We start from the raw sequence: 121,914 nt of genomic DNA on the forward strand, positions 1-121,914 counted from the left end.
CATACCCCAAGAGGGTTAAACTCGCAAGTACAGCCTATGAATGTGTGTTCATTGGTTATGCTATTAATAACAAAGCGTATAGGTTTTAAGACCTAAACGCAAAAGTGATCATAGAGTCAAATGATGCTGATTTTTATGAAAATAAATTTCCTTTAAAATTAAGGAATAATGAGGGTACTTCATCTAGTCACCTTCCTGCTATTAGTAGTGAAAATCTTGCAGAACCAGAACAAAAAATAGAGCCTCAAAGAGGTAACAGAGCAAGAATTGCTAAAGACTATGGGCCCGATTATATGGCCTATACATTAGAGGAGGATCCATCAAACCTCCAAGAAGCTTTGTCTTCTTTGGATGCTAACTTGTGGCAAGAAGCCATTAATGATGAGATGGATTCTTTAGAATCTAAGAAGACCTGACATTTAGTAGACTTGCCAATTGGTTGTAAACCAATTGGTTGTAAATGGATCTTGAAAAAGAAACTAAAACCTGATGGTACTGTGGATAAATACAAGGCTTGCCTTGTAGCCAAGGGTTTTAGGCAAAGAGAGAATGTGGATTTCTTCGACACCTTTTCACCAGTCACTAGAATAACATCTATTCGGGTGCTAATATCTCTTGCTACTATTCACAGTCTAGTGGTACACCAAATGAATGTTAAAACTGCTTTTTTAAATGGTGAATTGGAAGAGGAAATCTATATGGAGCAACCTAAAGGGTTTGTGATTCATGGACAAGAAGATAAAGTTTGCAAGTTAGATAAATCTTTGTATGGTCTAAAACAATCACCTAAGCAGTGGCATGAAAAGTTTGATAACTTAATAGTCTCGAATGGGTTTAAGGTGAATGAAAGTGACAAATGCATTTACTACAAATCTGTAAATAATATTTGCACTATCATATGTCTATATGTCGATGACCTTCTCATATTTGGTTCAAATATTCATGTAGTGAACGATGTGAAATCATTGTTGTGTAACAACTTTGATATGAAAAACCTCGGAGAAGCAAGTGTAATCCTTGGTATTAAGATTACCAGATCAAAAGAGGGAATTTCTCTGGATCAATCTCACTACATTGAGAAGATCTTAAAGAAATATGACTACTTTGACTGTAAACCTACTAGTACACCATATGATCCAAGTGTAAAACTGATTAAGAACACTGGTGAAGGTATACGACAAAACTGAGTACGCAAGTATCATTGGCAACCTTAGGTATGCTACTAATTGTACTAGACCCGACATAGCCTATGTTGTGGGATTATTATACAAGTTTACCAGTAGACCTAGTATGGAGCATTGGCACACTATTGAAAGGGTAATGAGGTACCTTAAAAGAACCATAAACCTTGGATTACATTATAAAAAGTTTCCCGTTGTACTTGAAGGATACAATGATGCAGATTGGAACACTCTTTCAAATGATTCTAAAGCAACTAGCGGCTATATATTTAGCATAGCTGGCGGGGCTGTTTCTTGGAAGTCAAAGAAACAAACTATCTTAACTCAGTCCACTATGGAATCTGAGATGATAGCACTAGCAACTGCTAGTGAGGAAGCAAGTTGGTTGAGAAGCTTAATTGCAGAGATTCCTTTATGGGAAAGACCGATACCAGTTGTGTTGATCCATTGCGATAGTTCCGCGGCTATTGCAAAAACTGAGAACCGTTATTACAATGGTAAGAAACAACAGATACGTCGTAAGCACAACACTATTAGAGAATTACTCTCAACAGGAGCTGTTAGAGTGGATCACATATGCACTGATGATAATTTAGTAGATCCTTTGACGAAAGGATTAGCTAGAGAGAAAGTCCATAACACTTCTAAAAGAATGGGACTATTGCCCTTATTGTGATTATCATTCATGATGGTAACCCGACCTAAATGACTAGAGATTCCAAGAACTAGGTTCAATAGGTAATAACAAGTTATGAAGTGATATGAGATGAACATGCTGTTATAAGTGAAAGCAGCATGATTCCTGAAGTAACAAGAGGATGAGTTATGAAAAATTCTTAATTCTTAATGAGATCTATACTCTATGTTGAGTGGAGTACCTAGGCTACAGGAGTACTCTTGATAGACTCACCTATGTGAATGTGGAAGTGGGGGCCGCTTCATATGAAATTTTGGGCAAAAATTTCTAGAGCGTTCACTATACCGGGATAGACGTGCATGACCTTTAACACACGAGCTTTATAGAATACACCTATGAAAAGGTTGTGTGTGGTTTGATGTCGGAGATAGAGTTCAAGACTTCGAGTCAGTCTAGTAAAATCTGAATCTTACTCACTATGCAAAGGTTCAAGTTGTATGACACCTTTGTTTATGCATAATTTTATGAAATCCTCGAAAATCTTCTTTTCAAATTTCAAGTGGGGGATTATTAGAACAAAGGAGACAATGGGTGAAAGTTTGAAAAAAAAAAGGAAAAAAAAAACTTCAAGTCCCACATCGCTCAGGGTAAACACTTGAATAGTGTTTCACTCCCTATATATAGAGATCCTCTTTCTTTATTTTTTCGTGTCCTAGTTGAGAAGCATTTCCTAAACTTTTCCTTCTCTCTCCCAAATCTCAGTCGATGCATTTCCGACAAACTTCTCCCTCTTTCTTTCTGTCGCACTAAATTTTCGGTTGGCTATTAGAGTGACTTTTCAAGTCATATTTTCGGTTGGCTATTAGAGTGACTTTTCAAGTCATATTTTAAGGTGGCTTTAAAGTGACTTTTCAAGTCATACAAGAGGGTGTAATTCTAGAAAGGTTCCCTCAATGCAGTGGGAATCTTATACAGTGATCTTGACTATTTTATCTTGGGGACTTCGTGGTTGATAGTCTGCTTGCATAATTTTTTACAGTGTCACGAAACGTCTTAAAGAAGGCGACATTGTCCGCGACTCAACCAGTAATTTTTTCGGTTTGCCATAAATTATTTTTACAACACCTTCACTAAGTGGCAGGGAAATAAAGTTGTTGATTGCTTAACATCTCCAACTTTTTCTTATTTGGATCATTATACTTCAGAAATTAAACTAGCAATAATTTTTAATTAATTAACTATATTAAAAATAGAGTATTAATTATCTTGTCCTTTATGTTTTAGTGTTTATTCCTTTTGGTACATCTTGTTTTTATATTAATAAAAGTAACGAAAACTAACTTAGGGAGAATTCTTATACATTTGAGCCAGAAATTTTTAGAGAATTTTTTTTATCAATTTTTTTAAATAAATATGAATATAGTAATTAAGGTAATTATGATAAGTGACATCCATTAGAGAGAACCTGGATGAGGGAACCAGAGAAATCTTATCCTCTTTTCTTAGAGGAAATGTCGACATATTTGCATGGAAGCCGAGAGATACGTCAGGTATAAACCCAAACGTTTTCTGTCATAAGTTGGCAGTTAATCCATCTTTCAAGCCTGCGTGCTAAAGAAGGAGGAAATGACTCCCAAACGATTAAAGGAGATTGAAAAGTAGGTAAAGGAATTGCAAAAGGTAGAGTTCATTCGAGAGATCAGATATACAACTTGGATAGCCAATGTTGTTCTTGTCAAAAAGCATAACGGAAAATGAAAGATGTGTGTTGATTATATTAATCTAAACAAGCATTGTCCAAAAGACTCATACTCGTTTTTTGACATAGATAGGTTGGTGGATGGATCTTTTGGCTACCAATGTTTGAGCTTTAGGGTCCAACCAAATACTTTTGCACCTTGATGATAACGGAAAACCTTTTATCTATTTTTAATTCAAAAAACTATATAAATATAGTAATTAAGGTAATTGTAATTTTTTATGCAAAAGGTAATTATGATTAGTGTATATGTGTTGTTTCAAAATTCTGAATAATTAAATTTATTAATATCATCACATAACTTTTTGGAGATTTTTTTAATCTATTATATATATATATATATATATATATATATATATAGTAATTAAGTTAATTATGTGATTTTTTATATTCTGATTTGAAACTTTGAATAATTAAATTAATTATTATCAACACATAAGTTTTCAGAGAATCTCTTTTGTCTGTTTTAATTTATAAAACTATATAAATATAGTAATTAAGGTAATTATAATAAGTATATATATATATATATATATATATATATATATATATATATATATATATTCTTATTTGAAATAATTAAATTAATTATGATCAAAACATATATAATTTTTAATCATGGTAATTAAGATTATTTTAAATTAAGATAATAATATTATATAATTTTAAATAAATTAGAATAATCAAGGCTAACATATATTCTTTTTTCCTTTCATTGTTTTTCTTCAATCTCCCCTTGAACACCCAATTGCTTAGTTTTTTTTTTTTACCTGTTATCACATTCTTGCGTAGACGTGTCATTGATGAAAATAGTAAAAAATTATAGGTAATTTCATATTTTTTCTTTTATGTTTATTTTTTATTTCTTTTATTTAACAATACCTTAATACCATTGTTTTGTTTTACTTCATTTTTCTATCACTAACTAGTTAGGTATAATCTTGAAGAGGAAAATAGAGAAAAATTATGGGTAAATTATGTTATTTACTAATTTATAAAATTTGTTATACCAATTCATTTCTTCATATGTAACTTCATGTTTTCTCCTTATTTTTTCTTTATGGAGAGTTTTAACATATTGTTGGTAATCGAATTTAAAAATTTGATAACTTTGTGAATGATTGGCCAAAACAATTGAATTTAGAGAAGCTCAATTAATTAGTTGCCAATATTTTACCTTTTTGGCTCAAATTTGTCAATTCTTAGATATCGATGGAGGATAAGACATTGGCCCTTAGGAGGCACGAGTCCCAAATCACTTAAGGAGCCCCGATCAAAATTATCAGTTGTTGTTTCACGAAGGAAATTAGGTTGGCTTGATGGTGTGTTGAATGAGATGATAGGAAGTGTAATAACATCTCTAATTTTTTACTTCTCACTAGATATGACACTATGACACTTTACTCAATATTCTTGTTGGTCAGAACCCTCCGTAGGTAGCCCTTTTTGAGATCTTGATCGAATCACACCAGAATGAGAGGGATTTAGAGTTTGTGTAGGTGTGAGACTTTACGGTTGAAGATGATTTAAATGAATTATTTGGTACTACATATACCAACGAGATGCATCTATTTTTCACTAACTCATCACTTAATAACTTCATAGTTAAGCGTGCTTAGCTTGGAGTAGTTATGAGATGGGCGACCTTCTGGGAAGTTTCTCGGAAAGCATGTGAGGATGGGAAAAACACGCTGAAAAGTCTTGTGTTAGTTGTAACACCCAGAAATATCACTAATTATAAATTGATCTTTAATTGTATTTATCATGTTATTTGATTATATGATTGACTTGAATGAGTTGAGATATGGTGTGAATTAGTCATGTGTGATTTGCTTGATGTTGATGTTGAGTTATATGGAGTTTTATTGACCTAAGTTGAAATTATGAGATTTCAAATTTTACCTAAACCTATTTTAGTAAAATCGCGATCTTGGATTTAGTAATCGTTGGATCGTTTTCAAATTTTGACTTTGGGTTCCTAACACATGTCCCCAAAGTCTGATAGTTGGGATTTTAAAAATAACAAAGTTTGACCTCTCGTTTAGTGCAAGAAGCTCGCTAAGCGCAATTCTAACTTGAGAGGGAATTGTTGCGCTTAGTGCAAGAGAAATTGCACTCAACGCAAATTGTCGTACTCAACACAAATTCCAACCCGAGAGGGAATTGCAATGAGGGAGAATTGTCGCGCTTAGCTCCAAAAGTGGACTCCCGCTTAGTGAGATGAGCTCGCTAAGCGAGATCTACAAATTATAAATACGTTCTTCAATGTGAAAAAACATGTTTTTTTCCACTATCCTCCTCTTCAAATGCCCACCCAAACCCTAACAGCTTCTTCTGCACCACCCACGACCACTAGTGGCCATCACGAGCTACTGTTTCTTGCCACTGAACCACCACACCAAGAGGAAATTTTAATCGGAGTGGAATCCTCATAATCCACCTCAAGGATTTGGTGGAGAAAAATCCCTCAATCCTTTCTTTCATAGCTTCTCTGAGGTAATCTTGACTTTTAATCCTTTCTCTTAGTTAGTTTGAGTTTATCTTAGTGTCTCTTGTGTTTTGGGTACTGTAATAAAGTGCTTTTACACTTCCTTTGAAAAATCCTTGAAAATGAGACGTTGTAAAAGTTATCTTTTTATAAAATTAATGTTATTTTCGTGATCTTCACTGAACCCCGGTCACATTAACGTGATCGGAATTTCAAAATGACGTCTCCTTTTAGTAGAATTTGAAACATCCCCTTAGCCCTTTATGTTTTGACAAGGGTAATTAACCCCGAATGTTGTCATTAACCTTGTTTCTGAAATCTATCCTAAATTTCCTTTAATTTGCGATATAGAACCTTGCGTTTGGACTGACGAACGTGAATGAGAGAGGTCTCTGAGCGATGCAAAGAGAAACTGACATAGAGCTCACGATAGGTGAGGGGAGTTTATTATAATTTACCATTTTTGATACTATAGTTGGGGTCAGGGAACCTAACTATAGGGATGTATGCTTGTCCCTGTTGCCTGCTGGTTTTCAAGAAAAATAATGTTTTGACCAATGGGATGCGATATGTCTGTTATTGATAAATGACATTATTGTTTTTATTAGACTTGTGTTGTCTAAAGACCTAGGGAGTGTGAATCTCAGGCATGAATTGTATATGTATGTATATGCGGAATATGATTTACTGATGATATTGTTATTGGTGATATTAATTGATATGAGATGATGTTGATGCTGAGAATGACAATGAGACGAGACAATGTTGATGTTGATGATAACATTGAGGTGAGATGTTGATGATGTAGAAAATGTCATTGTGATGATGTATGTTGTGTATGTACATGGGGGTGCAATGATTATGTTGGATATCCCTGATGGGGAGAAATAGAGTGGTTAAAGAGTTTTAGGCATCTCTAAAGGGGGATGACTTAGAATCTTTAATTATCCACGATCAATGCATTAATGGAGCCCATGTTTCATACTTCATATTGCATGGAAATAATATAAACTTTGTCAGTAAGTAATTGTAATTTCTCATGAGGAGGAATACTTGTACTTGGGGCATGTCCCTCGATTTGGAACTCCCTTGAGACTCAGGCTGATCACCGTAGGGGGGGAGTTGCCTGTGCATGACAAGGTGACCTCGACACTTACTGCCTAATTTTCCTAAGTGAGAGTGTCGTGTGGACACGCTTAGGCTATTTCCTTGATGAATGGTACCACATTGCATTTGAGAGTTGAGGTTAGGTGCATACATCATACTGAACATGATTGATTGAAATTATGGATGGATGATGATTATGTTGGGTTACAAGTGTGAGGTGAAGTCCCATATCGGGTAGAAGTGGAAAGGTTGAGCACCATATAAGTGAGGAGAAGACCCATAAACCTGAGCCTTAAGGTTTTGGGTTAGAGTGTGGTGTCAGGTCTCCTTATGTGGTGGCTCGTAGTCTACTGGTGTACCCCTCGAATCTCCCCAACAATTGGTATCAGAGCCGATGGTTCAAATTGGTGACCGACTCAGACGAGTATGCAAGTACCACAGGTGGCCAGAATGGCTAGCGGCACAGCGTGCCCCCGCAGGTGGAGCGGGGTGGCCAGAATGGCTAGCGGGTAGGGCAAGTACCGCAAGTGGCCATGACTATACTCATGGATGATAAAGACTTCCGCTCGAGGGGGAGGCTACGATGTGGAAGAGACTCACACTTGAGGGGGAGATGTGTTGGATTACAAGTGAGAGGTGAAGTCCCACGTCAGGTAGAAGTGGAAAGGTTGAGCACCATATAAGTGAGGAGAAGACCCATAAACCTGAGCATTAAGGTTTTTGGTTAGAGTGTGGTGTCAGGTCTCCTTATGTGGTGGCTCGTGGTCCACATGTGTACCCCTCGAATCTTCCCAATAGATTACTTGTTGAGTGTATGTTGGACTAATGGATGTTTGTGTATGCTTATGGTATTTGTTAATGTTTTCTTACTAATTATGATTATTTGATTTTTGTATTAATTTCTTTTATAATAAACTCACCCTCGCAATTTTTGTATCGTGTGATTGGTACCTGTGATGATCGTGAACCTTTGTTCGTGGGAGCAGAATGACAGCAATAGAGTATGTGAAGTAAGATTCTTTTTTGGAGCCGCCAAGCCGACGTGATGACGTTGAGATTATTTTGGGAAAGAGTTGTGTTTTGTTAATCAACTCCTCTATAGCTGGTTCCATAATTCTTTTTTTTTTTGAATTGAGGATGTAAATAACAGATTTAATTATATGTATGAACTAATTTACTTTCTATTGTGTGAATGATGTGTACTGAATTACTATATATATATATATATATATATATATTTATTATATACTATATATATATGTATTCATTTAAGTAATGGTGCATTGTTTGATGAATGTATATCGTGAAAAATTTATTTTCTTTGTCCACAAGCAAATTAATGGAGTTTTCAATTAAAAATTGAAAATTTTCCGATTTAGAGTTGTGATATCGTAGTGACGAGGCGAGTCATTACATTAGTTTGTGGGATCAGTCATTGATCATAGAAGCAGACAAACCTTATTTTCAAGATCTCGAAAATGACTACCTTTAGAGGGTTCTGACTAGTGGATGATTTTAACAAATAAGGATGTTGAGTGAAGTGCCAGTGATAATTAAGCTAACAATAACTAACAACAATGACGTAAAAAAATTAACAATTTTATTTGACTATATAAATAAGTTCATAATGTGTAAATAATTAATAATTAGAAAATGTTAACATAAATAATAATATATATTAATTTACTAATCTTTAATTCTTGAGTTTACTTAAATTTTATAATTATATTTAATAAATGATAATGTATATTAATTTACTAATTTTTAATTCTTGAGTTTACTTAAATTTTATAATTATATTTAGTTAATTCATCTTCCAAATATAATTTACATGTATAATATTCGATAAATAAATAATAAAGTAAATTTTCTTATCATTAGAGTCAATTTTAACTGAAATAATTTTAAAATACTTAGATACAAAAAATAATTATTGTAAAAAAATTAAAAATTTTAAACAATTATAGTAAGAAATTATTAAATTTTTTTTTATTTTTAAACTTAGAATAATATTTAATCACTCATCATGCAAACATGTGATATGTAAAAAAAAAAATGCACACATGATGATGCATACATGTCAAATGTTTAGCAAAATAATAAAATAAAAGCATGAGACATGTTCTAATGATAAGCTGGATGATGATGGTCTTGCACCACGATATGTGCATTTCTAAATTTATGTAATTTTTGGCGGTTAGAAATCATGAGAAACTGATTTAATAAATTTTCAAAAATAGAGATAGATTTTAGTTATTGTTATTTTAAATTAATTATTTTAAAAATAAAAAATTAATAAAATAATAACGTTATTTATAAAATTAAAATAGGACCAAAATGATAATTTTGAAAAACAATATAAGATAGATTTTTAAAACTTATACAAAAATAAAAAAATCCTTAAAACATACGGGACATAAAATGAATTTAGCCTTAAATATTAAAAAACCGCGTTACTTGGCACAAAACCTGAACGTTTTGTCCAAAACGTGTCGGCTAAAACCCCCAACGGAATGTGTAATGAATGATGAAAACGGGCAGCACCGACCACCATAACATAGCGGAAACCACGATCTCTGACTGACTATTCTTACTTTCCACCGAAACGAATTCTCTCTCGTTCGAAGAAAACCGAACTCAACAGTGTCTGTGAGAACTCCAATTCCTAAACCCTAGCTTGAATCCAACGATTCAGGTTCTGATCATTCTCTTTGGCTTTCGCAGTGAACGCAATCGATTCATTTCGGATCTTGTTTGATCTTTGTTTTGTTTTGTACGATTTTCTATAATAGGTTTCAATTTTGCAGTTTCGCCGTTGACTTTTGTGGTGTTTGGGGAGTGAGAAATGCAGCGTGCTCCGGTGACAGTTGAGGAACAGTTGTTGCAAAAAGCGATTAAGGAAGAGTGTACATGGGAGAACCTTCCGAAGCGGATTCAAGCTACTCTTTCTTCTAAAGAAGAATGGCACAGAAGGTTAGAGAGAGTGGCTTTTCGTCTGATTCTTGACCCATTCCCTATCGTACGCTTTTTCTCTATTTCGTCATTGTACTTTAAACCGGTTTAAAGGCTTAGAAAGCATATTGGTCATGGAAGCTAAATTGCTCACTTTCTGTTACTAGTAATTATAACTAAACTTTTCTGAAAGATTTTTAAATAAAAATACATGATTCAAATTGTACCATTCTTTATTGGATTGTTTTCATCCTCTACATGCCATGTGTGTTAGGAGGTAGGATTACACATTACAAGTTGCATCAATGGTACTAAGCAGGTCACTCAATAAACTTTTCATATGTATACCATGCTTTAGAGTTAGTATGCTATACATGACCCTTTAATCTCCAAGTATGTGTTCGTATGCCCTTTTAGGTGAAAACCTAGTTGTTTGAGGAGGGTAAGAGATCTAGTGAAGGATCTCTAACATTGTCATCTCAACCCAGACTAAGTGACTGGAACTGGGCCAAGATTGCTAGTTGAGTTTCAAGTTGGCCAACATATTTCTTAAATCATTTGCTTTTGTATCCATAGTTTGGTTCCCCCTCAGAATTTTAAGTCTGACTGTGGAACCATTTATATGGATCTCTTTTGTACTATGAGTACCTCTGGTACTTCTTTTTATATATAATACTTATCTTTGCCGATTAAAAAAAAACATATTTCTTAAATAACTGTAGAGTAGAATAAAATAAATAATTTTTCATTGGAATGAGGGGATTTTTTTTTGAGAGGCTATTGTGCCTTTAGTGATAAAAAAAAATCTATCCTCATTCCTCTGGAAACAATAAACTTGGATTGGAAAATTCTCTTTTAGAAATTGTATTTTTGTTTTTTAAGATAATCACAGTTTGCTACATTCCACTTATTTCAAGGCTCATTGCCTTGAATATATATCTTGAAATAAATAATCTTTGTTGAGAGGAAAACAAATGAGAGAATATTATTCATTCTAAAAGTTTTTTTTTGCTCAGCAAAAATAAGATTTTATATATATAAATGAAGAGTACCAGAGGTACCAAATTACATAATAAGATTGGGTGCACAACTGGTTCCCGATGTTAGCCTAACATATAGGGAACCATTTGAACCCAATACAAGTGGTTTGGGAGATCTGCATTTATAAATACAGGTCTCTACAGCTGCCATCATTACAAAATTACCCAAAAGCATCTGTCAAGTGAGTTGACCAGTAATTAAACTGCAATCCAAAATCTCTCCGAGTTTTTAAGCCAGGACCAGATTAATAGGATTGCATCATCCAGGACTTTAGATCCATTAAAGGACTGGTTTTGGAAAACCAACCCATTTCTGTGTTGCCAGATAGTCAATGTTAATGCCACCCACCAGCATTTCCATCTTGAATCTTTAGTTCCATCAGCCATCCCTCTATTGTGTTGTAAGAAGTGATCTTTCGGATTTTTTTGGGAAAACACCCACAGTATTCACCCATGTCCGTGATTCCCACCATAAGGGGAGGGTGTGGCTGCAGTTGAAGAATAAATGAGCTGTGTCTTCCTCCTTAGTGTTGCATAGTGGGCAAAGTGTGTCATTAAGCTCCACCTGTCTCCTTCTCAAATTCACTTTCGTTGCTAGTCTGTCTCTAAAGAGCCTCCATGCAAACACTGCTGCTTTGAGAGGAATCTTGAGTTTCCACAATTCCACAAAAGTCTCATCCTTAGTTTCCCCCCTTGCTGCTTCCAGCAGTAGCTCGTATGCCGTTGTTGTTGAATACTTCCCACTTGAATCAGCCTTCCATATCCATGAATCTTCTCCATTCTGTTGTATTGTTAGCCGTGTTGATTCCTCCAGAAAATCTGCAGCCATGAAAACTTCATTATCAAATAAGGTTCTCCTCCAGCTGAACTTCCATTCCCACCCTACTTCGGTATGACTCCCTATGCGGCTGATAATTTGTTGCTGTTGGTTTGATATCTGATTCATGCTATGGTATTTTTCCATCAGTGGTCTATCCTCGGCTGCCCATGTGTCCTCCCAAAATCTGATCTTATCTCCGCTTCCCACCCTCCATTTTATCTGTTTCTTTAGAACAGATGTCTCCTGCTGCTGATTAATCTTCTTCAGATCTTTCCACCAGTGAGAGTGATAGGTGCTGTTTCTTTCATCATCTAGAGATCTCCATCCTCCATACTTTGAAATCAGAATTCTGGTCCACATTTCTCCTTTGTGCTGAAACATTTCCCATCTCCACTTGCCAAGCAAAGCTGTGTTGAACGCTCGGAGATCTTTTATGCCTAATCCTCCTTTCGCTTTTGGGAGACAAATTGTTTCCCAATTGACCCACGCAATTTTCGTTTGCTCCATTCCTCCACCCCACAGGAATCGGCGTTGAATGTTGACCAACTTCTCTATTATTTTGTTTGGAACCCTGAAAAATGAAAAGAAGTAAATTGGAAGTGCTATTAGAACTGCATTTATAAGTGTGACTCTCCCCCCAAAGGATATGTATCTTTGTTTCCATCTAGCTAGTTTTGTCTCACACTTACTAATGATATGATCCCACAACTCGCTATGGCTTGGATTTGCCCCAATTGGGATTCCAAGATAAGAAAAAGGCGTGGACAACAAACTGCAGTTTAAAAACTCAGCAGCCTCCTTCCCCCATTGCTCAGGTTTCCCAATTGCCCCGAATCGACTCTTTGCAAAATTTATCTTGAGGCCTGATGCTAATTCAAAACATCTGAGGATCATTTTTATAACCTTCACGTTTTCCATTGTGGCCTCCCCAAAGAAAATGATATCGTCAGCGTATTGCAGAATACTGACTGGTTCTTTGTTTTTCCCTACTAAAAAACTGCTGAATCTCTCTTTATCCACAGCCTCCCTCATCAACCCGGTTAGACCTTCTACAACAATGTTGAACAGCAAGGGCACTAGGGGGTCCCCTTGCCTGAGCCCCCTTTGTGGATTAAATTGGTTGGTGGGACTTCCATTGACCAAAATAGACACCGATGCTGAATGGAGGCAACCCCTGATCCAATGTATCCATTTGTTGCAAAAACCCAATCTCCTCATCATGTTTGTTAGAAACTCCCATGAAACAGAGTCATATGCTTTCTCATAATCTACTTTGAACACCAGACAAGGTTTTTTTCTCCCTTTTTGCCTCCTCTACCACTTCGTTAGCTATCACTACACCATGAAGCAAATGCCTTTCCCTAATGAAAGCTGTCTGTCTCTCATCTATGATGTTCGGCAGCACCTCTTTCAATCTATTTGCTAAGATCTTGGCCACAGTCTTATAAACACACCCTATTAATGAAATAGGTCTGTATTCATTAAGAGATTGTGGGTCTTTCACTTTGGGTATTAGAGCAATAAAAGAGGCGTTGCAACCCTTTGGGAAGATACCGTTGACATGAAATTCATCAAGGAACCTAATGAAATCAGGTTTAAGTGTCTCCCAAAACTGCTTTATGAACTTGAAATTGAAACCGTCAGGTCCTGGGCTTTTCTCGCTACCGCAATCCCACACGGCTGCCTTTATTTCCTCCTCCCTGAAACGAGCCACCGACATATCGTTTTGCTGCTGGCTAATGCTTCTAAATCTGGTCCCATTGAGTTCAGGTCTACCAAACTCAGGTTCGCTGAATCTGGTCTTGAAGAACTTACATACTTCCTCTCCTTCACTCTATTTGGTTCTTCGGTCCATGACTCGTCAATAAGTACGCCTTTGATTGTACTTCTCCTGCAGTTAGAGTTCATGAGCATGTGAAAATACTTTGAATTACAGTCCCCCTCCCTTATCCATCTTGTTCTTGCCTTTTGTCTCAACAAAGATTCATGTGATTGGGCAGCAGCCCAAAGATCCTCTTGTAGCTTTTTGCGAAGCGACAATTCTTGAGAGGACAATTGTCTATCATTGCCACCCACTTCTAGCTTATTTAGGGCAGATTCAATTTGCTGTACCTTCTTAAAAGTGTCTCCAAACTGCTCTTTGTTCCATTGCTGCAATTTCCTTTTGAGTGTCTTGATCTTTTCTTTCAGCAAATAACCCCCCCACCCCTTTTTTTTTTTGATCAGCAAAAATAATTATATATATATCTGAATAGATACAAGTACCAGAGGTACTATGTACATAAGTAGAATACCATACACATGGTTCCTTAGTGAAACTGCTACAGTTTGATTAGGAACCAAAATATGGCTACATAAGTAGAGGCCAGATTCTTTGATTCTTGATTGTCTTGAGTCATTTACCTTTATCATTAATGAGAGAGAATGGATGAGAGAGGAGAGAGAAACAGTGGGTGGGAGAGAGTTAGGACCAGAAGAGAGAGGAAAGCAACTAAGAGAGAGAGAGTGAGAGAGGGTCCCCGTCAGAGCTCCACCGGAAATAGGAACGGACATCAATATAGCTATACGCGAGGTAACTGGCGAGACCATGTGGATGTAGTCTCATACTACTTCACCCGATTCCCCGAAAACGCCGCAGAGACAGATTTGTGGTATCTTTTCAAAAAATTGGGTGACTTGAGGGAGGTCTTCATATCGAAAAGAAGAAACAGAAATGGAAGACGATATGACTTTGTAAGATTTAAAGGAGTAGAGGATGTACATTCCCTGGAAAGGAAGTTGGACAACATCATCTTTGGGGGGTTAAAAATGTACGTTAACATCCCTAAATTTGATAGAAACAAGCTTGGAATGTCACAACAAGCAGTTCAGGGAAGAGCAATGGGAGAGCAAAAGGAGGACCACAGAGGTAGGTACCTGAGAATGAAGCCAGAAATGAATGTGGGAGTGAAGGGCAGATCATATGCGGAAGCTGTGACGAGAAACCTCCAAACAACGGCACAGAGGGGCAGCTCTTCTAAGGATGATGGTATCTACTACAGGTCGCGCTCTACGGTGTATCTCGATATACCGGCAACAGGGCAGAAGTGGCTTAAGGAAGCATGGGTGGGGAGATTGAACAACGTGGCCCTGTATGACAGAGTTGAAGAACTCCCATGGGAAATAGCTGCTACCACATCGCCAAAATACATCGGAGATGACATGGTCCTGCTTCTTGGACTTACAGACGACCAAGCCCGAAACTTGATGGAAGAACAGATTGAAGGACAAGATCCCATCTTCTACTCAATGGAGAAATGGAATTCGAGGATGCGTCCAGGACATAGGCTAATTTGGGTTAGGTGTTGGGGGATTCCACTAATGATGTGGGATACTCAGCATATTAAGAAGATTATAGCAGGTGTAGGCGACATGGTGGATGTTGAAGACGATGTAGAGAATCTCCGGCAGCTGGATGTGATAAGGGTGTTGATCAAAACATCCTGCAGTCCCCTAATCAACCATACAGTCAGCGTACACATGCAAGGGGAGATCTTCAACGTGCACATCGTCGAGGAAAGTGTAAGTCTAGCAGACCCACCTTATTGCAGGCGCGGAAAGGAGGATAGCTCATCGGAGGAAGTGCTTTTGGAGGAGAGTTACATGGCTTCGCCGCGGTCCGTCACAGCGCCGCCACTGTATCTGCAAGCAATGGCGGCGGACCCAAAACCGACAGCCGACAACACGGCCTCATCGCCGACAGTGATGACCAGAGATAGCGCGCGTCGGTCTTCAGACATTGGCGGCCATGCGCTTCTTTCCGGCGGAACTGCTAAAAAAGATTACCCAACGGGTAAAGCTTGCACCCGAGGGAATACGCATTTGTCCAGGAGTAGGATAGAATCCCATGCCTAGAGGACACCCCACAGGACCCCGTGACGTATACGCCAGCTGACCCACAAGCCCGACATCGGACCTTGCATGAAAATGGCGAGATGCAGTCCATGGGGATGTGCACCCCTGTCGGGAGCCATCGACCCTTACCCGAAAGTGGAAAATGCAGAGTGCAGGAGACCGTTGTCTCTAAAGGAAAAGAAAAACTCAGCTCAAACATAGCATGTGACCAGCAGGCGGATGATAAGTTTGGGCCAACTTCTGCTACTTACACCCCCACCACTCTACCAACCCAACACCCCGAGAGCCTAGTGAAGGAACAAATGGACCCAAATGTTTCAAGCACATTTCACCCTCGAAATCAGATGTGCGGATATAAACAAGCCCAACCATATGCAGTCACACATAATGCCCTGACCACAGCGTTGCCTTTACCACATTAAACCTCAAACCCAAGTGACCCGAAGGAAGTGGATAATACTGGATCGGTTTTTGCTACCCACACCCCCAGCATATCTTTAGCCCCATACCTTGACAGCCCGCTAAGAGGTCAACTGAGCCCACATAAGTCATTCAGCTTTTATTCGCGGAAAACTTGGCAAAAGAAGAAAGCTCCCGAGACCACTATATCAGCAACAGCACCAGAGGAAGAAATTCTAGCTCATAATCCGACTAAAGAGGCAGAGCATATTTGGAACATGGCAATGGATTTAGGAGCAACTACTGGGTCCATGCAAAAGGAATATGTGCAGAAAATAATGGAAATGGAAGATAGAGACATCAAAGAGGCTGAGAGATTGGGGAACAGGAGGACAACCCCATGAATATCATCACCTACAATGTAAGAGGGTTAGGGAGGGGGGTCAAATGGCCAGCAATTAGAAGGATGGTCAACACTCAACACATAGATATGCTGTGTATCCAGGAAACAAAGGAGACAATTGACAGATCTATTTGTCAAGCTTTATGGGGGGATAATGAAATCAATTGGGAAGCTCAACCTGCATCGAATGCAGCAGGTGGCATCCTATGTATTTGGAGTGAGAAATCTTTTGTGCTAGAGAGGAAGGTCATTGGGAATGGATTTATCATGCTGATAGGAACGTGGCTTCAAGAGGCTGAACGAGTTCACATTGTCAACATTTACTCGCCCTGCGATATTCAGAACAAAAGACTGTTGTGGGACAGTATTAAGCAACTGAAAACTCCCACATCTGGGGGTCTATGGTGCATAGTAGGTGATTTCAATAGCATTAGGCAGTCGGCAGAGAGAGTGGGTGTATGTTAGAGAGCTGTGGAAGATGGCAGCTCTAGGGAGTTTAATGATTGGATTGCGGAGTTGGAGGTGGAGGAAGCACCGTGGGTTGGCAGAAAATTCACATGGTTCAGACCAAATGGTTCGGCTAAAAGCAAGCTTAATAGATTCTTGTTATCCCCCGAATGGTTCTCTAAATGGCCAGGGACTGCACAATACACACTGGACAGCAATTTTTCTGATCATTGTCCTCTTTTACTTAGATCTAAATGCGTTGATTGGGTACCTAAACCTTTTAGGATCCTTGATTGCTGGCTCACAGACTCATCCTTCAGGGAGACCGTTCATCAAAGCTGGTCTTCCAATCAGCAAAGTGGTTGGGGAGGATTCGTACTAAAGGAGAAAATCAAAAGACTCAAAGCCGATATCAAGAACTGGAACAGGGACCAATTCGGTAACACACTCAAGAAGTATAAGAAGATAGAGGAAGACTTAAACAAATTGGAAGAGGACACCATTGACAGAATTCTAGAGCCTCAAGAAGTAGCGCTTAGAAAGAAGCTTCAGGAAGAGTTATGGATGGCAGCTCAATCACATCAGTCCTTACTGAGACAGAAAGCGAGATCTAGGTGGATCAGTGAAGGCGATTGTAATTCCCGATATTTCCACCTGCTGATTAATTCAAGCCGCAGAAATAATTGTCTAAAGGGAGTGATGATTGATGGGTCGTGGACTGAAGAGCCGACAAGAGTTAAAGAGGCAGTTAGATTGTTCTTCTTGAAGCGCTTCCAAGAGCCTAATTTTGCCAAACCTAGATTGGATGGGATTACTTTCAAGACTATTAATAGTCACCAAAATGATATGCTAGTGGCTCGATTTCAGGAAGATGAGGTGAAAAGGGCAATTTGGAGTTGCGGGAGTGAGAAGAGCCCAGACCCAGATGGACTGAATTTCAAATTCATTAAGCAATTTTGGCACGTCTTTCAACCTGATTTCCTCCGATTTCTTGATGAATTTTTCGTCAACGGAATCTTCCCAAAAGGATCCAATGCATTCTTCCTTGCTCTCATCCCCAAAGTGGCAGACCCACTCCTGTTGAATGATTATAGACCCATCTCGCTAATTGGATGCATGTATAAGGTAGTGGCTAAGATTCTGGCCAACAAACTAAAAAAGGTTATGCACACCCTCATAGATGAAAGCCAATCAGCATTCATAGAAGGAAGACACATGTTGCACAGCGTGGTAATAGCAAATGAGGTGGTTGATGAAGCTAAAAGGAGCAACAAGCCATGCATCGTGTTCAAGGTTGATTACGAGAAGGCGTATGACTCAGTGTCTTGGGATTTCTTGCTGTATATGCTAAGGCGTATGGGTTTCTACTCCAGATGGATTCATTGGATTGAGGGGTGTCTAAAATCCACATCTGTCTCGATCCTTATAAATGGTAGTCCATCCCAGGAGTTTCTCCCTCAAAGAGGACTTAGGCAAGGGGATCCCCTAGCACCACTCCTCTTTAACATCATTGCTGAAGCCCTAAGTGGCCTAATGTCACAAGCTATTCGAAAAGGTCTTTATAGGGGTTTCTCAGTTGGTGTGAATCAGGTGGAAGTTAGTGTTCTACAATAGGCAGACGATACAATTTTCTTTGGAGAAGCTACTATGCAGAACGTCAAAGCAATCAAGGCAATTTTGAGGACTTTCAAACTTGTATCTGGCCTCAAAATTAACTTTGCTAAAAGTAGTTTTGGGACTTTTGGTGTACCGGATCAATGGAAGTCTGAGGCAGCTAGTTACCTCAACTGTAGCTTGATGTCCTTTCCTTTCACCTACCTAGGTGTTCCTATTGGAGCGAATCCAAGATTACGTTAGACGTGGGACCCTGTATTAACAAGTGTGAGAGAAAACTATCGAAATGGAAGCAAAGACATCTGTCTTTTGGGGGGAGAGTGACACTTATACGGTCTGTTCTTAATTCCATTCCTATTTATTTTTTCTCATTTTTCAGGGTACCTAAAAAGGTGGAGGACAAGATGGTTAGCATACAAAGGAGATTTCTTTGGGGAGGTACACATGATCAAAACAAGATAGCTTGGATTAAGTGGGAGTCAGTGTACCTTCCAAAAGAACATGGAGGCTTGGGAATTAAAGACATCAACACATTTAATCTAGCATTGTTGGGCAAGTGGAAATGGAAAATGTTTCAGCACCAGAGGGAATTGTGGGTAAGGGTCCTTGAGTCTAAATATGGTGGCTGGAGAAATCTGAGCGAACTACCCCGAATTAGTAGCGAATCCATATGGTGGCGGGACTTAAAATTATTGGATCAACATCCACTTCATGGTCTCACAATCCAATCAGCAATCTCATGGCAGGTGGGATGTGGTGATCAGTTTAGATTTTGGGAGGATAATTGGAGAGGAGGTGAGGGAACATTGTTAAGTAAGTATCCTAGATTGTATGCTATATCTTGCCAGCAAAACCAAACCATACAGCAGATGGGAAATTTCAGGCAAACAAGGTGGGAATGGGACTTTAAATGGAGGAGATCATTGTTTGACAACGAGATAGACATGGCTGTTTCATTTTTAGGAGATATTGATCAGTGCAGAATTCAGGCTCAGTCTAGAGATCAGTGGGTGTGGCTACTAGAGCCAAGCGGTCATTACTCAGTTAACGGTGCATATAGGGTGTTGAAGGGGGAGATAACAGAGGAGATTCAGGACAGAGTATTTGAAGACTTGTGGAAACTCAAGGTCCCAAATAAAATTCTGGTCTTCGCGTGGAGATTACTCAAAGATAGGCTGCCGACAAGAGCTAATTTGAGAAGGCGACAAATTGAAGTAGTTGACAACACTTGCCCTTTCTGCAGAAGCGTGGAGGAGAATGCCAGTCATCTGTTTTTTCGCTGCAGCAAAGTCATTCCTGTGTGGTGGGAATCTTTGTCTTGGGTGCGCCTTGTGGGACCTCTCCCCAATGACCCAAAACAACATTTCCTTCAACATGTAGCTGCAGCAACAGAGGGTATTGGGGCCACTAGGTGGCAGTGGTGGTGGTTAGCATTGACATGGACCATTTGGAAGCATAGAAATAACCTCATCTTCTCAAATCATATATTTAATGCCAACCAAATGTTAGATGATGCAATTTTCTTACTTTGGACTTGGCTTAGGAACTTGGAGAAGGATTTTGCCACTCACTACAACATTTGGTCTAGCAACCTTAGCATAGGCTTTTATAAGTAGTGATGGTCAATTTTAATTTCTCCCTTTATGTAGCCTGACTTGGTTCCTAGCCTGACTCCATTCAGTCAGCCTCGGACCCATACCTTTGGCTATCTATTTGTAATTTGTATCTTTGGTACCTCTGGTACTTTATTAATATATATACATATCTTTTGCTGATAAAAAAAAATGGCTACATAAGTAGAACAACTGCTAGAAATCCAAGAAAAGCTACCCCTACTAATACAAAAATCCTTGTCGAATTTGACTTGACCATTGATTAAAATGAATGATGAAATCTTTCTCCATATTTCTTAGCCAAGTCCATATTAAGAATATAGCATCCTTGAGGAACTTGTTGCCATTGAAAAGTGCATTGGAGAAAATAACTCTGTTTCGCATCTGCCAAATGGTGGGCAGAAAATTCACTTGGTTTAGACCAAATGGTTCAGCTAAAAGCAAGTTGGACAGATTTTTGATATCTCATGAATGGATTGCAAAATGGCCTGATACCACTCAATTCACCTTAGAGAGAAACTTTTCTGATCATTGTCCTATCTTGCTTAGGTCAAAGATCATTTACTGGGGACCCAAACCTTTTAAGGTTCTGGATTGCTGGATGAAGGATAGCTCTTTCAAGAGAACAGTCCATGAATGCTGGACATCTTCTCTGCTAGGAGGATGGGGTGGTTTTGTGCTTAAAGAAAAATTAAAACGCCTCAAAAGAAGACTGAAGATTTGGAACAAGGAGCAGTTCGGGGACACTTTCAAGAAGTACAAGCAGATTCAGGAGGAGCTAAATAGGCTGGAAGAGCAGACAATTGACAAATTTTTATCCCCCCAGGAGGCCAATGTTACAAAGCAGCTGCAGCAAGATTTGTGGGCAGCTGCCCATTCTCAAGAGTCGCTACTGAGACAAAAATCTAGGTCCAGGTGGATTAAAGAAGGAGATTATAACTCAAGATACTTTCACTTATTGATGAATGCAAATCGAAGAAATAACTTAATGAAAGGGATCCTGATTGATGGGTCATGGGTTGAAGAACCCCAAAAGGTGAAGGAGGAAGTCAGATTGTTCTTCTTAAAGAGATTTCAGGAATCTGACTTTCACAGACCAACATTAGATGGAATCCCATTTCAGGCAGTTAGCCAACAGCAGAAAGATATGCTGATTGAGAGGTTTCGGGAGGAGGAAGTAAAGGAGGCCGTATGGGGTTGTGGGAGCGAGAAAAGCCCAGGCCCTGATGGTTTTAATTTCAAGTTCATTAAGAAATTTTGGCCCACCATCAAGCCTGATATCCTGCGCTTCCTGGACGAATTTTATGTTAACGGATGTTTCCCAAAAGGAAGCAATGTCTCTTTTATAGCATTGATTCCTAAGGTGGCTGATCCGCAATCCCTGCATGATTACAGACATATTTCCCTAATAGGTTGCGTTTACAAGATAGTGAGCAAGCTATTGGCCAACAGATTGAAGAAAGTGATGCCATCCATTAGAGATGAACGGTAATCTGCCTTTATAGGCGGTAGGCACCTGCTGCACAGCGTCATTATAGCAAATGAAGTGGTGGAGGAGGCTAAGAGAAGTAAAAAGCCATGTCTTGTGTTCAAAGTTGACTATGAGAAGGCTTATGACTCGGTATCATGGGAATTTCTGAAATACATGATGAGAAGGATGGATTTCTGCCCCAAATGGATACAATGGATTGTGGGGTGTTTGTCTTCTGCATCTGTTTCGATCTTGGTGAATGGGAGTCCCTCGACTGAATTCACACCTCAAAGAGGCCTTAGACAAGGCGATCCACTAGCGCCACTTCTTTTTAATATAGTTGCTGAGGGTCTAAAAGAATTGATGAGACAAGCTGTGGAGAAAAATATATTCAGAGGGTATTAAGTGGGAAGTCACAAAGTGAGCATTAGCTTGTTACAATATGCGGATGATACAATATTTTTCGGGGAGGCGACTTTGGAGAATATTAATGCAATCAAATCAATCTTGAGGACCTTTGAACTTGTATTAGGGCTCAAAATTAATTTTGCAAAAAGTAGCTTTGGAGCAATTGGTATGCCGGAGATGTGGAAGCAAAATGCAGCTGATTTCCTGAACTGCAGTCTGCTGTCCATCCCTTTTGTTTACTTGGGAATCCCATTGGGGATAACCCGAGAAGGTGTCAGTTGTGGGATCCTATTCTCAGAAAATGTGAGAGGAAATTAGCTAGGTGGAAGCAAAGACATATATCATTTGGGGGGAGAGTGACACTCTTACAGTCAATCCTAACATCTATTCCCATTTATTTTCTTTGTTTTTTCAGGGCTCCTACAAGGGTGATAGAAAGATTGGAGGGCATTTAGAGAAGATTCCTTTGGGGTGGTGGCCCTGATCAAATCAAGATTGCATGGGTCAAATGGGAGACGGTGTGCCTTCCAAAAGAAAAAGGGGGGCTGTGAATCAAGGATATTAACAGCTTCAACCTTGCATTGTTGGGCAAATGGAAATGGAGTTTATTTCAAAATCACAAAGAGCTATGGGCTAGAGTGTTGGAATCAAAATATGGAGGATGGAGGAGTTTGGATGAAGCATCTCGAGATTCTAATGATTCATTTTGGTGGCGGGATCTGAAATTGGCACTTCACCATCTGTAACAAGAGTATGCTTTTCTCAATGGTATGGTGTGGAAGTTGGGGTGTGGTGATCGAATCAAATTTTGGGAGGATAAGTGGACTCATGGTGGGACAGCACTGGCAGCCAAATATCCAAGGCTATATCTTATTACTTGCCAACAGAATCACCTTATTCAGCAAATGGGAGATCACAAAGGCACAGGATGGGAATGGGACTTCAAATGGAGGCGACACTTGTTCGATAGTGAGGTATCTATGGCTGACAGTTTCATAAATGAGGTGGCAGGTGTGAAGGTTCAGTTCAACTGCAGGGATGATTGGGTCTGGTTCCAGACCCATCTGGCAAATACTCAGCAAAAACTGATTATGATATGTTGAGGGGGGATGCAGTGTAGGGGGACGATGTTGCAGATTTTGTACAATTATGGAAATTGAGGATCCCATCCAAAGCTGCAGTTTTTGTTTGGAGGTTACTTCGAGATTGATTGCCCACTAAAGCAAACCTGAATAGGCGGCAGGTGGAAATCCATGACCAAACTTGCCCATTCTGTAGAAGCATAGTGGAGGATACAACACACTTATTTTTCCAGTGCAGCAAAATTATACCTCTTTGGTGGGAAGCCATGTCCTGGGTGAACATCTCTACTGTATTTCCACAGCACCCAAGGCAACATTTTGCCCAACATATGATTGATGGGGTCAAAGGAATTTGTGCTAGTAGGTGGAGGGTCTGGTGGGTGACGCTTACATGGTCTGTGTGGCAGATGAGGAATAACATCATATTCTCAAATGGGATCTTCAATGGAAACAAATTAATGGAGGATGCTATATTTCTGCTTTGGACATGGCTCAGAAACTATGAGAAGGATTTTGTAACAAATTATAATCAATGGTCATCTAACATTATAGAGGCTTTTGTTGTTAGATAAGGATAGAAGTCATAGGGTCTTGATAGCTGTATAATTACATTATCCAGTTTGGTTCCCATCGAGACTGTTCTAGTCTGCCCTTAGGAACCATCTTACTGGTCTTTATTGTAATCACGGTACCTCTGGTACTCAGATTCTTCTATAATATATATTTATCTTTGCTGACCAAAAAAATAAAAAATAAAAATGGACCAAACTACAGCCATCCACCAACATTGCCATCTCTTGACCCTTATGCCATCCACCTGAACATATGAGTGTTGGATGAGATGTTGTCTCGAGTTTGATGGAAACACACTTTTAATATTCATCCAAGACATAGTCTCCCACCATATAGGGTGTATCTTGGCGCAATGAAGGAATAAATGGGCCGCCTCCTCCTCCATACATCCACAAAATGGGCAAGACAAATCCATGATCTGCACTTGTCTCCTCTGCAGATTTTTCTTTGTAGGTAATCTATCTCTAAATAATCTCCACGCGAAAACAGCGATCTTACTAGGGATCTTCAATTTCCACAACTCCATAAAACAATCATCATTACTTGCAGCTGCTCCCCCTTCCCATAACAACTGATAGGCACTATGAGTAGAATATGTGCCTGATGGATGTCCTATCCACTCCCATTCATACTCTCCTTGTTGCTGTATGGTCTTGCCATCTACCTCGCTAAGGAAGCTGATTGCTCATTTGATTTCACAATCGAACAGTGGTCTTCTCCAAATAAAGTGTCATTCCCACCTATTATCCTTGTGAGATCCCTAGAGGAAACTTAAAATACCACCCAAGGATCAGGAGGGCTACAATGGCTGCTGAATTCCTAGAAGAAACAGGAGGGCTAGCAGTACAGCATCAAGGATCAGACTCATGGGTTTGGAAGCATGACTCAAATGGAATTTATTCGACCAGATCTGCATATAAGTTTCTGCTGGGGGAAGTAAGGGGGGAATCAGAGGATGGGAGTTTCTCGCTTCTGTGGAAACTTAAATACCACCCAAGGCAAAGGTATTTACATGGAGGCTCATCAAAGACCGTCTACCAACGAAGCTGAATTTAAGAGGAAGACAAGTGGAGATAGCTGATCCACTATGCCCGTTCTATAACAACTTCGATGAAGATGTAGCGCACCTTTTTTTCAACTGCAGCAAGGTTCTTCCCTTGTGGTGGGAGACACTCGCATGGGTCAAATCAGTGGGTGCTTTCCCTAAAGATCCGAAAGATCACTTCTTGCATCATTGCAGGTTGAATGCTTCTCGAACAAAGGATATGAGATGGAGTTGTTGGTGGATAGCCCTCACTAGGACCATATGGCATCATAGAAACAAGCTAGTTTTTGATAACCAAGCTTTTAACGCAAGTAAGCTGATGGAAGACGCGCTCTTTTTACTTTGGTCCTGGCTCAAGGTTATGGAAAAAGACTTCGATACTCACTTCAACCAGTGGTCGTCCAATTTGTCAGATGTATTTGTTTAATTAGAAAGGGAGGGTTTTGTCTGCCACCTCTTCCAAGAGGTGAAGCATGTATGTTTTTTGAGTTGGGGTTTAGCTGGGGTTTATTTCTCTGTACCAGCTTTGTTTTAAACATTTTTTGTATCTACAGTACCTCTGGTACTTCTTAATATTTAATATATATATTTTTGCTGAGCAAAAAAAAAAATCCTTGTGAGATCCTAGTTGTGAGGAGAGAAAGAGACAGAGAGAGAGTGAAAGAGAGAGACAACGAGAGAGAGAGAGAGAAAGAGAGTGGATCACTGTGAGGAACAGAAAGGTAAGGAGAGAGAGCTGGAAGGCATTCGGCGGCAGCTCCTAGAAAACACCTTGGCGGAGAGAGGCCTGGACAGCAACACGTCTCCCATCACGCTAACTGGCGCGACAGAGCCGACATCACATCCTTCTGCTTCACCAGGTTCTCTAAGAACGTAACGGAGAAGGATTTATGGGGCTATTTTAAACAGCTGGGGGATGTGAGGGAGATATTCATCCCTAAACAGAGAAACAAAGAAGGAAGAAGATATGGGTTTGTGCGTTACAAAGGAGTTTCAAATGCGAGCTACATGGAAAGACAGCTGGACAATATCATTGTGGGGGGTCTGAAATTGCATGTGAACATCCCAAAGTATGGGAGAGGGAAGGAGAAGCCAGAAAAAACATAGCTAAACATGGGTGGCAGAAGGAGGGTGGAAACCAAAGGGGTAGGGCGGAAGTAGCTCCAAACATGAGGAGGTCATACACAGAGGCTGTAATCTCAAATACAGCCAGCTTGGGACGACAACGAAGCTCCCCTTCGTTCTCGGGGGAACACGGGGGATTGCATTCGACGGTCACAATGGAGATTTCGGAGGAATCGAGGAGGAGATACACAGACACATGGGTAGGAAGATTGAAGAGACAACAAATCTTTGAACGAGTTGAAGATGAACTTTCATGGATTCTTGGAACAGAGGTATCACCCAAATACCTCGGAGATGACATGGTCCTCCTTCTCGGGCTTTCAGACACAAAAGCACAGGAGTTGATTAGGGAAGAAACAAATCATGGCACCTCGGCATTCTATGAGCTGGAGAAATGGAACTCGAAGATTAAGCCAAGTAACAGATTGATATGGGTGCAGTGTTGGGGTGTCCCCTTAGTTGCATGGAATATCGATAACCTACGGAGAATCGTGGCTGAAGTGGGGTGATTTGGTTGAGGTTGATGACGACTTCGAAAGCATGCAGCGGCTTGATAGAGCACGCATTCTGATCAGAACACCTCGGAGACCGTTATTAGAGCATATGGTCACTGCTCACATAGACGGCGACACCCATGAAATTTTCATCGTCGAGGAGAGCGGGAGTGCAGAGACTGTCGGCATGCAACATCATCGGGACATCTGGGGTTCCTTTGAAGAAATTCTTTCTGAAGACGGAGATTCTGGCACATCACAGTGGAGGTTGTGCGATTCCCCTCCGCGCTCTCTCGCCGCAGATTCACAAGGCGATCCCACCTGCCGGCAAGCCATGGCAAGAACCGCAGGTCAAAAGGATTCCACTGATCCAACGGGTAATATCCAGAGCAGCAGTGCATGCGGACCTAACATCGTACTGCATCCTCTACGAACTGAGATTGGAACGAAGACCCACTTCGATGTTGGTGACCTGACACAAGCAGGAGACGGATATGAACAAGGAGGAAGTCAACATGCAGGAGCAGCAAAGAGGCTTACGCAAAAAGGGAAACCTTTATCAAGCACGTTAATGGCCAGTGCAGACGAAAGCCGAGAGTGGGGGGTAGGCGAGGTTCACGAAAGAAAAGAGGGACAAAGCATTAATAACCCCAACAACGGGTCATTGGAGGACATTTTAAATGAACCACGTGATAGTAACATGATCTCTATTGGGCCTAACTCAAAATTGGGCCCTCACAGACCTTCGACTCCAGACAACCAAATAGAAGTTCAACAAAACCAACCTGAAAGTGCTATGCAAGTTTATTCAAGGAAAAAAGGGGGTACAAAGAGATGGGCCCAGGGTACAAGTCGAGATCCAGGCCTTGAGGAGTGCAATGGTGGGAATGGACAGTCACAGACAACATTGGGCAAGGTAGGAAAACAGATCAGCACGACAAGTCTTAATGACGGAAACAGTGAGAAGGATTCAAATGACTTCGAAACACAACACCAACATGGGGGAGCACCGCAAATTGGGGAGGCCGACATCGCAAGTCTGCATGCAGAGGCAAAAGCTCAATGGGACATGGCGAATCAATTGGGAGTGCTGTGTGGGACTGATCCAACACAAATCATTGACAAAATTGCAGAAATGGAGGTCAGAGATAGAAAGGAAGTTGAAACACTGGGAAGGAGGAATCATTTATCATGAATATTCTGTCCTACAATATTCGTGGTCTAGGAAGGGAGGTTAAATGGTCTGCAGTCAGAAGGCTGGTCAAATATCACCATGTGGACATGCTGTGTTTGCAGGAGACCAAGAAGGAAGTTATTGACAGATCCACGTGTTAGGCATTGTGGGGGGAGTCTGATTTATGCTGGGAATCGCAGCCTGCATCAAATTCAGCAGGTGGATTGTTATGCATCTGGAATGATCAGGCCTTTCGGGTTGAAAGGAGAATAACTGGCAGGGGCTTTATATTCATGGAGGGCGTTTGGATCCAAGACATGCAGAGAATATTCTTAGTGAATGTTTACTCCCCTGTGATGCTCCTGGTAGGCGCACCTTGTGGGAAGACATTAAGCAGCTTAAAAGTCAGAATGCAGATGGAAATTGGTGCATAATGGGTGATTTTAACAGCATTAGAGAACCGGCGGAGAGAGTAAGTGTCACTCAAAGGGAGGCAGATAGCAATGCCATTTCACTTGGTTAGCGGAGCTAGAAGTGGAAGAAGCTCAATGCGTGGGGAGAGGATTCACTTGGTATCGATCAAATGGAACTGTAAAGAGTAAGCTAGACAGATTTTTCATTTCAGATGCTTGGATGTCCGTGTGGCCCGGCAACACTTATTTTATACTGGACAAATTTTTCGGATCACTGCCCTATTTTGCTTAAATCCACAAACGTCGATTGGGGACCCAAACCATTCAGGGTCTTCGATTGTTGGCTGAAAGAGAAGGATTTTACAGACCTAGTTAAAGGGAGCTGGAAGAATACAGTTATAAGGGGGTGGGGGGGGATACTCTCTGAAAGAAAAGATTAAGAGACTTAAGGTGAGAATGAAGCAATGGAACAAGCAAATATTTGGTGACACTGCCAAGAAGGTTCAGCAGCTGGAGTCTGCGCTTAACAACTTAGAGATCAACAGCAATGACAGGCAGCTAACTACATCTGAAGTGGCAGCGTGGAAAAAGTTGCAGGAGGATCTATGGTCAGCGGCACAACTCCACGAATCTTTGCTGCGCCAGAAGGCAAGGTCCAGATGGTTAAGAGAGGGGGATTGCAACACCCGATATTTTCATTTGCTCATGAACTCAAAACGTAGGAGTAATACAGTAAAAGGTGTGTTTATTGACAGCGTTTGGGTGGATGATCCAACCAGAGTCAAAGAAGAAGTCAGGAGTTTTTTCATGGCCAGATTTTGTGAACCTGATCCTCATAGGCCTCAGCTGACAAGAATCAGACTAAAGGGTATCAGTACACAGCAGAATGGTATGTTGGTGAGTGCCTTTAAAGAGGAAGAAGTAAAGGCAGCAGTTTGGGAATGCGGTAGTGATAAAAGCCCGGGACCGGACGGCTTAAACTTTAACTTCATCAAGCACTTTTGGGAGATAATAAAACCTGACTTCCTAAGGTTTTTCGACGAGTTCCACACCAATGGCATTTTCCCAAAGGGTGGGAATGCATCGTTCATCGCTCTAATCCCCAAAGTGAGAGATCCTCAATCTCTTAACGAGTTCAGGCCTATCTCGTTAATTGGCTGTGTTTACAAAATTCTAGCCAAGATACTTGCCAATAGATTGAAGCCAGTATTGCAGGATATCATAGATGAGAGGCAATCCGCTTTCTTACTGGGAAGACACTTATTGCACAGTGCCTTAATAGCAAACGAGGTAGTGGAGGAGGCAAAAAGGAGTCAAAAACCATGCTTAGTCTTTAAGGTTGATTATGAAAAAGCATACGATTCTGTTTCATGGTCGTTCCTATCTCACATGATGAGCCAGCTGGGATTCTGTTCTAAATGGATAGAATGGATAATGGGCTGTCTCACTTCAGCTTCGGTTTCAGTCCTAGTCAACGGCAGTCCTACTACTGAATTTACTCCTCAAAGAGGCTTGCGGCAAGGGGACCCTTTAGCTCCTCTATTGTTTAATATAGCCGCTGAAGGATTATCAGGATTGATGCGGGAAGTAGTGGACAAAAAGCTTTATAACAGTTTCCTAGCGGGAAAGAATAAGGAACCAGTTAGCATATTGCAGTATACTGACGATACCATCTTTTTTGGGGAGGCTAACATGCAGAATGTGATGGTCCTTAAAGCCATCCTTAGATGCTTCGAGCTGATATCAGGGCTTAAAATTAATTTTGCAAAGAGTCAATTTGGGACAATTTGCAAATCTGAAGATTGGAGGAAAGAAGCTGCTGATTATTTAAATAGTAGTGTGCTGTCTATGCCATTTGTTTATCTTGGTATCCCAATTGGGGCTAATCCAAGACACAGCGCAATCTGGGAGCCTGTCGTTCGGAAGTGCAAAAGAAAGTTAGCTAGTTGGAAACAAAAATACGTTTCCTTTGGAGGGAGAGTCACCTTGATAAATTCTGTATTAACAGCGCTTCCTATATACCTGCTATCTTTTTTCAGGATTCTGGACAAAGTCATTGACAAGTTAACCAGAATTCAGCGTTCATTCCTATGGGGAGGAGATTTGGAGCAGCGTAAGATTGCCTGGGTCAATTTGAAGACCGTGTGCCTCCCAAAAGACAAAGGCGGTCTTGGCATAAAAGGCCTTCGGGCTTTTAACACAGCGCTGTTAGGAAAGTGGAGCTGGGAGTTGTTTCAGAATCAGGGAGATTTGTGGGCCAGAATTCTAATTTCGAAGTATGGAGGGTGGAGATCCATTGTTGAAGAAAGAAGGAGCAGTCTATTTTCCTCCTGGTGGAAGGATTTGCTGCAGATTAATCAGCAGCAGAATGCATCAGTATTTAGAAACCAAACAGAATGGAGAGTGGGGCGTGGAGATTTATTCAGATTTTGGGAGGATCCGTGGGTAGGCGCTGGTGGCTCATTAATGTCAAAGTATCCCAGATTATATCACATTTCCAGTCAGCATCACCAAAGTATCAGCAGTATGGGGAGCCAACAAGATGCAGGGTGGGAATGGAATTTTAGATGGAGGAGGCCTTTATTTGATAATGAAATTGGGGTGGCAGCTGAATTTCTAGAGGAGGTAGCTCAAGTTACAATTCACCAAGATAGACCAGATGTATGGGTTTGGAAAGCCGACCCGAGTGGAAATTACTCCACTAAATCTGCATACCGGTTACTCATGGAAGCAGTAGGGGAGTCTCCCGAAGATAGGTCCTATGTGGACTTATGGAACCTCAAGATTCCTAGTAAATCAAGAGTGTTTGCATGGAGGCTCATTAAAAATCGTTTGCCAACAAGAACAAACCTTAGAGTTCGACAAGTGGAGTTAAACGACTCAAGATGCCCATTATGCAATAGCTCGGAGGAAGACGCAGCTCATCTATTTTTTCACTGCACAAAAACATTACCTCTTTGGTGGGAAACTCAGTCATGGGTAAACTCCTTGGGTGCATTCCCTCATAATCCCAAAGATCATTTTCTGCAACACGACAACAGATTTGCTGATGGAGTAAGAGCTAGAAGGTGGAAGAGTTGGTGGGTAGCGCTCACATGGGTCATTTGGAAGCATCGTAATGGGGTAGTATTTCATAACCACTCCTTCGATGGAAGCAAGGTCATGGATGATGCCATTTTTCTATTTTGGTCATGGCTCAAGAATATGGAGAAGGGATTCACAGTGTCATTTAGCTCCTGGTCTTCACAGCTCAAAGCAGCTTTCTAATTCTAGGGAGGGATAATATGTGTAATAGGATCATTTATCTATGCAGGGCATGTATTTTTATCCTATGGCTTCAGACAAATTCTTAGTGTTCTGAATCTGTTGTATTCATAGCATCTTCATGTATTATAGTACCTCTGGTACTCATTTATATATATATATTCTTATTTTTGCTGAGCAAAAATAAAGATGCTTCTCCGAAAAAGATTGTGTCATCAGCATATTGTAGGATGCTGATGGGCACATTATTGGCACCAACTAGGAATCCCTTATACAGATTTTCCTCTATAGCTCTCCTCATCAACCCCGTCAAACCTTCAACAACTATATTAAATAGGAAAGGTGCCAATCGATCCCCTTGCCTAAGACCCCTTTGAGGTAGAAACTCAGTTGTCGGGCTACCATTCACTAAAACAGAAATAGATGCGGATTTCACGCACCCTTCAATCCACTTGACCCATTTCGGACTAAAACCTGTTCTCTTCAGCATGTACACCAGAAAATTCCATGAAATCGAATCATATGCCTTTTCATAATCCACTTTGAAGACAAGACATGATTTGTTACTCCTCTTTGCTTCATCTATCACCTTATTCGCTATGAGTGCACTATGAAGTAAATGCCTCCCTTCAATGAAAGTAGATTGGGCCTCGTTAATGATGGATGACATCACCTCCTTCAATCTTTTAGCCAATAGTTTCGCCACAATCTTATACATACAACCTATAAGGGAGATAGGTCGATAATCATTCAGGATATGTGGCTCAGACACTTTGGGGATTAATGCTAAGAAGGATGCATTACATCCCCTAGGGAAAACACCATTTGCATGAAATTCGTCTAAAAAGCGAAGGACATCAGGTTTGAACAGGTGCCAAAACTTCTTTATGAACTTGAAATTGAAACCATCAGGCCTCGGGCATCGGTCACTCCCACAATCCCAAACAGCTTGCGTTACTTCCTCTTCTTGGAAAGGAGCCACCAACATATTATTCTGATGTTGGTTGATGGTCTGAAAATTAATACCATCAAGCCTGGGTCTGCAATAATCCGCTTCTTGAAATCTTTGTGAAAAGAAAGCCCTGACTTCCTCCTTCACCTTTTGAGGCTCATCTATCCATTGTCCATCAAGCATGAGCCCTTTTATAGCATTATTCCTTCAATTAGCACTCATCAATAGGTGAAAGTAGCGTGAATTGCAATCACCATCCTTGATCCATCTCGATCTTGCTTTCTACCTCAACATGGATTCATGAGCTTGGACCGCAACCCATAAGGCTTCCTGTAATTGTTTTCTCTTCATGTCTTCTTGTACAGATAGCTGCCTCTGGATGGTGTCTTCCTCCAATTTATTTAGTTCTGATTCAATCTTTTTAACCTTTTTGAAAGTATAACCGTATTGTTCCTTGTTCCAACTCTTCATCCTCTGTTTTAATCTCTTAAATTTTTCTTTGAGAACATATCCTCCCCATCCTGGTTGTTGATGAGATGTCCAACATTGGTGAACAAGTTTCTTAAATGAACTGTCTGATAGCCAACAGTCCAAAACCCTAAAAGGTTTAGGATTCCTGTCAACAGCCTTAGATCGGAGTATAATTGGACAATGATCTGAGAAATTTCTGGCAAGAGTAGTCTGAACGCTTGCAGGCCATCTTCCTAGCCACTCCGGGGATACTAGAAACCTATCCAACCTGTTCCTGGAAGCACCATTAGGTTTGTACCAGGTAAATTTTCTTCCCATCCATGGTGCCTCAAGAACCTCCAAATCATCAATCCATGTATTAAATTCGTTGATGCTGCTGTCTGCTGATGCCCTTTGGCAACTGCCAAATCTTTCATCTGGGTCCCTGATGGAATTGAAATCTCCGAAGATACTCCACAACCCCCCAGGTGTTGCTTCTTTTAGCTGCTTTACATTATCCCAAAGAAGTCTCTTATTATGGATGTCACACGGGGAATAAATAGTAACTATATGGACCTGCTGTGATTCACTAATCCATTCCCCCACCAAGAGTATAAAGCCATTTCCACTTACTTTCCTGTGGAGCCTGAAAGATTTTTCACACCACATGCACATTATTCCACCTGCTATGTTGGTAGCAGGCTGCATTTCCCATGAAACTTCTACATCCCCCCATACCGCCTGACACATAGCATTGTCAATGATTTCTTTCTTTGTTTCTTGAATACAAATCATATCCGCAGCCTCCATTTTTCTCGATCTTCTAATTGCTGCCCACTTTACACCCCTCCCCAATCCCCTAACATTGTATGAAACTATATTCATTGATTCCTTATGCTGTCACCCCGCCTTTCCGCTTCTGTCTTGTCTCTTTCTTCCATCTGGTTAATTTTTTCAATAACTATATTCTCCTCCTCCACACCTGAAACCCCCAATTGTTTAGCCTTGCTCCAGATGTAAACTGCCTCTTGATTATGCTGGTTATTGGATTCTGAGTTTGCACCTAAACCATCATTATGGACAGATGTGTTGCAGCTGTGTAACGGGCCTGCACCATGTAGTGTCCCTTGCTGTATCCCGGTGTGTGTGAACTGATTTTGTGGATTAGGTCCATGCATTTCTCTCGTCGATGTTGAATCAAAATGGCCCAAAAGGGATTTCTTTTGGCCCCTCCTTTGTCTTGAGTACATCAGCCACCTGTTCTCCGTTTTCTCTTTGCTATTTTTTGGATTGAGGCCCACACTACTTGCTTTTCCATTGGGGGTGTGAAGTATCAAAACCTGTTTATCTGGACTGAGGCCCATCCTGTTAGGTGGCCCACTAACACCCACGCAATCCTGCCCCAGAGAGTTTCCTTCAGTCACTACATTTGCTTCCTTTTTTTTAAAAATATCACGTGACTGCCAGCTGTCTTCAAGCTGTGGCTCGTCACGTGCTTCCTCTTCATTACTTATCCCGCTACTTTCCCCCTTCTCCAAATTTCCATTTTCATGAAAGTTCTGAGGCTCTTCTGCCATGATGAGAGTGTCCTCGCACAATGCCTGCCCTTGTTTGGCTTCAACGTCACTGTTGTCGGTGACCGTTGTTATCCGCAATTGGGTATCTTTCTGTTCGGCCTCGGGTTGCTGCTTTTTTTCACCAAACGACTCCCGGTCAGCATCGATAACCAGTGGGTAAGAGCATTTTCTTTGACTATTGGGTAATTCGTTTCTCCACTGGTTTTCGGTTATCATCGTCCCCGACATCTTCTCCGTCCAACGGTGCGGAACCTCTTCGAACCTCCCTTTCTCCGTCGAGGCTGGCGTGTTGCAGTCCAGGTGGATATCATCGGAGTTGATTTCCTCCAACGATCCTCCTATGCTTCGATCCCTCCCATTACGGTCGTGATAGACACTCCCGCACTCCTCTACAACATGCACGTTAATGGTGTGTTGTATTGTCGGCCTCCATGGGGTCTTAATGAGCACCCTTGCTCTATCCAGCCGTCGTTTATCCTCCGCATCATCGTCCATGTCAACCATTTCACCCATAACCGCCATCATCTTCTGAATATGTTTCATACTCCAAGCTTGAAGTGGAATTCCCCAAACATGAACCCAGGTCAGCCTATTTCCTATTCGTATGTTCGGGCTCCATCTTTCCAAGGAGTAGAATAACGGAGTGCCTCCGTCTATTCCACTATCCATGACTTGCTCTGCCACCTCGTCAGTGAGATCAAAGAGTAGAACTAAGTCATCACCTATGTATTTGGGCTTTAAGTCTAGTCCTGTCGGCCACCATATCTCATCCTCCACCCTCTCAAACATTGCTGGGTTTTTTAATCGTCCTATCCACGCATCTTTCAACCATTTGGTGTCTTCTGGCCCAATTTCAATGTGGACCGAAGATGTTGAGGATCCACGACTGTTGGGTTGGCTGTTGGGAGCCATTCGATGTCTCGGTACCCAGTTAGTGCGTGTCAACGCATCCAGGTAGGAAAATGGTTTTGTCTGGTTTGTTTGTCTGGCGCGATCAATCTCTGTTAGAGTCTCCTCCTTATAATTCTGTGGTTTACTGCCTGTTTCCTCCTTCCTTGGCTGTTCCCGTCCGAACTTAGGGATATTAACATATAGCTTCAGCCCGCCAATTACTATGTTATCCAGCTGCCTTGCCGTGTATCTCGTATCTCGTATCCCTTTGAATCTGACAAGTCCATACCTTCTTCCCATGTAGTTTCTTCGGTTTGGTATGAAGATCTCCCGGACGTCTCCCCACTTCTTGAAATGATACCATAGCTCCCTTTCTGTAACATCATCTCCGAAACGGGTGAAATAAAAGGATGTGATATCCTTATTATCTCTCCAGTTCGTCACAACATAGTGTTGCTGGGCTTTTCCTCTGTTTCTGGCATAAACCCGTCGGGTTGCCTCCCTGGGATTCACTCCGTCACTCTGAAATGCCTTTCCTCTAGACCTATCTCTCCCCCACCCAGTGTTTCTCTCTCTATGCATTTCTCTCTCTATTCTGGCCCCGTTTATTTGATTTTTAAAGCTTACCCCCCCCCCCACCCCCTTGGTTGTGTATTTGACCAGGTCTCCTTGACTAGATTCTGGAATGCCATATCTTTCAGCCAGCAGTCCATAACCCTAAAGGGTTTGGGTCCCCAATCCACAAATTTAGCCCTAAGCAAAATAGGACAGTGGTCCAAAAAATTTCTATTCAAAATAAACTGCGTAGATCCAGTCCATTTTGAAATCCATTCATCGGAGACGAAAAATCTGTCAAGTTTGCTTTTTGCAGTCCCGTTTGGTCTAAACCAAGTAAACGATCTTCCTACGCATGACACTTCTTCTACTGCTAGGTCCGCCAACTAGGGGTGGAAATGAGCCAAGCCAAGCCAAGCTTTACTAGGCTTGAGCTCGGCTTGAGTTGAATACGTAAGGCTTGAGCTTGGCTCATTATCTGTCATAGGCTTTTTTTTAAGGCTCGGCTCGGCTTACATAAAAGCCTGGCTTGGCCCATGAGCCTAACTAAAAAAATAAACTTATAAAATTTCGTATAAGTAATGTAAAAATCCAAAAATAATTGATAAACAAAATCATATTGAATTCAAGTCATTAAAGCACAAAGTATATCAAAAGAAAATAAAAAGAGCATAATATTAAAAAATGTATGGATTAGAGATGATTTACACTAATATAGCCAAACAAAAATTATTATTAGTTAAATTAACAATTTTTAATCCAATTTTTTGAATATATAATTATATTAAATATTTTTTTAAAAAATATGTCTACAATAATTTCATCTTAGTCTACTCAAGCCGTATCTTATATATTATTGATCGAGATCGTACCCGAATCAAATAAACATTAAAAATGCAGTATCTAGGAAGTGATCCTAGGTCGTCTTCCAATGAGCAATGGTCAACCAAATGTTCATAACAGATAGTAATAAAACAGTAATGAATTGGGGGGCTGTTTGTTTTTGTAAATTAAACAGCAAACAAATTTGAATTAGAAAATAACAGAATTAAAACATGTTTCCCCTTGATTCACAAGCAAGTTTCTTATCCTAGGTTACGAGAATTTATCCTTAATCAGTTCAACCACTTAATCCAACCCTAAATTAAATTACTAAGCGAAAATAACATAAGGTTGTCATTATGTGATTAAACAACACATACACCGATTAATCATGAACGAAACTAATCATTAAGCATGAACGTAAATTAAGCGTAAAGATAATTAATCAAGCACTAAGCATGCATGGATTAATAGCAACAAATACAACGTAATTGGTGAAGAGGAAAAACTGATCAGTATTCAATAGTAATAACAAAACCTCAAAGAGAGTTGTGCTTGATCCTCAAGAGAAAACAATGTTGGAGACTTAGCCTTCCATTAATCAGTAGAAACAAAATTGTAGATTGAAGTCGAAACGAAATTGTAGAAAACGAATTTTATTCTACGTGAACAGTGTGCATGAATAGTAATAAAAACTGGAATTCTAAAATCCTAGAATTATTCTCCTCTCCAAAAAAAAAAACTTCCTAAACTAAAACCTTGGTGCTATTATATAGGTCCTCTGCCCCAAAGCTCACAAATCTATTTTAAGTCTAAGCCCACAAACGAAATAAAATAAAATCTGGACAAGATAAGATAAGATTGGATGAAATAAAATCTAGACGAAATAAAATCTAGATGGAATAAAATCTGGATAAAATAAAATCTAGATAGAATAAAATCTGGATAAGATAAAATTTGATAAAATAAATTTATTATTATTATTATTATTATTATTATTAGCCGGCTTGTCAAGCTTAATAAGCTTTTTTTATAGTTTGAGTTTGGCCTTTTTATCTAAAAAGACTTTTTAAAAAGCTTGAGCTTGACCTTTATAGTAAACAAGCCAAGCCGAGCCGAGCCTTACATAGGCCGAGCCAAAAGCCCTCGACAAGCTGTTCGACTCATTTCCACCCCTACCGCCAACCAGTCATTGAACTCTATAGTACTACTGAGATCCCCCTCCCTCTGAGTCATACTCACTCTCTCAAATGGGTGCCTGATGCTGTTGAAGTCACCCAAAATACACCAAAGGCCAGTGGGTGCCAGGCTCTTAAGTTGCCTAATGGAATCCCATAAGATGCGCTTACAGGCTGCATCACATGGTGCATATACATTCACAATGAAAATTTTCTGCATCTCTTGAGTCCACGTGCCCTCCAATAGGATATATCCCCTACCGGAAACCCTCATTTCCCCTTTAAAAGTTTGTTTGTTCCATACGCAAAGAAGTCCACTAGCTGTGTTAATCGTCGACTGAGATTCCCAATTCATATCGCTGTCCCCCCATAGAGATATGCACATGGCCCTATCTATATGATCTTTCTTCGTCTCCTGAATGCACAACAGTCAACATGGTGTTTCTGGACCAGTCTTCTGATAGCTGTCCATTTCACCCCTCTCCCTAATCCTCTGACATTATAGGATAGAATATTCATGATGAACTAATTCTTTTTCCCAGTAACTCTGCGTTGTTCCTGTCTATTATCTCCATTGAAGAAATTTTTTCAATGATTTTTGGTTGTTTTGACCCCCATGTCATCCCCAAATCTTTTGCCATTTCCCATTGCGCTGTTGCTTCTTCGATAAATTTGTTGCTTCTTCGATAAATTTGTTGCTACATTGGTCCCTACTTTTTGATGTATTCGTTTGTTCTGGCTGTAAGTTAGGATCTATTGAGTCTGAATCATAATCTGAAACTGAGAGGGCTGAGTATCCTTCGTTGCCTCTAATTGCTGTTTGCATTCCTTGTCGGGGTTGTTTTTGGGGATGTGTAGCTTTTGTTTTTACAGGTAAATATTCTGTCCTGCTCGGTTGGGCCACTCTCTTTCTGCACCCCCTGGCCCTTACATACACCTTAAAATCGCTCCCCGTCTCCGCTACCTGCTCTTGGTGTTTTTCCCCTTCACAATTTAAAACTGCTCCTTCCGTGTGGATGGTAAGGCCCAAATCAGGATTAGGCCCAGTAGGTTCCAAGTGTGGGTCACGTGAGTTTTTGAATGAAGTTTTTTGTGACCCGTTGTGATTTTGACTCTCAGCCTCCTTTTGACCAATCTCCAAGACATATTCTGCTTTTCCATAAATGCTTTCCGTGCACCCCACCAGCTCACACAACTCACTTTCCTTTTTTTCCCCTTGAGTTGGCAGTGCTATTCGCGTTCCCACCTGCACCTTCACCGCTAATGGCAATTTCTTCCGACATTGGGCCAGCTTCGAGCGCGATGGTTTTCCCCTTGTCACTTTTTGTCACGCACTGGTCAGGTATAGAGCCGTGTGCCTTGCTACTTCCTTCAATACCCGTTGGGTATTCATTCCCTGGGAGACTGCTTGGTATTTTCTCAACCCAATGGACGTTGCTTCCATCCATGGCTTTGGTGGCGAGAAACCTCGGCGAAGGACCACTGTACCCAGTCAATGGTGTGTCGAAGTCGCTAACGTCGGACGTAATTTCTTCCGATGACCCGGAGAAGCTCCGCCGGTGTCGGGCTCGCCTTCCTTCTGCGCTGTGAGTTTCTTCCACCATCTGAACTATGTGGGTTTCGCCGCCGATGAGGACTGCTACTGAATGGTGGATTAACGGTCGCCAAGGGATTTTGATAAGGATCCTTGCCCTGTCCAACCTCCGCCTTTCTTCCACATCGTCATCAAAGTCCACCAAAGATTTACAATTTTACCCTAATTAATTCTAAAAGTGTTCACAAAGATTTACAATTTTACCCTAATTACTGTAATTACATTGTACTGTATAACTGCGATAACATCAACAAAAGTCTTATCCTCCACAAACAAGGTGGGATTGACTATATGGATCACACAAAGCCATTGGGTTCAATTAAATACCAAATTCTCAAGGATATTGTTCACCATGAGATCCCTTTACAATTTTCTCCAATGTCCTTCTTGGTCTTCTTCTACCCCCTTTCACAGTGTTAAAAACCATACAATTTACTTTCCTCACCAGTGTTTCTGGTGGCCTTCTTTGCAGCTGTTCAAACCACCTACATAGCACTGTATGAGTAATTATCCAATTTACTTTCTTTTTGACAATGACAATCTCAATATTGCCTTTTCTTTTTGTTGGTAATGAAAATTTTGTGCAGGATAATTGAAAGTTGCATAAAGAAGAGACTTCAATGGAATAGTTGTTATGCTCGTAAAGTTTGTAAAGAAAGTGAATATTATGAAGAGATGATGCGTTACTTGCGGAAGAATCTTGCTGTATGTCCTTGACTGAATGCTATCTGATTCTGAAACTGTATTTCAAATACATTATTAGATGTTCAGTAATCACAACAATTTGTTGATAGAATTTTTTATGGCTAAAATCGATAACTGGTCCCTTAACTACATTTTAAGTCTCAATTTTGTCCTTTAAGTTTAGAAAGTTTCACTTTGGTCCCTTAAAGTTTCTCTATCAGACCAAATTGGTCCTTCCGTTAGTTATCATGCTAATCTGGTCAGCTTGGTGACACGTGGCAAACTGTGAAGATGCCATGTCAGCCAAAATTGACACTGTTAGTGCCAAAAATTGATAGTAGGACCAATTTGGTCTAACGGAGACACTTTAAAGGACCAAAGTGGAACTTTTTAAACATAAAGGACCAAACTGAAACCTAACATGTAGATAAGGGACCAAAATTACATTTTAGCCAAATTTTTTTGGGAGAAAATTGAAGTTTTAATGCTTCAAAACAAAAATTACAACACTGTAATTGAAATCTGGACTTTGTTTCTCTTTTGTTTTAGGACCAACTTTAGTTAATAGTAAATAGTTTAACTATATTAACTTGTCATTTTGTAAAGGAAAAAAAAAACTCTCATCTGTGTACTTGGATCAATGAATGCCAGATATAGCTACTACACTACCACTTCCTGGATGTTGGGCATTTCTTTTATAATTAAAATTTCATTAAATAGAGTTTAAGGGGTACACTAACCCAATAAGACAAGGAATTCAGAACCTGGATATTAAGCAGTGAGCTCATCTTCTGCTTTTGTTGCAATGCATCCGCATTTAATATGCTTGTTTTTTCACTTGCAGCTATTTCCTTATCATCTGGCCGAGTATATTTGCCGTGTAATGAGAGTATCGCCATTCAGATATTATTGTGATATGATTTTTGAAGTAATGAGAAATGGTAACTTTTTACTTGCTTGTTGCAATTCTCAAATGCATTATTTCTTCATGATGAGACCTGATTAATATTTGCTGCATATAGCATAGCTTGCAATTGAGTGACTTGTATGTAAAATCATGCCCTCTTATCCAGATTGTTGACTACCAAATGAATAGTATTTGTAAGAATATTTATGACTGTGTTCTTTTGTAACTTGAATGGTTGGAACTGGAAGAGTTGGTCATTTTCTTTGATCTTGAATTGATAATTATGTTCATAATACAGATTGATAGTAAGAAGTATAATGTTGACTTGTAAAAACTTTTCTATAGGATAGAATTGAACTTTTCTATTGGATATAATGTTCTTGGTTAGCCCTTGAAGTGACGGAAATTGTCTCTGAAATGGTAAATCTGCTTCTTCCCCCCTGTTCATAGGAAAATGCTACCTTGTCTAAATTGAGGGTGCAGACTCATCCTACATGATGAAGTGTGATTAGTAGTGAGTATGTATGGTCTAGTAGGCAGAAAGCCAAATAATATTTGTGTAAACTTGGGGATGAAGTGTGTGCTCAATATTTATTAAACCTGATGTGGATCTAAAAGCCAATTTGGCCAGAGCAACTGTTGTTGGGCATTGGCATTCAAGATTTGTGGTTTTGCTGAGTATGCTCTTGGAAATAAATATTTCTGTGTTAGAAGAAAGATAGTGGAGGGGTATAAGAAGAACATTATAAGAGGGATGACTAATTGTTTGAAGAAAGAAAATAATTATGGAAATTATTTGGTGTTCCCGATTCTTGGTAATTTGGCAGTGAATATTGATGGGATAAGCTACAGAGTGTGTTAGAACTTTGATTTTTTTTTTTGGATTGGCAAAGATAATATAGTATTTATATAAAATGAAGTACCAGAGGTACTGATATACATATAAAGTATACCTTACTGCTGGTTCCACAGTCAGACAATCCTAGTCTAACGGAGAACCAAAGTAAGGAATAATTGAAATATACATATGTTAGGGTTAATCTCAATCTCAATCACAACAATTTCAGTGTGATGATCGAGGAGATGGTGATTAAAAAATTTGGACTCAGAGAGAGATTGTGTAAAACCGCTTATTTATATTTATTCCTAACAGTAGAATACCTAATTAAATAAGGCAAAAATGATGAAATATAACAAAATATGAAAACCACTCCTAAGAGATCATTCAAGATACTCTAAGATATTCTGACTCATTAATAATATTTATGATATTTTGTATATATTTGAGCTGCTAATGCCTTTGGGCTTTTCCTAAGTTACACAGTTGTGGTAGTGTAGAGGACAATATTCCTATTTGGTTTTATTTAGTTTTTTATTATTTGAGCTGCTTATTTAGTTTTTTACTTAGTCTATGGGAGTTTATATTTTCTTCCTGATCAAAGAACTCTATCTAGTACTTGTTCACTTGTGTGCTATAGGTTAATTAAGATGCAGAATAGTAAACATTTGCTTGCAAATGAGCTGGCCTAAAAAATTCTGCATGCTTGAATTATTTGCAGAGCAACCTTATGACAGCATCCCAAATTTTAGTGCTGCAGATGTTTTAAGACTTACAGGAATTGGGAGAAATGAATTTATTGATATAATGAACAAGTGCAGATCTAAGGTACTGGATAGATTTTCCCATACCGTATACAGAAATATGTGTTTGATTCTTAGATTTCATGTATCATCATGATATTCTATGCATCTGTGGTTGTTTTATTACCTGTTCCAATTTATTAGAATTGATAACAGAGAAATGAAAAAGGGAAGAAATTCAGTTTCATTAACCCAACTAACTCAATGCTTACAGCTTCATATTTATAGACTAATCAGTTAGTTAGGACAGCTGTCCCAAACTAACTAACTATAACTAACTATAACTAACTATAACTAACTGAACAAACTAACTCAGGTAAACTAACTACCCAGAACTGCAGTAATAGCTGCAGTTCCTTTACAATACTTCAATACCCCCCCTCAAACTCAAGGTGGTTGAGACTTAGAAGAAAGATCAATCACATTGAGTTTGCCTTTTAGAAACTGAAACCTGGTTGGAGAGAAGGGTTTTGTTAAAGCATCAGTCCACTGATCAAGACCAGGAATGTGATGAACAATCAGCTGCTTGGTTAGAACTCTTTCTCTGACAAAAAACACATCAATTTCCATGTGTTTGGTCCTTGTATGGAGAACAGGGTTGTGAGTCAGTGCTACAGAACTTTGGTTATCACAAAAAATCACTGGTGTTTTAAAAGGAACACCTTATTCAGACAAGAGAGTCTGAATCCATAAAATCTCTGCTGTTACTTGGGCTAAACTTCTGTATTCTGCCTCAGTACTTGACTGGGCTTCAACTTGTTGTTTTCTTGACCATCAGGAAATGAGATTAGGTCCTAGATAAACTGCAGCTCCTGATGTTGACCTTCTGTCATCAACATCTGAGGCCCAGTCAGCATTACAAAGACCTCTAAGAGGTATAGGTTGACCTGATATAGCAGGTCTTAGTTGAAGTCTATGAGAGAGAGACCCTTTTAGATGTCTTTGAATTCTCTTGACTACTGTCCAATGTCCTATGGATTAGCCATGAATTGACAGACCTTGTTAACTGCAAAGCTTATTTCTGGTCGAGTAATTGTAGTATACTGTAAGGCTCCCACAGCTGATCTGTAAAAAGTAGGATCCGAAAATAAGTCATTACAACTTGCAGGTAGTTGTCATTGGAGAGGAGATAGGCTGAGCCTCTGTCATCTTTGTCTTTTGAAGAAGATCTCTGATGTACTTGCTCTGAGTGAGAACAAGAGAGTTACCAGGCAGTGCTTTGACCTCAATTCCCAAAAAATAGTCCAATTTTCCAAGATGCTTAAAAGCAAAGCTGGAATTCAGTTTAGAGGTAAGTTTCTGGATCAGCATAGAAGAGCTACCAGTAATTATTATGTCATCAACATATACCAGGAGATAAACAGTTTGATGTTGAGCTGTGTAAACAAACAATGAGGGGTCACACTTGCTTGCTTTGAAGCCAAACTGAAGAAGAGTGAATTGTAGTTTGTCAAACCATTGCCTAGGGGCTTGTTTTAAGCCATAAAGATATCCTTTTTAAGCATACAAACCAGAGCGCGAGTTTACAAAGTCAGGTGGCTGTGACACAGACAGATTCTTCAAGAGTATCGATTAGGAATGCTTTGTTGACATCTAGTTGAAAGAGATCCCAATTATGAGTCAATGCTAGAGTAATAATGAGTCTAATATTGACAGGTTTTATGACTGGAGAAAATGTTTCATTGAAGTCAAATGCTTGAACTTGATGAAAACCCTTAGCCACTAGTCTATCTTTGTATCTGTTAAGAGATCCATCTGAATTTTCCTTCATCCTGAAAACCCATTTACATCCAATAGCCCTTCTGTTTGGAGGAAGAGGGACTAGATCTCATGTATTATTGTTAATGAGAGAGCTGAGTATTCTTGCTGCATAGCATGCAGCCAATTGGGATCAGAAATGGCATGCTTAATACTTTGGTTCACAATGAGTGAGAAGAATTGTAGGATTAATTCTGGGTTGAAAAATTCCAGATTTTGATCTAGTTTGCATAGGGTGAGCATTAGTAGTTATGGCAGGTAAAGGAGAATGAATATCAGGGTTGGAATCTGAATGCTCTACAGAACCAGCATTAGAACCATGAAACTGAATGCTCAACAGAACCGGTATTAGAACCACCATCAGAAAGTAAATCGTGATTAGAAACAGAATTATCAACAGAAACTGGTTGAGAAGAAGCAGAATTCTCAACAGAAACGGAATTGTCAACAGAAACAAAAGTCTCAATAGAAGCAGTGGAGAAGAAACAGTAGAAGTGACCTGTGGAGAGTGAACCAGAGGAATGGAACTGAGAAAAATGAGTAGAAGATGAGGGAATAGTAGAAGAGACAGAAGATGACTCAAACAAATCAGTATATGGAAATCTGATTTCATTGAAGACAACATCTTTAGAGATAAACAGTCTTCCTGAAGATGAAAAGCACTTATAGCCTTTGTGTGAGGTTGAGTACCCTAAGAAGAGACATTCTTGTGACCTATAATCAAAGTTATGTCTGTTATAAGGTCTAAGAAAGGGAAAACAGGCAGAACCAAAAGTCTTTAAAACATTGTAATCAGGTGGTTGTTTAAAAAGCACAGTATAGGGTACATCAAAGTTAAGGGAGGATGATGGTAATCTGTTTATTAGAAAAAGAGCTGTAGTGAAAGCATAGTCCCAAAATTTAAGAGTTGAGGATGCATGTTTGAGAAGTGTAAGGCCTGACTCAACTATATGTCTATGTTTTCTTTCCACCACTCCATTTTGATGATGAGTATGTGGACATATCAATCTGTGGTTTATGCCAAGTTTAGCTAGAAAAGGGGCAAAAGGTCTAAACTCTCCTCCCCAATCAGTTTGGAGATTTTTAATTTTGGCATTAAACTTAAGTTCTACCATGGCCTTAAACTGTTGAAAAATACTGAAAGTTTCAGATTTATTCTTTAAGAGATAAATCCAAGTATACTTTGAAAAGGCATCGACAAAGGTTATGTAATATAAAAAGCCATTGGTGGAAGTAACAGGAGAAGGTCCCCAAAGATCACTGTAAATTAACTCTAAAGGAGCAGAGCAAACAATATTAGACAGAGAAGAAGGAAGTCTGTCAGACTTTCCTACACAGCAAGATGCACAAAAATCAACAGCATTTTTATTGGATAGTTGTATATTACATTGCTGTAGTATAAGTTTCATTACATGGAAATTTGGATGACCAAGTCTAGCATGCCATAGGTTGCTTGACTTGGTCTCCACAGAAGCAACAGAATTTGTACAATTAGGAAAAACAGAATTAGAATCACTGGAATTGGAAACAAAATAGGAAGCTGGTGATGAGTTGAATGGAAAGCTTTGTAGTTGAAGATTTGGAAATGAATAGAGTCCATCAGGTCCAACAGAGCCTTGAAGTAAGATCTCATTGGAAACCTGAGATTTACCAACACAGAAATGTGAATGAAATTCAAAGTAAACTTGATTATCTTTAACAAATTTACTTACACTCATAAGATTTTTAGTAATAGATGACACATGTAAAAGTTGATTAAGAGACAAAGAAACTTTAGAATTATGAGGGGAAATAAAATGAGAGGAACTAGTGGATCAAATATTTAGACCTTGACCATTACCAATGAAGATCTGGTCAGGTCCTTCAAAAACTTGGATAAGAGAGATGGTTAGAGAGAGAAACAGAGAGAGAGAACGAGAGAGAGAGAGAAACAGAGTTAGAGAGAGCGAACGTGAGGGAAAGAGAATCAGAGAACGAGAGAGACAGAGATTCAGAGATGGAGAGAGTGAGAGAGACAACGCTAGACACAGAGCGAGAGAGAGTATCAAGGAGAAAGGGAGTGTCGGTTTCTGAGAGGAATCCTAAGAGAGAGAGAGGACGCTCGACTACTAGACACCTGCATGAGTTTCCTTATGGAAGGGCTCGTTTCACAACGAGCAAGGAGGATCGGAGGAGCAGAGGTCATGTCATCAACGAAACAGCTTACAACAAAACAGAGACCAATCCCAGAGACAGCGATAACACCCACTACGAACACCCGTGGATTCAAGTGGAAGGTAGAAGGAAGGCTCGACTACAGAAAAGAATAGGATCACCTCGACAATATGTTTCTCACGCTCATCTGATAGGAGAGAAACACAGAGCTCTATCATGGAAAAACAATAAGGACATCACATCCTTTTATTTCTCTCATTTCCCAGACTCTGTGAACGAAACTTACCTCTGGAATCTATTCCAGGAGTGGGGAAAAGTGTGGGAGGTGTTTATACCTCAATCAAAGAATAAATAGGGTCAACGTTATGGTTTTGTCCGCTTCAAAGGAGTGGAGGATGCAGGCTGGTTGGAGAGACAACTGGACAACAAAATCTACATAGAAGGGAAGAAGTTGTTTGTCAACAAACCCAAGTTTCAGAGAGGAGGTAAAAAGGAAGTGGGGAGAACAGGGGGTGAAGTGGTTCGAGCAAGGAAGGTATCCATGGACCATATGGAAAACAAACAAGCCAGAATCAACAGCACGACCTCCACTGGTATGAAATCGTACGCTGAAGCTGTCAAGCTCGACCATAAGCCGAAAGAGATGGAGATTACGATGCCTTTGATGGGGAAGAAGGGACCAGAAGTTCCTGACGTATCTGTAGTCATTCAAACTGGGAAGGACAAAACTAACTGGTTGGATAATCTCTGGGTGGGCCGTTTAAAAAATAGAGGTATGTTTGAGAAGGCGGTGGATGAGGTTCAGGAGATGGTAGGTATGGATGTGAAGGTCTCATACTGGGGGGACGACGCCATTATTCTCCAAGATATGGATGAGGCTAAAGCAGACAAACTAAACCGTAGAGAACAATCCAACGGAGTGTCAACCATTCATTCCATCCAGAAATGGACGCCGGAGATGAAGACTGAATTCAGGCTGATATGGATTCATATCTGGGGTGTTCCTCTGGAGATATGGGAAGCAAAGCACTTTCAGACCTTGCTTTCGACATTTGGAGAGATTGTTGAACTCGATGAGCAGACAGTGGACCGTTCGAGGCTTGACGTCGCGCGGATTCTGATTCGCACAAAGGAGAAACCAATCTTCTCCAAATCGATGAAGGCTTTGGTTAACGACAAGGAGCATCACTTGTTTCTGAAGGAGGAGGTAGCTCGACCTATCGGTAAACGAGGGTGGTGGTCGGAGTTAGAAGCTTTATCGCCATCACCGTTCACGACGGTAATGGAGGATTCCGACGAAGACTCCATTACTAGCGTCCCTGACGGAGCTTCGTCGGAACACAGGAGGGTCGGGCGGCGGCAAAGATGGACCAACGCCATCAATCTATGGTGCATGGACTCCGAGGTCTCTTCTGATGGTGACGTGTCATCTCACCAGAGGGAGCTGCCTCCTGCTGCGACTCTGATGCACTGCGCCACGCGATAGGAGGTCCTCAACGGTCCTCTCACAGAACCTTTGCATGGAAGTGGAACGGAAGCTCGTAGGACTTCCTCTCATGATCAGAAATCTTTGCCGCATGAGGAAAAAGAAGACGCTGGCCCCAATGAAGATGACAGAGTCAAAAGCGCTGACCTTAGGGTCCTTCAACATAACCCAGAGGATTTTTCCCCAGTCCTATGCCCTGCGGTCAATACAAATTTAAATTCCCCTTCTAAAGTGAGTCACGGTTCGTTTAATAGCACTCACAATAGGGGGCCAAAAGGGGTAATGCAGAATTTGGGCCTGCATATTAAAGGCCCAGTATCATTTGGAGAAGAAACTACCCATAACCTCAAGGTTTACTCTAGGAAAAAGGTGGGTGTAGGAAGAAGGTTTTCGGGCCACACTAAGTTTGCTGAGACAACCAGGAATGCAAATAAGACATCACCTCTGGATCATGCAGACAGAGGCCTCATCTATAAGGAAGATGACGTGTCAGGGGGGTGCATCCAGACCACGTTGTTACACCTTAGCCCCAGACGTGTCTCAGCCCCATCTTGTTGAAGTCAAAAAACATAGATTGTGCATATGACTCTACTCAGTATGTGCTTGACAGAGACTTTTCAGACCACTGCCCCATCTTGTTGAAGTCAAAAAACATAGATTGGGGGCCAAAACCATTCAAGGTTATGGATTGGTGGCTGCAGGACAAGGGTTTCCAGCACCTAGTTTAGCAGCAATGGGGCAATTATCATCCTCCAGGATGGGGAGGATATGTCCTGAACCATAAATTAAAACTTCTCAAACAATGCATAAAGCAGTGGAGTTTAACAAATGGTGAAGCTAATGCTAGAAAAGTCATTATGATTAAAAAGGAGTTGAATGCTTTGGAGAATGGTACAAATGACAGACCTCTATCCCAAGTGGAAGTCACTCTTAAGAAATCTCTTCAAGTCCAATTGTGGGAGGCAGCTTATGCATATGAATCTATGTTGAGACAAAAGGCTAGAGTTACGTGGCTAAAAGAAGGGGACAACAACTCTACTTATTTTCACAGATTGATCAACCATAGAAGAAGAAAAAATGCTATTCCAGGTATTTTCATGGATGGTGTGTGGATTCATGAACCTTGCAAGGTCAAAGATGCAGCTGTCCTTTATTTCAGAGACAGATTTCTTGAGGAATGCTATAACAGGCCAACTCTGGATGGTGTCTTCTTTCCATCTCTGGATCTAAGAGACAAAGAAAGTCTGGTATCCAGATTTAATGAAGTGGAGATCAAATCTGCAGTTTGGGAGTGTGGGGGGGACAAAAGCCCTGGCCCGGATGGCTTCAATTTTAATTTCATTAAACACTTTTGGGAGATTTTGAAACCAGACTTCTTGAGATTCATGGATGAATTCTACATCAATGAATCCTTCCCAAAAGGAACTAATGCTTCCTTTATAGCCCTCATTCCAAAGATTAATGAACCTCAATCTTTCAATGATTATAGACCCATCTCCCTCATAGGGTGTGTCTATAAAATTGTGGCAAAAGTCTTGGCAAAGAGGCTGGCTGCTGTTTTACCAAACCTTATAGATGAAAGGCAAACGGCTTTTATGAAGGGGAGACACATTCTACATGGTGTCTTAATTGCCAATGAGGCTATAGCTGAGGCCAAATCTAGAAGTAAACCTTGCATGGTCTTCAAAGCGGACTTTGAGAAGGCTTATGACTCGGTTTCTTGGGGCTTTCTTGACTACATGCTCATGAGGATGGGTTTTTGTGAAAGGTGGAGGAAATGGATAAATGGTTATCTTTCTACTGCAACCATATCATTTTAGTTAATGGGAGTCCATCTAAGGAGTTTACCCCTAAGAGAGGTCTAAGGCAAGGTGATCCCCTTGCACCTTTCCTCTTCAATATTGTAGCGGAAGGTCTTACAGGTTTGATGAGGTCAGCTGTGTCCAAGAATCTGTTTAGCAGCTACCTTGTGGGATCTTTAAAAGAAGAAGTGAACATCCTCCAATATGCTGATGATACCCTGTTTTTTGGAGATGCAACTAAGCATAATGTTAGAACCTTAAAATGTGTTCTAAGGTGCTTTGAGGAGGCATCTGGCCTCAAGATAAACTACTCTAAAAGTCACTTTGGTTGCTTGGGTAAATCTGTAAGCTGGTGCAGGGAAGCTGCCTTATTCCTTAATTGCAATACTTTGGACTTTCCTTTTATTTACCTTGGAATTCCAGTTGGGGTGTCCTCTAAGAGCTGGATCGTGTGGCAGCCCATTGTAACGAGGTTTGAAGTTAAACTTGCAACATGGAAGCAAAGAACTCTGTCTATGGGGGGCAGAATCACCCTTATTAATTCTGTCCTCTCAGCCTTACCTATCTACCTTCTATCCTTCTGTGGGGAGGACACCAAGAGGCCAACAAAATTCCTTGGGTGAAGTGGGCAAAGTTTGTCTTCCTAAGAACAAAGGGGGTTTAGGGATTAAAGACCTATCTCTATTTAATGAAGCTTTACTTGGCAAATGGGGGTGGCATCTGGCTAATAATCATGACCAACCGTGGGCTAGAATCTTAATCTCTAAGTATGGTGGGTGGAAGGAGTTGATTTCTGGTACAAGGAGGAACTTCACTTCCCAATGGTGGCAGGACTTGAAGAGCATATTTCAGTAGCATCACAAGGACTGCTTTATTGATAATTTAATATGGAGGGTAGGAAGGGGGTCCAGTATCAGTTTCTGGAAGGATAAATGGATGGAGGGAAATTGTAATCTCCAAGGAAAATATCCCCAATTATATTTGATCAGTAAACAGCAGAATTCACCAATCAATTCTATGGGAGATTATGTGGAAGGTAGGTGGGAATGGAAGTTATCATGGAGAAGGGACTTTTTTGATCATGAAATTCAAGTGGCAGCTGATTTCCTAGCTGAGATCGATTCTGCTCTCATTCAACAATCCAGCAGAGATCCTTTGGTGGAAGCCAGACACTAATGGAATATTTTCAACAAAATCTGCCTACAAAGTGCTGCAGGAGTCTCACCATAATGATAGTGAGGACATTGTTCTTAATTGTATGTGGAAATTGAAAATTCCTCCAAAAGTGAGTGCATTTTCTTGGAGATTTTTCAAAAATAGACTTCCCACTATGGACAATCTCAGAAAGAGACAGGTCACAATGCCTTCTTATAGCTGTCCTCTATGTGACCATGAAGAAGAATCGATTTATCACCTTATGTTCAACTGTGAAAAGACTAGGAGTCTTTGGTGGGAGACAATGAGATGGGTTAATAGAGTGGGTCCTCATTCCATGGATCCAAAGAATCACTTTTTACAATTCACCCAGTGGAATAGCAAAGCTAGGACAATCAAAAGATGGGAATTTCGGTGGCTAGCCCTGTCCTTCTCCATTTGGTCTCATAGAAACGCCATTCTTTTCAAGAACCAGCCGTTCACTCCTGAAAAGGTCATGGATGATGCCTTGTTCCACACCTGGTCCTGGCTAAAATGTGTGGAGAAGGACTTCAACATGCACTTTACTTTCTGGTCAACCAATCTAAAGGATGTTTTTTCCTAGAGGGGATGGGTTTGTACTTTGGTGGGCTGCCTTCGGTCTCTCCTAATGGGGTGCAGACTGTATTTGTATTGCTTTTATCTTTGTATTTTCAGTACACCTAGTACTGGATTTCATATATAATATATTGATTTTTGCTGTGCAAAAAAAAAAAAAAAGGAGCTAATTGCTGAATATTTTGGGATTTTCCAGTAACATGAAAAGATGCTCCAGAATCAGGGATCTAATTAGAATTATTAGACTGTAGATCGATATTTGTCAACATAGCACTAGGTGGATGAGAGGTTGAAGCTTTATAGCTGTTAGGATTTATCAAACATTGGAGGGATGCGAACCATTAGTGGTCTGTCTAGAAGCAGCATTAGAGGTGTTTTGCTGTGAAGAATAATTCTGAGATAAGTAATTTTGGGCTGGTTGATAATTCTGACTTGACTGATATGAGTTAGGAGGTGGAACTGAGCGATCATTAAGTGTCAAATTAGGATTTGGTTGATACTTTCTGATCATATCGATAATGACAATGAGAAGCGGTATGACCATACTATAATCTTGTGAGCTAGGAGAAGAGCCTCAATTTCTGCAATCGGAAGAGGTTCAAACTTGCTTTCAACCACTAAAATAACAGAATTATAACCTCGTGGGAGACCTTTGAGCAGCGCATCGACATGCTCTTGAGGAGAAATCGGACTTCCTACCGAAGCAAGAGAATCAGCGATCTCCTGAACTTTGGGAAGAAACGCATGCATCGACTTATCCTTGAGCATTGTAGATCGCAGCTCAGTGCTCAATTTCCTTGCTTGAGCTCGCGTTTGTTTGTTGAAGTATTCATGAATCTTCTCCCAGACTTGATTTTCTTTTCCGATTTGACAATCTGCATTAGTAAGAAATTGCGGTGGAATCAAAGGATTTGCAATGAAACATTGAAGCTGGTGTGATTTGATCGCTGGTTTAACTTGTTGATGCCATAACAGAAAGTTGGAGTCATCAAGCTTTTCACTGATCGAATTAGGAAACACGGAAGAGGAGGGAAAGGAGTTGTTTGATTCTGCCATTATTGATCGCTTGATCGAACTAGGCTCTAGATACCATATTAGAATTGATAACAGAGAAATGAAAAAGGGGAGAAATTCAGTTTTATTAACCCAACTAACTCAATGCTTACAGCTTCATATTTATAGACTAATCAGTTAGTTAGGACAGCTGTCAACAGCTGTCACTAACTAACTAACTCTAACTAACTGAGCAAACTAACTACCCAAACTGCAGTTCCTTTACAATTCTCCAATACAATTTTAGTGCCAATATTACCTTTTAAGACTTGCTTTCACGTAATTAGGCGAGGCATTGCTTCTAGAGATGTTAAACTGAATAATATACCTTAATGGTTATCTTCATCATCAAACACTTCTGAATTATGTTTTTGACCAGACTTCCATTTTGTTTCTCATAAATTTGAATCTCATATCGAAGACTTTGCTGCTCCTATTATATGGGATGAGAGAATGAGTAGAGAGAGAAACACGGGGTGGGAGAGAGTTAGGACCAGAGGTAGGACAACAGTGAGAGATAGTGAGCTTACATGTGGATCCTCGATGGACATACTCCGGCAACAGGGATGGTCAACAACAAAACTACAGACGGGAAAACTGGAGGGACAAGAAGGATGTTTCGTCCTTCTACTTCACAAGATTTCCAGACAACATCACAGAACAGGACATGTGGCAAAGTTTTAGGAAGTGGGGCGATTTGAGGGAGATCTTTATCTCAAAGAAGAGAAACAGGAATGGTAGGAGATACGGTTTCGCTAGATTCAAGGGAGTGAACGATGCGCATAAGTTAGCGAGGCAACTGGACCAGATTGTCATCGGAGGCTTGAAGTTGTACGTGAACATACCTAAATATGGGAGAGACACGGCAATGAAGACAGCGGCACCATCAGTACCACTCGGGCATGAGGGGAAGCAGCCAAAAGAAGCACCACATCGAGGACAGCATCAAGCAACAAGGGGCTCGACCTCGTATGCGGCGGTAGTAGCCAGAGACAAGTACAATGCTGGTCAACCGAAGGTTTTATACAAGGAGGCTACCAAGCGAGTCGAGTCACGATCATCGTTACTCCTCGATATTCCTCTGCATGACAAGCAGTGGTTTAGACAAGCATGGGTTGGGCGACTGAAAGACTTGAGGTGGTACGATAGACTTGAAGAAGACCCACAGTGGGACTTTGGCGTAGAAATAACCCCGAAGTACATGGGGGACGACATGGTGCTTTTACTCGGGCTTACGGACGATACAGCCAAACGCATGGTGAACGAGGTAGTGGAGGAAGAAGACTCCATGTCTACTTGCTGGAAAAATGGCACCCGAGCCTAAGAACGGGGCATAGATTAACTTGGGTACAGTACTGGGGCATTCCACTTATAGCCTGAGATAGGAAGTACATCCAGCAGATTGTGGCCGCAATAGGGACCTGGTGGATGTTGATGACGATACAGAGGAGGTTAGAAGGGTGGACCATGCTAGGGTGCTCATCCGTACGCCGTGGAGCCCCACCATCCATCACACCGTAAGTGTCGATATTGGGGGGGAAGCATACCAAGTGCAGGTAGTGGAGGAACTTAGTTGAGGCCTTGAAAAGTGTAACTGCTGGCGACGGAGGGAGATATGGTTGTCGGAGGAAATAGACTCCGACGACAGCTGTTTGGGAACGCCGATAAAGGACACCGGGGGAGCTTTCACTAACGACGAGACGCAAGAAACGAGCAGTCACGGGGAAGCGATTGAGCTACGATGACCATCAAGCGCTGACACAACAGGGACCCACGACGGACTGAATCTGCCGGCGATGAAGGCCCACAATGTCGCTTTAACCAATGGTCAACCTGACTACGACGGACCACTGGACATTCCCTTAGTCCAGCGGACAAAGCCTCTCTACCCGACACTACGCGTAACGGATACCTGCGCTGCCACCAATGTCTGCCACGTGGAACGACATGAGCTATCAGAAGGAGGACAACACTCGCAAGTTGAACGAAACCAAAAGAAGGATGGGGAGCAGATGGGGGTTGTCGACAAACCTGAGGGGGAAGCAAAGGAGCACAAAAAGGGAAATCTAGAAATTGACAGCGTAGGTGCCGTGGAGGGGAGTTTCATTTCAATGGGAAAAGTGGCACATGAATGCCAGCTGGAAACTGAAGTGGGATGTAATGGGCTTGGAATTTCTACCCACACCCCCACTGCTAATAAGCCCATGTGCGGAAACAGCCCACAAAAAATAGATTTCACCCCCAACAATTTTAAATTTTATTCACGAACAAGGTGGCATCAAAGGCAAATTTCAGAGGGTTGCCTGAAAGAAAAAAAATTCCCATCAACACACAACAACAACAAATGGCAGAGAATGATAAAGGAGCTTCTCTGAACAGTGGGCACTTGGGCCAAAAAATAGATACACCAGTTACGCAGGACACAAAAAGCCAAACTTTTCACTTCTCAGTTACTGGAAGCAGAAGCTATCGGGAACATGGCTAAAGTGATGGGGATGACAAGTGAAATAGACCAACAAAGGCTAATCAACAGAATTGAGGAAATGGAGGAAAGGGATTTGAAGGAGGCAGAGAGATTGGGTGCAAGAATACAAGACCCATGAATATTATTTCCTACAATGTAAGGGACTTAGGGAGGGGGGTAAAATTGGCTGCAATTAGGAGAATGGTCTGGAAAGAAAAAATCGATTTGCTGTGTATTCAAGAGACTAAAACAGAAAACATTGACAAGAGTGTGTGCCAAGCTTTGTGGGGGGATTCGGAGGTAGGATGGGAATTGCAGCCCGCAACAAACACAGCAGGCGGGTTATTGTGTTTATGGAGTGAAGAAGATTTCAAAGTGCACAGCAAAGTCATAGGCAGTGGCTTCATCTTATTGGTAGGTCAATGGCTTAAGGAGGCTCAACAGGTGCATATTGTAAACATTTATTCACCTTGTGATGTTCAGAGCAAGAGAAGTCTATGGGAGAACATAAAGCAACTAAAAAATTCTCATAATGGAGGATTGTGGTGCATTCTGGGGGATTTCAACAATGTCAGAAACCCTTCAGAAAGGATCGGCAGATGTCAAAGAGGAGAGGCAGATAATAGCATAAAGGAGTTTAACGAGTGGATTGAAGATTTGGAGGTAGAGGATGCACCATGGATGGGAAGGAAGTTCACTTGGTATAGAGTGAATGGGTCAGCCAAAAGCAAGCTTGATAGATTTCTAGTGTCACCTGAGTGGATCACCAAATGGCCTGCAACCACGCAATGCACCTTGGATAGAAACTTCTTAGATCATTGTCCGATTATCCTTAGGTCGAAAGTTATTGATTGGGGACCCAAACCTTTTAGGGTTCTGAATTCTTGGCTTCTAGACAGTTCCTTTATAAGAGATGTGCATGATTGCTGGTCATCTACCCAACAAAGTGGATGGGGGGGCTACGTTCTCAAAGAAAAAATAAAACGACTCAAAAACAGATTGAAGATATGGAATAAGGAGAATTATGGGGACACATATAAGAAGGTAAAGCAGATCCAAGATGAGTTAAGCAATCTTGAAGGGTTGACAATGGATAGGCAACTATCACCCTAGGAGGTAATCTTCAGAAAGCAGCTATAGGAAAAACTGTGGGTGGCTGCCCACTCACATGAGTCCTTTCTAAGGCAAAAAGCAAGAACAAGATGGATTAAGGAGGGGGATTGTAACTCGAGGTATTTTCACCTCATGATCAATGCGCCTCGTAGAAGCAGTCTACTGAAGGGAATAATGATTGAAGGATCCTGGGTTGACGAACCCCATAAGGTGAAAGAGGCAGTTAAAGAGTTCTTTCTACAAAGATTTCAAGAGCCAAAGCCTTTCAAACCAACACTTGATGGAGTACGGTTCTAAGAAATTAACCATTATCAGAATGAGTCATTGGTAGCAAGATTTAAGGAGGAGGAGGTAAAAGAGGCGGTTTGGGATTGCGGAAGTGAGAAAAGCCCGGGTCCAGATGGTCTCAACTTCAAGTTCATTAAGAAATTCTGGCAAACCCTCAAGCCTGACATCCTTCGTTTCCTAGATGAGTTCTATGTGAATGGGATCTTCCCGAAGGGCTGTAATGCGTCGTTCATAGCCTTAATCCCAAAGGTATCTGATCTGCAAGGACTGTCAGATCACAGACCTATTTCATTAATAGGCTGTATATACAAGATCGTCAGCAAGCTGTTGGCCAAAAGATTAAAGATGGTGATGCCGTCTATTATAGATGGAAGACAATCAGCGTTCATAGAAGGTAGACACTTATTACATGGAGTGCTAGTAGCGAATGAGGTGGTGGAGGAGGCTAAGAGAAAGCAGATGCCATGCCTTGTTTTCAAAGTAGACTATGAGAAGGCATATGACTCAGTTTCATGGAATTTTTTATTCTATATGATGAGAAGGATGGGTTTTTGTCCTAGATGGATTGAAGGTTGCTTATCATCTGCGTCCGTTTTGATTCTGGTGAACGGAAGTCCATCGGCAGAGTTCACCCCCCAAAGAGGGCTAAGGCTAGGAGATCCACTGGTGCCTTTTCTTTTCAATATTGTAGCTGAAGGTCTAAGCGGATTGGTGAGGGAAGCTATCGATAAGAAACTGTATATAGGCTTTGCAGTTGGGAGAGACAAAGTGGATGTTTCCATCCTACAGTATGCAGATGATACCAACTTTTTCAGTGAGGCGTCAATGGAGAATACTGTAGCAATCAAAGCCATCTTAAGGACATTTGAAATGGTGTCAGGCTTTAAAATCAACTTTGCAAAAAGCAGCTTTGGTGCAATTGGCATGCCGGAATCGTGGAAGCAAAACGAGCAAATTATTTGAATTGTAGTTTGTTGGCCATTCCTTTTGTATATTTGGGGATTCCCATTGGGGCAAATCCAAGGAGAAGTCAGTTGTGGGATCCAATCATCCATAAATGTGAGAGGAAACTAGTAAAATGGAAACAGAGACATATATCTTTTGGGGGGAAAATCACTCTTATTCATTCAATCCTAACCTCTATTCCAATTTATTTTTTTTAATCTTTTTTCAGGGTTCCTAGAAGGGTGGTGGACAAGTTGGTATGCATACAAAGGAGATTTCTTTGGGGGGGAGGAGTCGACCAACACAAGATTGCTTGGGTCAAGTGGGAGACAGTGTGCCTCCCTAAAGACAAAGGAGGGTTGGGAATCAAGGACATCAACAATTTCAATCTTGCATTGCTTACCAAATGGAAGTGGAACCTATTCAATCATGGTGGAGAGCTACGGACAAGGGTTTTGGAATCAAAGTATGGAGGATGGAGGGGCCTTGATGAGGCATCAAATGATAGTCATGCTTCGTTATGGTGGAGAGATCTAAAATTGGCTATCCACAATCCGCAATATGAGACCGCTTTACAGGGAGGAATAGTATGGAAGGTGGGGAGTGGTGACAAGATAAGATTTTGGGAGGACAGGTGGCTTGATGGTGACACAACACTACTTGCAAAATATCCTAGGCTGTATCTAATTTCATGCCAACACAATCAGACAATTCAGGAGATGGGAGTCCAGGAGGTTAATGGTTGGGAGTGGAAATTCGAATGGAGAAGAAATTTGTTCGAGAATGAGCTTGTCATGGCTGATTGTTTCCTTAACGATGTGAATGGAGACATTATTCAACCTCATAGAAGGGATGCTTGGATTTGGAAGCCACACCCGAGTGGACAGTATTCAATTAGAAGTGTCTATGATGTGTTGAGAGGAGAGGACTTCAAAGGGGACAATGTGAAGGTGTTTGAAGAGTTATGGAAGCTAAGGATCCCACCTAAATTTGTGGTTTTTGCATGGAGATTGCTTAAAGAAAGATTGCCATCAAAAAAGAATTTGATTAAGAGGTAGGTGACAATCATTGATACATTATGTCCCTTTTGCAGGAAATCGTGGTCGTGGGTGAGAATTCAAGGTGTCTTCCCGCAGAACCCTAGGCAGCATTTCTCCCAACATGTGAATTGTCTGGCCAAGGGTATTAGGGATATCAGATGGAGGTGTTGGTGGCTGGCCCTTACATGGGCAGTGTGGCAACACAGGAACAATATAATCTTTTCAAACCAAACTTTTGATGGCAACAAGGTGATGGACGATGCTATATTTACACTATGGACGTGGCTGGAGGTTTTTGAGAAGGATTTTGCTCTCCCCTACAGCCATTGGTCGTCTAACATGCCAGCGGCTTTTGTTTATTAGGATGGGGTAGTAAGTTCAGAAAGGGGTAGCACTTTAACAATGTATTCACCCAACTATTGGTTCCTGTCGAGACTGATTATAGTCTGATTCTGGAACCATTTGTCTGGAAATTTAACTACTTGTATTCACTGTACCTCTGGTACTTGATTATTTATATATATAATTTATGTTTGCTGATTAAAAAAAAAAAACATTGCTGCTCCTTGTCTTGAACTGGATAATGATTTTATATATTCTTGCCTTACTTGTCACTTATGCTTTTGGAGTATCTAGAAAATCATGTGGAAACTGAACAAGTCAATTGCAAAAGAACTTTTACCTACACAACCTGTGGATTTTCCTATTGAACCTTGGTGGGGAGTTTGTCTGGTGAACTTTACTTTGGAAGAATTTAAGGTGAGGTCTGCATTTCACCCTTATTAACAGAGGAAGGTTCATTTACAATAACGTTGTTCATTGTGTTAATTAGGAAATAAGAAGAAATTTAGGAATTCACTTTTTTTTCTTGTGTTGTCTTCTCCCTTTATAGAAACTTTCAGAAGAGGAAATGGCCATGATAGATAAAGTATGTAAGGAGGAAGCAAATTCATTTATCCTGTTTGATCCTGATGTTGTGAAGGGTCTTTATAGCCGGGGATTGATCTATTTTGATGTTCCTGTATATCCTGATGATCGGTTTAAAGGTGTGTTTTGGTTCTATTTTTTGCTTACTGGGCTTTACTTTCAAAATATCATTTTCAAAGCTATGATTCTGAAGCATTCAAAATTTAAAGCTTCTTATTTGGAACAACTTCATATCCCTAATACATTATAATCTAAGGCATGCCTTGGGGGAGGTATGGCTCACAAATTAGAGTTGTTCATCGGTTCAATTTGTTCTGTTTAGAGGCATCTGTATTTTAAAATTGTAACTAAACTGTTCGTGGTTTTGCAACTGAATGATACCAAATCCAATAGGGTATTGTTTTTTAGCTTATTAGTTCCAATGTGGTTGAATTGTTTCAGAGTTGGTTTTGCACACAAATAGATCATCCATTCATAAGTGAAATGACTAAAAACTTGTCCAAATCAATCAAAACTCAGCACAGGATGTTTGATATTTGATTTTGTAATCATATTCATAACACATTGGGCAAGAATTAAACACAAAATACCTAACATCAATAAAATATAGCCATATCATCCAGAAAACTCCAAATTAGCCCTTATTAGCTTTCATTTCAATTTGGCTAGAAAGCCTTGACAAAGACCTAGAAGCTGCTAGAGACAGTATAGTTGCTTGAGCACTAGTCAAAAGTGACAAAGTTATCCCAAAAAACATCAAAACATTTCCTATTATGTCACAACTGCATAGAAAAGGCGGAGATTGGAGAGACAAGGTGCATATTGGTGCAAACCTTGGTGGATGACGATTTTTGGTGAGTGGAGCTAGGAGGAACACAACAAAAAGGATAAGTAGAATTAGTTATTTTAGTCAACTCAACTAACCTTGGATTATTTGACGGTTGTTCTGACAGCTGTACACAGCTGTCCTAGCTCTAGTATAAATACTAGAGGTGTAACTACTTTTCAGTTTGGTTAGTTAATATCAAAAACTCCATTTCAGATTTATCTTTTCTCTTCTTTTCATTACTGAAACCTTTTATGGTAATCAGAGCTTTGTTTGATCCTAAGGATTGTTAATGGCTTTCGCAAACAACAATGTTACTTCTTTTAATCCTCCTCCTCCCCAACCACTGCCGATTTCACTGTTTCTGGTGACTTAAACGTTGTTTCCGATGGCTGTGACACCACTTCAGACGGCTGCGACTCCGTTATCGCAATCTGCGACTTCTTTCTCGCATTCAATTTCAAAGAAATTAACGAACTCGAACTACCTGCTTTGGTGTCAGCAAGTAGAACCAGTGCTTATAGGTCATCATCATCTTCATCACTTCCTCGTGCATCCAATGATTCCGCTGAGGTTCAAAACCTTAGCAGATTGTGATCTCGGCAATGTCTCGCGGAGTTTGTTGCTTGGGAACAACAGGATCAACTTTTGTTGTCCTGGCTTTAGTCAACAATTTCCGATGAAGTGCTTCCGCATTTAATAGGTTGCAAAACCGTGTGGCATCTTTGGGACAAGCTTCACTCACACTTTCATTTTGTGATTCGTGCCAAGACATGTCAACTTTGGACCGAGTTTCATAGTCTTGTGTTGGAAAATCGGTTAGTGTCTAAATATTTGCTTCACATTCAATCTCTTGTTAATTCTCTGGATTCAATTTGGTTTCTATTACTCCGGAAGAGCATCTTGATGTTATCCTCGAGGACTACCTAAAGAATACTTTTAAAGAAAAAAAACAGAAGCATATTGAGACCGAAACTGTGTATGTGGATACAACACAGTTATGAGTTTATATAGGCTTATTGCACTTATTACAAATAAATGGAGGATACTTAATTTCCTCTAAATCAGTGATTATATGCCTATAAATGATATTTATTACAATGAATGCAGAATATCAACACTGATTCTCAACGTTCTCCCTCAAGCTGGAGCATATAGATCATATGCGCCAAACTTGTTATAAATATAACCAATTCTCGGTCCCCTTAGAGACTTAGTGAAGATATCTGCCAACTGATCACTGGAGTTAGCAAATCTTGTTGTAATATTTCTCGATTCAATCTTTTCTCTGATAAAATGGTAATCCACCTCAATATATTTTGTCCTCTCATGAAAGACTGGATTGGAGGCAATATGTAAAGTTGCTTGATTGTCACATGTAAGCATCATTTGTATGTCCTCTTCAAACTTGAGCTCTTTGAGAAGTTGTTTCAGCCATATGAGTTCACAAGTTACCGAAGCCATGGCCTTGTATTCTGCTTCAGCACTTGATCTGGCTATGACACTTTGCTTCTTACTTTTCCAAGATATCAAGTTTCCTTCAATCAATACACAATATCCCGATGTGGACTGTGTATCACTGGGTGACCCTACTTTGGGGATGTCCCTTATCTTCATAAATGAGACCTTTTCCAGGAGCACTCTTAATGTATTTCAGAATTCGAATGACTGCATTCCAATGATCTTGGCAGGGAGAGTTTAGAGACTGACTTACCGTGCTCATTGCAAAGGCAATATCAAGACGAGTGACTGTGAGGTAGTTCAGTTTCCCAACCAGACTTCTATATCTTTCAAGGTCTGAGAATGGTTCCCCCTGATCTGGTGACAATTTGACACTAGGATCCATAGGAGTGCCTACTGGCTTGGCATTTAATAGGCCTATTTCTTCCAGGATGTCAAGGGCATATATCCTTTGAGAGATCACCACAACATTCTTGGATTAGCAACTTCAATACCAAGAAAATACTGAAGCTTACCAAGGTCTTTAGTTTGGAATTGGCAACAGAGGTACTGCTTCAAGTTGGTAATGCCATGTTGGTCTCTACCTGGAGAAAAAGTATTTGTGTAATCCTATCCATACACCCAAGTGCAACCTTTTGCTACCAAGCGTGCCTTGATATGATCAATGGTTCCATTAGGGCCAATTTTAAGAGTATACAACCACTGACACCCAACAATGGATTTCCAAGGCAAAAGAGAGATTAGTTCCCAAGTGCCACTACTTTGAAGTGCACACATCTCATCAGTCGTTGCTTGCCTCCACTTTGGGTGAGATAATGCTTCACTTGGAGAACTAGGGATTAACACAAGACAAAGAAGACAGATAAGTATAATGCAAGGGAGAAAGCCTGTGATAGCTAAGGTTAACATTGTGAGGAGATGGGTTTCGAGTAGAATGAATACCTTTTCTCATAGCAATGGGCCAATTAAGGTCAGAAGACAGGTCCGAATCCGGTATACGAGATGGCATGGCCGAGAAATGTTTGTTGGTTGTTGTCTTCAATGATAGACTTGAAAGGGTTGTCCAGCCGGTGGCTCTCTGGGTGGAACAACCCGATGGACAATAGATTCATTTTGACGAGTGTGGGCTCAAGATGTTTGATGAAGGATGCCTTTGGATGTCATAAACTGCTGAAATTGATGAAAGGGGTATTCTTTGGCATTATCACTACGATAACATCGGATATGTATACTAAACCAGGTTTTTATTTCATTGTAAAATTTTCAAAGATGGAAAACAATTCAGACCTTTTTTTCATTAACCCAACCCATATATAACATGAAAAATCATCTATAAAAGTAACAAAATACTTAAAACCTGTTGGGGGTAACAACTCGAGACGGACCCCAAACATCTAAGTGAACTACATTAATTGCTGGAAAAATATCATACCCATTGATATGAAAAGAAAATATTTGATACGCGAAGACATAATTTAATGCATTTTTCTATTATTTCTATAAGATAAAACAAGGAAAAGGAAGGAGAGATGCAAGCAATAGATTTAATGGTGTGTGTGACAAAAGTACTAGCACCAGTACTTGGTGGCTCTTGAACCATTGGAGAAAGTCCTCGTAAGTAGTCGGAGTAGCATGAGACTAATCAGTGGACTGAGTAATAGGTTGAGTGGAATCCATCTGGAGATGTCTAAGCTACATTGGTAGGGCAAGGTGGTTTACCATGTATCTACTAGCATCAACCAGTCTATGGTTATCTCGGTGACAATGGGTGCACCAAAAACAACCTTTGGGTTTTGATGGCCTTATGCGAGAGTGTCAACACATATTGCTCTGGGAAGCCAGAGCAAATGCATCACCTATGGTAGATTTAGGAATGTCAGATGTGGGCTTTGACGAAATCTAAAGTAATGCAACAAATGCTGATTGCATTGTTGGTGCCATAGGTGACCCAAGAATTTGGTCTCATGTGGTAAAATGTTCCCGAGGCAGATTATAAAGGGACAGAGTCATAAAGGATGTGCCATGGTTCTTGAGTTCCTTCTTAGCCTTGGTGGCGATAGAGGCAGCATGGGGTAGAAGCTCATTGAAATCATGGAGAGAGCTGCATGAACTTGCCCAAGGTAGGCAGTCATGGGCATGCCAAATTGCTAAGGAGCTAGGAGGGTCATCAAGTCTCTACGCACACCGTATAACCGTTGAGCATCAATTGTGTAGAGAGCACGTGCCTCACTCCAAACAGATTCATAGGTGTTGTAGGGCCTGGAAATTGGTTTGAGAGAGAAGTGGAGAATGGACCTAATAACACTGCATAACTGACAATCGATATTTTTCGATTGTGCAAGTTCAGCCTCGGGTATGGATTCAGCTGAAGTAGTGAAATGAGATTTATGGCCAAGCCCACTAAACCACAAAGTGATGTCAGATGCCTGAGCGGAGTAGTTCGAACCATCCAACTTCTCCATAAAGAGTGGGAGGTTCGAAAACATTGGAGTGTTTGCCTTAGTTGGGGTGGGGTACCATCAGAAGCCATGGTGAGAGAAAACATCAACAGCCCCTGCAAAAAGAACAGAGTTTTTGTCAAAGTGCTTCGATGAAGGTGAAACCCTTGGGGTAGGGTCGCCCTAGGGAGGCGAGATCACAGTTGGAAGCGCGGCCGGAAAGGGTCAGACTTGGGCCGTCACCTGTTGGGGATAGGTGTTGTTTGGCGCATCAAGGAGCAATGCCTAAGAACTCCGATGGAGACGTGAGTGGTAGATCTGAGAAGATCGATGAAAGACTAGTCAAACGCAGGGATCACCGGTTGAAAATGTCGCTGTCGGTGGTTGCCGGAAAACGAATGAACATAGTGCGCTGATGAAGAAGGGCGCTTAAGGAGGTCGAATTGGATGCAAGTGGTTCACTAGAAGAAGAAAATTATCATAGGGACAGGGGGTCCACTGGACAACACGGTTATTGAGGTGCCTTTGTTAGTGTCTCTAGATACCATGTTAAAGAGAAAGAATAGAGGGATATTGAGATCGAAACCGTGTATGTGAATACAACACAATTATGAGTTTATATAGGCTTATTACAAATAAATGGAGGATATTTGATTTTCGTAAATCAGTGATTGTGCCTATAAACTATATTTATTACAATGAATGCAAAATATCAATACTGATTCTCAACAGGTACAAACCACCATGTCTCTGATCTGCAGCAAGTTTGAACCTCTATACATTGATGAGGTTGAAACTTTGCTACAAGCACATGAAGCTCGTCTTGATAAGTTCCACAAGAACAAATCCTTAGTTTCTGTCAATCTGACTGAAGGTGCCTTGACATCTAATTCCACTATTGTCCAAACAGTTGAAATCCCTAATTTTGTTCTCAATGTGCCTAATTCGTTGAATGGCAATTTGAACAATCAATCATTTGATGCACAGGTGCATCTTACCATGCAAGAAGACATTTTTGATATCCAACTGGTGAAGCGGCCAATGGTAATGATAGCCATAGCATGAAATAGTAGAACAAAAGTGATCTTGGCTACAGGGAAAAGGTGTCCCCATAATCCAGGCCAAAGATCTGAGTATAGCCATTAGATGAGCTTTGAATCAATCAATATTCCCATTCGGTCCAAGCTTCACCATATAAACCCAACGACAACCAATGGTAGTCTTCTCGGGAGGCAAGGGAACTAGCTCCCATGTTCCACTAGCATGTAAAGCAGCCATTTCATCCAACATCGCTAGTTGCCAACGAGGATCAGTCATGGCTTCACCTGTAGACTTGAGAATAGACATAAAATTCAAAGAAGAGATAAAAGAGAAATATAAAGGGGATAAATGGTGACAGTGAATAGTGCAAGCATATAAAGGGTCAGGGTTGTGAGAAGACCGAATACCTTTGCATAAGGAAATAGGAAGCTCAAGTGCAGAAGATGTTGGTGGAGGCATGTTTGGCGCTGGAGATGATGCTGAAGGATTAGTAGGTGGAACTGCTGAAGGATTAGTAGGTGGAACTGCTGAAGGTCGTGGTCGTCGTTGGTAGATGACAAGAGGTGGTGGAGCAGAGACAACGATTGGGGTTGGAACATCCAAAAAAGTAGCGTCGACGGTGGACGTTGAGAAGAAAGGGGTAGACTCAAAGAAGGCGATGTTAGTAGAGACAAGGTACCATTTAAGTGTAGGTCAAAAACAACGATTTCCTTTTTGGAGGCGAGAATAACCAAGAAAAACACATTGAAGGGACTTGGCAAAGAGTTTATCTTTACCTAGAGTAAGATCATGGACAAATGGGGCCAAACAGGAGCAAAACAACATACAAAGGCTAAACAGGCTAAACAGGAGCCAAACAGTATAAAAAACAGCCAAACGGGGGCTGGGTAGGGTTGTCGGAGGCAGTAGAGGACCGGGGAAGGATCGCCGGGAAGTGGATGTCGACGGAAACTGCTTTATGTGCCGCTCTGTGGTGTGGGGGTCAGTCTGCCATGAAGGTACAACATAACTTGTAATGATTTTTTATTCAGACAATGAGGGCACAACATGTGGCCAAAAGTAAAACCAAAAACAGCAACAAAAAATTGGGTGATCACCAGAATTATTTGGAAATCCCAATAAACTTGGATCAAGAACTAAAACTAATTGACTACACCCCCTTATATAATCAGAGCATGCCTTGTATCTCATGATTTTTGGGGTATTTTTTCCCATGTTTGTTCAATTAACTTGATTAATTTTTATATTTATGGTGGTGGTTTAGTTTCCAGGCTTGAAGGTTTCGTTTCCAACAGGGAGCAGTCTTATGAAGATCCCATTGAAGAGTAATGCATTTATTTCAGTCTGTTTCCAACCTTTTTCTTTTCAGATGTTGTTTCCATAAAGCGAGACCACGAGTAACATTGTATTGTTTTCATCTAGGTTATTATACGCAGTTTTTGTTGTTTCAAATGAAAATGCATCTGTTGCTGAATTGGCAGCAACCCTACAGGCTGACTTGTCACAACTGCAGGCTGCTGCATCTTTTGTATGTCGATTGGGATGGGCGACAAAAGTAATTGATCCAGCCTCTATTCTTCAAGATACAAACATACCTGGTTCTCCAAAAAGTGCAGTCAATGATGAAGATGCTTCTATTGCTAGTCATGGTTTTGATAATATGCTTATTGATAATGACAACAATCAAAGCGATGCCTATGGTCCTCATTCTTGCCATACTCGTGTTGCTTTCATAGTTGATGCTAATATAACATCATATCTTATGATGGGTTCTGTTTCACCAGGTATATACCTTTCTCATTTCCTAAAGCTCAAATTCATTTACTAGACTTTTTTGAATTATGTTTTTTTATTGTTATTGCAAAGTCTGATATGCTGACAATTGTCAGGCCTGAAATCTCATGCTGTTACACTCTATGAAGCGGGTAAATTGGGTCATGCCAGTATTACTGATCTTTGCAAGGATCTTAGCACTCTGGAAGGTGCCAAATTTGAGGGAGAACTGCAGGAATTTGCTAATCATGCATTTAGCTTGCGTTGTGTATTAGAATGTCTACAATCAGGTGGAGTTGCTTCTGATGCAAAAGTGGGTGAAGATAAGATGGATTTGGCTACTGTAAGCAATGATGAGTTTAGTTCTCTAATATCCGAAATCTCTCTGACTGAAAAATCAGGAGAATCTGGTATTACAGAAGCTGGGATGAATAGCTATGATATATTAAGTTCAGATTTAGAGAAGTCAGTAGAGGCTCCTGCTTCCACTGAATCTGCTCCTAGTAATATGGTTGGTGGAACCCGTTCTATTCCTTTGGAAGGTGATGATAGTCATGTACAGGAAGCCAATGAAGATGGGAATCTCCAGAATGATGAGAAACTAATGGTTGAAGAGTCGGATGTTGGAACTGAAATGTTAAAAAGAAAAAAGAAATATCGTGTAAACATTCTCCGCTGTGAAAGCTTAGCTTCTCTTGCACCAGCAACTGTTGATCGATTGTTTGTTCGTGATTATGATGTAGTTGTGTCCATTGTGCCTCTTCCTCATTCATCAGTTCTTCCTGGATCCACAGGTCTGGTTCATTTTGGTCCCCCCTCCTATTCTTTTATGACTCCTTGGATGAAATTGGTATTATATTCAACTGTAGCTAGTGGGCCTCTATCAGTTGTTCTGATGAAAGGACAGTGTCTGCGCTTGCTTCCTGCTCCATTGGCTGGTTGTGAGAAAGCTCTCATATGGTCCTGGGATGGTTCCGCAGTAGGAGGGTTGGGAGGGAAGCATGAAGGAAATTTAGTAAAGGGAAGTATACTCCTGCATTGTTTAAATTCACTTCTTAAGCATTCAGCTGTGCTGGTGCAGCCCCTAAGTAGGTTTGACCTTGATGAATCTGGAAAGGTGATTACAATGGATATCCCTTTGCCCTTAAAGAATTCTGATGGATCAAATACCTATGTTGGAAAAGACTTAGGATTATGTGAAGGGGAAAGTTCAAAACTGAATTCTCTCCTGACTGATTTGGCAAACAAGATGGAACTGTGGACGGTTGGGTATATTCGCCTACTGAAATTATATAATGGACGAGAATCAAACCAGTTCTCACCTGAAGAAGAGAAGTATGAATGGGTTCCGTTGAGTGTTGAATTTGGGATGCCACTATTCAGTCCAAAGTTGTGTAATGATATATGTCAAAGGGTTGTTTCATCTGAATTACTTCAATCTGGCTCATTTGAAAAACACCATCATGCAATGCAAAGTTTAAGGAAAAACTTGCGTGACATTTGTGCTGAGTACCAAGCAACAGGTCCTGCTGCAAAGATTCTTTACCAGAAGGAGAAAGCTAAGGAATCCTCTCGACAACTTATGAGTTATGCAAGTGGAAGGTGGAATCCGCTCATGGATCCTTCTTCTCCAATTTCAGGGGCCTCAAGTGAACATCAAAGGTTAAAACTTGCCAATCGAAAACACTGCCGAACTGAAGTTTTAAGCTTTGATGGCAGCATTCTTAGGTTTGTTAACTTCTAAACGTTCAACTCTTGAAGATTGCTGAATTTTCATGCTTTTTCTGTAATCTAATCCAATGATTGTAAACATTTTTTGTGATACATTCTAAATTAGGAGTACAAAATTGACAACTGTGGTGGTTGTGCAATGAAGGTGAATAGAATATCTTAGATGTTTTTGGTAGCATATCATACATGGTGACGGTATGGGGGCTGACTAGATACAGTTTTATCCCTAGTCATATTGTTCTTGTAATTCTTAAGTTGGTATTGGAGCATTTTTCAACCCATCTCTCCCAACAAAACCCTAAATCTGCTGTCCCACTGCACAATGACAAATCATTCATCATTGCTTGTCAATGCTAGTGATGAGTCTGCTTTATATGACCCTTTCTGATGGGTTTTCACTGTAGATAAACTTTCCGGCAATGGCAAATTTCAGATTTGATCTGGTAACCCCTGGATCAGAACTGCCTTCTCTTGACACCAAACTCAGTTTGCTGCTGTCCTCTCCATGTCCTACTTTTTGGTACTTGGCCATTTCAAGTGTGTTTCTAATTGTTGGTCCCATGATTTTGGTGTTCATTGTGCACATATCATTGTGTGCACGGTTTATCATATTCTGTGTTTCTCTTATTTTTGTTAATTTTTCTTTGACTCATCATAATTAGAGATGTTTCCGGTGTCCTGGGTTTCTTTGAGGCTGTTCCCGCTTATTCTGCTGCCTAAAATCTCTGCCATGCTAACCCATATACGTGTCAACATTTATAACTGTTCCTGGGTAAATATTCATTTCACTTGTAAAGCCGACGTTGTTTTTATAAGGAAATGTCAACTCAGGGACAACTGTTCCGGGGTAAATATCAACTTAGTGCTTAAGGGTTACCCTAAGTTTGAAATCTAAATAAGAACCGACTTGAGGTGTGTTACCCATAAGACAACAGTGCCGATGTCACCATTGAACCTAAGAGAGTAGGGATCCCAACACAAACAAACAACAGTAGTAGTCTGACACATGGCAAAGGAGGACCTTGCTAATCACTGTATAACTACACGAACTGTAATCGAATACAACTAACACACTCATTACATACTGAATCATAGAGATACTCTTTCTCAAACTCTCTTGATCTCCTTATTCTCTCATTTTGAATCTCATATTCTTTATCTCCTTATTCTCTCATTTTGAATCTCATATTCTTTGTACCTTGAGACCTGCACCATAATGATAACTGTCCAGTGGTTTGTTATCTTGTTCTTTTTTTTTGTTATTGTTGAGAATCAAATATTCTGTATTCATTGTATTATCCCAATTTAGAGGAAAATCAGGAAACTGAATATCCTCTCCATTTATGTGTAATCAATTCAATTTGCCTATATATAGAATCAGCCGTTGTGTATTTCAGATACATGGTTTCAGTCAAATGCCTCTGTTCTATCTTTCTTAACATGGTAGCTAGAGCCTGACAGAGGGTCCTCGACAACCGTGCCTTCCCGGTGAACCCACTGTTCCTGGAGACATTTTTTTCTCTTTTCTGTGAATGTGTACATCACTGGTTTGCCACTCTGATTGCCGACATACTTCTGACAACTTTTTTCTTCTTTCCGGTAACTTTCCGGCCACTGCCGCATTTCTGACATCTTTTCCGACCGGAGACACAACGGAAAGACTCGCCAGACTCCAATCTGTCGAATCTGACATCGGTTTTCTCAGATTCCTTCTGACGCACCTCACGCGTGTCCCTGTTTGCATGCCAGACCCAACTAAATAGCCTCTTCAACTGGCCTGTGGTGGCATGCACAGCGCCATTCCGACCGGAACTTCCACTGGGGTGGTCGCCCTCCCAATGCAACCCGCCACTTGCAGTTTCATCAGAGCACTTTTAATAGAGCCCTTCTTCTGCCAATTTTTTTTTTTTTTGGGTTCTGTGTTCTGTTTCTTTGTTGTTTGCAGGTATAATTTTCCACTCTGATGGCTGACACAGGGAATCATACTCCTACCCTTGTTAAGGCAGACTGGCCTATTTTCCCAAACATTCCTCTCAACATTGAGAAATTGGATGGGCTTTAAACTATTTTACTTGGGCCACCAATATCACTCTTTGGATTAGTGGGTTGTATTACAAATCCCATTTCACAAAGACCATTGATTTTGTGCCTGATGTTGATCGTCCACAATGGGAAAAGTCGATGGACAACTATATAATGTTATTAAGTCCATCCTCCACCCCTCTCAAATCGGTTTTTCAACCTCACATGACTTGCAAGTCGGTTTGGAGTGAGGCTCGAGCCCTCTACACAAATGATACTCAGCGTTTATTTATATTAAGTATTCTGCGACTTGATGACTCTTGTTGGACTCCAATGCTTTGACAGTCCTATGTCTGCTTATCTTGGGTGTGCCCATGCAGCCCTACATGAGTATAATGAGCTCCTTCCGCCCGCTGCATCATTGCCGTTGAGGCCAAGAATGAATTAGACAATCACAACACCTTTTTCAGGACTCTTGCACTTTATAGTTTGCCTCTGGAGTATGCTGCCACATGAGACCAGATTCTTGGTTTCCTGTGGCTCCAACGATGACATCCGCTTCTTCTGTGCTTCTTTGGATTCCAATGAAGTATACTACTGTGGCCCCTGCTCCTTCGATAGGGGACACATCCGCTCTTGCTTCCCAAAGCAGTAACTGGACGCTCTAGTGTATAGTAGATACAGCTGAGTCATTGCTGACTCAGCATAAGAGTTAGTTAGTTAATCTAACTACTTCTGTAGTTAGAACTCTATAACTACTTTATTGTGTAGTTCTGTTGTAACTAACTCTCATTCATAATACAATAACAGTTTTCATAATATATCAGTTTTCTCTCTTTCTCTCTCACCTCCATGGATTTCTTCATGGTATCCTGAGCTTCCTAAAGCCTTCAATGGCAGTTCGATCCTATTTTTTCGCTTCTGCAAGCACATTCTGCTCGTGTTCTGTTTGGCTGTTCATGAGATTCTAGCGAATCCACGATTTTTCGATTCTGTTTGGATTTTCGATCTGGAAAACTGCGTTTCTTCAATTGTTGTGTCCCTTCGATCAATTGTTGTGTCTCTTTGATCGCGATTTCGATCCTGTTTGGATCTGTTCTTGGATCGCAATTCTGTTATCTCTTTGATCGCGATTTCTGTTTTGTGCAATTTCTCCGTTTTTCGCACTCCTTTGGTCTCGATCTCTGGTTGCGCATGTTTTGCTAGTGTTAGCGGCATCTGCTTACGGCATCTCTGTTCGTTATTCTTTAATTGCGTTTCTCTGCTCATGGTCTCAGATTCATGTTCTCTTGCGATTTCAGAATCAGATTTCGCTCTTCTGGTTTTTGTGTTCGCTTTGTCATCATTGCCGATCAATTCAGTTCCGGTGACTGGAGGTCTGGTAAACTCCTCCTCCGGTGATAATTTCACATATGATGTTACGGCTAAACTTACGGATGATAACTTTTTGCTTTGGAAGCAGCAAATTGAACCAGTTCTAAAGGTTCATCGACTTCAATGGTTTGTTGTCAGTCCACTAATTCCCCCAATGTACCTTACACAAGAAGATGCAGACACGGATAAAGAAAATCCAGCAAATGCAGCATGGGAATATCAAGATCAATCACTGCTAGTTTGGCTTCAGTGTCCTTATCCGAGGCAATTCTGCCAAAAGTTGTTGGCTGTGTTCATGCCCATCAAGTGTGGGAAAAGATACATAATCATTTTCATGCTAAAACAAAAGCAAAATCCAGCTGACCGGATCTAGTAGAGGCCATGTCTGACTCTTCCTCAGTACCATCTCCTTTACCGGATCTAGTCCCTCCAGCTGACCTAGATTGGCCGGTTGCATTATGAAAAAGTATACGTTCTACTTTTTTTTTTGGACAGCAAAACTATATTTTATAGATAAAAGTACCAGAGGTACTAAAGATACAAGATAGTTATAGTTTTAGATAGACTAGTAACTATAGAAAATCAGGCTATATATCAGTCTGATCAGTCCAGAATTCTCAACATCCAACACCCTGCCCCACAGATTTTTGTTTCCTAATTACAAAAACCATCTATTAGGTTGCTAGACCACTGGTTATAGTGCATAGAAAAGTCTTTCTCCATAGCTCTGAGCCACGTCCAGTGCACAAAGACAGCATCCTCCAGCAGCTTGTTTCTGTTGAATTGTGCATTCTGGAAAATGACCTCATTCCTATGCTTCCATATAGACCAAGTTAAGGCTATCCACCAAGTCTTCCATCTGTTATACCTCTGCGATCCTGGCTGCCCATGTACATGCTGCAAAAAGTGTTGTCTTGTGTTCATTGGAAACACCCCCAAGGATCTCACCCAAGTTTGAGATTCCCACCATAGAGGTAGTATTTTATTGCATTCAAAAAATATGTGGGATGCATCCTCCTCCCTAATTCTGCAGAATGGACAGAGGGCATCTTCCAGCACCACTTGTCTTCTATGCAGGTTCGACTTAGTCGGTAGGCGATCTCTAATTAGCCTCCAAGCAAAGATTGATGCCTTTGCAGGAATCTTTAGCTTCCACAAATCTTGAACTGCTCCATCCTGATCTTCACCCTATAAATGACCCTGCAGCAATTTGTATACACTCCTTGTCGAATAAAGTCCGTTAGGCTCATGTTTCCATACCCATCTATCAGGTACTTGTTGTTGAATTACCAGCTGTGAGAGCTCCCTCATGAATTCGTATGCAGAGTCAGCTTCATTATCAAATAATTGTCTTCTCCAAGTCAGATTCCATTCCCAGGATGTATCAGAAAAACTTCCCACTTGCTGGATGAGCTTGTGTTGCTGTCTAGATATCTGATACAGCCTTGGGAATTTCTGCATTAATGCAACTCCTTCACCATTCCAGCAGTCTTCCCAAAATTTGATTTTATCACCCGACCCCACATTCCATGATAATCCAGATTGCATCACATTATTGAGCTGCTGTTCCTGTGTGACCACCATTAAATCCTGCCACCACAATGAGTCATTAGTGTCTCTTTTACCTTCAGCCAACGCTCTCCACCCTCCATACTTAGACTCCAATATTCTTGCCCACAACTCTCTTTCTTGGTGAATCATATCCCACTTCCACTTTCCGAGTAATGCTTTGTTGAAGTTACGGACATCTTTTATCCCCAAACCCCCTTTTTCTTTTGGGAGGCAAACTGAATCCCATTTCACCCATGCAATCTTCCTTTGATCCAAGTCTCCCCCCATAAAAACCTGCGCTGAATTGTGATTAGTTTTTCTGCTACTTTGCTAGGCAACCTGAAAAAAGAAAGAAAATAAATTGGGATAGATGATAGTGTGGATTTTATGAGAGTCACTCTCCCCCCAAAGGATAGGTATCTTTGCTTCCATCTAGACAATTTTCTCTCACAATTCCTAATCACCGGATCCCACAGCTCACAATGCCTTGGGTTTGCCCCAATAGGTATACCCAAATAATTGAAAGGCATGGCCAAGATTCTGCAATTCAAATATTCTGCTGCCTCTTTATTCCACAGGTCTGATTTCCCAAAGGCCATAAGGCTGCTTTTCGCCAAATTTATTTTGAGACCAGATGCTAATTCGAATCCCCGCAGAATTGCCTTAATTGCTTTTATGTTTTGAATGGTGGCCTCCCCAAAAAATATAGTGTCATCTGCATATTGCAGAAAGCTAACTGGAATACTGTTTTTCCCCACAGCAAATGCGGTGTAGATGTTCTTGTTGATTGCTTCCCTCATGAGACCCGCTAAGGCTTCTGCTACAATGTTAAACAACAAAGGTGCTAACGGGTCGCCTTGTCTAAGTCCTCTTTGCGGAGAGAATTGGGGAGTAGGGCTGCCATTAACCAAAATAGATATGGAGGCAGATTTAACACAGCCCTGGATCCACTTGATCCATTTGTTGCAGAAGCCCATCCTGCGCATCATGTAAATTAGAAAATCCCACGAAACAGAATCATAAGCCCTTTCAAAGTCTGCTTTAAAAACTAAACACGATTTCTTTCTTCTTTTTGCTTCCTCCACTACTTCATTGGCAGTAATTGCACTGTGTAGCATCTGCCTTCCAGCCACAAAGCAGATTGTCTTTCATCTATGATATCCGGCATGATTCTCTTCAACCTGTTTGCTAAGACTTTGGCCACGATCTTATAGACACAACCTATTAATGAAATAGGTCTGAATTCACTCAGATTTTGAGGGTCCAGCACTTTGGGAAGTAAAGCAATGAAGGATGCATTTCCTCCTTTTGGAAAGATCCCATTTGCATGGAATTCATAGAGAAATCTGATGATATCTGGTTTGAGAAGAAGCCAAAATTGCTTGATGAACTTGAAGTTGAGTCCATCCGGGCCCGGACTCTTATCACTACCACACTCCCAAACTGCCCTCTTAATTTCATCCTCTGAAAAACATCCTACAAGCATCTGATTTTGCTGCTGGTCAATGCTGTTGAAGCTAACACCATTCAGTTTAGGTCTAATGAGTTCTGGCTCTTGATATCTCTGCTGGAAAAATCTGAATATTTCTTCTTTCACTGTGGTAGGATCATCAATCCATGCACCTTCAATGTGCACTCCATTTACTGCATTGGATCTCCTATTTGAGTTAAGCAGCAGGTGAAAATACCGGGAATTACAGTCACCTTCCTTTACCCACTTTGATCTTGCTTTCTGCCTCATAATTGACTCATGGGATTGAGCAGCTAACCACAGGTCCTGCTGTAACTTTTTCTTTTTCATGCATTCTTCAGAAGATAGCTGTCTATCAGCTGACTCGATTTCCAGCTTATTTATTTCCTCCTCTAAGTCCTGGACCTTCTTAAAGGTTCCTCCAAAGTGCTCCTTGTGCCACAACTTCAGCTTCTGTTTAAGATGTTTAATTTTTTCTTTGAGAACAAATCCTCCCCAACCCCTAGTCGATACCTGTGACCAGCAGCTAGTAACCGCATCCCTGAATGATTTCTCCTGGAGCCAGCAATCAAAAATTCGAAACGGTTTAGGCCCCCAATCCACATTCTTAGAAATGAGTAGAATGGGGCAATGATCTGAAAAATTCCTGTTTAGAATGAATTGTGAGCTTGAAGGCCATTTGTTAAGCCACTCAGCTGTAACTAATGCTCTGTCCAATCTGCTTTTTGCGGCCCCATTTGGTCTAAACCAAGTGAATTTTCTCCCCACACATGTTGGCTCTTCTAATTCAAGATCCGCGATCCATTCATTAAATTCAATCATGTGTCTATCATCCACCCCTCGTTGGGATAAACCCATTCTTTCTGATGTATTTCTAATGCTATTGAAATCACCCATGAGGCACCAAAGTCCATATGGATTCATGCTCTTAAGCTGTTTGAGAGAATCCCACAGTTCTCTCCTGTGCTGAGCATCACAAGGGGCGTAAATATTGATTATATGCACCTTTTGCGCCTCATTCTTCCATACACCTTCCAGTAAAATGAAGCCCCTACCTGAAACTTTTCTTTCCACTTTGAATCGATTCCCATTCCATAAGCATAATAGCCCTCCTGCAGTATTTATTGAAGGCTGCATTTCCCAGCACACATCCGCCTCTCCCCATATAGCTTGACACATGGAATTATCAATTTTCACCTTCTTTGTTTCCTGAAGGCATAGTATGTCAGCATTGTGCTTCCTCACCATCCTCCTAATTGCACTCCACTTGACCCCCCTCTCTAATCCTCTTACATTGTATGATAGGATGTTCATGAGGTAACACTCCTATTGCCCAGCTTCTCGGCTTCCTTGCTATCTCTGCTTTCCATGTCACAGATTCTTGCAATAATACTGTCATGTCCTATATTAGTTGACACCCCCAGCTCCTGAGCCATTTCCCATTGCTGTTTAGCTTGCTGAAAGTGCTCTGTAATGTCTTCCTTGTTCTCTGCTTGCTGGTTCACTTCATAGTCTGTATGTGTGTCGGAATGAGGTGCTTCATGACCAGTGGTGGGTCTGAGGTTTATCACAGGAGTTATTTCACGTTGCTGCTGGATCCAAGCCTCCGTACCTGCCTCCATTAGATTCGCGCATGTGTTGGACAAGCCTTTTTTCTTTTTGCACCATGTTCCTTGTGAATACACCTTAAGTGTTCCAGGGGATTTAATTTTTTTATGATATGGGCTTTGGCTGGACAAGGGTGTTAGTAAAGGGGGGGTGTGACTATGAAGGTCCATATTCAGTGGCCCATAGTCTATTTCACAAGGTTGTGTGACCAGGTTGGGGCTTTTAAAATATGAATCTTTTTCACAAAAGGCAGAGGCCTGCAGGACACGTGGTCTCACACAATGCCAGCTGTTTACCATCATCTCCAATGGTCATATTGGGTTGTTGAATTTGCTGAAGATTATCCTTAGCCATCTGGAAATCATCTCCTAACACCACATGCTTCTCCCTACCTTCTGCGCTATACCCTTTCTTCACTATAGAACTTTCCTCATTCATGCAAGTTATTTCTGCCCTACACAATGAAAGTGTGTCAACTACATTCCCATTTGGGGCTTTCATTAATGGCATAGTTGCTTGGTTAACCGTGCCACTGGTCGTCGCACGTGGGTTATTACCCACTGGTTTGGACCCAATGGTTGAAGCAAAAGGTACAGGGACGTCGGATGGTTTCCCGGAATCGGAGCTCGGCATCACCGTAGTGGTACCTTCATGTTCTTTCGGCGAGCTGTTTGGCCCCTCTGTCCGGGGACTTATCGCGGCGTGAATATCATCCCTGGCGTCGTCAGAGGAAATAATCTCGTCGTCGGAGAATCCAATGCTGCCGCGAGCTTGGCAATCTCCTGGTGTCGTTCGTCATCTCTTCCACTATCTCAACAGGGAACACCTCATCGCCGATATGAAGATTCACCTTGTGGTGAAGAATCGGTTTCCATGAGGTCCGAACTAATACCCGCGCCCTATCCAAACGACGCAACTCCTCTACGTCGTCATCTACCTCCACCAGGTCCCTAATCGCAGCGACGACCTTGCGGATATGTTCCATGTCCCATGCCGCTAACGGAATACCCCAACATAGGAGCCAAACCAGTCTATAACCCATTCTGATTCCTGGATTCCATTTCTCCAAAGCATAAAACAGCGTCGTCCTGTGTGTGTTTTCTTCGTTAGCTAGGTCCTCTGCCCTATTGTCGGTGAGGCCGAGGAGCAGTATAGCATCATCACCGAGGTACTTAGGTGCTATATCGCCGCCAATCTCCCATGTTATTTCTTCCTCAGCTTTGTCGAAACTTGTCATTTTCTTCACACGACCCACCCATGCATCCGAGAACCATGATTTGGTCATTGTCGTGATGTCTAGATAGATTGATGACTATGACCCGTTGGCACCGACCTCAAGCAAGGATTGCTTTGGCCCTGATTTTGCCATGTTTGAGCGCAAAGCTTGGGCGTATGTCATCGATGCTCTCCTGTGCTGCCCCTGTCTTTGAGTGGAAGCTACCATTCCTTGCCTACGCGCAGTCGTCCGGGTACCATGCTCCCAACTTCTATGAGCATGATTTCTCCTCCCCCTTTCATACCTTGGGGTGTTCACGTACAGTTTCAGGCCTCCTATTATGAGGTTATCTAACTGTCTTTCCAAAGCACGGACGTCTGAAACCCCTCAAAACCTCACAAATCCAAACCTCTTTCCAGCTCTGTTCTGTTGCTTGGAGATGAAGATCTCTCGGACGTCTCCCCACCTTTTGAACTGTACCCACAGGTTGTTCTCCGTTACATCATCAAGAAACCTCGTGAAGTAGAAGGTTGATATGTCTGCTCTCTTTCGCCAATTGCCACGTGAGCGTCTGGGTTGTCCGTTTTGGTTGCTGTCGGCATGGCTATGCCGGGGATCCTTTCTAAGCCTCGCTTCCCGCCTCATTCCTAGACCTGACTCTCACCCACTGGTTATCTCTCTCACTCTCTCTCTCGATCTCTCTCTCGGTGTCTCTCTCACTCATTCCTAGCCTCGCGCTACTTGAAACCCATCTCCTCACTATGTTAACCTTAGTTATTACTGCCTTTCTTCTTTGCATTATACTTGCCTTTCCTCTTTATTGTCTGTGTCTATCCCTAACTCTCCAGGTGAAGCATTATCACATCTATAGTGGAGGCAAGTAATGATTGATGAGATGTATGCACTCCAAACCAATGGTACTTGGGATTTGGTCTCTGTTCCTTTTGGAAATCCATAGTTGGCTGTTGCTGGTTATACACCCTTAAGGTTGGCCATGATGGTAAAATAGATCTTTTCAAAGCTCGTTTGGTGTTGAAAGGATACACACATGTGTATGGACAAGACTACACTAATACTTTCTCCCTAGTTGCCAAAATGGCGTCAGTTAGACTGCTTTTCTCTATGGCTACCTTTTGCCATTGGCCCCTCTTCCAACTTGACATTAAGAATGTTTTCCTACATGGTGATCTTGATGAAGAAGTTTACATGGAGCAACCATCAGGTTCGTTGCTTAGGGGGAATCCTCCACTATGGTTTATCGGCTTCACATGTGATATGAACCCTCATGGCACAAGGGCTGACTTAGGATCGTCTAGGATTAAACCTTGATGGAAAATGCGGAAATTGATTAAGGAAAGGATGGAAAATAAGGTGGTTAATTTCGTGGGTCTTAATAAGGTGGTTCTTGGCATAAAATGGATGAATGAGATGGTAAAATGTAGGTTAAGTGGTGGCTGGACAGAAATATAGAAATGGAAATAACTGAAGCTACAGGGCTCCAAATGAGGTGATTCCAAAACGAGGTGAAAGGTCTCGTTTTGAAAGTCAATTTAGGCTCAAGAATCACTTAATTTGAGTGCGTAAAATGGGAGTTATGGCCACGAGATAATTCTGGGCAGAGGTGGATTTTCTGGAATTGTGGTTTGAAAGAACAAGGGTGAAGATGAAAGGAAGGAAAGAATCACTCTTTCCAGCGAGGGCAACACACAAAGGTTGTGAAAGTCCTTTGTTACAGCCAGGGTGTTCTTGAATCACTCAAGAATTTAGGAGAATCACTCTCACTAAGATAAAAGAGATAAACTCTAATTTTCTGAATAAAACTCAACTTGTGTTTATTGATAAAATGGTTCAGCTTATATAGAAGCTTTACAGCAGATTTTAGTAATGACCCACTAACCTAGAATTAAAATAACTTAATGCCATTAACCTAGGGAATTAAAAAAAAACTTAATGGCTGAGTGTAACTGAAATTGTGGCAACCAAAAGTCACCCCCAACAGCCAACAAGTCAGCCACCATTGGTCTCCCAAAAGGCTGATGCCTAGGTTGCCAATTGGGCCCTTATTACAACTTGAACTAAACCTACTAAAGCCCTTTTAGTTGATTAAACCAAAACATATTTTTGGTCAGCCAACTTTACAAGGATTGGGCCATTATTTAGACAAACTAAACACTCTAAAATTGAGACAAAGTGGTGCCATTTAGTCCTCCTCCATTTGGGCCATGATACAACTCAACCTTGGACTTTTCTTCTTGAAACTTGGGCTTGTATTCAAATAGTTTGGACAGCACTTGTTGAAGAGCTTCCTTGGCTTTCCTTGCTCTAGCCCTTGTCATAGGCCCTCCAAGTCCTTCAAGTGGATCCTTGCCCTTGCTCTTGGTCATGTCCTCATCAACATGTCCCTATATGAACTTGAACAGTCCCCTCAAGCTTGGTTTGGCCAATTCTGTACGGTTGGCATGATACGTAGTGAAGCCGACCATTTTGTCTTCTATTGCCATTCACCCTAGGGATGCATCTATCTCATTGTCTACATTGATGACATTGTCATTACAGGAAGTGATCAACATGACATTACTAGCTTAAAACAATACCTCTCACGCCAGTTTGAGACCAAAGACCTTGGTAAACTTACGTACTTACTAGGGATTGAAGTTGCTCAATCCAAGGACGGTTTAGTTATCTCCCAGAGAAAGTATGCTCTTGACATCTTGGAAGAAACTGACCTACTAAATGTTAAGGCAGTTGAACTACCTCTCAGTCACTTGTCCAGACATTGCCTTTGCAGTAAGTGTGGCAAGCCAATTCTTGAACTCTCCTTGTCAGGATTTTCGGGATGCAGTTATTCAGATCCTAAAGTACATTAAGAGTACTCTAGGCAAAGGCCTCATTTATGAATATAGGTGACATGCACGAGTGGTTGGCTACTCAGATGCTGACAGGGCTGGCTCACCCATTGATAGGCGATCCACATCTGGGTATTGTGTGCTGATGGGAGGAAACTTGGCATTTTTGGAAAATTAAGAAGCAGAGTGTTGTAGCAAAATCAAGTGCCGAAGTAGAATACAGGGCCATGGCATTGGTAACTTGTGAACTCATGGCTGAAACAGCTTCTCAGGGAGCTCAAGTTTGAAGAGACTAAACAGATGACTCTTATATGTGACAATCAAGCAGCCTTGCACATTGCATCCAATCCAGTCTTTTTCATGAGAGGACCAAACATAGAGGTTGATTGCCATTCATTCTGAGAGAAGATTGAGTCAGGGGACATTACCACAAGCTTTGTCAACTCTAGTGACCAATTAGCTGATGTCTTCACCAAGTCTCTAAGGGGACTAGAATTGGTTTCATTTGTAACAAGATGGGCACATATAACTTATATTCTCTCGCTTGAAGGGGAATGTTGAGAATAAAATATTCTGCATTCATTGTATTATCCCAATTTTGAGGAAAATCAGGAAACTGAATATCCTCTCCATTTTTATGTGTAATCAATTCAATTTGCCTATATAAAGAATCAGCTGTTTTGTATTTCAGATACACGGTTTCAGTCAAATGCCTCTGTTCTAACTTAGACAGTTATTATGTGTGTGAATATGGTCGGAGTAGTTTAAAATTATAATGGTGATATTTGATACAAACTCAAGACATTGAAATATTAATAAACCTAGTATAACTCCTTCCATCTGTTCATTATAGCTCCATAATTTTGGTTTGCTAATCATTCAAATTCTCAGAAACTATATACTTTTGGATGGTGCATACAGATCTTATGCTTTAACTCCTGTTTACGAAGCTGCTACAAGGCCCATTGAAGAAGCTACTCAAGCCAACTCAGTAAAAGCTGAAACAGATGAGAGTGATAGTAAAGAAGTAATCCTTCCTGGAGTGGATCTTATTTATGACGGTTCTGAGTTGCATCCATTTGATATAGGTGCCTGCCTCCAGGCACGGCAACCTATTTCCTTAATAGCAGAGGCAGCAGCTGCCTCAGCATCTTTAGCAATCAAATAGTTCTACAGTTAATGTAGATTACACTACTTCGAAGTGCATGAATGGTAATGCTAGCGAGTGATGTGCCAATGTTATTGCTACTGTTTGGTTTGTTACCATCTTCGAGATTTTTCGTTGCCCTTATTGTTGGGCTCTGAAGGTAAGTTTCACATTTTTCCTGTTGTAACGCTGTTTTAGTTGTTAAAAACTACTTTCAATGCTCAACCTTGTCGTAGTACCAGCAGCAGCCTTAAGTCTTTGAAACGAGGATGTATTAAAATGATGCCCCAACAGATTTGCGGAAGTTGCGAAGATAATTTCTTTCTAAGGAATTCCTTTCTATTTGCTCTGCATTTTCTACATTTTGATCCTAACCATTTAATTGTTTGTGTTAGTTTCCTGCTTTTAAATTGGATTGCATTTGTTTTGGGTTTTGCTAGATCAAGAAATTCACGTCAGTTAGAGCCAAGGACAGAAGAACTGTGTAATCATTGTTAATCAAGTCCATAGATGTACAACAAGATTCTTTTTACATGCTTGCGGCAAAACGGACATTGAGCCACCCTAATTCATATTGGAGAAAAATAGGCAGAATGACATATTTGATCATTATTTTATTTTTTTGGTTTCCTTTGATTCTTTATCTTTTAAAAAATTCAGTTTGGTCTTTAATCTTTTTTTTTCAGTTTAGTCATTTATCTTTTAAAAAGTCTATTTTGGTTATTTATCTTATGATCTTTTGGTTCATTTAAGATTGACGTCGTTGGTCGTTAATCATTTAAGAATGAACTTTTTTTTTAGTTTGTTTATTTATCTTATGATCTTTTGGTTCATTTAAGATTGACGTCGTTGGTCGTTAATCATTTAAGAATGAACTTTTTTTTAGAAATGAAGTGGAAGGAAAGGGAAGAAAACTAAACTAAAATTTATTTTTAAATGATTAACGACTTCAATCTTAGATAGATTAAAGGATCAGATTGAACAGAAAAATAAGATAAATGATCAAACTGAAAAAAAAAAAAGATAAAAGACTAAATAATTTTTCTTAAAAGATAAAAGACTAAATTGAAAAAAAAAAAGAATATAAATGATGAAATTGAACTTTTTAAAGGATAAAAGATGAAAAAAAGAGATAAAAGAAGAAATTAAACTTTTTAAAAGATAAAAAATTTAACTGAAAAAAAGACACAATCAACCTAGGAAAATATGATCCCATGAGACATCATGTTGTTCAATTTTTTAAAATGTGAATTCAGTGTTTTTTACTTTAATTGCTCCCTCATTTATTACCATTTTGCATGTGAGTGTAGTAAATTCCATATTTTAATTAGGAAAAATAATGAGCACAACTTATGCTTCCCCTGACCGAGAACGTCAAAGATTAAAATTAAAATGGCCAGCCGAGTGTTAGAGATTCTTTTATTTTCCAAGACGTTTTGTATTGGTCATTTTTCAAATTAAAAAAATGAGGTTAGTCGCCCAATGTTTATAGTTTCTGATTACTTTTGAGACTACCTAGATTGATACTAGATTGTTTTGTAGAGTGTATGCATATAATTCACTAATTAGAATTAGAAAACCTACTAAAAGAAAGAACAATACAATGCATGGTCATTCAATAAATAATAATACAAATATAATGTGTTGTTTCGTGAAATAATTAGCCGGATTGATTGACTAATCTTGTTCCAACACGATCCCAAAACTATCAAGTGATTTGGTACTGAGGGGAATTTGCTTCTAAGAGATGGGTTTCCAAGTTCCATCAATAAATACTTGCTGGAGGTGAAAATATGAAGAAAGAGAATGACATTTGCAAAAAAAGAAAAAAAGGAAAAAGAAAGAAGTAAAGAAAAAACAGTAAATAAATGTGATAATCATAAATTGCAAGGTAAAATGAGTTTGAGTTTGAATTGGATTGATTGTGTTGTTCACAATTAAGTCAAGGCCTGTTTATTCTAGTGATTGCATTCGGCTAATTTGTGTTAGTTCAACTAATTGTTATATACTAATCTTCTAGTAACAGCTGATAATTGCTCCTCTTGAAATCAAAGCATGTTCTCCGTCTTCTGAAATCCATTAAATTTGTGTTATGAATTTTAAACAAGTGGTAAACGGTTCCTATTTTTAAGGAGCATTCCTTTTTAATTATTTTTAACTGTCGTTTCTTTAAATTAAAAAAAGCTTTTAGAATCATGCACAACGCCTTATCCTCATTGAATCAACTTAAAACACTTTGCTTGTCTTCAATAATAAAAATACAAAATAACCACTTTGCTTGTCCTCAATAATAAAAATGCAATTTCACTTGCACCTATGCTGTCGTTATTAGTTTTTTTTTTCCATTTTATTATCAAAATTAATAAATCTAAAACTAGAAAACAGAGCATAAAAATTTTCCATTTTTAAACATTAATATTATCATTTATCAATGCTTTACATGGAGGTTGAGATAACAAATGACTCAAATTATTCCATCTTTAAATGTTTAAACTAGGCTTAAAGCAACTTGGATCCTGTCTTTTGGGATTAAAAATGAACTTGAAAATTTAAATGAGTGAATCAGTGTGTATATAATACATTCCTATTTCTCATAAATATTGAAAGTCCAAATTGTTAAAAAGGATTTAACAATATATATGACAAGTCTGCAGTATAGTATTTTAACTAGCATCTTGCATCGTACATATAAAGAATAAAAACAAGAGTAGTGTCAATAGTGCAATATATACATTTTTAATGCCTCATACTTTTCCAATTTAGACAAAGATTCCCCCATACATTTTTTTTATGTATCCCTTATCAACGTTATACCAAAAAGATATTAGCATTTTTTATGTTATGAACGTAGAAGTCGACTGAAGATGAAGGCACGGCGCGGGGACGACCAAGTCGACTGAAGAAGTTGCCCAAGCATTGGGACGACTATCAGCTGGGCTGAGAAGGCACAAGTGGGGAAATATTCATAATAGCTTTAGGCGGGAAGGGTGGTTATTAGAGTTGTAAGCATTAGTAGTTAGTTAGGGCACAACAGCTAACTAACCACTTACGGTTATGCTTGGTTGCCAGGAGCATATAAATAGCTTGTAAGCTTCGAATAACAAACAACAAGAATCCAGAAGCTTCTTCTTCCTCGTGAAATTCTCTCAAGTTCTCCCTTGCATTCTTCCTCTTCCTCGAGTTCTTCTTCTTCCTCTTTTGAACTTCTCATCGTTTTTCCCTCGATTTCACGGCATTCACGAGGAGGTTACCTTGGCCTCGAAAGCTTGGTATCGTTGGTGCTTTCATTGATTCTGCGCACCCCTTGTTTGAGCATGGCGGAAGGCACGAGATCGAAAGTTCTATCATCGGAAAAAATGGAAGAGTTATTCGCGAAATTTGCAGCTTCGTTCGAAGCAAAGATGGAGGACCTTTCAGAACGAATGTCACACCTCAAGGCAAATCGGCGCACTCCGCAACCAATACAACCAGAAACGACACCGTTCTCGGGATCAGGAATGCACACAACACCGCACCGGATGAAGCTTAATGTTCCAAGGTTCGACGGTTCCGATGCCATAGGCTGGATCTTCAAGATCACGCAGTTCTTTGAGTATCATACAACACCAGATCACGAGAGATTAACGATCGCGTCGTTTTACATGGAAGGACAAGCTTTGGCATGGTTTCAATGGATGCATCGAAACGACCAATTATCGTCCTGGCCAGCTTTCCTTCATGCTCTTCACTCGCGATTTGCGTCGGCAACGTACGAAGATCCAACTGGTTTGTTATGCAAACTGCAGCAACGAACGACGGTAAACAACTATCTCTTTGAGTTTGAAGCTTTAGCAAATAGAATCATAGGTTTGCCTTCTTCAATTGCCTTGAGTTGCTTCATTTCGAGACTAAATCCGGCGATACGCCGTGAGGTCCAAGTTCTGCAACCTTCGTTGAGTCAAGCTGTAACATATGCTAGATTGCAAGAAGAAAAGCAGAACGATGCATGGAGGACATTTTGACCTTCATCAGTTAAAGGAGCTACCCCAAGCTCTCGGCCACCGCTATTACCCACTCCATCAACCAATCCCCCACTGTTACCAACGCCTGCACGAACGACATCTTCCAGCATTCGGTTCAAGAGACTCACGCTTGAAGAATTGGCCATGAGGAGAGAAAAGGGATTATGCTTTCAGTGTGATGAGAAGTACTCACGAGGACATAAGTGTTCCTCTTCACTTTTCCTGTTAATAGTTGAGGATGACAATGGGGCTTCAGAGTTGAATGGGCAGCAACCTCTCTCTCTTTCAGAAATCGTTCCCGATCCACCACCGGCGCAGTTAAGCCTCAATGCCTTGTCTGGTCAGGTAGTCCCAGAAACTCTAAGGATGCAAGGTTACATTAGAGGACTGCCAGTGAGTATTTTGATAGATGGCGGTAGTACGCACAATTTCGTGCATCACAGGGTAGTTATGACGCTAGGATTGACCCCGACTATGATGTCACCATTGAGAGTCATAGTGGGTAATGCCGACGAGCTGCAGTGTCAACAGACTTGTCCAAATGTAGAGGTAACTATTCAACAACATGCCTTTGTTATAGACTTTCATGTTTTACCTATATGTGGTGCTGATTTGGTGTTGGGAGTTCAATGGCTGAAAACATTGGGGCCGGTGTTAACTGATTATACTACATTAATGATGAAATTTATCGCCGCCGGCCAACTGGTGGAGTTACATGGCGACCATGAACAGGCATTGGAATCCATCTCCTCATCCTAGTTACGTCGAATGATACACACAGATGGAGCAAGCACGTTGTTCCACATTCAACTGGAGCCACACTTGCCAACGCCGGAGGAAATTACCCCGATACCACAAGAAATCGAGGACTTAATTGGACGTTACTCTCAACTATTCTAGCCATTTGTAGATCTTCCACCCTCAAGAACCATTGATCATGCCATCAACATTATACCCAATGCAGCTCCTGTGAATGTGAGACCGTATAGGTATCCTCACGTTCCATGTTGGAGAAAGGATTCATACGGCCCAGTGCTAGCCCATTTTCTTCCCCAGTTCTGTTGGTGAAGAAGAAGGATGGGTCGTGGAGATTTTGTGTCGACTACAGGGCGCTTAACGCGATCACGGTACGTGATCGATTCTCCATTCCAACGGTGGATGAGCTATTAGACGAACTGGGTGGAGCTCGATGGTTCTCCAAGTTGGATTTGATGCAGGGATATCATCAAATTCTGATGAAGGAAGGAGACATCAACAAAACCGCATTCCGAACGCATCAAGGGCATTACGAGTTTAGAGTGATGCCTTTTGGACTGTGTAACGCTCCATCTACATTCCAGGTGATGAGAATCCTGAAACTGGCCAAATACAGGCTAAAGGCCCAAGTGGAGAAGGACGAAGGCCCAAGTGGAGAAGGATAAAGCCCCCGAGTGAAGAAGGATAAAGCCCCCGAGTGGAGAAGGATGAAGGCCCAGAGGCTGAGACACTATCAAGACTATTAATTGTTGCTGAAGGCCCAAACTAATTTGAAGGCCCAAGTTAAATATGTTTTTTAGTTATAATTTTTATTTATTGTAATTTTGGCCTAAACTGTTTAGAAGACCCATGTCTATTTTTATCTTTTTGTTCAGATACACTATAAGTATTGGTTTTTGTTTTGAATAAAAAAGACTTTTGGCATTTGATAAAATTTGGTGAGAGTTTCTCTCTGGGTTCCTTGTTGAACCAATCTCAGACTTATCAAGGTAATCCTTGTGGCGTCTACCCTGACTTATCTTCCTTCACCGGAAGTGGCGTCTACCCTGACTTATCTTCCTTTACCGGAAGTGGCGTCATCCAAATCTCCGTAGCCTGTATCAAACGATCTGCCCCGTAAGGTTCACATCAAGTTAGCTTCATCCGGTGATGCTTTTTGGGATGCCTCGATCGGTAATTTTTCTTGGCCGATGTCGAATAGGATTATTTTCGATCAATGTTTGTAATGGAGTCTTTTTGCTGTTGAGGTCGGTTATATTTTTCTTTGCCTATTCAATTACCGCAGTCCAATATCATCCGAAATGCAACATCGGTTGAGTTTGCACAAAATACCATAGGCGACCATGACGGAAAACTTTTTGAGCGACAATGAATAAGAAAACTTCCACGATGGTACAAAAAATATTATTGGCCAGCGTTGGTGAAAAATACAAACATTGCACAATGCCGGCCGAGAAACAAACATTCTTGTGCCATGATTTCCGGTGAGGTCTATCCACAAATATCAGTCGGGTGTAGTTTACGATCGATGTCGGCTATTGTTTTTCTGTTCAATCCCTGAATAATTTTTGGATGATATCGATTAGGAAATGTTCGGTTGGCTTCATTCGGTGATGCTTTTTGGGATACTTCGACCGGTAATCTTTCTTTGGCCAATGTCGGCAAGAATTTTTTTCGATCCAAGTTTGTCGAGGATTTTATTTTGGAGCTAAGGTCGGCTATATTTTTCTTTGCCTATTCTATTAGCGCAGGCCAAGGTCGGCCGAAAAACAACGTCGGTTGAGTTCGAACGAAATACCACAGGCGACCTCGATGGTAAACCAATTAAGCGACATCAACCAAGAAAACTTCCTTGATCGTACTAAACATATTATTGGCCAGCAATGGTGAAAAATAAAAAACAATTGCACAATGTCGGCCGAAAAACAAACATTTTTGTGCCAAGATTTCTGGTAAGGCTTGTCCACAAATATCAGTCGAGTCTAGTTTACGACCGTTGTGGGCTATTCTTTTTCTGTTCAATCCCTGAATAAGTTTTGGATGATGTCGATTAGGAAATGTTCGGTTGGCTTCATTCGGTGATGCTTTTTGGGATACCTCGACCGATAATCTTTCTTGGCCGACGTCAGATAGGGTTTTTTTCAATCAATGTTTGTGAAGGATTTTTTTTGCTGCCGAGATCGGTTATATTTTTCTTTGCCTATTCATTTACCGCAACCCAATATCACCCAAATCGCAAAGTCGGTTGAGTTTGCATGAAATACCATAGGAAACCTTGACTGTCAACTTTTTTTGAGCGACAATGAATAAGAAAACTTCCTCGATGGTACGGAAAATATTATTGGCCGGCGTTAATGGAAAATAAAAACATTGCACAATGTCGGCCGAAAAACAAACATTCTTCTGCCAGGATTTCCGGTGAGGTCTGTCCACAAATATCAGTCGGGCGTAGTTTACGACTGTTTTGGGCTATTGCTTTTCTGTTCAATCCCTGAATAATTTTCGGATGATGTCGATAAGGAAATGTTCGATTGGCTTCATCCGGTGATTCTTTTTGGGATACAGCGACTGGTAATCTTTCTAGGCCAATGTCGGCTAGAATTGTTTTTTATCCCACGAAATACCACAGGCAACCTCGATGGTAAACCTATTATTGAGCGAAATCAACAAGGAAAATTTGGTTGATCGTACTAAAATAATTATTGCCCGGCGTTGGTGAAAAATAAAAAAAATTGCACAATGTCGGCAAAAAAAATAAATTATTGTGCCAAGCTTTCCGGTAAGGCTTGTCCACAAAAATCAGTCCGGTCTAGTTTACGACCAATGCGGGCTATTGTTTTCTGTGCAATCCCTGAATAATTTTTGGATCATGTCGATTAGGAACTGTTCGGTTGGCTTCATCTGGTGATGCTTTTTGGTATGCCTCGACTGGTAATCTTTCTTGGCCGATGTCGCATAGGATTATTTTCGATCAATGTTTGTAATGGAGTCTTTTCTCTGTTGAGGTGGTTATATTTTTCTTTGCCTATTCAATTACCGCAGTCCAATGTCACCCGAAATGAACGTTGGTTGAGTGTGCACGAAATACCATAGGCGACCTTGACGGAAAACTTTTTGAGCGACAATGAATAAGAAAACATCCTCAATGGTACGAAAATAATTATTGGCCGGCGTTGATGGAAAATAAAAACATTGCACAATGTCGGCCGAAAAACAAACATTCTTCTGCCAGAATTTTCGGTGAGGTCAGTCCACAAATATCAGTCGGGTGTAGTTACGACCGTTTTGGGCTATTGCTTTTCTGTTCAATCCCTCAATAATTTTCGGATGATGTCGATAAGGAAATGTTCGATTGGCTTCATCCGGTGATTCTTTTTGGGATACAGCTACCGGTAATCTTTCTTGGCCGATGTCGACTAGAATTGTTTTTTATCCAAGTTTGTCGAGGGATTTTTTTTTGCTGCCAAGGTCGGCTATATTTTTCTTTGCCTCTTCTACTAGCGCAGGCCAATGTCGACCGAAACACAACGGCGATTGAGTTCCCACGAAATACCACAGGCGACCTCGATGGTAAACCTATTATTGAGCGAAATCAACAAGGAAAATTTGCTTGATCGTACTGAAGCAATTATTCCCCGGCGTTGGGGAAAAATAAAAAAAAAATTCCGCAATGTCGGCAAAAAAAAAAATTCTTGTGCCAAGCTTTCCGGTAAGGCTTGTCACCAAAAATCAGTCCGGTGAAGTTTACGACCGATGCGGGCTATTGTTTTATGTGCAATCCCATAATAATTTTTGGATGATGTCGACTAGGAACTGTTTTGTTGGTTCATCCGGTGATTCTTTTTGGTATGCCTCGACTGGTAATCTTTCTTGGCCGATGTCGCATAGGATTATTTTCGATCAAGGTTTCTAATGGAGTCTTTTCTCTGTTGAGGTCGGTTATATTTGTCTTTGCCTATTCAATTACCGCAGTCCAATGTCACCCGAAATGAACGTCGGTTGAGTGTGCACGAAATACCATAGGCGACCTTGACGGAAGACTTTTAGAGCGACAATGAATAAGAAAACATCCTCGATGGTACGAAAAATATTATTGGCCGGCGTTGATGGAAAATAAAAACATTGCACAATGTCGACCGAAAAACAAACATTCTTCTGCCAGGATTTCCGGTAAGGTCTGTCCACAAATATCAGTCGGGTGTAGTTTACGACCGTTTTGGGCTATTGCTTTTCTGTTCAATCCCTGAATAATTTTCGGATGATGTCGATAAGGAAATGTTCGATTGGCTTCATCCGGTGATTCTTTTTGGGATACAGCGCTCGATAATCTTTCTTGGCCGATGTCGGCTAGAATTGATTTTTATCCAAGTTTTTCGAGGGATTTTTTTTTTGGCTGCCAAGGTCGGCTATATTTTCCTTTGCCTCTTTTACCAGGGCAGGCCAATGTCGACCGAAACACAACGGCGGTTGAGTTCCCACGAAATACCAAAGGCGACCTCGATCGTAAACCTATTATTGAGCGAAATCAACAAGGAAAATTTGCTTGATCGTACTAAAGCAATTATTGCCCGGCGTTGGTGAAAAATAAAATAAAAAATTGCACAATGTCGGCAAAAAAAAAAAATTTTGTGTCAAGCTTTCCGGTAAGGCTTGTCCACAAAAATCAGTCTGGTCTAGTTTACGACCGATGCGGGCTATTGTTTTTTGTGCAATACCTGAATAATTTTTGGATGATGTCGACTAGGAACTGTTCGGTTGACTTCATCCGGTGATGCTTTTTGGTGATGAGAATCCTGAAATTTGCCAAATACAGGCTAAAGGCCCAAGTGGAGAAGGGCAAAGGCCTAAGTGGAGAAGGATAAAGCCCCCGAGTGGAGAAGGATGAAGGCCCAGAGGCAGAGACACTATCAAGACTATTAATTGTTTCTGAAGGCCCAGATTAATTTGAAGGCCCAAGTTAAATATGTTTTTTAGTTATAATTTTTATTTATTGTAATTTTGGCCCAAACTATTTAGAAGGCCCATGTCTATTTTTAACTTTTAGTTCAGATACACTATAAGTATTGGTCCACAAATTTTTTTTTTTTTTTGCAGAAAATCGTGTACCAAATCCACTTATCTAGATTCTCCTTTGAATTCTGAGCGTTTTGATATATAGTGAGAACCGTAGCAAAAGTTATGAGCATTTGAAGTTTACTTGTCATATCTGTTATCTTATCTGTTATCCTATCTGTTATCTTATTTGTTATCATATCTGTTATCCAAATTAAATCTAATTTGTTATCCAAATATGATCTATTATCCAAATCAAATCAAATCAAAAAATTTTTATCCAAATCAGATTTGTTATCCAAATCAAATCAAATCTAATCTGTTATCCAAATCAAATCCAATCTGCTATCCAAATCAAGTCCAAGTTGTTATCCCAAATCAAATCTATTACTCTGATAATTATATTGTCTTTCCTTTTATTTTATATTACCTTGTGTGTCTAATTCGGTCCATCTAAACTTAAGAGGGAACATGAGTGGTAAAAGGCAAGAGTGAAAACATCACACAAAAGCCTATTTTGAGAGCATCAAACACGAGTGAACTACCATCAAAGAGAGAAACACGTGAGTAGAGTGTGGTGAGGTTCTGAATTTTTTTTTTAATTTACTGCAAAATTCTTTGTTCCTTAATTATGGCAAGAGCTGGTGACAATGGGGGTGTATATCATCAACTGGACGAATCTCAGCGCTTATTTTTGGATGTGTGGACTACACAAATGCAACGTTTGTTGAACTGTAACAAAGAAGAGCCCTACAGACGAATAGCCAAATCTTCCTCGTTTACTCTTAAACCTCTATCCCCTAAAGAAGTGTGTGATGACCAAATCAGAATGAGAGAAAAGAGAGAACAAGAGAAAGAAAATAGTGAGGCACCACAAAGGAATATGAAAAAAGAAGAGTGATACACCCGAGGAAAAGAGTGATACACATAAGAGAGAGAGTGATACACATGAGAGAAAATTTAATTATTTTGCAGAGGCGAGTGAAGTGAGGAAAGTGTTACCTGCTCATGAACCACTCAATCTACAGTATTGCAAAGACAGTAAAATTTCTACTGATAATTCTAATGAGTTTACTAGTTCTATTTCTCCTAGTGTTCAACCCTTATTGCAGGAATTTAAAAATGTCTTTCCTAAGGAGATTCCTCATGGACTGCCACCTTCAAGAGGCATAGAACATCAAGTTGATCTCCTCCCCGGAGCTTCATTGCCTAACAGGCCAACTTACAAAAGCAATCCCCAAGAGACTCAACGTAAGGATGCACATGCCAAAGTTGAGTATGTGAAAAGATTGTATGACCAAGTGAAGGTGCAAATTGCAAAGAAGAATGAAAGCTATGCCAAGCAAGCCAATAAGAAAAGGAAGGAAGTGGTACTTGAACCCGGTGATGATCATGGACATTTGAGGACAAATGTTTTCCAAGAAGGAGGGAATGATGAGAATCCTGAAATTGGCCAAATACAGGCTAAAGGCCCAAGTGGAGAAGGGCAAAGGCTCAAGTGGAGAAGGATAAAGCCCCTGAGTGGAGAAGGATGAAGGCCCAGAGGCAGAGACACTATCAAGACTATTAATTGCTGCTGAAGGCCCAGATTAATTTGAAGGCCCAAGTTAAATATGTTTTTAGTTATAATTTTTATTTATTGTAATTTTGGCCCAAACTATTTAGAAGGCCCATCTCTATTTTTAACTTTTAGTTCAGATACACTATAAGTATTAGTTTTGTTTTAAATAAAAAAAAACTTTTGGGCATTTTCATAAAATTGGGTGAGAGTTTCTCTCTGGGTTCCTTGTTGAACCAATTATCAGACTTATCAAAGTAATCCTTGTGGCGTCTACCCTGACTTATCTTCCTTCACTGGAAGTGGCGACTACCCAGACTTATCTTCCTTCACTAGAAGTGGCGTCTACCCAGACTTATCTTCCTTCACCGGAAGTGGCGTCTACCCTGACTTATCTTCCTTCACCGGAAGTGGCGTCGTCCAAACCTTCGTAGCCTGTATCAAACGATCCGCTCCAACTCAGGTTCACATCATTTGGTATGCCTCGACTGGTAATCTTTCTTGGCCGATGTCGCATAGGATTATTTTCGATCAATGTTTGTAATGGAGGCTTTTCTCTGTTGAGGTCGGTTATATTTTTCTTTGCCTATTCAATTACCGCAGTCCAATGTCACCCGAAATGAACGTCGGTTGAGTGTGCACGAAATACCATAGGCGACCTTGACGAAAAACTTTTTGAGCGACAATGAATAAGAAAACATCCTCGATGGTACGAAAAATATTATTGGCCGGCGTTGATGGAAAATAAAAACATTGCACAATGTCGGCCGAAAAACAAACATTCTTCTACCAGGATTTCCGGTGAGGTCTGTCCACAAATATCAGTCGGGTGTAGTTTACGACCGTTTTGGGCTATTTCTTTTCTGTTCAATCCATGAATAATTTTCGGATGATGTCGATAAGGAAATGTTCGATTGGCTTCATCCGGTGATTCTTTTTGGGATACAACTACCGGTAATCTTTCTTGGCCGATGTCGACTAGAATTGTTTTTTATCCAAGTTTGTCGAGGGAGTTTTTTTTGCTGCCAAGGTCGGCTATATTTTTCTTTGCCTCTTCTACCAGCGCAGGCCAATGTCGACAGAAACACAACGGCGGTTCAGTTCCCACGAAATACCACAGGCGACCTCGATGGTAAACCTATCATTGAGCGAAATCAACAAGGAAAATTAGCTTGATCGTACTAAAACAATTATTGCCTGGCGTTGGTGAAAAATAAGAAAAAAATTGCACAATGTCGGCAAAAAAAAAAAATATTGTGCCAAGCTTTCCGGTAAAGCTTGTCCACAAAAATCAGTCCGGTCCAGTTTACGACCGATGCGGGCTATTGTTTTCCGTGCAATCCCTGAATAATTTTTGGATGATGTCGATTAGGAACTGTTCGGTTGGTTTCATACGGTGATGCTTTTTGGTATGCCTCGACTGGTAATCTTTCTTGGCCGATGTGGCATAGGATTATTTTCGATCAATGTTTGTAATGGAGTCTTTTTTCTGTTGAGGTGGTTATATTTTTCTTTGCCTATTCAATTACCGCAGTCCAATGTCACCCGAAATGAACGTCGGTTGAGTGTGCACGAAATACCATAGGCGACCTTGACGGAAAACTTTTTGAGCGACAATGAATAAGAAAACATCCTCGATGGTCTGCAAATAATTATTGGCCGGCGTTGATGGAAAATAAAAACATTGCACAATGTCGGCCGAAAAACAAACATTCTTCTGCCAGGATTTCCGGTGAGGTCTGTGCACAAATATCAGTCGGGTGTAGTTTACGACCGTTTTGGGCTATTGCTTTTCTGTTCAATCCCTGAATAATTTTCGGATGATGTCGATAAGGAAATGTTCGATTGGCTTCATCCGGTGATTCTTTTTGGGATACAGCGACCGGTAATCTTTCTTGGCCGATGTCGGCTAGAATTGTTTTTTATCCAAGTTTGTCGAGGTATTTTTTTTTTTGCTGCCAAGGTCTGCTATATTTTTCTTTGCCTCTCCTACCAGCGCAGGCCAATGTCGACCGAAACACAACGGCGGTTGAGTTCCCACGAAATACCACAGGCAACGTCGATGGTAAACCTATTATTGAGCGAAATCAACAAGGAAAATTTGCTTGATCGTACTAAAGCAATTATTGCCCGGCGTTGGTGAAAAACAAAAAAAAAATTGCACAATGTCGGCAAAAAAAAAAAATTATTGTGCCAAGCTTTCCGGTAAGGCTTGTCCACAAAAATCAGTCCGGTCTAGTTTTCGACCGATGCGGGCTATTGTTTTCTGTGCAATCCCTGAATAATTTTTGGATGATGACGACTAGGAACTGTTCGGTTGGCTTCAACCGGTGATGCTTTTTGGCATGCCTCGACTGGTAATCTTTCTTGGCCGATGCCGCATCGGATTATTTTCGATCAATGTTTGTAATGGAGTCTTTTCTTTGAAGAGGTCGATTATATTTTTCTTTGCCTATTCAATTTCCGCAGTCCAATGTCACCCGAAATGAACATCGGTTGAGTGTGCACAAAATACCATAGGCGACCTTGACGGAAAACTTTTTGAGCGACAATGAATAAGAAAATATCCTCCATGGTACGAAAAATATTATTGGCCGGCGCTGATGGAAAATAAAAAACATTGCACAATGTCGGCCGAAAAACAAACATTCTTCTGCCAGGATTTCTGGTGAGGTCTGTGCACAAATATCAGTCGGGTGTAGTTTACGACCGTTTTGGGCTATTGTTTTTCTGTTCAATCCCTCAATAATTTTCGGATGATGTCGATAAGGAAATGTTCGCTTGGCTTCATCCGGTGATTCTTTTTGGGATACAGCGACCGGTAATCTTTCTTGGCCGATGTCGGCTAGAATTGTTTTTTATCCAAGTTTGTCGAGGGATTTTTTTTTGCTGCCAAGGTCGGCTATATTTTTCTTTGCCTCTTCTACTAGCGCAGGCCAATGTCGACCGAAACACAACGGCGGTTGAGTTCCCACGAAATACCACAGGCGACCTCGATGGTAAACCTATTATTGAGCGAAATCAACAAGGAAAATTTGCTTGATCGTACTGAAGCAATTATTCCCCGGCGTTGGGGAAAAATAAAAAAAAAAATTGCGCAATGTCGGCAAAAAAAAAATTCTTGTGCCAAGCTTTCCGGTAAGGCTTGTCACCAAAAATAAGTCCGGTGAAGTTTACGACCGATGCGGGCTATTGTTTTATGTGCTATCCCATAATTATATTTGGATGATGTCGACTGGGAACTGTTTTGTTGGTTCATCCGGTGATGCTTTTTGGTATGCCTCGACTGGTAATCTTTCTTGGCCGATGTCGCATAGGATTATTTTCGATCATGGTTTCTAATGGAGTCTTTTCTCTGTTGAGGTCGGTTATATTTTTCTTTGCCTATTCAATTACCGCAGTCCAATGTCACCCGAAATGAACGTCGGTTGAGTGTGCACGAAATACCATAGGCGACCTTGACGGAAGACTTTTAGAGCCACAATGAATAAGAAAACATCCTCGATGGTACGAAAAATATTATTGGCCGGCGCTGATGGAAAATAAAAAAAATTGCACAATGTCGGCCGAAAAACAAACATTCTTCTGCCAGGATTTCCGGTGAGGTCTGTGCACAAATATCAGTCGGGTGTAGTTTACGACCGTTTTGGGCTATTGCTTTTCTGTTCAATCCCTGAATAATTTTCGGATGATGTCGATAAGGAAATGTTCGATTGGCTTCATCCGGTGATTCTTTTTGGGATACAGCGACCGGTAATCTTTCTTGGCCGATGTCGGCTAGAATTGTTTTTTATCCAAGTTTGTCGAGGTATTTTTTTTTTTGCTGCCAAGGTCTGCTATATTTTTCTTTGCCTCTCCTACCAGCGCAGGCCAATGTCGACCGAAACACAACGGCGGTTGAGTTCCCACGAAATACCACAGGCAACGTCGATGGTAAACCTATTATTGAGCGAAATCAACAAGGAAAATTTGCTTGATCGTACTAAAGCAATTATTGCCCGGCGTTGGTGAAAAACAAAAAAAAAATTGCACAATGTCGGCAAAAAAAAAAAATTATTGTGCCAAGCTTTCCGGTAAGGCTTGTCCACAAAAATCAGTCCGGTCTAGTTTTCGACCGATGCGGGCTATTGTTTTCTGTGCAATCCCTGAATAATTTTTGGATGATGACGACTAGGAACTGTTCGGTTGGCTTCAACCGGTGATGCTTTTTGGCATGCCTCGACTGGTAATCTTTCTTGGCCGATGCCGCATCGGATTATTTTCGATCAATGTTTGTAATGGAGTCTTTTCTTTGAAGAGGTCGATTATATTTTTCTTTGCCTATTCAATTTCCGCAGTCCAATGTCACCCGAAATGAACATCGGTTGAGTGTGCACAAAATACCATAGGCGACCTTGACGGAAAACTTTTTGAGCGACAATGAATAAGAAAACATCCTCCATGGTACGAAAAATATTATTGGCCGGCGCTGATGGAAAATAAAAAACATTGCACAATGTCGGCCGAAAAACAAACATTCTTCTGCCAGGATTTCTGGTGAGGTCTGTGCACAAATATCAGTCGGGTGTAGTTTACGACCGTTTTGGGCTATTGTTTTTCTGTTCAATCCCTGAATAATTTTCGGATGATGTCGATAAGGAAATGTTCGATTGGCTTCATCCGGTGATTCTTTTTGGGATACAGCGACCGGTAATCTTTCTTGGCCGATGTCGGCTAGAATTGTTTTTTATCCAAGTTTGTCGAGGTATTTTTTTTTTGCTGCCAAGGTCTGCTATATTTTTCTTTGCCTCTTCTACCAGCGCAGGCCAATGTCGACCGAAACACAACGGCGGTTGAGTTCCCACGAAATACCAAAGGCGACCTCGATGGTAAACCTATCATTGAGCGAAATCAACAAGGAAAATTAGCTTGATCGTACTAAAACAATTATTGCCTGGCGTTGGTGAAAAATAAGAAAAAAATTGCACAATGTCGGCAAAAAAAAAAAATATTGTGCCAAGCTTTCCGGTAAAGCTTGTCCACAAAAATCAGTCCGGTCCAGTTTACGACCGATGCGGGCTATTGTTTTCTGTGCAATCCCTGAATAATTTTTTGATGATGACGACTAGGAACTGTTCGGTTGGCTTCATCCGGTGATGCTTTTTGGTATACCTCGACTGGTAATCTTTCTTGGCCGATGTGGCATAGGATTATTTTCGATCAATGTTTGTAATGGAGTCTTTTTTCTGTTGAGGTGGTTATATTTTTCTTTGCCTATTCAATTACCGCAGTCCAATGTCACCCGAAATGAACGTCGGTTGAGTGTGCACGAAATACCATAGGCGACCTTGACGGAAAACTTTTTGAGCGACAATGAATAAGAAAACATCCTCGATGGTCTGCAAATAATTATTGGCCGGCGTTGATGGAAAATAAAAACATTGCATAATGTCGGCCGAAAAACAAACATTCATCTGCCAGGATTTTCGGTGAGGTCAGTCCACAAATATCAGTCGGGGTGTAGTTACGACCGTTTTGGGCTATTGCTTTTCTGTTCAATCCCTCAATAATTTTCGGATGATGTCGATAAGGAAATGTTCGCTTGGCTTCATCCGGTGATTCTTTTTGGGATACAGCGACCGGTAATCTTTCTTGGCCGATGTCGGCTAGAATTGTTTTTTATCCAAGTTTGTCGAGGGATTTTTTTTTGCTGCCAAGGTCGGCTATATTTTTCTTTGCCTCTTCTACTAGCGCAGGCCAATGTCGACCGAAACACAACGGCGGTTGAGTTCCCATGAAATACCAAAGGCGACCTCGATGGTAAACCTATCATAGAGCGAAATCAACAAGGAAAATTAGCTTGATCGTACTAAAACAATTATTGCCTGGCGTTGGTGAAAAATAAGAAAAAAATTGCACAATGTCGGCAAAAAAAAAAAATATTGTGCCAAGCTTTACGGTAAAGCTTGTCCACAAAAATCAGTCCGGTCCAGTTTACGACCGATGCGGGCTATTGTTTTCTGTGCAATCCCTGAATAATTTTTTGATGATGACGACTAGGAACTGTTCGGTTGGCTTCATCCGGTGATGCTTTTTGGTATACCTCGACTGGTAATCTTTCTTGGCCGATGTCGCATCGGATTATTTTCGATCAATGTTTGTAATGGAGTCTTTTCTCTGTTGAGGTCGGTTACATTTTTGTTTGCCTATTCAATTACCGCAGTCCAATGTCACCCGAAAAGAAAGTCAGTTGAGTGTGCACGAAATACCATAGGCGACCTTGACGGAAAACTTTTTGAGCGACAATGAATAAGAAAACATCCTCGATGGTACGAAAAATATTATTGGCCGGCGCTGATGGAAAATAAAAACATTGCACAATGTCGGCCAAAAAACAAACATTCTTCTGCCAGGATTTCCGGTGAGGTCTGTGCACAAATGTCAGTTGGGTGTAGTTTACGACCGTTTTGGGCTATTGCTTTTCTGTTCAATCGCAGAATAATTTTCGGATGATGTCAATAAGGAAATTTTCGATTGTCTTCATCCGGTGATTCTTTTTGGGATACAGCGACAGTTAATCTTTCTTGGCCGATGTCGGCTAGAGTTGTTTTTTATCCAAGTTTGTCGAGGGATTTGTTTTTGCTGCCAAAGTTGGCTATATTTTTCTTTGCCTCTTTTACCAGCGCAGGCCAATGCGACCGAAACACAACGGCGGTTGAGTTCCCACGAAATACCAAAGGCGACCTCGATGGTAAACCTATCATTGAGCGAAATCAACAAGGAAAATTAGCTTGATCGTACTAAAACAATTATTGCCTGGCGTTGGTGAAAAATAAGAAAAAAATTGCACAATGTCGGCAAAAAAAAAAAATTATTGTGCCAAGCTTTCCGGTAAAGCTTGTCCACAAAAATCAGTCCGGTCCAGTTTACGACCGATGCGGGCTATTGTTTTCTGTGCAATCCCTGAATAATTTTTTGATGATGACGACTAGGAACTGTTCGGTTGGCTTCATCCGGTGATGCTTTTTGGTATACCTCGACTGGTAATCTTTCTTGGCCGATGTCGCATCGGATTATTTTCGATCAATGTTTGTAATGGAGTCTTTTCTCTGTTGAGGTCGGTTACATTTTTGTTTGCCTATTCAATTACCGCAGTCCAATGTCACCCGAAAAGAAAGTCAGTTGAGTGTGCACGAAATACCATAGGCGACCTTGACGGAAAACTTTTTGAGCGACAATGAATAAGAAAACATCCTCGATGGTACGAAAAATATTATTGGCCGGCGCTGATGGAAAATAAAAACATTGCACAATGTCGGCCGAAAAACAAACATTCTTCTGCCAGGATTTCCGGTGAGGTCTGTGCACAAATGTCAGTTGGGTGTAGTTTACGACCGTTTTGGGCTATTGCTTTTCTGTTCAATCGCAGAATAATTTTCGGATGATGTCGATAAGGAAATTTTCGATAGTCTTCATCCGGTGATTCTTTTTGGGATACAGCGACAGTTAATCTTTCTTGGCCGATGTCGGCTAGAGTTGTTTTTTATCCAAGTTTGTCGAGGGATTTGTTTTTGCTGCCAAAGTCGGCTATATTTTTCTTTGCCTCTTTTACCAGCGCAGGCCAATGTCGACCGAAACACAACGGCGGTTGAGTTCCCACGAAATACCAAAGGCGACCTCGATGGTAAACCTATCATTGAGCGAAATCAACAAGGAAAATTAGCTTGATCGTACTAAAACAATTATTGCCTGGCGTTGGTGAAAAATAAGAAAAAAATTGCACAATGTCTGCAAAAAAAAAAAATTATTGTGCCAAGCTTTCCGGTAAAGCTTGTCCACAAAAATCAGTCCGGTCCAGTTTACGACCGATGCGGGCTATTGTTTTCTGTGCAATCCCTGAATAATTTTTTGATGATGACGACTAGGAACTGTTCGGTTGGCTTCATCCGGTGATGCTTTTTGGTATACCTCGACTGGTAATCTTTCTTGGCCGATGTCGCATTGGATTATTTTCGATCAATGTTTGTAATGGAATCTTTTCTCTGTTGAGGTCGGTTACATTTTTGTTAGCCTATTCAATTACCGCAGTCCAATGTCACCCGAAAAGAAAGTCAGTTGAGTGTGCACGAAATACCATAGGCGACCTTGACGGAAAACTTTTTGAGCGACAATGAATAAGAAAACATCCTCGATGGTACGAAAAATATTATTGGCCGGCGCTGATGGAAAATAAAAACATTGCACAATGTCGGCCAAAAAACAAACATTCTTCTGCCAGGATTTCCGGTGAGGTCTGTGCACAAATGTCAGTTGGGTGTAGTTTACGACCGTTTTGGGCTATTGCTTTTCTGTTCAATCGCAGAATAATTTTCGGATGATGTCAATAAGGAAATTTTCGATTGTCTTCATCCGGTGATTCTTTTTGGGATACAGCGACAGTTAATCTTTCTTGGCCGATGTCGGCTAGAGTTGTTTTTTATCCAAGTTTGTCAAGGGATTTGTTTTTGCTGCCAAGGTCGGCTATATTTTTCTTTGCCTCTTTTACCAGCGCAGGCCAATGTCGACCGAAACACAACGGCGGTTGAGTTCCCACGAAATACCAAAGGCGACCTCGATGGTAAACCTATCATAGAGCGAAATCAACAAGGAAAATTAGCTTGATCGTACTAAAACAATTATTGCCTGGCGTTGGTGAAAAATAAGAAAAAAATTGCACAATGTCGGCAAAAAAAAAAAAAATATTGTGCCAAGCTTTCCGGTAAGGCTTGTCCACAAAAATCAGTCCGGTCTAGTTTACGACCGATGCGGGCTATTTTTTCTGTGCAATCCCTGAATAATTTTTTGATGATGACGACTAGGAACTGTTCGGTTGGCTTCATCCGGTGATGCTTTTTGGTATACCTCGACTGGTAATCTTTCTTGGCCGATGTCGCATCGGATTATTTTCGATCAATGTTTGTAATGGAGTCTTTTCTCTGTTGAGGTCGGTTACATTTTTGTTTGCCTATTCAATTACCGCAGTCCAATGTCACCCGAAATGAACGTCGGTTGAGTGTGCACAAAATACCATAGGCGACCTTGACGGAAAACTTTTTGAGCGACAATGAATAAGAAAACATCCTCGATGGTACGAAAAATATTATTGGCCGACGCTGATGGAAAATAAAAACATTGCACAATGTCGGCCGAAAAACAAACATTCTTCTGCCAGGATTTCTGGTAAGGTCTGTGCACAAATATCAGTCGGGTGTAGTTTACGACCGTTTTGGGCTATTGCTTTTCTGTTCAATCCCTTAATAATTTTTGGATGATGTCGATAAGGAAATGTTCGATTGGCTTCATCCGGTGATTCTTTTTGCGATACAGTGACCGGTAATCTTTCTTGGACGATGTCGGCTAGAATTGTTTTTTATCCAAGTTTGTCGAGGTATTTTTTTTTTCTGCCAAGGTCGGCTATATTTTTCTTTGCCTCTTCTACCAGCGCAGGCCAATTTCAACCGAAACACAACGGCGGTTGAGTTCCCACGAAATACCACAGGCGACCTCGATGGTAAACCTATCATTGAGCGAAATCAACAAGGAAAATTTGCTTGATCGTACTAAAGCATTTATTTCCCGGCGTTGGTGAAAAATAAAAAAAAAATTGCACAATGTCGGCAAAAAAAATAATTCTTGTGCCAAGCTTTCCTGTAAGGCTTGTCCACAAAATCAGTCCGGTCTAGTTTACGACCGATGCTGATATGAACCCACATGGCACAAGGGCTGACTTAGGATCGTCTAGGATTAAACCTTGATGGAAAATGCGGAAATTGATTAAGGAAAGGATGGAAAATAAGGTGGTTAATTTCGTGGGTCTTAATAAGGTGGTTCTTGACATAAAATGGATGAATGGGATGGTAAAATGTAGGTTAAGTGGTGGCTGGACAGAAATATAGAAATGGCAATAACTGAAGCTACAGGGCTCCAAATGAGGGGATTCCAAAATGAGGTGAAAGGTCTCGTTTTTAAAGTCAATTTAGGCTCAAGAATCACTTAATTTGAGTGCGTAAAATGGGAGTTATGGCCACGAGATAATTCTGGGCAGAGGTGGATTTTCTGGAATTGTGGTTTGAAAGAACAAGGGTGAAGATGAAAGGAAGGAAAGAATCACTCTTTCCAGCGAGGGCAACACACAAAGGTTGTGAAAGTCCTTTGATACAGCCAGGGTGTTCTTGAATCACTCAAGAATTTAGGAGAATCACTCTCACTAAGATAAAAGAGATAAACTCTAATTTTCTGAATAAAACTCAACTTGTCTTTATTGATAAAATGGTTCAGCTTATATAGAAGCTTTACAACAGATTTTAGTAATGACCCACTAACCTAGAATTAAAATAACTTAATGCCATTAACCTAGGGAATTAAAAAAACTTAATGGCTGAGTGTAACTGAAATTGTGACAACCAAAAGTCACCCCCAACAGCCAACAAGTCAGCCACCATTTGGTCTCCCAAAAGGCTGATGCCTAGGTTGCCAATTGGGCCCTTATTACAACTTGAACTAAACCTAACTAAAGCCCTTTTAGTTGATTAACCAAAAACATATTTTTGGTCAGCCAACTTTACAAGGATTGGGCCATTATTTAGACAAACTAAACACTCTAAAATTGAGACAAAGTGGTGTCATTTAGTCCTCCTCCATATGGGCCATGATACAACTCACAACCTTGGACTTTTCTCCTTGAAACTTGGGCTTGTATTCAAATAGTATGGACAGCACTTGTTGAAGAGCTTCCTTGGCTTTCCTTGCTCTAGCCCTTGTCATAGGTCCTCCAAGTCCTTCAAGTGGATCCTTGCCCTTGCTCTTGAACATGTCCTCATCAGATGCGGGCTATTGTTTTTAGTACAATCCCTGAATAATTTTTGGATGATGTCGACTAGGAACTGTTCGGTTGGCTTCATCCGGTGATGCCTTTTGGCATGCCTGGACTGGTAATCTTTCTTGGCCGATGTCGCATTGGATTATTTTCGATCAATGTTTGTAATGGAGTCTTTTCTCTGTTGAGGTCTGTTATATTTTTCTTTGCCTATTCAATTTCTGCAGTCTAATGTCACCCGAAATGAACGTCGGTTGAGTGTGCACGAAATACCATAGGCGACCTTGACGGAAAACTTTTTGAGCGACAATGAATAAGAAAACATCCTCGATGGTACGAAAAATATTATTGGCCGGCGCTGATGGAAAATAAAAACATTGCACAATGTCGGCCGAAAAACAAACATTCTTCTGCCAGGATTTCCGGTGCGGTCTGTGCACAAATGTCAGTTGGGTGTAGTTTACGACCGTTTTGGGCTATTGCTTTTCTGTTCAATCGCAGAATAATTTTCGGATGATGTCGATAAGGAAATTTTCGATTGTCTTCATCCGGTGATTCTTTTTGGGATACAGCGACAGTTAATCTTTCTTGGCCGATGTCGGCTAGAGTTGTTTTTTATCCAAGTTTGTCAAGGGATTTGTTTTTGCTGCCAAGGTCGACTATATTTTTCTTTGCCTCTTTTACCAGCGCAGGCCAATGTCGACCGAAACACAACGGCGGTTGAGTTCCCACGAAATACCAAAGGCGACCTCGATGGTAAACCTATCATAGAGCGAAATCAACAAGGAAAATTAGCTTGATCGTACTAAAACAATTATTGCCTGGCGTTGGTGAAAAATAAGAAAAAAATTGCACAATGTCGGCAAAAAAAAAAAAATATTGTGCCAAGCTTTCCGGTAAGGCTTGTCCACAAAAATCAGTCCGGTCTAGTTTGCGCAATTTTTTTTTTTAAAAACGCTCGCTGGCCGATAATGTTTTTTTTTTAAGGCAGAGGAAGTTTTCTTGTTTTGGTGTTGCATAAAAAATGTACAATGTAGGTTGGCTAGGTTTTTTTGTGCGAGCTCATCGACGTTTTGTTTCGGCCGAAACTGGCATGTTCCCATTTATTCGGCCAGGAAAACATTAGCCCATCTCGGCAAAAAAATATTTTTCACAGATATTGATTGAAAAAATTGACAGTCGACGTCTGCCAGGAAAGATGACGGATCGAGGTTAAAAAGGAAGCATCGCCGCATGACGCCGATCGAACATTTCCTTACCGACATCATGCATATTTCATTAAGAGATTGAATAGAAAACTCAATAGCCGACATCGGTCGTGAAGTAGCGACTGATATTTTTCAGCCGACATTGCGCAATTTTTTTTTTAAAAACGTTCGCTGGCCGATAATGTTTTTTTTTACGGCAGAGGAAGTTTTCTTGTTTTGGTGTTGCATAAAAAATGTACAATGTAGGTCGGCTAGGTTTTTTTGAGCGAGCTCAACCGACGTTTTGTTTCGGCCGAAACTGGCATATTAGCATTTATTCGCCAAGGAAAACATTAGCCCATCTCGGCAAAAAAATATTTTTCACCGATATTGATCGAAAAAAATGCCAGTCGACGTCGGCCAGGAAAGATGACCGATCGAGGTCAAAAAGGAAGCATCACCGCATGCCGCCGATCGAACATTTCCTTACCGACATCATGCATATTTCATTAAGGGATTGAATAGAAAACTCAATAGCCGACATCGGTCGTGAAGTAGCCCGACTGATATTTTTCAGCCGACATTGCGCAATTTTTTTTTTTAAAAAACACTCGCTTGCCGATAATGTTTTTTTTTTACGGCAGAGGAAGTTTCCTTGTTTTGGTGTTGCATAAAAAATGTACAATGTAGGTCGGCTAGGTTTTTTTGAGCGAGCTCAACCGATGATTTGTTTCGGCCGAAACTGGCATATTCGCACTTATGCGGCCAGGAAAACATTAGCCCATCTCGGATAAAAAATATTTTTCACCGATATTGATCGAAAAAAATGCCAGTCGACGTCGGCCAGGAAAGATGACCGATCGAGGTCAAAAAGGAAGCATCACCGCATGCCGCCGATCGAACATTTCCTTACCGACATCATCCATATTTCATTAAGGGATTGAATTGAAATCTCAATAGCCGACATCGGTCGTGAAGTAGCCCCGACTGATATTTTTCAGCCGACATTGCACAATTTTTTTTTAAAAAACGTTCGCTGGCCGATAATGTTTTTTTTTACGGCAGAGGAAGTTTTCTTGTTTTGGTGTTGCATAAAAAATGTACAATGTAGGTCGGCTAGGTTTTTTTGTGCCAGCTCAATCGACGTTTTGTTTCGGCCGAAACTGGCATATTCGAATTTATTCAGCCAAGAAAACATTAGCCCATCTCGGCAAAAAAATATTTTTCACCGATATTGATTGAAAAAATTGACAGTCGACGTCTGCCAAGAAAGATGACCGATCGAGGTCTAAAAATGAAGCATCACTGCATGACGCCGATCGAACATTTCCTTACCGACATCATGCATATTTCATTAAGGGATTGAATAGAAAACTCAATAGCCGACATATGTCGTGAAGTATCCCGACTGATATTTTCCGGTTGACATTGCGCAATTTCTTTTTAAAAACGCTCGCTGGCCGATAATGTTTTTTTTTTTACGGCAGAGGAAGTTTTCTTGTTTTGGTGTTGCATAAAAAATGTACAATGTAGGTCGGCTAGGTTTTTTTGAGCGAGCTCAACCGACGTTTTGTTTCGGCCGAAACTGGCATATTCGCACTTATGCGGCCAGGAAAACATTAGCCCATCTCGGATAAAAAATATTTTTCACCGATATTGATCGAAAAAAATGCCAGTCGACGTCGGCCAGGAAAGATGACCGATCGAGGTCAAAAAGGAAGCATCACCGCATGTCGCCGATCGAACATTTCCTTACCGACATCATCCATATTTCATTAAGGGATTGAAAAGAAAACTCAATAGCCGAAGTCGTCGTGAAGTAGCCCGACTGATATTTTTCAGCCGACATTGCGCAATTTATTTTTAAAAACGCTCGCTGGCCGATTTTTTTTTTTTTTTTACGGCAGAGGAAGTTTTCTTGTTTTGGTGTTGCATAAAAAATGTACAATGTAGGTTGGCTAGGTTTTGTTGTGCGAGCTCAACCGACGTTTTGTGTCAGCCGAAACTGGCATGTTCCAATTTATTCGGACAGGAAAACATTAGCCCATCTCGGCAAAAAAATATTTTTCACAGATATTGATCGAAAAAAATGCCAGTCGACATCGGCCAGGAAAGATGACCGATCGAGGTAAAAAAGGAAGCATCACCGCGTGACGCCGATCGAACATTTCCTTACCGGCATCATGCATATTTCATTAAGGGATTGATTAGAAAACTCAATAGCGGACATCTGTCGTGAAGTAGCCCGACTGTTATTTTTCAGTTGTCATTGCGCAATTTCTTTTTAAAAACGCTCGCTGCCCGATAATGTTTTTTTTTACGGCAGAGGAAGTTTTCTTGTTTTGGTGTTGCATAAAAAATGTACAATGTAGGTCGGCTAGGTTTTTTTGTGCGAGCTCAATCGACGTTTTGTTTCGGCCAAAACTGGCATATTCGAATTTATTCAGCCAGGAAAACATTAGCCCATCTCGGCAAAAAAATATTTTTCACCGATATTGATTGAAAAAATTGACAGTCGACGTCTGCCAAGAAAGATGACCGATCGAGGTCTAAAAAAGAAGCATCACCGCATGACGCCGATCGAACATTTCCTTACCGACATCATGCATATTTCATTAAGGGATTGAATAGAAAACTCAATAGTCGACATCGGTCTTGAAGTAGCCCCTGACTGATATTTTTCAGCCGACATTGCGCAATTTCTTTTTAAAAACGCTCGCTGGCCGATATTTTTTTTTTTTACGGCAGAGGAACTTTTCTTGTTTTGGTGTTGCATAAAAAATGTACAATGTAGGTCGGCTAGGTTTTTTTGTGCGAGCTCAACCGACGTTTTGTTTCGGCCGAAATTGGCATGCTCCCATTTATTCGGCCAGGAAAACATTTGCCCATCTCGGCAAAAAAATATTTTTCACAGATATTGATTGAAAAAATTGACAGTCGACGTCTGCCAAGAAAGATGACTGATCGAGGTCTAAAAAAGAAGCATCACCGCATGACGCCGATCGAACATTTCCTTACCGACATCATGCATATTTCATTAAGGGATTGAATAGAAAACTCAATAGCTGATGATATGAACCCACATGGCACAAGGGCTGACTTAGGATCGTCTAGGATTAAACCTTGATGGAAAATGTGGAAATTGATTAAGGAAAGGATGAAAAATAAGGTGGCTAATTTCGTGGGTCTTAATAAGGTGGTTCTTGGCATAAAATGGATGAATGGGATGGTAAAATGTAGGTTAAGTGGTGGCTGGACAGAAATATAGAAATGGCAATAACTGAAGCTACAGGGCTCCAAATGAGGTGATTCCAAAAGGAGGTGAAAGGTCTCGTTTTGAAATTCAATTTAGGCTCAAGAATCACTTAATTTGAGTGTGTAAAATGGGAGTTATGGCCACGAGATAATTCTGGGCAGAGGTGGATTTTCTGGAATTGTGGTTTGAAAGAACAAGGGTGATGATGAAAGGAAGGAAAGAATCACTCTTTCCAGCGAGGGCAACACACAAAGGTTGTGAAAGTCCTTTGATACAGCCAAGGTGTTCTTGAATCACTCAAGAATTTAGGAGAATCACTCTCACTAAGATAAAAGAGATAAACTCTAATTTTCTGAATAAAACTCAACTTGTCTTTATTGATAAAATGGTTCAGCTTATATAGAAGCTTTACAGCAGATTTTAGTAATGACCCACTAACCTAGAATTAAAATAACTTAATGCCATTAACCTAGGGAATTAAAACAAACTTAATGGCTGAGTGTAACTGAAATTGTGGCAACCAAAAGTCACCCCCAACAGCCAACAAGTCAGCCACCATTTGGTCTCCCAAAAGGCTGATGCCTAGGTTGCCAATTGGGCCCTTATTACAACTTGAACTAAAGCCCTTTTAGTTGATTAACCCAAAACATATTTTTGGCCAGCCAACTTTACAAGGATTGGGCCATTATTTAGACAAACTAAACACTCTAAAATTGAAATAAAGTGGTGTCATTTAGTCCTCCTCCATTTGGGCCATGATACAACTCACAACCTTGGACTTTTCTCCTTGAAACTTGGGCTTGTATTCAAATAGTATGGACAACACTTGTTGAAGAGCTTCCTTGGCTTTCCTTGCTCTAGCCCTTGTCATAGGTCCTCCAAGTCCTTCAAGTGGATCCTTGCCCTTGCTCTTGGTCATGTCCTCATCATTCTCTCCCTCTTGAGAAGGATTTGTCCTCAAATCGGATTCTCCATCTGCATCAAAAAGAGATAAATCAGAGACATTGAAGGTGGAACTAACATTATACTCACCGGGCAGCTCAACTTTGTAAGCATTGTCATTGATTCTTTCAAGCACTTGAAATGGTCCATCTCCCCTTGGTTGAAGCTTTGATTTCCTTTGTTCCGGAAACCTTTCTTTTCTCATGTGCACCCAAACCCAATCTCCGGGTTCGAAGACAACCTTCTTTCTCCCTTTGTTGGCTTGTTTAGCATAGCTTTTATTTTTCCTCTCAATTTGATCTTTGACTCTCTCATGAAGCTTCTTCACATAGTCCGCCTTTGCTTGACCTTCTTTATGCTTAAAAACAGAAACATTAGGCATAGGCAAAAGATCAAGAGGAGTTAGTGGGTTAAAACCATAAACAACTTCAAAAGGAGAACAATTAGTGGTGCTATGAACAGCTCTATTGTAAGCAAATTCAACATGGGGTAAACAAGCTTCCCAAGTTTTTAAGTTCTTCCTCAAAACTGTCCTAAGCAAAGTTCCCAAAGTCCTATTAACAACTTCCGTTTGCCCATCGGTTTGTGGGTGACAAGTGGTTGAAAATAACAATTTAGTGCCCAACTTGCTCCACAAAGTCCTCCAAAAATGGCTTAGGAACTTAGAGTCCCTATCACTAACAATGCTCCTTGGCAAACCATGGAGTCTCACAATCTCCTTGAAAAACAAATCAGCCACATGGGAAGCATCATCAACTTTTTTACATGGAATAAAATGAGCCATTTTAGAAAACCTATCAACAACCACAAAAATGGAATCTCTACCATTGCTTGTTTTTGGCAGCCCCAAAACAAAATCCATGGATAAATCAATCCAAGGATACTCCGGAATTGGCAATGGAGTATACAATCCATGAGGCTTTACCTTAGACTTTGCCTTTTTACATACAATGCAATGTTCACAAAATTTCTGCACATCCTTTTTCATATGAGGCCAATAAAAATGTTCTTGTAATGTTTCTAGAGTCTTTTGGACCCCAAAATGCCCCATTAAACCTCCTTCATGTGCTTCACAAACAAGCAAATTTCTAGTAGAACATTTAGGCACACACAATTTGTTTTCTTTGAAAAGAAAGCCTTCATGTCTAAAGAAACCATTTTTTGAAAATTTTTCACAATTTTTAAAAATTTCTCCAAAAGTTTCATCATTTTCATACATGCTTTTCAAACATTCAAGACCAATCAATTTTGTTTCAAGCATAGAAAGTAATGCATGACGCCGAGAAAGAGCATTGGCTACAATATTACCTTTTCCCTTTTTATGTTTGATAACATAAGGGAATTGCTCTAGGAATTCCACCCACTTCGCATGCCTTTTGTTAAGCTTGCCTTGCCCCTTGATATATTTGAGGGACTCATGGTCACTATGAATGACAAATTCCTTGGGATAAAGGTAGTGTTGCCATGTTTTCAAAGCCCGTACTAAGGCATACAACTCCTTATCATAAGTTGAATAGTTAAGGGTAGGACCACTTAACTTTTCACTAAAATAAGCAATTGGATGGCCTTCTTGCATCAACACAGCCCCAATCCCAACATTTGAAGCATCACACTCAATTTCAAAAGATTTTTGAAAGTTTGGCAACGCAAGTATGGGGACATTAGTTAGCTTTTGCTTAAGAACATTGAAAGCTTCTTCTTGTTTCTCTCCCCATTTGAAACCAACATTTTTCTTGAGCACTTCATTGAGAGGTGCTGCCAATGTGCTAAAATCCTTCACAAATCGTCTATAAAAACTTGCTAAGCCATGAAAACTCCTCACCTCGGTCACAGACTTAGGTGTAGGCCATTCTTGAATAGCCCTAACCTTCTCCTCATCAACTTGCACTCCTTTTGAACTCACAACAAAACCAAGAAACACAACATGGTTAGTACAAAAGATGCATTTTTCAAGATTGGCATACAATTGTTCTTCTCTAAGCACAGTCAAGATAGATTTTAAATGATCAATATGCAAATCAAGTGAAGTGCTATAGATAAGAATATCATCAAAGTACACCACAACAAACTTTCCTATGAACTCTCTCAAGATATGGTTCATTAATCTCATGAAAGTGCTAGGAGCGTTAGTTAGGCCAAAAGGCATAACCAACCATTCATACAAACCATATTTTGTTTTAAAAGCAGTTTTCCATTCATCCCCTTCTCTAATCCTAATTTGATTGTATCCACTTTTTAAATCGATTTTAGAGAAGTAACATGCACCATGCAATTCATCAAGCAAATCATCAAGCCTAGGTATAGGATGCCTATATTTAATGGTGATGTTATTAAGGGCTCTACAATCGGAACACATGCGCCATGTCCCATCCTTTTTAGGGACCAAAATCACTGGGACAGCACAAGGACTCATACTATCTCTTACCCAACCTTTGCTAATGAGTTCATCCACTTGTCTTTGAATCTCTTTGGTTTCTTGTGGATTACTTCTATAGGCTGGCCTATTGGGCAAAGAAGCTCCCGGAATGAGATCAATTTGATGCTCAATTCCCCTCAAAGGTGGTAGTCCATTTGGCACATTTGGTGGAAACATGTCTTGAAAAATCCTGCAAAAGAGTTTTAACACTAGAAGGCACTTCAAAATCATCAAAAGTGTTAGTGGTCAAAATCTGATTTTTGCAACACAAGATATATAGTGACTGTTTAGCACGAAACAACCTCTTGACCTCACTTTTTGTGGCTAAATAGCTCTCCCTCACTTCAAGTGTTTCACTCTTCTTTTGTTCACTCTTTTTCCTCTCAAGTGTTTCCCTCTTTTTCTCACTCTCAAGTGTTTTGCTCACTTTCTCTTTTTCTTTTTTCTCTTGAAGAAGTTTTTCTCTCATTTTCTTTTGATCCTCACACACTTCTTGTGGACTCAATGGCTTGAGCACAATCTTTTTGTCTTGGTGCATGAAAGAGATCTTGTTGGTGTAACCGTCATGATTGGCTCTTTTATCAAATTGCCATGGTCTCCCCAAAAGTAAGTGACTGGCCTCCATAGGAACAACATCACAAAGTACCTTATCATTGTATTTCCCAATGGAAACATCCACTTCCACTTGCTGCCTCACTTGCACCTCCCCATCCTTACTAAGCCATTGAAGTTTGTATGGCCTAGGATGTGGTTTAGTAGCTAAATTTAGCTTTGACACTAATCTAGCACTAGCCACATTGGTGCAACTACCTCCATCAATGATCACCATGCACACCTTGCCATTGATTAAACATCTAGTGTGAAAGATGTTTTCTCTTTGGCTCTCCTCCTCATGCTTCAATTGACCACCAAGTAACCGCCTAATCATCAACAAATCTCCCTCCGGAATCTCCTCTTCCTCTACGTACTCACTCTCCTCTTCCTCTTCAACATCGGATTCACTTATATATTCTCCATCTCTAAGAACCATGGACCTTTTGTTAGGGCACTCATAAGCATAGTGTCCTAGGCCTTGGCACTTGAAACACTTCACATCTCTACTCCTTTTAGAGGGTTCCTCTTGGGACTTTGAGCGAGTTTTTGATGGGATAGGTGTGGAACTACTAGAAGTAGCAGCCCCATCTTTCTTACCTTTGTCTTTCCAACTAGAAGAACCAAAGTTGGTAAAACTCCTCTTAGCCACTCCCTTCCTTTTTAATTGTTGCTCCACTTGGATTGCTTTGTGAAGCAAATCATCCATTTCAACAAACTCCTGCAGCTCAACAATATCACGGATATCATTAGTCAAACCATTAAGAAATCGAGCCATAGTTACCTCCTCATCTTCTTCAATATTTGCTTGAATCATGAGCACATCCATTTCCTTGAAATACTCCTCAACCCCCTTGTTGCCTTGGGTTAGTTTTTGGAGCTTGAATTTCAAGTCCCTTGAGTAACTAGCCGGCACATATCGCTTCCTCATGATCTTTTTCATCTCCGTCCATGTATCAACCATTGGCTCTTCATTTCTTGCTCTCTCCTTTTGTAGCTTGTTCCACCACACAAGGGCATAGTCGGAAAATTCCGTGGCGGCAAGCTTCACCTTTTTGTCCTCCTCATAGTTGTTGCATGAGAATACATGCTCTATTTTCATCTCCCACTCCAAGTAGGCCTCCGGATCATTCTTTCCTTTAAATGGAGGAATGTTGAGTTTAATACCATCAATTCGGTTTTGTCTAGGAACACCATCATTCCCTCTTCTCCTCCTTTCTTCTTCATTATGATCTCTATTCTCCATTTGATCCAACCTCTCATGGAGCGCATCATCTCGTTGTTTCATTAACCTCTCCAAATGTTGCATCAAAGCTTGCATTTGGAATTGCGAAAGCCCCACTCCATCATTAGGATTAGTACCTGACATCTCAAACAAACAAATCAAACGTAACAAGACAATTATAGTTGCTGTTTGAATACCTCACCCACTCAAGTGTATCACACAATTATGGCTTTTCTCTAATGAAACACTCTTGCCTTTTACCACTCTAATTCCCCTTGAGTTCTTAGGCAATTCAAGAGATTATGGCCACAACAAAGAACAATTCACCAATATGTGTAAGGTAAGGCTAGACAAGGAAAAGGTTAACCAAGAAAAAGGCTAACAATGTTTTTAGGCACAAATGAAGGAAATAAAATTCAGAATTTAGGAATTCAAGTAACAATCCTTCATGCAACCAATATATTACCTTAAAGAGATTTTTTTTTTAAAAGTTCTTCAAGCATGAACCATTCAGCCCAATTTTTTTTTTTTTTTTTAATTTTGCTTATACGAAATTCTGCTTCTTTTTTTTTTTTATAACAAAGAGATCAAAAGGCTTAACTTTTGCAATGGTTCAGCCTAAAAAAAATATATATGAATAAGAAGGTAATATAAATGGCAAAGAGAATAAAGAAGGATGTTACCCAATATTTCCAGCAAAGGAAGTGTTGATCCTAGAACCGGAGCTCTGATACCAAATGATATGAACCCACATGGCACAAGGGCTGACTTAGGATCGTCTAGGATTAAACCTTGATGGAAAATGTGGAAATTGATTAAGGAAAGGATGAAAAATAAGGTGGCTAATTTCGTGGGTCTTAATAAGGTGGTTCTTGGCATAAAATGGATGAATGGGATGGTAAAATGTAGGTTAAGTGGTGGCTGGACAGAAATATAGAAATGGCAATAACTGAAGCTACAGGGCTCCAAATGAGGTGATTCCAAAAGGAGGTGAAAGGTCTCGTTTTGAAATTCAATTTAGGCTCAAGAATCACTTAATTTGAGTGTGTAAAATGGGAGTTATGGCCACGAGATAATTCTGGGCAGAGGTGGATTTTCTGGAATTGTGGTTTGAAAGAACAAGGGTGATGATGAAAGGAAGGAAAGAATCACTCTTTCCAGCGAGGGCAACACACAAAGGTTGTGAAAGTCCTTTGATACAGCCAAGGTGTTCTTGAATCACTCAAGAATTTAGGAGAATCACTCTCACTAAGATAAAAGAGATAAACTCTAATTTTCTGAATAAAACTCAACTTGTCTTTATTGATAAAATGGTTCAGCTTATATAGAAGCTTTACAGCAGATTTTAGTAATGACCCACTAACCTAGAATTAAAATAACTTAATGCCATTAACCTAGGGAATTAAAACAAACTAAATGACTGAGTGTAACTGAAATTGTTGGCAACCAAAAGTCACCCCCAACAGCCAACAAGTCAGCCACCATTTGGTCTCCCAAAAGGCTGATGCCTAGGTTGCCAATTGGGCCCTTATTACAACTTGAACTAAAGCCCTTTTAGTTGATTAACCCAAAACATATTTTTGGCCAGCCAACTTTACAAGGATTGGGCCATTATTTAGACAAACTAAACACTCTAAAATTGAAATAAAGTGGTGTCATTTAGTCCTCCTCCATTTGGGCCATGATACAACTCACAACCTTGGACTTTTCTCCTTGAAACTTGGGCTTGTATTCAAATAGTATGGACAACACTTGTTGAAGAGCTTCCTTGGCTTTCCTTGCTCTAGCCCTTGTCATAGGTCCTCCAAGTCCTTCAAGTGGATCCTTGCCCTTGCTCTTGGTCATGTCCTCATCAGCTGACATCTGTCGTGAAATATCCCGACTGATATTTTTAGGTTGACATTGCGCAATTTCTTTTTAAAAACGCTCGCTGGCCAATAATGTTTTTTTTACGGCAGTGGAAGTTTTCTTGTTTTGGTGTTGCATAAAAAATGTACAATGTAGGTCGGCTAGGTTTTTTTGTGCGAGCTTAACCGACGTTTTGTTTCGGCCGAAACTGGCATATTCGCATTTATGCGGCCAGGAAAACATTAGCCCATCTCGGCAAAAAATATTTTTCACCGATATTGATCGAAAAAAATGTCAGTCGACGTCGGCCAGGAAAGATGACCGATCGAGGTAAAAAAGGAAGCATCACCGCATGACAGCGATCGAACATTTCCTTACCGGCATCATGCATATTTCAATAAGTGATTGATAAGAAAACTCAATAGCCGACATCTGTCGTGAAGTAGTCCGACTGATATATTTCAGTTGACATTTCGCAATTTCTTTTTAAAAACGCTCGCTGGCCGATAATGTTTTTTTTTACGGCAGAGGAACTTTTCTTGTTTTGGTGTTGCATAAAAAATGTACAATGTAGGTCGGCTAGGTTTTTTTGTGCCAGCTCAACCGACGTTTTGTTTCGGCCGAAACTGGCATATTCGAATTTATTCAGCCAGGAAAACATTAGCCCATCTCGGCAAAAAATATTTTTCACCGATATTGATTGAAAAAAATGATAGTCGAAGTCCGCCAAGAAAGATGACCGATCGAGGTTTAAAAAAGAAGCATCCTCGCATGACGCCGATCAAACATTTCCTTACCGACATCATGCATATTTCATTAAGGGATTGAATAGAAAACTCAAAAGTCGACATCGGTCTTGAAGTAGCCCCTGACTGATATTTTTCAGCCGACATTGCGCAATTTCTTTTTAAAAACGCTCGCTGGCCGATAATGTTTTTTTTTACGGCAGAGGAAGTTTTCTTGTTTTGGTGTTGCATAAAAAATGTACAATGTAGGTCGGCTAGGTTTTTTTGAGCGAGCTCAAACGACGTTTTGTTTCGGCCGAAACTGGCATATTCGAATTTATTCAGCCAGGAAAACATTAGCCCATCTCGGCAAAAAAATATTTTTCACCGATATTGATTGAAAAAATTGATAGTCGACGTCTGCCAAGAAAGATGACCGATCGAGGTCTAAAAAAGAAGCATCACCGCATGACGCCGATCGAACATTTCCTTACCGACATCATGCATATTTCATTAAGGGATTGAATAGAAAACTCAATAGTCGACATCGGTCTTGAAGTAGCCCCTGACTGATATTTTTCAGCCGACATTGCGCAATTTCTTTTTAAAAACGCTCGCTGGCCGATATTGTTTTTTTTTTACGGCAGAGGAAGTTTTCTTGTTTTGGTGTTGCATAAAAAATGTACAATGTAGGTCGGCTAGGTTTTTTTGAGCGAGCTCAAACGACGTTTTGTTTCGGCCGAAACTGGCATATTCGCATTTTTTCGGCCAGGAAAACATTAGCACATCTCGGCAAAAAAATATTTTTAACCTATATTGATCGAAAAAAATGCCAGTGGACGTCGGCCAAGAAAGATGACCGATCGAGGTTAAAAAGGAAGCATCACCGCATGACGCCAATCGAACATTTCCTTACCGACATCATGCATGTTTCATTAAGGGATTGAATAGAAAACTCAATAGCCGATATCTGTCGTGAAGTAGCCCGACTTATATTTTTCAGTTGACATTGCGCAATTTCTTTTTAAAAACGCTCGCTGGCCGACAATGTTTATTTTTACGGCAGAGGAAGTTTTCTTTTTTTGGTGTTGCATAAAAAATGTACAAAGTAGGTCGGCTAGGTTTTTTTGTGCGAGCTCAACCGACGTTTTGTTTCGGCCGAAACTGGCATATTCGAATTTATTCAGCCAGGAAAACATTAGCCCATCTTCGGCAAAAAAAATATTTTCACCGATATGATTGAAAAAATTGATAGTCGACGTCTGCCAAGAAAGATGACCGATCGAGGTCTAAAAAAGAAGCATCACCGCATGACGCCGATCGAACATTTCCTTACCGACATCATGCATATTTCATTAAGGGATTGAATAGAAAACTCAATAGTCGACATCGGTCTTGAAGTAGCCCCTGACTGATATTTTTCAGCCGACATTGCGCAATTTCTTTTTAAAAACGCTCGCTGGCCGATATTGTTTTTTTTTTACGGCAGAGGAAGTTTTCTTGTTTTGGTGTTGCATAAAAAATGTACAATGTAGGTCGGCTAGGTTTTTTTGAGCGAGCTCAAACGACGTTTTGTTTCGGCCGAAACTGGCATATTCGCATTTTTTCGGCCAGGAAAACATTAGCACATCTCGGCAAAAAAATATTTTTAACCTATATTGATCGAAAAAAATGCCAGTGGACGTCGGCCAAGAAAGATGACCGATCGAGGTTAAAAAGGAAGCATCACCGCATGACGCCAATCGAACATTTCCTTACCGACATCATGCATGTTTCATTAAGGGATTGAATAGAAAACTCAATAGCCGATATCTGTCGTGAAGTAGCCCGACTTATATTTTTCAGTTGACATTGCGCAATTTCTTTTTAAAAACGCTCGCTGGCCGACAATGTTTATTTTTACGGCAGAGGAAGTTTTCTTTTTTTGGTGTTGCATAAAAAATGTACAAAGTAGGTCGGCTAGGTTTTTTTGTGCGAGCTCAACCGACGTTTTGTTACAGCCGAAACTGGCTTATTCGCATTTATTCGGCCATGAAAACATTAGCCCATCTCGGCAAAAAAAATATTTTTCACCGATATTGATCGAAAAAAATGCCAGTCGACGTCGGCCAGGAAAGATGACCGATCGAGGTCAAAAAGGAAGCATCACCGCATGACGCCGATCGAACATTTCCTTACCGGCATCATGCATATTTCAATAAGTGATTGATAAGAAAACTCAATAGCCGACATCAGTCGTGAAGTAGTCCGACTGATATTTTTCAGTTGACATTTCGCAATTTCTTTTTAAAAACGCTCGCTGACCGATAATGTTTTTTTTTACGGCAGAGGAACTTTTCTTGTTTTGGTGTTGCATAAAAAATGTACAATGTAGGTCGGCTAGGTTTTTTTGTACCAGCTCAACCGACGTTTGTTTCGGCCGAAACTGGCATATTCGAATTTATTCAGCCAGGAAAACATTAGCCCATCTCGGCAAAAAATATTTTTCACCGATATTGATTGAAAAAATTGACAGTCGACGTCCGCCAAGAAAGATGACCGATCGAGGTTTAAAAAAGAAGCATCCCCGCATGACGCCGATCGAACATTTCCTTACCGACATCATGCATATTTCATTAAGGGATTGAATAGAAAACTGAAAAGTCGACATCGGTCTTGAAGTAGCCCCTGACTGATATTTTTCAGCCGACATTGCGCAATTTCTTTTTAAAAACGGTCGCTTGCCGATAATGATGAGAATCCTGAAATTGGCCAAATACAGGCTAAAGGCCCAAGTGGAGAAGGGCAAAGGCCCAAGTGGAGAAGGATAAAGCCCCCGAGTGGAGAAGGATGAAGGCCCAGAGGCAGAGACACTATCAAGACTATTAATTGTTGCTGAAGGCCCAGATTAATTTGAAGGCCCAAGTTAAATAAGTTTTTAGTTATAATTTATTTTTATTGTAATTTTGGCCCAAATTTTTAGAAGGCCCATGTCTATTTTTATCTATTTGTTTAGATACACTATAAGTATTTGTTTTTGTTTTCAATAAAAAAAACTTTTGGCATTTTCATAAAATTGGGTGAGAGTTTCTCTCTAGGTTCCTTGTTGAACCAATTATCAGACTTATCAAGGTAATCCTTGTGGCGTCTACCCTGACTTATCTTCCTTCACGGGAAGTGGCGTCTACCTTGACTTATCTTCCTTCACCGGAAGTGGCGTCATCCAAACCTTCGTAGCCTGTATCAAACGATCCGCCCTGTAAGATTCTTATCAGATAATGTTTTTTTTTAGCGATGTAGGTCGGCTAGGTTTTTTTGAGCGAGCTCAACCGATGTTTTGTTTCGGCCGAAACTAGCATATTCGCATTTATGCGGCAAGGAAAACATTAGCCCATATCGGAAAAAAAATATTTTTCACGGATATTGATCTAAAAAAATGCCAGTGGACGTCGGCTAGGAAAGATGACCGATCGAGGTTAAAAAGGAAGCATCACCGCATGACATGGATCTAACATTTCCATACCGATGTCGGCTATTGAGTTTTCTATTCAATCCCTTTGATGTGAACCTTACGGGGCGGATCGTTTGATACAGGCTGTAGAGTTTTTGGATGACGCCACTTCCGGTGAAGGAAGATAAGTCTGGGTAGACGCCACTTCCAGTGAAGGAAGATAAGTCAGGGTAGACGCCACTTCCAATGAAGGAAGATAAGTCTGGGTAGACGCCACTTCCGGTGAAGGAAGATAAGTCTGGACAGACGCCACAAGGGTTACCTTGATAAGTCTGATAATTGGTTCAACAAGGAACCTAGAGAGAAACTCTCACCAAATTTTATCAAATGCCAAAAGTTTTTTTTATTCAAAACAAAAACCCATACTTATAGTGTAGCTAAACAAAAAGATAAAAATAGACATGGGCCTTTTAAACAGTTTGGGCCAAAATTACAATAAATTATAACTAAAAACTTATTTAACTTGGGCCTTCAAATTAGTTTGGGCCTTCAGCAACAATTAATAGTCTTGATAGTGTCTCTGCCTCTGAGCCTTCATCCTTCTCCACTTGGGCCTTCATCCTTCTCCACTCGGGGGCTTTGTCCTTCTCCACTTGGGCCTTCGTCCTTCTCCACTTGGGCCTTTAGCCTGTATTTGGCCAGTTTCATGATTCTCATCATTCCCTCCTTCTTGGAAAACATTTGTCCTCAAATGTTCAGGATCATCACCGGGTTCAAGTACCACTTCCTTCCTTTTCTTGTGGGCTTGCTTGACATAGCTTTCATTCTTCTTTGCAATTTGCACCTTCACTTGGTCATACAATCTTTTCACATACTCAACTTTGGCATGTGCATCCTTACGTTGAGTCTCTTGGGGATTGCTTTTGTAAGTTGGCCTGTTAGGCAATGAAGCTCCGGGGAGGAGATCAACTTGATGTTCTATGCCTCTTGAAGGTGGTAGTCCATGAGGAATCTCCTTAGGAAAGACATTTTTCAATTCCTGCAATAATGGTTGAACACTAGGAGAAATAGAAATAGTAAACTCATTAGAATTATCAGTAGAAATTTTACTGTCTTTGCAATACTGTAGATTGAGTGGTTCATGGGCAGGTAACACTTTCCTCACTTCACTCGCCTCTGCAAAATAATTAAATTTTCTCTCATGTGTATCACTCTTTTCCTCGGGTGTATCACTCTTCTTTTTCATATTCCTTTGTGGTGCCTCACTATTTTCTTTCTCTTGTTCTCTCTTTTCTCCCATTCTGATTTGGTCATCACACACTTCTCTAGGGGATAGAGGTTTAAACATATTTTTCACAGATATAGATTGAAAAAATTGACAGTCGACGTCTGCCAAGAATGATGACCGATCGAGGTCTAAAAAAGAAGCATCACCGCATGACACCGATCGAACATTTTCTTACCGACATCATGCATATTTCATTAAGGGATTGAATAGAAAACTCAATAGCCGACATCGGTCTTGAAGTAGCCCCTGACTGATATTTTTCAGCCGACATTGCGCAATTTCTTTTTAAAAAAGCTCGCTGGCCGATAATGTTTTTTTTTACGGCAGAGGAAGTTTTCTTGTTTTGGTGTTGCATAAAAAATGTACAATGTAGGTCGGCTAGGTTTTTTTGTGCGAGCTCATCGACGTTTTGTTTCGGCCGAAACTGGCATGTTTCCATTTATTCAGCCAGGAAAACATTAGCCCATCTCGGCAAAAAATATTTTTCACAGATATAGATTGAAAAAATTGACAGTCGACGTCTGCCAAGAATGATGACCGATCGAGGTCTAAAAAAGAAGCATCACCGCATGACGCCGATCGAACATTTCCTTACCTGCATCATGCATGTTTCATTAAGGGATTGATTAGAAAACTCAATAGCCGACATCTGTCGTGAAGTATCCCGACTGATATTTTTCAGTTGACATTGCGCAATTTCTTTTTAAAAACGCTCGCTGGCCGATAATGTTTATTTTATTGCAGAGGAAGTTTTCTTGTTTAGGTGTTGCCTAAAAACTGTTCAATGTAGGTCGGCTAGGTTTTTTTGAGCGAGCTCAACCGACGTTTTGTTTCGGATGAAACTGGCATGTTCCCATTTATTCG

General features: G+C 40.5%; 2 protein-coding genes across 8 annotated transcripts; one reads left to right on the plus strand and one right to left on the minus strand.

The window, feature by feature from the left end:
* The first annotated feature begins 9,630 nt into the window (after positions 1-9,630).
* LOC100799939 (protein FAM91A1) lies at positions 9,631-82,613 on the plus strand. Of its 7 annotated transcripts, XR_417535.4 has the most exons (12): positions 9,640-9,867; positions 9,980-10,145; positions 40,010-40,127; positions 40,951-41,047; positions 42,573-42,679; positions 59,146-59,268; positions 59,402-59,555; positions 66,467-66,527; positions 66,625-66,986; positions 67,092-68,703; positions 81,716-82,101; positions 82,382-82,613. XR_417535.4 is itself a non-coding variant. In XM_003541223.5 (11 exons), exons 2-11 carry the CDS (start codon positions 10,018-10,020, stop codon positions 81,960-81,962), a joined length of 3,009 nt encoding a protein of 1,002 aa, XP_003541271.1. In that variant the 5' UTR covers positions 9,631-9,867; positions 9,965-10,017; the 3' UTR covers positions 81,963-82,269. The 7 variants fall into 7 exon arrangements, 6 of the variants coding, with proteins under 6 accessions (XP_003541271.1, XP_006593889.1, XP_014621884.1 ...); XM_003541223.5 differs by lacking the exon at positions 82,382-82,613 and having other exon boundaries at positions 9,631-9,867; positions 9,965-10,145; positions 81,716-82,269; XM_006593826.4 differs by lacking the exon at positions 81,716-82,101.
* Positions 82,614-109,609: 26,996 nt separating this feature from the next.
* Positions 109,610-113,636, minus strand: LOC106795601 (uncharacterized; the record flags this gene model as incomplete). Its single annotated transcript, XM_014766187.2, has 5 exons — positions 112,505-113,636; positions 111,886-112,122; positions 110,803-111,438; positions 109,896-110,670; positions 109,610-109,739 (listed from the first exon to the last, which is right to left on the minus strand). Coding segments are annotated over exons 1-5 (2,910 nt in total), but the record flags the coding sequence as incomplete, so codon positions are not given.
* Positions 113,637-121,914: the final 8,278 nt, after the last annotated feature.

The sequence above is a fragment of the Glycine max genome, chromosome 13, assembly GCF_000004515.6.
Source record: "Glycine max cultivar Williams 82 chromosome 13, Glycine_max_v4.0, whole genome shotgun sequence".
NCBI classification, from domain to species: Eukaryota; Viridiplantae; Streptophyta; class Magnoliopsida; order Fabales; family Fabaceae; genus Glycine; species Glycine max.

Excerpts from the sequence above, each read along its gene's own strand:
- LOC100799939 (XM_003541223.5), top strand. The coding sequence starts at position 10,018 with ATGCAGCGTGCTCCGGTGACAGTTGAGGAACAGTTGTTGCAAAAAGCG. Across the intron at positions 41,048-42,572 it reads TTTTGAAGTAATGAGAAATG|AGCAACCTTATGACAGCATC; the intron begins GTAACTTTTTAC and ends AATTATTTGCAG. Across the intron at positions 42,680-59,145 it reads TGAACAAGTGCAGATCTAAG|AAAATCATGTGGAAACTGAA; the intron begins GTACTGGATAGA and ends TGGAGTATCTAG.